The 144,179-nt window shown below is 42.1% G+C and overlaps 3 protein-coding genes and 1 pseudogene across 4 annotated transcripts; 2 read left to right on the plus strand and 2 right to left on the minus strand.

Annotated features, from left to right (window-relative positions):
• The first annotated feature begins 40,308 nt into the window (after positions 1 to 40,308).
• Positions 40,309 to 92,478, plus strand: Tex28 (testis expressed 28). Of its 2 annotated transcripts, none has more exons than XM_042269226.2 (9): positions 40,309 to 40,411; positions 43,590 to 43,730; positions 70,402 to 70,478; positions 72,656 to 72,683; positions 73,612 to 73,678; positions 76,325 to 76,424; positions 80,060 to 80,742; positions 90,898 to 91,033; positions 91,898 to 92,478. In XM_042269226.2, exons 6-9 carry the CDS (start codon positions 76,335 to 76,337, stop codon positions 92,252 to 92,254), a joined length of 1,266 nt encoding a protein of 421 aa, XP_042125160.1. In that variant the 5' UTR covers positions 40,309 to 40,411; positions 43,590 to 43,730; positions 70,402 to 70,478; positions 72,656 to 72,683; positions 73,612 to 73,678; positions 76,325 to 76,334; the 3' UTR covers positions 92,255 to 92,478. The 2 variants fall into 2 exon arrangements, with proteins under 2 accessions (XP_042125160.1, XP_042125161.1); XM_042269227.2 differs by having other exon boundaries at positions 40,349 to 40,411; positions 43,645 to 43,730.
• On the minus strand, positions 43,519 to 69,502 carry Tktl1 (transketolase like 1). Its single transcript, XM_015986053.3, has 13 exons — positions 69,259 to 69,502; positions 64,857 to 64,974; positions 61,923 to 62,020; positions 60,112 to 60,303; positions 59,906 to 60,033; positions 58,262 to 58,455; positions 57,625 to 57,789; positions 54,507 to 54,663; positions 52,715 to 52,845; positions 50,781 to 50,864; positions 49,688 to 49,784; positions 49,420 to 49,539; positions 43,519 to 44,350 (listed from the first exon to the last, which is right to left on the minus strand). The coding sequence occupies exons 1-13, from the start codon at positions 69,390 to 69,392 to the stop codon at positions 44,178 to 44,180; spliced, it is 1,791 nt and encodes a 596-aa protein (XP_015841539.1). The 5' UTR covers positions 69,393 to 69,502; the 3' UTR covers positions 43,519 to 44,177.
• A 120-nt stretch (positions 92,479 to 92,598) lies between the features above and the next one.
• On the minus strand, positions 92,599 to 111,487 carry Opn1mw (opsin 1, medium wave sensitive). The gene is made up of 6 exons (XM_006992450.3): positions 111,391 to 111,487; positions 104,031 to 104,327; positions 100,537 to 100,705; positions 98,681 to 98,846; positions 94,846 to 95,085; positions 92,599 to 92,792 (listed from the first exon to the last, which is right to left on the minus strand). Exons 1-6 carry the CDS (start codon positions 111,485 to 111,487, stop codon positions 92,682 to 92,684), a joined length of 1,080 nt encoding a protein of 359 aa, XP_006992512.1. The 3' UTR covers positions 92,599 to 92,681.
• A 26,201-nt stretch (positions 111,488 to 137,688) lies between these two features.
• Positions 137,689 to 141,135, plus strand: LOC102911344 (non-POU domain-containing octamer-binding protein pseudogene; annotated as a pseudogene).
• The last annotated feature ends 3,044 nt before the right edge of the window (positions 141,136 to 144,179 follow it).

A 144,179-nucleotide genomic window follows, 5' to 3' on the forward strand; every position in this document is an offset into this window, starting at 1 on the left:
ATTGTTGAACAGGCGGGATAGAGAGGAGGGCCCAACACTCTGGGAGCCTCCAGAAGCTTCCCACCTGGACAGGGGGTAAAAAGAATCAAAGGCAAGTCCAAGGAGGTACAGCATTAACAGAGGTGGATGGGACAGCTTCCCCCTCTACATAACTACGACTGCATCCTGGGACAATCCCTGCTCCTTAATCACCCAGCGCCTCTTACCCAGTCCTGGCACCAATTCTGCCCACACAGGCCCACCTTCACACCCTCTTCTCAAGCCAAGGCCTGGCAAAGTTACTCAAGGGAGCCACTGCCCGCCCAGGGCTGAGTTGGGTTAAGCAGGGGTCCCTGTCTCTTTGCCTCTACATCATACACAGGTGGCCGAGACACCTGGGGCTGTAGATAGGGCAGACGATGCTGACTGGGGATGGGACAGGCTTCTGAGGAAACCTGGTGAGAGGCTTCAGGCAGTGAACTGGAAGATATCTATCTGGTCAGGGAGGCAAAAGGAAAAGAGATGGGTGCCCTATACTGGCCAGGAGCCAGGCATATGATACCTGTAAGTATGCCTATCATCCTTAATGGATCCTTTTAAAAAGGATTAACTATTTTATGTGTATAAGTGTCTTCCTGCATGTATGTCTGTGTACCACATGCATGCCTGGTGCCTAGAGAAGCCAGAAGAGAGCATTTTGTTGCCTGGGTCTGGAGTTGGAGATAGTTGTGAGCCACTATAATATGGATGCTGGGAATCGATCAATTCTGGATCTTGTGGAAGAGGAGCAGGTACTCTTAACAGCTGAGCCATCTCTCCAGTCCCATGCCTACCATTCTTGACAGACCCAGCCATACAGAAAATACAGGAGGTCCCACAGGCTACCAGGAAGAGGCAGGCAGGGTACACAGTTGTGGCCACTTCAGCTGACTGACTCTGCAAGTCAGCCAGGCCACATGGCCTAGAATCTGCAGTGGGGTGGAGATGCCCAACCACAACACAGTCCATGCCCTGGCTCTGTTGGCCAACAGGTACCAGAAGTCAAGAGGTCAAGGCCACATGGCCATACACCTCCCACAGCCTGACCTCCCTCCCGCCCCGTGATACCAAGAAGGGGACCAGGGACTGATTGGCTCCAGCTGAAAGCAGGGCCCAGAGACTGCAAATTCAGGCTGGGCTCAGGGCAGGGCAAGGCAGGGGGCAGGCCCAGCCGACCATTCCTCTTCCCTTAGCCTGACAGCCCAGACACTCTGCTCAACCACCCCCACCCCCATAAGGAAAGGGGGACAATGCCTTCAGTAGGGTTTCCCTCAGCAGCCGGGGGCGGGGCACAGCACTCATACCCCACCAGGAACTGACCAGTAATCCCTTGGGCTTCTAGAGGGCTGGCCCAGGCCAAGGTGGCAGGGTGGGAATAGACCAAAGGGGACAAGCAGCAGGTGATCATGGGAACAACCCACAGAGGCCACAGAGAGTTGGGCGTAGGGGCGAGGGCTGCAGACATCCGTGGAGGAGCAGATGCCCATGCATATGCCAGGCAGCCAGAGCCTGAAAGAGAGGCAGGGAGACTCAGGTGGGTGGCAGGAGGGGATCAACCAGGGTCCCAAGACTGATAGGTGAAGGCAGGCAGAGGGCACCAGTTTGAGTCATGGTACCTGTCAAGGACTACCAGAGACAAGGCAGTGTATGACACTGACCCTCCGTGCCCTCTCCTCATCCCTCAGTGTGTGTCCTTTCTCTACACACCCAGATTAGAGAGGACGTCAAGGCCCAGCTGCCATGGTCAGTGAGAAGGGCTCAAGGGGCAGAACACTAGCCCACAACAGCAGTTCCAGGCCAAATTAAGTGCAGACAGTAGAACTTGATTTGTAGCCAAAGCAGAGCCCTTGATTTGAGACAGCTGGAGAGGCTCTGCCTGTAGGTACCAAGAGTGGCCACACTGTCTCCAAAAGGCCCTAGGGTCCTACTTGTGGGCAGGGACATACTGGAATCAGCTTCTGGAGACCCTGGTGTATGAGACCCTCTAGAAACTCACAAGCTTTCTCTACAGGACTTCCCTTGTCTACCCCAGGAAACACTAGAGTCAGGAACTGAAAGAACCCCAGCTGAATGAGGCCAAGATACAAGTGGTCCAGGGGCAGAACACGATTTCCCTTCTGGTGAGCCACACTACTCATGATGTTAAGCTTTTGTTGCTTCACTTCTCCCCTCCCCCAGAAGAATGTAATAACACCTCTAACAACAGCCTCCAGTGCTGTGACATGGTGGCTAGCTAACTGCCTATTTCTCCCCGGGAGAGTGGTTCATGTTGGTTAATTTTCCCACTCAAGCTCAGGGACACTTGGAGAACAGGACACAATGGGAAGGAGAGGGGTCCAGTGAATATGAGATGCACGGGAGGTGGCGCAAGAGAGTTCGAAGATCAGTTCAGGGTCGTGGCCAGAGGCATTGTGATGGAATTCCATGGTTACCCGGATTTGCTATGTGGCCAAACTTCCTGGCAAGCATGACTCTTTCTGTGACCTTCAAGGCCTCCCCCTCTCTCTCAGAATGAGTTTTGTGGGGAAAGAGAATGGGCAAACTCAACCCACAAGGCTGCCTGTGTCCTGGCCCTCGACAGAGGTTTCCCCTCGGTATTTTCGCTGGGGAAGGAATACCCCAAAAAGGGAAAAGCCCACGTCTCGAGACACAGAAGACATTGCCAAAAAAGACCCTGCTACCACCCCACCTTTACCTCAGTGGTGGTGCTCTGTACTGGAAGTTCTTCTCTGCCTTTCTCGAAGGATGACTAACTCTGCCAATGAGAAATCATGACCACCGAGGAAGTCCCGCCCCTCTAATAAAGGACGCTTTTTTTTTGCCCATTTTTAAACTGCCTGTTGCTTGTGTGTTCTGTGGCTGTCTGCCCATCATGAATGTTTTCTTTCCTTTAATGGTTTGAGGTTTGAGTAGTCAGATGTGGCTTTCTGCACATCTGAGGCTTTATTGTATTCCCCACCCATTTTGTTTAGTGCTGGGGGTTGCACCTGGGATGCTTGCAAGGGTGCTGTTTATATCCCTTGCTAAAACCAACAAAAAAACCTCCCAAATTTCACCCGAGTTCCATTTTTGGATAAGGTCCTGCCCATGACTCATCTTGAACACGTCGTTTATATCAGGCAGGTCCCAAACTTGCGTTTCTCATGGCTCAGCCACTCATGTAGCTGTGATTACATGTATAAACCACAGACTAAATGGAAGTTGTCCAGAGGCATCCAAGAGACCTGTGGCTCCTTCTGGCATTGGCCTGGCTCTGGGCTTCTTAGCTGACCTTAATGCAGCTTCACACACTCTAAGGAGTGGGGATGTACTCAGTGTTAAGAGCACTTGCCTAGTATTAACAATATCTTGGGTTCCATCCCTAACTGTGGGAGCCCGTTTTCAGGTTCCTCATGACACAGCATGTCCACATAGAGGATGATTAGGACCACGGGCCTGAGTGCAGGTGTCTGAGATGGTCTGCACTTGGCTGTGCTGGGGGAGGAGGTCTTTTGCTCCACCCCTTGGCGTCTCTATAAAAACCCTGGGGCAGAGACAGTCGGGGCCCGTTGGAATAGCTTCCAGGCCCTCTCGAGGCTATCCTTTATTTTCTATCTGTTTATCTCCGCAAGATTCTCCGCTATAAATCTTTCTATCTAATATTTCCTGCTGCTCACACTCAAGAAAACTCTGGGGAACTGTGGGGGTGGTGGGTAAACGCCCCACAGAATGGCGCCATGAACAGGGACTAAAGAAGAAAGAAAAAAAAGGGACTAAAGAAAAAGGGGGACTAAAAAAAGGGGGGACTAAGACAAATGAACAGGGACTAAAGACAAAGAAATAGGGACTAAAGATAAAGGAAAATAATAGTTTTATTACAGAGTTTTTGGTGAAGGTGCTGAGTCAGCCCTGCCAGTGGAAAGGCATGCCAATGTTATGGAAAATATATATTTTATATATATTATTGAGGGGCAGGGTTTTTATCCTCAAGAGAAAAGGAAAGCAGACTGGAAGGATGTCCGATGCTGCAGCGCAAAATTCTCTTCTGTCAAAATTTTCTATCTTCTATCCCTTTCTCAATTTCTATCTGTGAAAAATAAGTATAAGTTATAGGGTAGTAATATAGTGTAAGATCCTGTAGGAAAAAATAAGTAAGGCAACTAAGAAAAACTCTTCAATTTTCTAACTTTGGGAGCTATGAATGCAAACTGGGGGAAAAAAATCTTTCTTTGAGCTTTACAGGTAGTAGAAAACCTCTTCTCTGAGCTTATGAGGAAGAAAAAGTTTCCTATGGAAGCTTTTGTCCTGGGGACAGCTGAAATGTTAAGTCCAAGCAGCAGGAGAAAGTGTTTTCTCCCTGAGGAAAAAATGGGGGTATAAAAAGCCAAAAAGTTTAAAGTTCAAACATTTGGGAAAAGTTGGTCTTTTTCTCTTGGAAAAAAAAAGCTTTTCTTGGAAAATTTGGGGGAAAATTTTTCTAAAAAGCCTTATTCTTTCTCAAAAGCTCTCAAACTTAAAAACTAAAGCCTTAGGCCGGGTGGTGGTGGTGCACGCCTTTAATCCCAGCACTCGGGAGGCAGAGCCAGGCGGATCTCTGTGAGTTTGAGGCCAGCCTGGGCTACCAAGTGAGCTCCAGGAAAGGCGCAAAGCTACGCAGAGAAACCCTGTCTCGAAACAACAACAACAACAACAACAAAAACCAAACAAACAAACAAAACCCTAAAGCCTTAAACTTAAACTTTCTCTCTCAGAAGGACAAGAATTAGAATCACCTGAAGATATTAGTATGGGGACCACCTGTGATTAGCTCTAAGGGAAAACAACAAACTTCTTAAGACAGAAAACCCTCTAAGTTCTGCTTTCAAGCTTTAAAAATCCTCCCTGCAATAGAGGAGGCAGGGATGGAGTTCCTAAAAACCTCTCCTAAGCTCTGTCTCAAGCTAGTAAAAGACAGTGGGTCAGAGTACCCTGAGGGAAACACTTGGGAGAGTGTGGGTAAAGAGCTATAGAGAGCCCAAAAGGGCAGGAAACCTTACCTGAGAAAAGCAAAAATGCCAAGCCTTTCAGTTACAGCCGAGCTGAGGCATCAAGGGTTTTGTTTCTGAGTGAGCATCTTTGAAAAGGTGTTCCTAATCGTCCTAAGGCAAAGATCCCCTGAAGCATTGTATCCTCTCTTCTGACCAAAAACCCAGAGGCGTCTGGCCAGCGTCTCTGAGTTGGAGTGCATTTCGGGGATACTAGGGTTCCTGCAATTGTAAAATTCCTAGAGCACAGAGCTGAGGCAGGAAGGTGCAGAACCCAGGGAAAGATTGCCAATGAACAAACAAAGCTAAAGCCGGTGGGAACGGCACAGTTGTCTGCTTTCCTACAAGTCCCGGGTTGATAGGTCCACAGCTGCAAAAAGAAATCTGAGAAAAGCTTTCCTATAAGAGTAAGGACCTTTCTGGAAAACGGAAAGCTGAACTGTGTCTAAAGCAGTTGTGCTGCTGAGTCAGAATGCTGTCTGGGGAAAGAGCCCAGCCAGAGCAGGACAGAACTATCCAGGAGTAAAGCTTTCTTTTCTATCAGAGAAAGCATCTCTTTGAGAAAGGCTTAGTTTCAACTGACTCCCAGTGAGATGAGGGGGTGTAGCCCTGAGGGATGATTGCCTCTGGCATAAGCTCTGTCCTTGAGCACCCAGACAAGCAAACACAACCCACTGGGGGACTGGGCCAGGTGAAGGCCTGATGAGGCAAAACACCTGTCCTAATGGGAGTTTAGAAATGGCAAAACCCTCCCTTGTTAGATTTTCAGTCTGTACGCAAACAACACAGACCCCGAAAACAGTAATGGACAAAAAGCCCCTACCTTCAGTAGCAGGGAAAGCTGCCACTGTGATGTTGGGAAATGTTTCTAGGGTAGAGGGGATAAATTGAGACCAAACTGGGAACTGTCTGGGAGAAAGACTCTGAAGAAACAGAGAAGGGACATAATCCTCCCCAGAAAATATATGACTTGTGAAAGCTGCTAGAATTTGAGGCTGATTCAGTGGGAGAAAAAAAGCCCCTACTTCCAAAGGCAGCTAGCAGAGGTACAGAGCTGCAGACAGATACCTGAAGCTCTGCATTGGGGGTGTGGGGGACAAGCAAAATGAGAATAAAATCAGTGGGAGAAAAATCTCTGAATGAGCTATGGAAAAGCTGTTGTAAATATTTGTTTTTCACTGACTGGCTAAACAAACACAAGCCCTGAGGAAAGTTGCCATCAGAAATTGCCCACCTCAATTCGCGCTAACGAGGCAGGTGCGGTTCTGATTTGGGGGCCAGAGTCAAATGAAGGAGAGACACCCGTTAAAGCCAGCTGAGGAGAGAATAGGAATCTCCCAATGTGCCATAGCTGAAAATGTAAAATGCTTGTTCAAACCTCCTGTTGCAAAAGCAAAAAAACTTTGTTCAAACCTCCCAGGCAAGAATTTGTAAGCAAGTCTGGTAAAAGAGAACCAGTTGACTCTCAGACCCAAAAAGAACTATGAGAAATGACTGATATAAGGGAAATGATATAACGGACTGATATTATTATGGACTGATATAAGGGAAATGCATTCTGGGAAAGGTAGTTTTTCCTCTAAAGATGGCGACATTGCCCTGAAACACATTTGTCAGCTCGAAAATGTGTTCAAGGTAAACTTAAAATACAGCTTTTAAAAGAATAAGGAGGAAAATCATCTAAGAGTTTAAGTGTCAGTTCCAATGAAAAATTGAAAGGATATGGAACTAGGTGCTTCGCGGTTTGGGGATCCTTTGGTAAAATGCCTTATTTACCGTAATAGCTGTGCAAAGTTTTTACGGTAGTTGGAAGACAAAAAGCTACCTATAAGAGCAAACAAGCCACTTTGAACTCCTTAAAACAAGGGAAAGCAGTTTATACACTGAACGTTGTCTTAGATATGAAGAAACTTATGTTGAAATTAAAAAAGTTCTTTGCCTTTTGAACAAACTGCCTGCAATGAGTAATTCCTTTGCAGATCTAATAAGGAGACAAGGAAACAGGCATTCAAAAAGAAATGACTGCTTTCTAGATGGAAAACAAACTTCAGAAAATCTAGCTGTCTTACAAAAGCGTTGCTTCACCTGAAAGTTCCTTATAAAAAAATAAAATAAAAAATAAAATATAAAAAATAAATAAATAAAATCAATGCTAAATATTACAGCTGCTAATAACATCAGGAGTTAAAACTAATGAAGTGAAAATACTAAATCCTGAAAATGCTTTTTCTCAAAGTAAGCTAATGAAGGATACCTTTCATGAAAGAACATCTATGTTCTTGACTCCTTTGAATAGTAACAGTTTTGGTGAAAATATTGGAACTAACAACAATCAAGTCAAAATGTTTCAACAAATGCAAGACGCTATTCACAAAAGAAAGCTGCCATGCTTTGTGGGCCGTATTAGAGCTCAGTCTAATCTTCCTGGTCCTTTAGCAAAGGGTAATGCAATTTGCCTTTCTCAGGTAAAGTTTCCTGCCCTTTTGGGCTCTCTGTAGCTCTTTACCCACACTCTCCCAAGCGTTTCCCTCAGGGTACTCTGATCCACTGCCTTTTACTAGCGTGAAGAGACAACAAGGCTTAGAAGAGGTATTTAGAATCTTGTCCCTGCCTCCTGCATTGCAGGGAGGATTTTTAAAGCTTGAAAGCAGAACTTAGAGAAGTTTTGCTTTCTTAAGAGGTTTGTTGTTTTCCCTTAGAGCTAATCACAGGTGGTCCCCCTACTAATATCTTCAGGCGATTCTAATTTGTCCTTTTGAGAGAGAGTTCTGAAAGGCTTTAGTTTTAAGTTTTTTAAAGAGTTTTTGAGAAAGATTAAAGCTTTTTTAGAGAGAGTTTTCCCCAAATTTTCCAAGAAAAACTTTTTAAGAGAAGGATTTTTCCCCAGGAGAGGGAAAGACCAACTTTTCCCAAATGTTTGAACTTTAAACTTTTTGGCTTTTTACACCCCCATTTTTTTTCTCAGGGAGAAAACACTTTCACCTGCTGCTTGGACTTAGCATTTCAGCTGTCCCCAGGACAAAAGCTTCCATAGGAAACTTTTTCTTCTCCATAAGCTCAGAGAAGAGGTTTTCTACTACCTGTAAAGCTCAAAGAAAGATTTCCCCCCCAGTTTGCATTCATAGCCCCTAAAGTTAGAAAATTGAAGAGTTTTTCTGTCTAGTTGCCTTACCTATTTTTTCCTACACCATCTTACACTTCTAAGTTTTTCCTACACTATATTATTACCCTATAACTTATACTTATTTTTCACAGATAGAAATTGAGAAAGGGATAGAAGATAGAAAATTTTGACAGAAGAGAATTTTGGGCTGCAGCATCGGACATCCTTCCAGTCTGCTTTCCTTTTTCTCTTGAGGATAAAAACCCTGCCCCTCAATAATATATATAAAATATATATTTTCCATAACATTGGCATGCCTTTCCACTGGCAGGGCTGACTCAGCACTTTCGCCAAAAACTCTGTAATAAAACTATTATTTTCCTTTATCTTTAGTCCCTATTACTTTGTCTTTAGTCCCCCCTTTTATTAGTCCCCCCCTTTTCTTTAGTCCCTTTTTCTTTTTTCTTTAGTCCCTGTTCTTGGCGCCATTCTGTGGGGCGTTTACCCACCAACCCCACAGCTCCCCAGAGTTTTCTTGAGTGTGAGCAGCAGGAAATATTAGATAGAAGGATTTATAGCGGAGAATCTTGCGGAGATAAACAGATAGAAAATAAAGGATAGCCTCGAGAGGGTCTGGAACCTTTTCCAATGGGCCCCAACTGTCTCTGCCCCAGGATTTTTATAGAGACGCCAAGGGGTGGAGCAAAAGACCTCCTTCCCCAGCACAGCCAAGTGCAGACCATCTCAGACACCTGCACTCAGGCCCGTGGTCCTAATCATCCTCTATGCGGACATGCTGGGTAAAGCCATGAGGAACCCAAGAATGGGCTCCCACACTTATGCTAGAATTTATCATTTGAATTTTGGGACTTAATGAAATGAACAATAGATTTCATTGCAATGGGACAATTTTGAGCTTACTTATAATAATGACCTAGGAACTGTTTTCTGGAATTGGGTTAAAAAAATGGAACTGTTTAAATGAAGAAATTTATTGTTTCTAGACTAAAGATGCAATTTTGTGTATGCATATATGCTTTATTAACTGGTGATTCATGAATTGTTTTATGGCACTGTTTATGTAAAAATGGAATTACTTATGGAACTGGTTTTGTGTTACAAATGGAATTGTTTAAATGGAAAAGTTTGGGTTTTCTAACTAGGATTGAGATTTTGTTTAAAAAATTATAAAGAAAATGGGAGAGTTTAATATTTCTTCTTTTTTTAATAGTTTTTTTAAAAGATTTATTTATTTATTATGTATACAGCATGTATGACCAGAAGAGGGCACCAGACTTTATTACAGATGGTTGTGAGCCACCATGTGGTTGCTGGGAATTGAACTCAGGACCTCTGGAAGAGCAGTCAGTACTCTTAACCTCTGAGCCATCTCTCCAGCCCCAGAGTTTAATATTTCTTAGTCTATTTAGTTTAAAAAATATTTTCTTGTTGTTTGAGTGGATTAATGTCATATTTTTTAGTAAGAAATGCAAATGGGGTATACTAAGAGACTACTTTCAATGTGTAAAGAGTTTTACTATGAAACTGCTTTTGGATGTTTTGCTAAAAGTTTTCAAAGTGTTAATGGCTAGATTGAGAATACTGCATTTCAATATGGGTTTATAGGAATTGTATAAGTTTGGGTTCCTCTAACTAGGTTTGAGATTTCGTTTAAAAAATTATAAAGAAAAGGAGGAGTTATGAGGTTAAATTACGTTTAACCTATTGATATTAATGCACCCTGGTTTTATGGAGTTAAGGAAATATTTAAGTTTGATGTGAATACATCAAAGTTTTTCCTATGTTCTGTTAGCAAGAAAATTCAAGTGATTAAGAGTTGTAAGATGGAGAAAATTGTTAACTATGTATAGCACCATATGTGCTAATTCAAATGGTTCTGTTAAGAGTTTGCTTTGAGTTGTAAGATTGAGAGAATTGTGACTATGTATAGCAATATTTATGTTAACCTGTTAATGGTAATGATGAAGCTAAGGGATTCTTTAAGTTTGTAGTTGCCTTAAGAGTTTTTGGTTTAGAAAGGGCTTGAGGCAGCTAAGACTGCTGCAGTCACCTTGGACCTAATTCAAAAGAGAAATGCCATCTTTATCATCCTCTACTCACATACTGGGAAGTGTAACAACTATGGAGATTGCTGTAAGCCATTAATAATTATTTTTTATATATTAAGAAAGGGGGAACCTGTGGGAGCCCGTTTTACGGGTTCCTCGTGGCTTTACCCAGCAGGTCCACATGGAGGATGATTAGGACCACGGGCCTGAGTGCAGGTGTCTGAGATGGTCTGCACTTGGCTGTGCTGGGGGAGGAGGTCTTTTGCTCCACCCCCTTGGCGTCTCTATAAAAACCCTGGGGCAGAGACAGTCACGGCCCATTGGAATAGGTTCCAGGCCCTCTCAAGGCCATCCTTTATTTTCTATCTGTTTATCTCTGCAAGGGTCTCTGCAATAAATCCTTCTATCTAATATTACCTGCTGCTCATACTCAAGAAAACTCTGGGGAGCTGTGGGGTTGGTGGGTAAACGTCCCACACCTAGCAATTTAAAAAACAAGCCCTTTGAAACCAACTCTAGTTGATTGGTAGTGGTGGACGCCTTTAGTCCCAGCACTTGGGAGGCAGAGGCAGAAAGATCTGTTGTGAGTGTGAGGCCAGCCTGGTCTACAGAGTGAGTTCCAGGACAGCCAGGGCTGTTACACAGAGAAACCCTGTCTCTAAAAATTTAAGAAGAAAAAAAGAAAACAACTGTAAAGTGTTGTGCGTGTGCTGGGCCTACTAAGTGTCTAAAGTGCTTGTGCTGGGCTTATTCACTACGTGGGTCCTTTTCACTCCCCCAGCTAGGACATAGGCCTCCTTAGCACTAGAGTCTCTTGTGTTGATTTTTTTTTATAGACTCTCCTCTTGCTGGAAATTTATGGAACCTATTGTGTAAGCTGCTTCCTGTTCAGGGTCTTGAATTTAGTCACTGGAAGACTTTTGCCATCAGTGTACTCACATAGCTTGCAACCTTTAACAATAGTCATGTTTTTATTCAGTCTGATGCTTTAAAGAAACCATTGAGTTTTGCCAATAATTCTTCCTTTCCCTGCTGTACAATATATTTGGATGAACCACAGTTTGTTTGAGCAGTGACCAGTTAAAGGACCAGAGTGTTGGGGGATATTTGATCATACTGTGCACTCCAAGTTTGCATTTGCATTAATTAAATAAAATTAACCTTGGGTCAGGAAGGTGAGTTAGCAACTAGTTGAAAGGAAAGTAATCCTGGAGCCTCAGAGGGCATCTAGAAGAGTTAAAGAGATGTAGTGGAAGTAGTAGGGAGGGGTTTTGAGTGGCACAGGTTTTTCTGGTTTGGAGAAGCAGAAGCTTGGGTCTTTAGGAGACACTGGCAAGAATAGGTTGTGATCCAACCTATCTGAGCTAGCAGGTTTTCACTCCTGCCTTTGAATCTCAAGACTTATTTATAAATAGAATGATAGAGATTTAGTTAAAGCTACCTTTATCGACAGTCACAGAGCTGGTGCCTGCGGGAACAGAATTCCTGCCAGTCTGCAGCCTGAGGAGACAGGCCTCTGCCAGAGAACATAACTTCAGAGTTGCAATTGCTGGCTGAAATAGCAGTAAATTAAGGCAGAGCAACTGTGCTGAAGCTAATATCACCAGAGTTTTGTTTTTCAAAATTTTTGAGACAAGATATCAAGTATCCAAGTCTGGCATAGAACTCACTATAGAACTGAAGATGGTCTTGAACAACTGATCCTTCTTCATCCATCTCTGGAGTGCTGGGATTTCATGCACTTGCCTGGACACCATACCCTATTTATGCAGGGCAGAGGTTTGAACTCAGGGTTTCATGCATGCTAGACAAACACTCTACTAAGCTACATCTGTAACCCTTCATTCCCATCTTTTAAACTTACACAAAAATCTTTGATTAAACATTCACCTATAGGTTTTTGCAGAATCATATTTCCATTTCTTTCTTAAATTAAAGCTTAAGACAGTGGTTGCTATTTCATGTGGGAGTGGATGTGTAAGTCTAATAGAAATTGTCAAGTTGCCTACATAGCAGCATGCATATTTTTAGACCAAATCATTGAAAAATTTGCCAGACATGGATATTTTAAGCAAGATTGTGTTTTCTCTATCTTCTGTTTTTGCTTGGGATCACCAACATAGTATTCACACAGCTTTAAAGCAACACAGATGCCATTTCATTTTTGTTGTGATCCTCCTGTGCAGCAATAAACCACTGGCATCTTCTATGTCTACAGAAACCACCTAATTTGTCTTCCTCTGGTCTTAAGATGTTTGGTAGGATACCTGAATTATAATTTACAACCCTCAGTTGATATCCTTTTCACTATTATTTATTATTACAACTTATTTATTACAACTAAGAGCCTTGACAGCCTTGAAGGTGTATCTACCTCTCTGGAATAATTAGCTCTAAGCAGAATTAATAGGGAAAACCTGCACATTTAAAATGGGAGTGGTGTTACATGCCTGTAATCTCAACCCTCAGGATGTAAAGTTGGAGGATCAAAGAGTTCAAGGCCAGCCTCGGATACATAGTGAGTTTTAGGCCAGTCTGAGCTCTGAAAGCCTATCTCAAAAACTAAATTATAGGGGCTAGAATGATGGCTTAGTATATGATCAGAGCATATACTGATCTTTCAGGGTACCAGGTCTGGTTCCCAGCACCCATATAGCAGCTCATAACTGCCTGTAACTTGAGTTTCCAGGGAACTGGACTGTTAAGTGTTATAATTCTGAAGGGAAAGGTATACTGGTAGTTGGGAGCCAAGGAATACAACAAAGTCACACTGCACAACAAATCTCACACAAGAGATTTATTGGGAAAGACATAGGAGGGAAGGTGGCTGCCTCTGCTCAGGGGAGAAACAGCAAAGAACTTGCTTTTATGGGATGTGGGGGGGTGGCGTGGGAGCTTTCCAGGGTGGCCTGGGATTGGAGGGATTTTGAGACCTGATTTTGAGGCAAGCTCAAGGATCTTTAGGATTCTGTGGACTGATCTTGGGTGTTTTTTCTGTAGGGCTGGGCCTGGCACCTCGAGGGGCTGGAAACAGCTATTAAGGCTGTTAGAGAAGTCTGGGGGTGGGGTCCAGCCAGTCATGCTTTGAAGGGCTTGCATAGACACTCTCTTTTGGTCTCCTGGGCCAACAGAAATGCACATGGTGGTGTAATTACATATATGCAGCCAAAACACTCATACACATAAAATAAAAATAAATCAAGAAAATTTATATTTATTTATTTTATATGTAATATACAAGCTTGCATGCTTGTATGTGCCTAAGAAGGCCAGAAGAGGTTGGTGGATCCTCTGGAACTGGAGTTACAATTGGTTGTGAGCCACCATGTGGGTGATGAGATCCAAAGCCTGGTTGCCTGAAAGAGCAATATATGCTCTTAACCACTGGGCTATCTCTCCAGTAACCCCCCCCCAATAAATAAATCTAAAACAAAACAACCCCCCAAATGTAAAAACATTAACCCAGGTGTGGTAACATATGCCTTTAATCCCAGCACTCATGATGAAGCAATGACAAGCAGATATGTTTGATTTCTAGGACAGTTTGGTTTACATAGTGAGTTCCAGGCCAGCCAGAGTTACATAGTGACAACGTATCTCAAAACAAAACCAATTATACAACAAATAAAAATATACAAATAAAACAAAACTACATTTGAAATTTTATACAAAGTAGAATTACCTCTGGGAGAAAACCCCTATTTGACACCATCCCACTCCAAATTGTACTACATTTATCTACAGCCTCACTAACATGGAGGATTGGAGAACAGCTTTATTTATTTGCCTTCTTCTTGCCTTCCTGCTCCCACTCCCTTTCTTTCCAAAGGTTCTGTGCTGATTCCCTCTGTCCTTAGGTATGTGTATTCTTTTTGGAATTTGGAGATTGACTTTTTTTCTTCCTTGTGTGCATGGTTTTTCTCTGTCTCCAAATGTTAGTGTGCTGTATTCACAATCTGCTCAAGGCTTTTCTCAATCAACAGTTTCTGAATTATTTCCCCTGGCCCTAATGGCATAATTACTTGAATTTTTGTTGCTGCAGTTGTTCGTAACATGGACCTGGCACATTTGATTGTTCCTATTCTGTGTTATACACTCTTACTGCTTCAGCTCCTGGACTGCCACAAACCACATGACAGTAATTACTGCCTCAGCAACAAGGGAGAATTTCTCTTGCTGTTGTTCAGTTTTCGAGTCTTGCTGTTTTGGAGAACATAAGATACTACTACAGTTTGTTTGGTTTTGCATTCCTCTTCTCCACACTGAGCATGACCTCCTCCTAAATTTATCTGACCATTTAGGCTTCTGGATCTGAGACCTGCTGCACCCTGAGGAAGTTTGCTGTACACTATGGCTATTCATCCTGGTGTGTAACATTGCTAGTATCTTCTCATGTTTTGTTTTTCTAGATGAATCTGTAGCATGAATCTTTAAAGTTCTTATTAATAAAATCAAACCCAGAGCTAGGTATTGGGTTAAAGCTGGAAGATCGGAGAAGCACAACAAGCCACAGCCACCTCACCTTGACACTTCCTCAGCTGATCCTGTTTCCTCAGACTGGAAGCCTCTGAGTCCTCATCCAGAATGTATCTCAGCTGAACTGTTGCTCAAAGCCTAAAAGCTTAACCAGCTCTAGTTCCTGGTCCTCACGCCTTATAAACCTTTCTGCTTTCTGCCATCACTTCCTGGGATTAAAGGCTCACTTTCTGGGATTAAAGGCGTGAGTCACCATGCCTGGCTGTTTCCAGTGTGGCTTTAAACTCACAGAGATCTGGATGGATCTCTGCCTCCCAAGTGATAGAATTAAAGGTGTGTGTGCCACCATTTTCTGGCCTCTATGTCTATCTAGTGGCTGTTCTGTTCTCTGACCCCAGATAAATTTATTAGGGTGCTCGATATATTGGGGAACACAATATCACCACATGAATCTGCTATTTTTGGCTTCTGAGAAGTTATACAGTCTTATATAGACATTTGCTATATCATTGTTGTGTAATTTCTGAGTCATGTATCTTATCATAGTGCTACCCACACATTATGACACTGTTCTGTAGCTCGAATTTCAATTGGTCTTAATAATAAACACCCAGAGTCAGATATTGGGGTAAATGCTGAAATATCAGAGAGACAAAGGAGCAAGCCACAGCCACTTCATACCTCGCCAACTCCTCAGCCTAAAAAAGGGGCTGAGCTCCTGTCTCCCTCTGCCTTATATTCCTCTCTCTGCCCAGCCATGCCACTTCCTGTTTCCTCCTCCCTAGTGTTAGGATTAAAGGCATGTGCCTCCCAAGTACTGGGATCAAGGCATGAGATCACAAGTGCTGAGATTAAAGGTGTGTGCTACCACTGCCTGGCCTCTATGGGTTAACTAGTGGCTAGCTCTGCCCTCTGGTCTCCAGGCAAGCTTCATTTGTTAGAGCACAAACAAAATATCACCATACTATTCTATATTGTTTTTACTTTTTAACATTTATTTTGTATATGAGTGTGGACATGTGTGCCACAGTATGCATGTGGAGGTCAGAGGACAACCCATGAGAGCTGTTTCTCTCCTTTCACCATCTGGATCCTGAGGATCAAACTCAGTTTTTTGGGATTGGAAGTAAGAGTCTCTACATTTTCTTCTATTATTTTCTGAGTTTTGATTCTGCTTTTCACAATTTTACCTTTTGTTTGTCTGTTTATTTATGTTTGAGACAGATCTCACAATGTAGTTCAAGCTAGGCTCAAGCTCTCAATCACTGTGCTTCCACAGTGTGGGGGATTACATAGGTACACCATCCTATCAGGTTCTGTTTTGGGTTTTTTGTTTGTTTTTTGTTTTTTGAGGCAAAGTTTCATGTAGTTCAGGCTGGCTTAAAAATAGCTTTGTAGCTGATGCTGACCTTGAATTTCTGATTCTCCTCCCTCCACTTTTCAGATGCTGGGATTATACTCAGTTCTGTTTCACCATTTTTTTAATTCAAAAAAGTTTTGAAAGACTTATTTTATTTTTAATTATGTATGCGAGTTTGTGTTTCTGTGGGTCTGCATGTGGGCATGCACATATAAGTACAAGTGCTTGTAAGAGGCCAGAAGAGGGCATCAGATTTCCTGGAGCTGGAGTTACAGGAAGTGGTAAGCTACCTGATGTAGATACTGGAAAGTAAATTGGAATCCTCTGGTATATGCTCTTGACTGCTTAGCCATTGCTGTGGGATGGTCTGTATGTCAAATCTGTTGCTCTGATTAGTCAATAAATAAAACACTGATTGGCCAGTGGCTAGGCGGGACTAACAGAGAAGAGAAAAGAAAGAACAGGAAGGCAGAGGGAGTCACTGCCAGCCACCCCCATGACAAGCTGCATGTGAAGATACTAGTAAGCCACGAGCCACGTGGCAAGGTATAGATTTATGGAAATTAATTAAAGCTATAAGAACAGTTAGCAAGAAGCCTGCCACAGCCATACAGTTTGTAAGCAATATAAGTCTCTTTGTTTAGTTGGTTGGGTCTGAGCGGCTGTGGGACTGGCGGGTGACAAAGATTTGTCCTGACTGTGGGCAAGGCAGGATCAGAAAAACTCTAGCTACAAGCCATCTCTCCAGGTATCTCTATTTTGATTTTATTTCACGTAAAGGAGTTTCCTAGAAGTTACTTGGTACTTTCCAAACACATTGCAGATCACCCATCTCTTTCTTTCCTAGCCTCAGGAAAGCCCTTGGTTCTAGGTAACTGAGCCACAAAGTGGTCTGAATCTTGAATCATCTCATGAAATAATGGCTTAGAAGAAAACCACTGGTGAATTCAGCCTGTGACTAGATCAATGAGATCACATGGTCCATGGATTTCAGCAGCTGGCCTTAATGAAAATGGCTAATATAGGCTCTCACTTACTTTCCACGAGTCAGTTGCCTTCATTACATTTATTATACTTCATTCCTACTAAAGAGCTAAAGAGTTGGGGATGAAATCCAGGGCCTCACATGTAGGAGGTAGAAGCTCTGTCATGGACCTACATGCTCAAACTTCTGATTCTTTGTTTTATAAGCCAGGCCCTTCTGTACCAGGCTTTTTCTTTTGGGCCACCAACCATCTCTCAAATCATGAAACAGAGACTTCTTAGTTATGAATGCTGCTAGCTTAGGCACCTTTCTGGTTAGCTCTTTTAACCCAAGTTAACCTGTTTCTCTTCATCTACCTTTTGCCTCAGGGCTTCTTACCTTTCTTTCTTTCTTTCTTTCTTTCTTTCTTTCTTTCTTTCTTTCTTTCTTTCTTTCTTTCTTTCTTTCTTTCTTTCTTTCTGTATATCTTACTCTCACTGCTTCTTTATGTCTGGCTGGTGGTGGCTGCCTGGCTTCTGGCCCAAGGCATCTTCCTCATTCTTTCCTCCTCCTTCTCTTGTTTCTCTCTTTTTGAGCCTAGATTTCTCCTCCTATTTATTCTCTCTGCTTGGCAGCCCCGCCTTATCCCTCTCCTGCCTAGCTATTGGCCATTCAGCTTTTTATTAGACAAATCAGGTGCCTTAGGCAGGCAAGGAGAAACAGATGCAACGGATTTTTACATAATTAAACACACGTCCTTACATCATTAAACAAATGCAGCATAAACAAAAGTAATGCACCTTTACACAGTTAAAGTAATATTCTACAGTATAAACAAATGTAACGATAGTTAAAAATATTCCACAACATCCTTTCCCTCAACTATTGTAGCAGTCATATTCACACTAAATTTCCACTTATTCATGGGGAAGCTTCACCACCCACCTTCAGAGAACACTTGCACTGGGATGCACTAGGTATCTTCTCACACCCAGCAGACATGCTGTTCCCTTACTAGATGACCTTACCGATGGCTTCAGTCGTCCTTGGGAATTTTCTTTTTTAAGTGATCTTCCCCATCAGCTTGACTAAGGCCATGAGATACCTATATCTCTTGCCTCTTTGACTGTGACAATGTAAGAAGAGGTGTACTCACAGCATTGCTTTGTTCCTGAAGACCTTGGATGTCGTTCAGGTGGGAAGAGTGGCCTCTTCCACTTCCCCTACTCATGGATTATGCAGAGCACCAGTAGTTATAGCTTCTTGCCTCTAGGAGGTTGTTTTTGAGGTTGAGATATCATCGAGCTCCTCATTCTAGTATAGTGACTGTGGGTGGGGCTGTCGACCAGGTCTCGGTTGATAATCATGGATTTCAGATGAGGAGAGTGACAGTAGAAAACTCCACTTACAACTTGTGGTGGTTTGAATGAAAATGGCCCCCCTAGGGTCATATGGAGTGGCACTATTAGAAGTTGTGGCCTTGTTAGAGTAGGTGTAGTCTTGTGTGGGAGTCTGTTGGAGTCCAGCTCCAACCTGTCAAAGGGTTCTTGAGGGGAGGAGAGAGGAATGAGGAAATGATACAAAGATAGAAATAGACAATAAAAAAGACAGAGACACAGGATAGCTTCGGGAGGGCCCTGGGTCAATACCCAGTCACCTCAAGGGTTATTGCAAAGGGCTTTTTATACACTGCCAAGGGGCAAGGCAAAAGACCTCCTCCTTTCAAGATCAAAGCACAACATACAGCCAAGTGTAGACCCTTCAAAACACCTGGTAACCACATCTGTGGTCAAATCACCCCATTATGCAGCTCTGCTGGGTAAAGCAAGCCCAGATTCTCTGACCCTGAGTAAGGTCTTACTAGGGAGCCCCTGTGGGCCTCCACAGTCTTGTTGGAGGAAGTATGTCACTGGGGTGAGCTTTAAGGTTTTAAATGCTCAAACCAGGCCCAGTGTCTCTTCCTGCTGCCTGCAAATCCAGATGCAGAACTCTGTTACCTCTTCAGCACCATGTCTGCTTGCATGCTGACGTGCTTCCCACCATAACAATAATGGTCTAAACCTCTGAACTGTAAGCCAGCCCCAATTAAATGCTTTCCTTTATAAGAGTTTCTGTGGTCACAATGTCTCTTCACAGCAATAGAAACCCTAACTAAGACTTAACTTTTGTCGAAAGGGACATTTATTGGAAAGATTCAAGTGTGACTCTTAGCTAGGCATGGGAAGGAGAGGAGCCAATCTTCCTTAGGAGCAGAGCCAGCAGATGTGGGAATAGGATAGAAGCAGAGGCAGATGGATCTCTGAGTTTGAGGCCAGCCTGGTCTACAGAGTGAATTCTAGGACAGCCATGGTTACACAGAGAAACCCTGTCTCAAACATGCTTCCCCTGGAAAAAAAAAAAAAGGATAGTCCCCTTTCTTCACTCTCTGGGACTGCAAGATTGCTTGGAAATGATACACCTCAGAGTCTTATAACTGTGTTGGATGCCCCACAAAGGACAGATGCTGAGTATCTGAGAATGACTACCCTCAATCCTTGTGTAGTCAGTGTTGGCTCATATGACTAAGAACTCTAGGCTCGGCTGGTTTGGCCTAGCCTGAGCCAAACAGAGTTTGCAACAAGCAGTCAAAAAATTCTATTTGAAGACTTCACATTCATATTCATATTCACATTCTTCTACCTCCCTCTGTATATTGACTTGAAATTCTAATCCCCACTGATAAGAGAGGATGCACTTTAGGCCAGGTTCTTTTGCTTATTAAGGCACAGGAGAGTTTTTTGTTATTTTTTTAAATTTATTTTTAATTATGTATATATGTGTGGATCTGTGAGTGTGTGAGTTTAGGTGCCTGCCAAGGCCATACAAGTGCATTGGATCCCCTGGAGCTGGAGTTACAAGTTGTTGTGAACTGTCTGATGTGGGTGCTGTGTGGTGATACATTGTTTGTAATCTAGGAAATAAAGCTTGCCTGAAGATCAGAAGACAGAGCCAGCCACAGAGTTAGCCACAGAAACCAGGCAGTGGTGGTACACACCAGCACTTGGGATCACACATCTTTAATTCCAGCGCTAAGAAGGTTGAAACAGGAAGTGATATGGCTGAGCAGAGAAAGAAATATAAGACAGGAGAAGACAGGAACTATGGCTTTTTCAGGCTGAGGAGTTGGTGAGGTAAGAGATGGTGGCTGTGGCTTGCTCTGCTTTTCTGATCTTTCAGATTTCACCCTAATATCTGGCCAATTAGGATTTGTGCAACAGTGCTGGGAACTGAACTCAGATCCTCTGGAAGAGCAGCAAGTGCTCTTAACTGTTGAGCCCAAGATTTATTTTCTTTTTAATTATCTGTTTGTGTGTGATTTTGTACATGTGAATGCAGTGTTCTCAGGGGGCAAAGAGGGCATGTGATGACCTGGAGCTAGAGTTACAGGTGTTCTGAACCACTTGATGTAGGTGATGTGAACCAAACTCAGGTCCTGTAGAAGAGGAGCAAGCATTCTTAACCACTGAGCAATCTCTTCATCAGTGGAGAGTTGTTTAGTTTCCATGAGTTGGTAAGCTTTCTGTTGTTGTTGATAACCAAATTTAATCCATGATTATCTGATAGAATGCAGGGAGTTATTCCAGTTCTCTTGTGTTGTCTGTTGAGACTTGTTTTGTGAATAAGTATGTGATCATTTTTGGATTAAGTTCCATGAGACACAGAGAAGAAGGTGAATTCTTTTGTGTTTGGGTAAAATGTTCTATTGATACCTGTTATGTCCATTTGGTTTATAATGTTTGTTAGCTCCAGCATTTCTCAGTTTAGTTTTGTCTGGATGACCTGTCCCCTCTTTTTTTTTTTTTTTTAGACAGGGTTTCTCTGTGTAGCTTTGCACCTTTCCTGGGACTCACTTGGTAGCCCAGGCTGGCCTTGAACTCACAGAGATCCTCCTGCCTCTGCTTCCCTAGTGCTGGGATTAAAGGTGTGCCACCACTGCCCGGCTGACGTGTCATTTGTAAGAATAGGTTTTTTTGTTTGTTTGGTTGGTTTTTGAGACAGGTTTTCTCTGTGTAACAATCTTAGCTGTCCTGGAACTCCCTTTGTAGACCAGGCTGGCCTCGAACTCACTGAGATCCACCTGCCTCTGCCTCCCAAGTACTGGGATTAAAGGCGTGGGCCACCACCACCTGGCAAGAGTTGGGTATTGAAGTCTCCCACTATCAGTGGGTGAGGGTCCATTCATGATTTAAGCTGTAGCATTGTTTCCTTTACACAGTTGGGTGACCTTGTGTTTGGGGGCATAGGTGTTAAGAATTGAAATGTCATCTTGGCAGATTTTTCCTTTGATTAGTCCATTTCTTTTGATTAATTTTGGTTTGAAGTCTATTTTGTTAGATATTAAAATGGCTACACCTGCTTGCTTCTTAGGTCCATTTGCTTGGAATATCTTTTTTTTTTTTTTTTTTTTTTTTTTTTTTTTTTTTTTTTTTGGTTTTTTCGAGACAGGGTTTCTCTGTGTAGCTTTGCGCCTTTCCTGGAACTCACTTGGTAGTCCAGGCTGGCCTCGAACTCACAGAGATCCGCCTGGCTCTGCCTCCCGAGTGCTGGGATTAAAGGCGTGCGCCACCACCGCCCGGCTTGGAATATCTTTTTATAATCCTTTTAAGGTAATGCCTATCCTTGATGTTGATGTGTGCTTCTTGGATGTGGCAGAAGGATGGATCCTGTTTTCATATCCATTCTGTTAGCCTGTGTGTTTTTATTGGGGAATTGAGTCCATTGATATTAAGAGATATCAATGTCCAATGACTATTAATTCCTGTTATTTTGTTGTTGTTGTTGTGTGTGTTAGTGGTGTGTGTGTGTGTGTGTGTGTGTGTGTGTGTTTCCCTTTTGGTTTTGCTGGTGTGAGATTATTTCCTGTGTTTTTATGGGTGTAATTAATCTCCTTGGGTTGGAGTTTTCTTTCTAGTATCTTCTATAGGGCTGGATTTGTAGATAGATATTGTTTAAATTTGACTTTGCATTGGAATATCTTGTTTTCTCCATCTATGGTGACTGAAAATTTTGCTGGGTATAGTAAACTGGGTTATCATCTGTGGTCTCTTAGAGTCTGCAGGACATCTGTCCAGGCCCTTCTGGCTTTTAGCGTCTCCATTGAGAAGTTGGGTGTAATTTTAATAGTTCTACTTTTATATGTTATTTTGCCCTTTCCCCTTGCAGTTTTTAATTTTCTTTGTTCTGTATGTTTAGTGTTTTGAATATTATGTGGCAAGGGGACTTACTTTTCTGGTTCAATCTATTTGGTGTTCTGTAAGTGTCTTAGTTAGGGTTTCTATTGCTGCAACAAAACACCATGACCAAAAAGCAAATTGGAGAGGAAAGATTTTATTCAGCTTACACTTCCACATTGCTGTTCATCACCAAAGGACAGGAACTCAAGCAGGGCAGGATCCTAGAGGCAGGAGCTGATGCAGAGGCCATGGAGGGAGATGCTTACTGGCTTTCTTCCTCTGGCTTCCTCAGCCTGCTTTCTATAGAAACCAGGACCCGCAGCCCAGCGATGGCACCACCCACCATGGGCTGAGCCCTCCCCCATTGGTCACTAATTGAGAAAATGCCTTACAGCTGGATCTCATGGAGGCATTTTCTCAATTGAGGTTCCCTCCTTTCTCTCTGATGATTTTAGCTTGTGTCAAGTTGAGACACAAAACCAGCCATTACAGTAATCTTTTTTGTACCTTAAATGCATCTCCTTTAGGTTAGGAAAATTTCCTTCTATGATTTTTGTTGAAAATATTTTCTGGGCCTTTGAGCTGGGAACCTTCCTTTTCCTCTATTCCTATTATCCTTAGGTTTTGTTTTTTTTTAAATAGTGTCCCAGATTTTCAGAATGTTTTGTATCAGAAATTTTTTTTTAGGTTTAACATTTTCTTTGACCAATGTATCCATTTCTTCTACTGTATCTTCAATGCATAAGATTCTCTCTTCCATCTCTTGTATTCTGTTGGAGAAGTTTGCCTCTGTATTTATAAATTTTTCATTTCCAGAATTCTCTCAGGTGATTTTTTTTGGGTGTATGTGTGCATGCGTGCGTGCGTGCGTGCGTGCGTGTGTGTGTGTGTGTGTGTGTGTGTGTGTGTTTGTGTTTTATTGATTCTATTTCCATTTTCAGGTCTTGAACAGTTTTATTCATTTTCTTCAACTGTTTTTCTTGAAGGGATTTATTAATTTCCTGGAATTGTTTGTGTTTTCCTTGATTTCTTTAAGGGTTTTATTAATTTCCTATTTAAGGACCTCTATCATCTTTGTATAGTTGGTTTTAAGGTATTTCTCTTGTGCTTCAGCTGTTTTGGAATATTCAGGTCTTGCTGTGGTAGGATAGCTGGGCTCTGGTGGAGACATATTGTCCTGGTTGTTATTCTGTTTTTATGCTGGTGTCTAGGCATCTGGGTTTGGGATGATTATAGGTGTTGGTGTTGATTTCTGGGTTTGTTTTTGTTGGGTGGGTGTTTTGTTCCTTGGTTTCTGTTTCCTCTCTGGATTTTCAGTGTGTTGCCTGTGTATTGCCTGTTTTACTGGTATTCTCAGCTGATGTGTTCACTGGAATGCTTGCTGGTATTGAAGGCTGTGGGGAAGGGAAGGCCAAGGTGGGGATGGTCTGTTGCAGAGCTAAGGGAGACCCTGAGGGATAGGATCTGGAAGACAGGGAGTGGGAAGGTCCAATGGCAGCTTACCTGGTATTCTGGCAGGTGTGGCCTAGGTTGAGCAGGGGTGGGTGGGTGAGGTCTGCCCAAGTTGGGGGCTGGGACACAGTGATGAGGTGGCAGGGTGGGGGTGGGGGGGAGGGCGCCTGGGGAGTGGTCTGTGGTATCCACAGGAGGATGAACAGGGGGAGGGGAGGCTGTTGTAAATTTGGCACTCTGGCAGCTTGCTTTTCAGTGACTTGGTGGCAGCAGCTTATGTCATCACCCACCACTGCCTGGTGTGGCACATTTCTGCTGATTCTTCAGCTACTGTTTCCCGATAGCTTGCTATATCCTCCATGTGGCTCTGTTGCAGCCTGCTGACCCATGTGGACATCTTCCTTCTCTCCTTCATTCTCCTGGATTTCTCTTGCCTTACACTAGACCCACTACACTGTCTCTCAGCTCCAGCCTGCAGTTCCACAGCTTCAGCTTCCAGATTCCCCCTGAAACTTATAGGAATACACCCACTCAGTGTTCAGCTTTGTGACCCTTTCTCTCATCCTCCATAGATTCATTTTATTACAACAACTTGGCCTCAGTACAAATCAATGGCCAAAAAATTGCTGAACTTGATTTCCAAATTCTCAGAAATCAGTAACAATTGCTACTGCCACAAACAAATGATCCCCAAATATCCTATATCTAAACTTGCTAAGCTTTACACTTTATACTTCCTAAATCGCTTACCTCTAAGGTTCCACTTCTCCATTCTTAAAAATCTTTTATCTCTATGATTTCTTTGCACTCTGCTTTCAAAAAAATCTTAAGATTATGCTATAAACTCTTATCTCAGGATTTGTAAGTTGCTCTTTAGGCATGGTTTAAAAATCTATATAATTTGTAGCAAAATTGGGCTTTAAACTTATAACAAAGGGCTTATAATTAAAAATCTATATATGGATATATATGATTCAACTCTATATGGTTGTGTATGTAACTTGAATTTAACTCTATATATGTGTGTATGTAACTTGGATTTAACTCTGCATGTATGTGTGTATTTAACTTGGATTCAACTCTCATTTAATGTGTGTGTGTGTGTGTGTGTGTGTAATAGGAAAACAATTTTTTTAAAGATTCATTTATTTATTATGTATACAGTGTTCTGTCTGCACATATCCCTGCAAGCCAGAAGAGGTCACCAGTTCTCATTACAGATGGTTGTGAGCCACCATGTGGTTGCTGGGAATTGAACTCAGGACCTTTGGAAGAACAAGCAGTGCTCTTAACCTCTGAGCCATCTCTCCAGCCTCTGGTTTTTTTTTTTTTTTTTTTTTTTTATTTTTCGAGACAGGGTTTCTCTGTGTAGCTTTGCACCTTTCCTGGAACTCGCTTTGGAGACCAGGCTGGCCTCGAACTCACAGAGATCTGCCTGGCTCTGCCTCCCGAGTGCTGGGATTAAAGGCATGCGCCACCAACGCCTGCTGTAGATATTGCTCTATATAAATAAAATACTGATGGCCAGTGACCAGGCAGGAAGTAGGTTGCCAGGCAGAAGTAGGTGGGACAAGGAGAGAGGAGAATTCTGGGAAGCGGAAGGCTGAGGGGAGAGACACTGCAGCCACCACCAGGAGAAGCAGTATGTGAAGACGCCAGTAAGCCACCAGCCACGTGGCAAGGTATAGATTTATAAAAATGGGTTAATTTAAGATTAAAGAACAGTTAGCAAGAAGCCTGCCATGGCCATACAGTTTATAAGTGATATAAGCGTCTGAGTGATTATTTTATACGTGGATTGTGGGACTGAAGGGCTTGGGGAACCTGGAGAGAAGCCCTCCAGCAACAAACGCCCGGCCCTGTTTTGTTTTTTAAAGACAGTGTTTCTCTGTGTAGTTCTGGCTGTCTTGGAACTCACTCTGTAGACCAGGCCTGCCTTGAACTCAGAGACTCATCAGGTTTATAAGCAGCCATATGGCTGATGACCATTTTTACTAAGGTTAAAGAGTACATGTCATGTGACCTCACCATCTTAAGATGACCTGTAGTTGTTTTTTTTTTTTTTTTAATTCTTTTTACTCTTTTTAGGGGCTTGCCACACAGTTCCCAAATAATTCACATTTGGAGTCTTATTATTACTTATGAATGCCCAGTTTTAGCTTGGCTTGTTGCTAGTCAGCTTTTCTTAAATTATCCTATCTACCTTTTGCCTATAGGATTTTACCTTGCTCTATTCTGTATACCTTTCTTTACTTCTTACTCCATGGCTGGTTGTGTAGCTGGGTGGCTGGCCGCTGGAGTCCTCTCTCCTCCTCTTGTTCCTTCTTCCCCCCAGATTTCTCCTTCTATTTATTCTCCCTGCTTGCCAGCCCCACCTATCCTTTCTCCTGCCTCTCTATTGGCCATTCAGGTCTTTATTAGAACATCAGGTGTTTTAGATAGGCACAGTAACACAGCTTCACAGAGTTAAACAAATGCAACATAAAAGAATGTAACACATCTTTGCATTATTAAAACAAATATTCTACAGCATAAACAAATGTAACACATCTTAAAATAATATTCTCCAGCAGTGGTCATATGGTATAAAGCAATAATTGTAAAACTTCTTAGTCCTGATGAGCTCTCTGTTTATTATTGTATCTCCTATTAGACTAAGGAAATAGCAACAAGTCACAGATATTTTGGATTAGTATGGACTTTTGTATATTGATAGAAATTTAAGGTTATATTGCTACAACATACTGTATATGTGATTCAACTCTGGTTTAGAATATACTGTAGATGACTGTAAATGGATATTTCCTGTCCTGACCATTTATTCCCAAATAGCCAGCAGCTGCTTCCCAAATAATTGACTCAGAGGCCTATATTAATTATAACTGCTTGGCCAATAGCTCAGGCTTATTACTAGCTAACTCTTACACTTAAATTAACCCATATTCCTTATTTACACTCAGCCATGTGGCGGTACCTTTATTAGCATGGCACATTCATCTCCTGTTCTGCTGCAGGCTACAAGAATATGAAATAGAGATTCAGCTGTATATGATGAAACTAAACCTAGGAGGATCAAGGAATCCTTCTAGAGGAGAAGTCATATACCAAGGAATATTTGATGTTATTTGGCTTTCAATATATCAGCTTTTTTTGCCATCAACATTTTTTGTGCACTCATACTCCTAGGTCATAATGGCAAACGGTATAAGCTTCTCAGACCTACTGCTGATCTGAACTAGGTAACACCCTACAGAGACAATGCCAAGAAGACAGGCAGATGTGTAGATGCATAGCTTTATTTCTTGTGCAAATGAAGCTCAGACCATCCCTTTCTCTCATAGGCCTAGTGACACTGCAGAGATATTGACTCAGGACAAAAGGGGTTTTTGCATAACCAGGTGGAGTGAAGACTGGGCAGAATTCCTGACTCTGAGTTAGTGTTAGAATGGCTCAGCCAGAGGAGAAAGCAGCAAGGAAAATTTTTTGCAGATGGTAGGTGGATTTGAGCCAGGTCAAGAGAGCAGGAGAGGAAGGAAAGATGGAGGAACGGAGGACAAGGATGAGGTCGAGAGCATAAGAGCTTAGTTATCACTAGGACTAGGAGAGGACAGGAAAAGAAGGAACAGAGAGGAGTTGAGTGTGAGGTTGGGAATGAAGTTATGTAGATAGAATTTTGTCTTAGAGAAATAAAGTGGATGGATGAAAGAGCATGGTGTACATAGATTCTTTTCTCTAAGATTACCCCACACTGGGCATAGCATTTTCCCTAGAACTCTGGGAGAAATCTTCTCAGGGCAGGCCCCTGGGAAAATTTTGATACTGTTCTCTTTGATTCTCCCAACTCCTCTGCCTCTGCCCTTCTGCTTCCCATCATTCTTAGTTTGGTCACTCTGCCTATACTTCCTGCCTAGCTACTGACTAATTAGTGTTTTATTAAACCAATTTGAGTGACAAATTTTTACAGTGTACAAGAGCATTATTCTACAGCACATGTCAATGGAAATTTAAGGTTATAAAGGACTATTCAGATTAACAAAAGCTAATTTAAGATGTATGTCTAACTACTTATGTCTTTGCTAATTGTTCAACACCAAGTGGCTAGAAAATTTAGATAAGTAACAACATATGTTTGCTACATAAGGTATATTTGATAATCAAGATTTATAAACTCCTAAGATCCACTCAGATTCACAGTAATATTTGTCTAGCTTCTTTGCCTCTTAAGTTTTAGCTATTCAGCTAAACTAAGCCATACAAAAAATTATAATGGCCTATAATGGTGCACAATAAAAGGACCAATAAAGTTGTCAGTCTCTCTGTGGACTGCATCTATGATTAAAAGTTTTATTTTGATACTAGAAGAGCTTCAATTAAAAATCATTATTATTATTATTATTTTGGTTTTTCAAGACAGGGTTTCTCTGTGTAACTTTGCGCCTTTCGTGGAGCTCACTTGGTAGCCCAGGCTGGCCTCGAACTCACAGAGATCCGCCTGGCTCTGCCTCCCGAGTGCTGGGATTAAAGGCGTGCACCACCACCACACGGCGCTTTAGTTTTTAAGTTTGAGGCAGAGCCAGGCGGATCTCTGTGAGTTCGAGGCCAGCCTGGCTCTGCCTCCCAAGTGCTGGGATTAGATGCATGCGGTTAAAAGCTAGGCTCACAACCAAAAAATCATTATTTTTAAGGCTAAACCTAACAGGGATGAAATATAAAGTCTCTTTTTTAATTTTTTTTTATTTTTATTTATTTATTTATTTATTTTTTGGTTTTTCGAGACAAGGTTTCTCTGTGTAGCTTTGCGCCTTTTCCTGGAACTCACTTGGTAGCCCATGCTGGCCTCGAACTCACAGAGATCCTCCTGCCTCTGCCTCCCGAGTGCTGGGATTAAAGGCGTGCGCTGCTGCCGCCGCCGCCGCCGCCGCCGCCGCCACCACCACCACCACCACCACCCGGCAGTAAAGTCTTAGTCTTAGAAAAACTACTAACTTACTGTAAACTGTTAAGGATAATAAAGACATGCAAGGTAATGGTCAATCATCTTATAGATGATCAAATTCTTTAATGTGTTCAAAACTGTATTTGTAGTCATGCTCAGTACTAATACAGTTAATTACAGGATTAAGATTTATTTAGCCTCCTTTGTATGCTTTCAAAGTTAAGCGTAAAACAAGTAACAGAAAGAAGCAAAGTTTGTCTAGTTTAGGTATATTTAGTAGATAATGGTCCTGAAACCCTTCAGAGATCTACAGAATATGGCATTTAAAGTGTTTAATAAAAAGCTTTTTGAGATAGAGAGAAGTGCCATCTCCTGGCAGCACCCCTAATCTCCTCCAAGGAAGACAGATGATGGGGCACACAGGAACTCCACCAGTTTTGACAGGGTCTTGGCAGTAGTTGAGGTGAAGGGCAGTTTTTCTGTCCAGTGGCTAGCTTTGCCACATTTAAATGTCAAAACTCTCGACAAGCAAGAGACTGGGGAGTTGATTGCTCCGCTTTGCTTACACAAGTTAGGCCAGTTGTCCCAAGCTCCTCCTAACACAGGAAAGTCTGTCAGGTCTTTGATGCTGCCCTGGGAATTCTGCCCCCAACAACAGCAGAGGAGCCTAGGGTGATTGTCCAGGTACCTGGTAAGTCTCAGTTATCTTTTTAAAAATAGATTCAGAAGCTGTTTGGTTTGCACTTCCTATTTACTTGGGTGAAATACATCCTCAGATCTCTGGTGTTGATGACTAGGCTAGTGTTACCTTTGTCAGTTTAACAGCAGCAACCAAGGCTTCAGCTGCCTCCTCAGTTCTCTTCCTATGTAAAAACCAGGCCACATGCCTCCCTTTCCTAGAGCTGCTACTAGGCCTAGACACAGTTTACCTACCTACCAGACTCCAAAAAAAGATAAACTCACAAAATAGATTTCAATGTAACTTTTTACTATTTTTTATTTAAAGGAACTCGCTTTACAATGACCGCTCCTTTACAATGACAATCAACCACCTATAGCCAGCTTTCTCATCAGACTTTGTTTGGACCACCAGCCCTCAAATAATGACACAGAGGCTTATTATTTTTTTAAATTTTTCTTCCTTTTTTATTTAAAACAAAATTTTTTATTCATTTGACCTACCAACCGCAGATCCCCCTCTCATCCCTCCTCCTGCTCCCTCCCAGCCTGTGGGAGCCCGTTTTCAGGTTCCTCATGGCTTTACCCAGCAGGTCCGCATAGAGGATGATCAGGACCACGGGCCTGAGTGCAGGTGTCTGAGATGGTCTGCACTTGGCTGTGCTGGGGGAGGAGGTCTTTTGCTCCACCCCTTGGTGTCTCATAAAACCCTGGGGCAGAGACAGTTGGGGCCCATTGGAAAAGGTCCCAGGCCCTCTCGAGGCTATCCTTTATTTTCTATCTGTTTATCTCCGCAAGATTCTCCGCTATAAATCCTTCTATCTAATATTTCCTGCTGTTCACACTCAAGAAAACTCTGGGGAACTGTGGGGTTGGTGGGTAAATGCCCCACACCAGCCCCCCCAGAGACTTATTATTAATTATGAAAGTTTGGCCTTTAGCTTCAGCTTGTTCCCAACTAGCTCTTATAACTTAAATTAACCTGTTCCTATTAATCTACATTCTGCCATGTGGCTTTTTACATCTTCTCCATTCTGTATGTCCTACTCCCTCAGTGTCTTGCTGGTGTCTCCTGCAAGCCTAGTTTCATCCCCCTGAGTTCCTCTCTCTGCCCAGAAGTCCTGCTTATTCTCTCCTGCCTAGCTATTGGCCATTAGTCTCTCTTTGTAGCTAGAGTTTTCCTGCCTTGCCCACAGTCAGGACAAATCTTTGTTACCCACCAGTCCCACAGACACTCAGACCCAACCAAGTAAACACAGAGACTTATATTGCTTACAAACTGTATGGCTGTGGCAGGCTTCTTACTACCTGTTCTTATAGCTTAAATTAATCCATTTCTATAAATCTATACCTTGCCACGTGGCTCATGGCTTACGGGTACTTTACATCTTCCTTGTCCTGGCAGCTGCTACAGGCAGTGAGTCCTTCTGCCTTCCTGTTCTTTTATTTCTCCTCTCTGTTAGTCCTGCCTATACTTCCTGCCTAGCTATGGCCAATCAGGTTTTATTTATTAACCAATCAGAACAACTTGACATACAGACCATCCCCCAGCACAGCCAAGTGCAGACCATCTCAGACACCTGCACTCAGGCCCGTGGTCCTAATCATCCTCTATACGGACCTGCTGGGTAAAGCCACAAGTAACCCAAGAACGGGCTCCCACAGGACATACAGAACATCCCACAGCATCTCTCTCTCTCTCTCTCTCTCTCTCTCTCTCTCTCTCTCTCTTTGTTTTTTTTGAGACAGGGTTTCTCCGCGTAGCTTTGCACCTTTCCTGGAACTTGCTTTGTAGACCAGGCTGGCCTCGAACTCACAGAGATCCGCCTGGCTCTGCCTCCAGAGTGCTGGGATTAAAGGCCTGAGCCACCACTGCCTGGCCCTGCCATTTGTCTCTTTACTAAACCAATCAGAGGATGCTTTAGCAGAGATACATCTTTACAGTGTACAAAAGGATTATTCCACAACAACCATCTGTGTCTCATGGTGACTAATTGGATAGAAAAAAAGTGTAAAGTTTATATAAAGTCTGAGGATACGAAAGCTTAAGTTGTGAAGATCTAAGAAAATGTTTTACCTTTTTAAGGTGTTTTAAGGTGTATAGATACAAGTCATAATAGTTGGAGGATGTGAAAGAAGTGATAAAAAAGTGATTTATGGTATATAAAAAGAATGAAAGAATGCTTCAGATTTCTTCCCCTCTCTATACTATTGTTATACTAAGACTTCAAAAGTTCAAAGTTTTGACATTAACCAATAGAGTTCTAATAAGCTATTAATCTAACCCTGGTGAGCAGTGACTATTACTATCATAGTCACAAGCTCAAGATTTTTAAATTTCCTTTGGTTGTCTTCTAACTATAGACTTAACAGTGTTTCTCATTGTGCTAAAACATCTGTCTAATCTATATACATCTATTCTTCTAGATAGGGAAGAAGCCCCTTATGGTGATATTTTATTTGTATTCAAATGTTATTTGTATGTTAATAAATAAAGTTGCCCGGGGGTCACAGCTATTAGCAAGCCATAGGAAAGCAGGGCAGTAGTGGCGTACACTTGTAATCCCAGCACTTGGTAGGCAGAGCTAGGTAAGTCTCTGTGTGTTCAGGGATACAGCCAGCATTGGATACACACGCCTTTAATACCAATACCAATCATAGAAAACCTGGAGATCAATACAGACAGGCCGTGACGAGGCAGTCATGTGGTTGGGTTTACAACCAATGAGAAGGCAGAACAGAAACTCTATAAAAAGACAGACACACAGGAATTAGCTCTGGTTTGGAGAGGTAGGACCACCGCAGGAGGAAGGGTAAGGTTTTAGCTCTTAGCTCTGACCTCTTGGCTTTCTCTTTTACATTGGTTCTGTGTTTCTTATTTAACAAGATGGTTGGTTACATCTACAGCCCCTCTTTCATGTCTGTATTCGTACTGAAAAATCAAGATCAAGGGAGCGTTTGCTCTTCTGCTCCCTGAAAGGTTTCTGTCCTCTCTGAGCTCACCTTAAAGAGTGTTCATGCTTTTAACCCAAAGTCATTTCCCAAGCTTCTACTATGACACAAAAGCATGAGTCTACTGCCTTTTCTATAATGTGGATTTCAGTGCAGATCACAAACAATGGTAATGCTGACATATCTAAAACCTCTTTTTGTAAACTTAAAATTCTTGTAAGCTTCAGTAAATCAACTTGAATCTACCTCTCATGGGTTAAATGGACTCTAGATTAAGCACCCCTGCCAACAGAGAAACTTAACAGCCTAAGTTTCCCCACCTACTGCCTATTCCTGAGGGTGGCATCTCTCCCCATTTCCCTGGTGTTGGGACTCCCATCCCTCAACTACCAGGACAATGGGCCCAAAACTTTCAAATGTACACCTGGCTGGGCAGAGAAAGAATTCATGTAACATACACCTAAGAAAAAAATTTCCCTCTAAACCTCTTAACTTTATCTTCAGCATCCTGTCAGGTCCAGGTGTCCCCTCAAAATATGTATCCCAGACAGCTTCAAAGCACCAGGTGGTCCAGCATCACAAACTGCTTCAACTAGGCCTGCACTTTCCTAGCCCCAGATGGTCCCACAGAGCCTGGACAACTAGTAAAACAGCCAGCTCTCCCAGGACTTGGCCAGCATTCCAGCTTTCTTAAGCCTCCAAAGATGTTACCCTGAGATAATAGGAAGCAGTATAAAGAGCATGGCATCCTCATTCCTGCTTTACCATTATCCCTTCCTATCCCCCCACCTTTTATAATAAACAAAAGGGAGTAATGTAAATTTGGTGTTCCACTAGCCTGCCTTTCAGTGACTCAGTGGCAGCAGCTTATGTCATTACTTGCTGCTTCCAGGTATGTCACTACATATCCCATTTAAAAGGCCCTGGCCACCACAGATCACTCTCTCTGTCTTGTTCAGTCTGTCTCCCAGTTTCTCTGTCTGTCTGTCTCTATATCTCTCCCATCTCCCCACTCCAAGATGGCCTTTCAACCTCCCTCTCCCTGAATAAACATCTTGCATTAGATATGTTGGGTGGCATGATCTTTTAGCAGTACACCTTGGCCCCAGACCCACCAGGGGTACATTTTCACTGCTTTGTTCTAACAGAGGTTGCAGTTGGTATTCTGTTGCAGTGCTAGGGACAACCGTGAGGATTAGGTCTGGGGGAACAGAGAGAGAGAGTAGGTGGACTTTCTCTGTGTCTTGGCAGCTTTTCCCATATAACCACAAAGAGGCTTAATATTAATTATAAATGCCCAGCCAATAGCTTAGGCTTGTTATTAGATAACTCTTACATTTTAAATTAACCGATATGCTGTGGGATGTCTTTCTGTAAGCTGTGAATATGTGTTGCTCCCATTGGTTAATAAATTAAGCTGCACTGGCCTATGGCAGGGAAAAAATGGAGCCAGTCAGGAAATCCAAGAGAGGGGGGTGGGGAGAAAGGTATGGTCAGGAGAGACTGTGAGCTGCTTCCAGGAGAAGCAAGATGTGAGAGAACAGGTAATGCCACAAAGCCACATGGTGAAACATAGCTTAATAGGAATGGATTGAGTTAAGTTGTAAGAGCTAGCTAGCAAGAAACATGAGCCATAGACCAAATAGTTTGTAATTAATATTAAGCCTCTGAGTGATTATTTTATAAGCTGCTGCAGGCCAGGCAGGACACAGAAAAACTTCCACCTACATCTGGCACTCAACATGGGGCAAGAATTTCCACCTAAAACCTGAGAAAGCTTTATAAAAGGGCTCTAAAAAGGAGCCAAGAGCAGCTTCCTAGTTCATATCTCTCATGCAGGTCATGGGACAGAGACCCTATGGCATTCAAGCTTGAACACAGCATGGTGGATTCCTGCCACAGTACACAGAGGCATTTCCAAGCTGCAAAGCACACTGCGTGGTGGATTTATCTTTCGCTAGTACACACAAAAATGTTTTTGGGCTACATGCTGCTTGATGGAGGCATAGACTCACTGCTTCCCAGGGTTGGCAGTGAGCATGGCTTACAGAGCTGGCAGTAAATGTACCTCTGCCATGTTGGGAAGCCAAATGGGTGGAGTCAACAGCTAAAGCCGCCAAACAGCTTAGCAGTTTAAAATCTCTCCTGGTCAAAAAAGGATTATAGGTACACAATAAAAACAGATTCTGATGGAAAAAACTCTAAACGGGTTACGGTATGTTTAAAAATATACATAGGATCCTTGATTTGGGGGATGTGGGAATGTGGGGTGGCTTGGGAGGGAGAGCTGGGAGATGGGAAGAGGGAGGAGGTAGGATCTGTGGGTGGTGTGTAGAGTGAGTAAAAAATTTCTTAATAAGGAAAAATGAAAAAAATACATAGGCTTGGGAGAAAAAAAGAGAAGGTATAGACAGTCATAAAAAAGAAATATATAGTTTTAAAATAGTAAAATAAAGTCCTTAGGGGAGTAAAGTCATATGAAGAAAATGAGCCACGTGAGGATGGAAAATGCACGGAAATCTGGATTATGCATATTATTGTGTTGTCTTTAATTTTTTGACTGCTATGACATATTTGATTATAAAAGCAGCTAGATTAAACCAACCTACATATTTTAAAAATATCTTGACTCTAAAATTTAAGTCAAAAGGTATGCTACTTTGGGAGAGAGGTTATGTTTTTGTTTCCACAGGAAATGAGACACTATGGATTCATTCAAAATTAAAGATTATCAGATTTGATTGAGGAAGACCCCCTGAAATCCTGACTACAGACATAAAAACATAAACATGAAGAACTGTAAGACATGTGATGTATATTTTACCTCCTCAAACAGATAACAAGAAATTATCTTTGGCTGACTTATGTACAATGCATAGTCTGTATTTATATTAGTGCAGATATGTATGTTACCTTTAAAAGTTTATGTGTTTTCAGGATGAGGGGACCGGACACCAATGAAAACAAATGGCCAAGATGATCCAGCATCTCAAAATGCCACTGTTGCAGTTTCCTTTGCTTTCTGCATCCAGAAAGGCTTCAAGGCTGCTGGCTGAGATGATCCAGCCTCACAAACGACTACAGCCAAGACTTGACTATTATCCTGAATTTTCTTTGTGTCCTCATGAGACTACCAGTGCCCCCAATCAATAGGAAGTAGCCTAGAAAACTATACCCACATTCCCCAAAAATGGATTATGGTTGTTTATCTTTGTTTAGGAGGTTGGTTACAAATTGTTATTGGTCATAGTCAATCTTTTTCTGAAAAAAGAAAGGGGGATATGATATAGAAATGATGGGAAAAGGGGTAGATTATTAAATCTACTTTAATCTAAAAAACAACTATTAATCTTATATATTTTACATTAATATAGATTTTTGTTTATTATTACAAATTTAAGGTCAATTTTGTTATACTGTATGCCTATTTCTACTCTTGTTTAAGGTATTACATTTATGCAACTCATTTAAAATTAAATGTATCATTAAGAAATACAGATTAATAGTCATCTATAATAATCAAAGTTATAGTAATGTTAGTTAAGTTTTTAGGCATACAAAGATATATTTCAATTAGATAGACAATCTTCAAACACTTCAAAGACCTACAGAATATGGCATTTAAAATGTTTTAAGAACTTAGACTTTTCTGGACAGTGAGACATGTCTGCTCCTGACAGCACCAATCTACTTCAGAGAAGATGATGGGCATTGAAGAAACTCATTATGGAGTTTGCTTTTTTTGTGGCAAAAGTTAGTCCCTGGGCAAAAAAGTGCTCTTGCCTCCACTGCTTGACAGGATGCTGTATAAACTGGCTATGCAGGACCCATAGGAAGATGACCACTGAACTTTGCCAAAACAAGGTGAGATGGTATTTTCAGGTTCCTGCTTTGTAGAGAAGACTGCCAGACATTCTGCAACACACAGGGAGAAGTGACTGATGAAATTTGCCAATAGGCAAGATAATGCTTCAAATTTCCTGCTTCACTAAAAAGTGTGCCAGAGACTCTAGGCCTGTAGGCTGAAGATGGATGCCCCAATGTTGCAGAAGAATTTTGAGTGACTGTCCAGGCAGTCATATGTCTCTTGTCATTTCTAGAGTTTTGGAAGTTGCTCACAATGCACTTCCTGTTTACTCAGGTAATATTATATCCTTCTGGGGTCTTTGATGGAGTTGAAGACTGGATAGTTATAATTATGGTTTTCCTTAATCATGATAAAGATTAAATTAGATATGAAACTTTAGACTCACAAAAATAGAATGGATGATAGAGTATTTTCTTTAATTTTGCTAAATACAAATAGACTAGATATTGTAACTATAATTCTTGCTTGATAACTGTTTTTTTTAAAGATTTATTTATTATGTAAACAGCATGTATGCATGCAGGCCAGAAGAGGGCACCAGATCTCATTACAGATGGTTATAAGCCACCATGTGGTTGCTGGGAATTGAACTCAGGACCTCTGGAAGAGCAGTCAGTGCTTTTAACCTCTGAGCCATCTCTCCAGACCGATAACTGTTTTGTTACATGTAATTTTACTATATTAAAATGAAGCCTGGGCGGTGGTGGTGCACGCCTTTAATCCCAGCACTCGGGAGCAGAGCCAGGTGGATCTTTGTGAGTTCAAGGCTAGCCTGGTCTACAGAGCAAGATCTAGGAAAGGCACAAAGCTACACAGAGAAAGCCTGTCTTGAAAAACCAAAAAAAAAAAAAAAAAAAAAGAATTTTTGGGGCTGGAGAGATGGCTCAGAGGTTAAGAGCACCGACTATTCTTTCAGAGGTCCTGAGTTCAATTCCCAGCACCCACATGGTGGCTTATGTGGTGGTATTCTAATTGTACTGAAATGTGATTTTGATTGTATGTTAATAAATAAAGTTGCCCAGGGGTCAGAGCTATTAGAGCCATAGACAGAGTGTGGCGGTGGTGGCGCACGCCTTTAATCCCATAGATCTCTGTGTGTTCAGGGATACAGCCAGCATTGGAGACATACAGTGACAAGGCAGTCACATGTTTGGGTTTACAACCAATGAGAAGGCAGAACAAAATACTATAAAAAGACGGACAGACAGGATATAGCTCTCTTTCAGGAAGCTAGGAGCTCACAGGAGGAAGGGTAAGATTTTAGCTCTGAGCTCTGACCTCTTGGCTTTCTCTTTTACATTGGTTCTGTGTTTCTTATTTAATAAGACGGTTGGTTACATCTACAGGCTTACAACCATCTGTAATGAGATCTGGCACCCTCTTCTGTATACATAATAAAAATCTTTAAAAAAATGAAAATATTCCTTTTTGATTAGACAGAAAAGGGGAAGTGCTGTGGGATGTCTTTCTGTAAGCTGTGAATATGTGTTTCTCCCATTGGTTAATAAATAAAGCTGCATTGGCCTATGGCAGGGCAGGATGGAGCTAGGCAGGAAATCCAAGACACATAGAGGGGGAAGAAAGGCAGGGTTGGGAGAGATCTGCAAGCAGCCAGGAGAAGCAAGTTGTGAGAGAACAGGTAATACTACAAAGCCACATGGCAAAACATAGATTAATACGAATGGACTGAGTTAAATTGTAAGAGCTAGCTAGCAAGAAGCCTGAGCCATAGGCCATACAGTTTATAATTAATATAAGCCTCTGTGGGTTTACTTGAGACCAAGCAGCTGCAGGACCAGGCGGGACACAGGAAAACTTCTGGCTCCACCCATATTTTATCTATGTTCTACCATGTGGCTTGGTACCTTATCTCAGTATGGCATGTTCATGTCCTGCTTCTTTTATATCTCCTGGCGACTCTTCAGACTCTGCCCTTCTTCTTCCTAGCATCCTCCTAGTCTGGATCTCCTGTCCAATTTCTTCCTGCCCAGCTATAGGCCAGTCATCTCTTTATTAACCAATGAGAGTAATACATATTTACAGTGTATAGAGATTGTTCCAAAGCAAGAGAGAGTAGAGAAGGTCTGACTGAGGGCAGCCTACCTTGAGCAACTCTTCAAAATGACATCCCTCCCCCATTTTGTTTTTATAACAAGGTCTTGCTATGTAGCTCTAGCTGGCTTGGCACTTTCTATGTAGCCCAGACTGGCCTCAAACTCATACCAATACTCCTAATTCAGCTTCTCAAGTGTTGGAATTAGAAGTATACACTACCATGCCCAGTTAGTATTTGGGCCTTGATGGTCTTTGGAGTAGAAGCTTTTGAACTTATAGCATATTACTTAGTAGGACCAACATCCTCACCTACACCTGGTGATGTTGATGGTTTACCTGCAGGATGAAAATGCAAGATGGGCATGAACTTGGCCTCAGCACAGGGATCTAGGAGGAAGTGGGTCCATTTCAGCTTTGATGTATAACAGTAGGTGAAGAAGCTCCTCTGAGCCCCCAGGAGCTAAGCCTACCTTCCCACAGCTTAGGGAGAAGGCTGGGAAGTGCTGAAAAGACAGGAAGTTATGCTACAGGTAAAGTCATTTACTGCTGGAATCCTGGCAGAGCAGAGTCACACACAGGACTCCCAGGGGTGAAACTGAAGGTAGGTCAACAGTCACATACTGACAGCAATAGAGATTGTCACTATCCCTGAGAATTAGAAGGTACATCAAAGAGCAAGACCAGGGCTGTCATATTTCTGAGAGCATAATTCTCAGAGACTCAGTAATATGATCAGCAGTAATGACTGAATATTTTATATATGCTGGGCTGTTTCAAGTACTTCCCAAGGACCCAATCTGTTTTATCCTCAGCAGCTCCCCAAGATGTTGATGCTAATGCTAATGCTATCCCTATTTTCCAGGGCAAGACATGAGGGAAACAGTATGGAGGAGGGTTAAATAGCTTGTTCTGAATTGTGAGTTGGCACATGGTAGAGGCAGAGTGTGACTCAAAGTATCTGGCCTCTAGGGCTGGATCCTGTGCTCTCCTGTCAGTGACTTTTCCCACCTTCCCTCCCTCCCTTTCTCTCTCTCTGAGGTTCCTACATGAGCAGGAACTTCTTTTGGGAAGGAGTCACTGAGGAGCTGGCCATCAGATGAGAAATGGAGGAGAGTAAAAAGAGAAGCACCCTTCTCTTCTTGTTTCATCAGGATGAATTTTGCAAATCAAAATTGACATTTCTTTTGAGTTCCATGAGCCCAGAGAGCAGTTCTCACTGGTGTTTACAAATTCTGATGTAAAAGCCACCACAACTCCCCCAAAATCTTCAATGGTTTCTGAGGTGCAGCAAAAACAAAGATTTATGGGCTGAGCATCTAACTCAGTGTTAGACTGCTTGCCTAGCACATGCAAGGCCCTGGGTTCCATCCTAGCACTTAAAAAAATTCCAGGCCTGGTTATACATGTCTGTTATCCCAGCATTTGGCAGGCAGAGGCAGGGAGATTGTTGAAAATTGTAGGCCATCCTTATCTACATAGTGAGTTCCAGGTCAGTCAAAGCTATATAGCAAGACCTGGTCTCAAACAATTTTTTTAATGCAGCCCAAGCTCGCCTTAAACTCATAACTGTCTGGTCTCAGCCTTCAGATTGCTGAAATTACTACCACCCCAATTCTGTACCTGGGTTCTGGCTTTGAATATTTCTTTGGCTAGTTGCTTGTCTTCCTCAACTAGTTTGGGAATCACAATTGTTATCATTTCTGGCTTCCTGAATCCTAAAGCCACAAGTTATCTCACTGGCAGAAAAGATGGCTACAGTAGTACCAGTAGAACGAAAGTCCCATGGTTTCCCGTTGTAAGACAGGCCACCCCTAGTATCTTTTTCTGTGGCGCATGTGCTGTGTAGGGAGGGTTCTGTCCCAAGACCCTAATGGCTTTGAACGTCTGACTGTTGAAAGGAACTCCCTGCACTCTGTGGTAAGCACATGCTTACCTACCATCTCAATCACTCTACTGTCAAACCCAGCTGCACTGTTTAGCTGTCCGCACCCGGCTCCTGTGTCCCTATGTTGGTCCTCCCTCCCCTGTTCGTGGCTGCTCAGTTAGCGGTGCCAGTGCGGCTGGGAGCACATAACTGTGAGGTCATGTTGCTAACCCTCGCTGTTAGCCCAGCGCGTCTTCAGGCTCTTGTGGGATGATTGGCTGTGTCCAAGTGAGTGACGGTACAAAACCCAATGACGAAACGCTAGCCCGCCTGTGGATAGGAGGGTACTGCGGGCAGGCGCGGGCAGGCCCAACATACCAACGCCAGGCAGAGTCAAATGGTGGGTAGAGGGCGTCCCAGCAAGGAACTGGAGAAAGAAGGGGCAGGTGAACAGACAGGGCTGCAGAGGAGGGGGGCTAGCAAAGGAGAGGAAAAGCAAAAAAGAATCGCCGCTACCCCAATACAGTCAATTTCGGGAGGGTGGCAAGTGTGAGGATCAGCTGAGGAGGTGGGACAAGTGGGATATGGCTGGATCTGAGGGGAAGTAGGAACCCACCAGTTAGATGGACATGGAGGGCCTAAATAGACATGTTTTAGTTTTGTAAAATTTTGGCCACAGCCCTAAAACATATTCTATTGGCAGTTCTATTATCCCCTTTAGAGATGAAAAAATCGAGACATAAAGGTTACCTAGGGAATCACCTCCCACTAACAGGTCTAGATTTAAAACCAGATAGCTGGCTCCAAACTCCGGCGGGTACTTCTTCATGGTAGGGAATTAGAAGATTCAGGGACTGGTTCCAAGTGCAAAGATCAATGACATCTTTCAGAGGGTGTTCATGAGCCTACAAACTGCCAGACTGGTGAATTAAGGAATTTTCATCCTCAAACGCTTTGTGCACCAGCCCCCATCACTTGGATATTATATACCTTGGCTACCCAGTGGCAACAACAATCCCTGGCAATGGAACTCATTTTCTTCTTTATGATCATGGCTTTCGAGTCCTTATTACCATATCTGTCCCTTTCTTTTTTTGTTTTTTAATTTTGAGACAGGGTCTCACTTATTGTTGCCCTATCTGGCCTGAAATTCACTGTGTAGACCAGGCTTGTTTGCCTCTGATTTCAAAGTATTGGCATTAAAGGAGTGAGCGACCACTTCTGGCTTTTATCTGTCCTTTTCTGCCCAGCATAATCTAGAAGCCAGAATTGAGCCTTTGGGGCTTTTATTTTGCTTCTTGGAATTATACTTCTATTGAGTACATTTGTTGACTCATTTATACTGCCAGTGTAAATGTGCACTATGAGTTTCAGGCATACTGAATCTAGAACTTCCAGATGAATGCATAGACACTTATACTGTGGCTTTCCTGTATTAATGGCTTCTATATTTGCTTTACAGATTGCTGATTGTCTTCCTATTTTATTTACTCTTTCATAAACTGTGTTTAAGCACACTCATACTACACACAAAGAAGCAAACAGTATTACCATAGAACCCAGCAATTCCAGGCAGTCATACACACAAAGTAAAAATAGTTACCTACACACAAATCTGTATATATGACTCAGAATGTCACTATTCACAATAGCAAAAAATGTAACTAAAATGTAAACAAACCAAGTGTTCACTCAAAGATTAAATAAAATAGGGTCTATGTAAACAAGAATATTGTGTGACCATAAAAAAGTAGTGACCACTTGGGAGAGACAGGAAGATCAAGTGTTCAAGGTCACCCTGTTACAGAGCAAGTTCAAGGCCAGCCTTGCTTACAAGAGATGATTCCTTTCCCTCAAAAAAGGAATGATATGAACATAGTCTACATAGATGAACCTCAAAAGCATTACACTCAAGACTGGGGAGATAGTTCAGTAGGTCAAGGACTTGAGTGTGATTCACCAGAACTCATGTAAAACAAGCCAGACAAGGTGATTCACCTTGATAATCCCATCACTGGGAAGGCAGAGACAGGTGGATCCCAGAGGCTCCCTGGTTAGCCAAGCTAGCTTAATTGGTGAGTTCCAGGCCAGAAAGGTACATGGCAGGCACCAGAGGATCACCACCAAAGGTTGTCCTCTGGCCTCCATGTGCATGTACATAGATACAAAGAACATTATGCTTTTTGAAAGCCAGACACAAAAAGTTCATATATTCCAATTCTATTTTCACAAAATATCACCTAAAAGTATAATCCAGACAAAAGCAAATCAGTGATTACTAAGAGCTGGGAGGAGAAACGGAGTATAGAATTTGGGGGATATCAATGTTGTAAAATTAACTCTGAATACATTAAAAAACCCTCTGAACTGTATAATTTAAGGGAGAAAATTGTATAATGAGAAAGTGATTACCCTGAACAGAGAAATAAGTTAAAAATGTTTCGGGAGACAGGTGTTGCATAGTATAGGCTGGCCTCCAACTTGCTTACATTGCCGAGGAGGATGACCTTGAACTTCTAATCCTCTTGCCCCCTCTTTCTAGGTGCTAGGATTATACATGTCACCATACCCAGGATAAATTGTTTTCTAAAACTACTGTGATGATCCCAAAATAATTGAATTTTTTTAAAAGACAGAATCTTAGTATTTAGCCTTGGTTGGCCTGTTGCCTATGTAAACCAGGCTGGCCTCAAACTCAAACACTTCCTGCCTTTGCCTCCTAAGTGCTGGGCTTAAAGGCATGTGTCACCATACCCAGTCATTTAAAGATTTTATTTTAGCCGGGCGGTGGTGGCGCACGCCTTTAATCCCAGGGTGCAAAGCTACACAGAGAAACTCTGTCTCGAAAAACCAAAAAAAAAAAAAAAAAAAAAAGATTTTATTTTAAAAAAATGTCTATGTATGGTATGTCTGTGAATGTATGCCACATGTGTGTGAGTGCCCAGAGGCAAAAAGGGGTCACATTCCCTGGACCTTGGGTTATAGTCAGTTGTGAACCACCTGATGTGGGTGCTAGGAACCAAACCTGGAAGCAAGTACTCTTGACAACTGAGCCATATCTGCAGCCCAATTTTGCAGTCTTTATGAAGACTTTCCTTTTACAGGCCAGGAAACCCAATCAGTAGACTAGGGGTGGGAGTAGAATGAGCAGGCTCTAATGGCACCAAGTCCAGGTTAAATCTACCACACATTGTTGCATAACTCCAGAAGCAATGTGGTCATGTCTCCCCAAATTCCCAATGTCCACTTAATAAAAGTAATAAGAAATGTGACATATTTGACACATGCTTTTGAAACTCAGTCCCATTTTTATTTGGTCGACACCTTTCTTACATTCCAGCTGATGGAAGATTTGACTAGGGTAAGTTTCCAAGGCTATACTATTTTACAATGAGTGACTTGTTTGCCACCCATTACACCTAGTCTGGTTGAGATAGAAGGCTCTCCCTTAGGATTATTGCAAGGGGAAACCAAATTGAATAGAAGGCACAAAATGAATAAAGTAGCTGATTTTGAAATGCTTTAATATCAAACAGCATAGTATGGAGATCAAGACTAGTGTCCTTGTGTCTTCACAGAACAGTCATCACAAACAGCACAAGACATCCTAACTGCTTTCGTTCTGTTCACCAGCCTGTGAACTGTGGAGGAGATATGAAGGGAAACAGCAGAGAAAATTCAAGAGCACCTGAAGTTACACATTACTCAGGAAGCTGCAGGTAGGAAGGCAGCATACATGGTAACTCAAGTCGAACTGCACTATGGATTTCAGGGGTCTAGTGTTGTGAAAGCTGGGCTGAGGACTCTAATTCAACACATATTTGCTTTACTTATGAGGGAAATACTTTTTAAACTGTCACTTCTACATTCATCCTTAATTCACTTACATGCAGTCTTATGTGAAAGTTCAGTATCAGGTGGTTGTCTTGTTAGCTATTCTGCCATTTTAAATATAACCCATTTTGATGGTAAAAACAACGAATATTCATATATGTAGTCACATATGAAAGGGAAATTAGAATTACTGAATGAGGAATAAAGGTGTTAGCTGGTTTTGCCTTTAAGGAGAACAAAGCACAATCATTTCTATCTAAGTGATGGTTTTGGTACAACCATAAATACACAGAAAAGAGGCTAATCTTCTAAGACAAAAACCAACAGCTAATTTAATTCATTAAGATGCATTTCACAGCTACGTTGATATGTCTGGCACTGATTCCAGAAAAATCTAGTGCTTCACTGGATTTCCCATTCTGAGGCACCCCTGTCACTGCCAGCTGATGAACTATGATGTTAGGCTCCATGGAGACTGCAGCACAGACAGCTTCCCCAATGCCACCTAGGGAAAGAAACAGGATATCAACATCTCTTCTGTAAGCCTTAAAAGTCCTGTGATACACTTTTAAATCTGCTGGTTTTCGGGCAAAGCACTTTCATTAGTCTTTGATTCACCCAAATCATCATGCTCCAACTGGCTTAATGAGTTCTCATTTCTAATCCCACATCTTCTAATCATCCCCCCTACACACACACAGCAGGGGCTAATCTCAACCTGGTCTCCAGTAATTTGGCAGTGGGGGCTGTGGTTGTGGAAACTAGGACTCTTAAAGTTGCCAGGGATCTGAAAACCACTAAACACAATGAACCATGTCAAAGAGAAGTAACAGGCTGCTAGCTTGATAGGGTACCTTGTACCTTGGCTGGTACAAGCATGTTTCACTGCTATTACCTCTCCTTCTTCATGGGGTAGCCCTTGTGCCTATAATACAAGTGCAAGCGATGCAGACTATGACAAATGCCCACTTTTCTGCCAGGGGTCAGGTGAATTTTGGTACAAATGTCTGGCAGAAGATGCCAACATGACCAGCTTTCAATAGAATCATGGGGTTCCCAGTCTCTAACTATGTGTACCCTTGGACAGACATGGTCATTGTGGGAAGTGTTGTGTCCTTCATGGGGGGCAGGTATTTCTCCCATCTCTACCTTAGGTTCCCACACTTGCATGCTAGATTTGGGAGCCCTTCCAGAGAAATACCCAGTGAGATGTGGTCTTAGGGTCTTGTGTCATAAAAACAGAATGTTGTCTCTTTTACCTATTTTCTAGGCTCAAATATAGCCCAAGCCTTAGCTCCCTGAAATACTCTTACTTTTTGCCATTTCCTCTTTTGTTTGCAAGGATCCAGTTGTTTCTGAGACAGGTCTATGTATCCCTATGTATTGGCTGGTTTTATGTGTCAATTTGATACAAGCTAGAATCATCAGAGAGAAAAAGAGACTCAGTTGAAGAAATGCCTCCATGAGATACAGCTGTAAGGCATTTTTTCAATTTGTGATCAATGGGCGAGGGTACAGTCCATTGTGGGTGGTGCTATCATTCCCTGGGCTGGTGGTCCTGGGTTCTATAGGAAAGCAGGCTGAGCAAGTCATAGGAAGCAAACCAGTAAACAGTATCTGTCCATGGCCTCTGCATCAATCAGCTCCTGCCTCCAGGTTCCTGCCCTGTTTGAGTTCCTGTCCTGACTTCCTCCAATGATGGACTATGATCTGGAAGTGTAAACCAAATAAACCCTTTCCTTCCCAACTTGCTTTTTGGTCATGGTTTTTTTTTGTCACAGCAACAGAAATTCTAACTAAGACAAATTGGTACCAGCATAGTGGAATATTTCTGTGACAGACCTGACCATGTTTTTGGGAGGACTGTGTGTGGAAGAACTTTGGAACTTTGGGTAGAAGAGCCATTGAATGTTAAGACCTCAGTAGGATGTTCTGTGGGAGCTTGGAAGATAAGGATGTTGAGAGCAGTGCAGAAGATGGAGGCCTGGCTTGTGAAATTTCAAAGGGAAGATAACAGACTATCAGGGCTGTTTGTTATTTGGATTTAAAATTCTGTGGTTCTGATTAGCTGGGGCTAAATAATCAGCTGTGATTAACAAGATACCATAACTACTGAAGTGAAACCCTTATGCTACTGGGACAATCTATGCTGGTTAGTTGGAGCTAAGAAATTAGTGGTGATTAAGAAGAGACCAGCATTACTGAGGTGAAATCTTGGCGCCCAACGAGAGGGCACGAGTTTCCACCTAAAACCTGAGAAAAGATTCTAAAACGGAACTAAAAACAGCTTCCTAATTGTCTCTCTCAAATGAGCGGCAGCCTGCCAGTTTGAGCTACTGGCGGGTTCCTAGCATGCAAGCTCGATCTGCAGTATGGCGGGAATGAGGCCTCTGCAAGTGGCACATTAAGCTGCATGGTGGATTTAGCCTTTGCTAGTACAAAAAAAGAGGTTTCTGGGCTACACGCTGCTTGGATAAAAGCATAGACCCACGATGGCTCCCAGAGCTGGCGGAAAACGTACCACTGCCATGTTGGGAAGCTGAAGTGGGCGGAGCCAGCAGCCACAGCACTGTTTCAGGCTTAAAAGGCTGCAGTTTAAAGCAATAGGCTCAAGGTAATATAAAACATAAGCCACATAAAGATGGCTACCACACAGAGAATCTGGATTATGTTCTCTTTGATATTCGTAACTGAAGAAAAACATTTGATTGCAAAAGCTGTTGAGTTATGCCAAAATGTATATTTTAAAGATACTTTGACTTCAAAATTTGGATGTAAAGATATGTTGCTTTGGAAAGGAGGCTCTGCTTTTGTTTCTACAGAAAGCCAGAGGCTATGGATTTGTTCCAGATTAAGATACATCAGGTTTGACCAGCCAAGACCACCTGAAAGGTCTCTGATGACACCATGGCCCAGATGATTCAACATCCAGAATTGTTTCAAGGCAACTGGCTCAGACGATACGGTCTCACGGACTACTCCATGATCCTAAAATTTTCTTTGTGTCCCCATAAGATACAGCGCCCCCCTCCAGCAGGAAGTAGTAAGAGAAGCTACGCCCAAATTCCCAAATATACCAAGCTGACTTTGGAGATGCGTAAAAGTTAAAACCTTCCTTTTAAAAAAAAAAGAAAGGGGAAGTGCTGTGGGACGGTCTGTATGTCAAATTGCTCTGATTGGTCAATAAATAAAACACTGGCTGGTTGCCGGGCGGTGGTGGCGCACGCCTTTAATCCCAGCACTCGGGAGGCAGAGCCAGGTGGATCGCTGTGAGTTCGAGGCCAGCCTGGGCTACCAAGTGAGCTCCAGGAAAGGCGCAAAACTACACAGAGAAACCCTGTCTCGAAAAACCAAAAAAAAAAAAATAAATAAATAAAACACTGGTTGGCCAGTGGCCAGGCAGGAAGTAGGTGGGACAAGGAGAGAGGAGAATTCTGGGAAGCAGAAGGCTGAGGAGAGAGACACTGCAGCAGCCGCCATGACCAGCAGCATGTGAAGATGCCGGTAAGCCACCAGCCACGTGGCAAGGTATAGATTTATGGAAATGGATTAATTTAAGCTATAAGAACAGTTAGCAAGAAGCCTGCCACGGCCATACAGTTTGTAAGCAATATAAGTCTCTGTGTTTACTTGGTTGGGTCTGAGCGGCTGTGGGACTGGCGGGTGACAAAGATTTGTAGTGACTGTGGGCAAGGCAGGAAAACTCTAGCTACAAAATCTTCTGGGAAGTGTTTCCTGAGAACACAGAGAACCTGAGTTCCAGAAGAGGCCAAGGTTGTACCTTGTCCTGGCAGCCAGACTTGGTAATGTGTAAGAGTCACCCAGGTGGTACTGGTTTTGAAAGCAGGAAGGGGTGAGTTATGGAGAACAGCTGAGGCTTGGCACTGTGAGAGGCCAGGAGAGGCCATTGGTGAAAGTGTATCCTCAGTGGCAGTTGAAGGCCCAGAATATGCATGAGGCTGAGGCTTGGCAGCATGAAGAGAACCTACGAGAGGCTATTGTTGAAAAGTGAAGCCCAGTTGCAGCAAAGACCCCAGCATTTTAGAGATGCCAGTACCGTGGGGGGATGACCACCAAGAACAGCAGCAGGAGTAGAGTGGAGCCAGCTGGAACCTTAGAAGACAAGCTGTGTGCTACAGAGGGCAGAGCTGGAGAAGTGACCCAAGACGTTTGGAGGAGTCCAGAAGATTGTGATACGTGTACTCCAGACATTGGATGGTTGGAATTTGATTTTGCATTGATTTGATTGCGACTGTACCTGATTTTTCCCTCTTGAAGTAAGAAAGTGTTTTACTGGAACCCGCAGTTGAGAGATTTTGAATTTTAAAAGATAGGATATTTTAAAGGGACTGCAATTTTAATGTGTGTAAATCTGTAAAATCTGTGGGACCTTTAAAGTTATTTATGTTTTTAATGTGAAATCTTAGGGATGAATAAGAAAGGAAGGGTTGTTGCTTAATAGTGGTGAATTTGGGCATCAAGTTGACAAGGGGTCAGTTGGACTGGCTGGTTTTGGGTGTCAACGTGACACAAGCTAGAATCATCAGAGAGGAAGGAGCCTCAGTTGAGGAAATGCCTCCATGAGATTCAGCTGTAAGGCATTTTCTCAATTAGTGACCAATGGGGGAGGGCACAGGCCATGGTGGGTGGTGCCATCGCTGGGCTGGTGGTCTTGGGTTCTATAAGAAAGCAGGCTGAGCAAGCCATGAAGAGCAAGCCAGTAAGCAGCTCCCCTCCATGGCCTCTACATCAATCAGCTCCTGCCTCCAGGATCCTGCCCTGTTTGAGTTCCTGTCTTGACCTCCTTTGGTGATGAACAGCAATGTGGAAGTGTAAGCTGAATAAACCCTTTCCTCTCCAACTTGGTTTTGGTCGTGGTGTTTCGTTGCAGTAATAGAAACCCTAACTAAGACACTCTAGGTCATCTGGAACATGCTATGTAGGCCCAAATTGCCTCAAGCTCAGAGATCTACCTGCCTTTGTGTTTGACTCAGTGCCATATTAAAGGTGTGTGCAGCAAGCCTGGTTCAAGGAGCTAGGTTTTTGTTTGTTTATCAAGACAGGGTTTCTCTGTGTAGCCCTGGCTGTCCTGAAACTTGCTCTGTAGACCAGAGTGGCCTCAAACTCAGAGATCCAACTGCCTCTGCCTCCCAACGGCTAGGATTAAAGGCATATGCCACCACTCTCTGCCAGGAGCTAGTATTTTTAAGGGACAGGGGAGTGAACTATTAATTCAATACTCAAAAGAAGCTGTAGAAGTGTTTGTGAATGTTTTCCTGTTTGCTCAATTAGCCACCTTAGTGTTACTACTGACCCACCCTAGTTGACTGGGCTCTATGATAGGGACTCATAAAGTATATACAGACAATGTTGCATGTTCAAGAAACCACTCTGTATGGCTGAAAGGCCCCTACATGGATGCAATTGTAGAGAGTATAACAAAGGTATATTGAACTAGTGTTGGCTACGTAGAGAACATGGTGTATCTCCAGTCAAGCAAAACGAAAACACTTTCTACCAAAAAAATTCTACCAAAACAAACTTATAAAACCATACCCAATGTATCTAACACACCTTCTGGGTAATGTTCCTCCACGGTGATAATTCGGCCAGATGTGGCTTTTGCATTGGAAATGATTGTGGCAGTGTCCAGAGGTTTAATGGTAAACAAGTCAATGATACGGATAGAGATATCTGGAGAATAGTAATAACAGCTTAGTGTAAGAAGCAAACTCAGAATAAGGGATGTTCAGAGGTTAAAATGAAAAGATCAGTCCAGGTGTATCACATAGCTGACATTCTACTTCTTCCCATAACTTCAGTGTTTACACAATCAACTGACCTTCTTTAGAGAGCTCATCAGCAGCCACTAGGGCTTCATGCAAAGTGACTCCTGCTGCAATAACTGTGACCTTGTCATTGTCACTGCGTCGGACAACCTGGTATGGCACCAACAAAACAAAATGTGGTTATTATGGAAAGACACATCTCAAAGACAAATTGCTCCTGACTAACAAATTTATTAGTTAATTCACCTACAAGCCAGGTGCAGTGGTACACATCTGAATTCCCAGTCACTCAGGAACCACAGGCAGGAAGATTTCAAGCTTAAGGACAGCATGAGCAATTTGGTTGAGAACTTACCTTAAAATAAGACTTTAGCCGGGTGGTGGTAGTGCATGCCTTTATAATACCAGCACTCAGGAGGCAGAGGTAGGTGGATCTCTATGATTTGAGGCCAGCCTGGTTTACAGAGCGAGATTCAGGACAGGCACCAAAATTACACAGAGAAACCCTGTCTCAAAAAACCAAAAAAAAAAAAAAAATTTTAAGAAAGGGCTGACAACAGTATAGGCTAGAAAGCTTGGCTGGTAAAGGTGCTGGCCACCAAGCCCAATGACCTGAGTTTAATTCATTGGACTCACATAGTGGGAGGAAGGGAACCAACCACACCTCAGGGTTGTCCTCTGACCTCTACACCTGCATGCAGAGGTGCACCTGCCACACACAAACACAATTGATAAATACAAATGCAAAAAAAAAGGCTGGCAATGTACCCAGAAATAGAGTATTTGCCTAGCATGCATAAAGACCCAGTCTCAAGTTCTAGCACCATAAAAATCAAACAAACCCTTCTCCTATAAAAGGAACTAACAAAGTTGGGTGTGCTGCCACATATCTATAGTCCCCTGCACATGAGACGCTAAGGTAGAACATTTCCAAGTTTGAAGCCAGCCTGGGGTATATAATGAGATACTGTCTCAAAACAAAATAAAAAACTCAACAAAAGATATTCCATTTGGAAAGAAGTACAGAATCAGGCAAAGATCAAAACAGACTTATTAATGGAAAAGCAACCAGAACATATGCAAGAGTTAGAATGGATTTCTTTATATAATGGATACTGTACAGCACAGGAAAACTTATGCCCTTACCTTGGCCTGTCCAATCTGAAAGGTTTCTTGAGTGGTGTAAATAACTGCAGTTTCTGCTTGGCTGGTACGAATGAAACACATTTCCTGTGGCATAAGTGCAAATAAGAACTACAGTTAAAAAATCAAACTGCTGAGCCGGGCGGTGGTGGCGCACGCCTTTAATCCCAGCACTCGGGAGGCAGAGCCAGGCGGATCTCTGTGAGTTCGAGGCCAGCCTGGGCTACCAAGTGAGTTCCAGGAAAGGCGCAAAGCTACACAGAGAAACCCTGTCTCGAAAAACCAAAAAAAAAAAAAAAAAAAAAATCAAACTGCAACAGATAGAGATCATTACAGAAAACTACAACCAATCAAAATGCAGAGCTGTGGAGCCTAGTCTCAATGGATACATCTACAAAACACTCTCAAATGTAAGGTTCAGTGAACATTGAGGAAGAGGGGGTGTAAAGACTGTAAGAGCCAGAGGAACAAGGAGTGTACCATGAGACTGTGTCTCCTAGAAATGTCACAAGCTACACTCATAAAGTCTTACCAACATGACTGCCAAAACATCAACTGAACAAGGACAACTATAGACGAGCTAACATGGATGAGGGTAGGGAAGCCCAGGATACCTCAATCCTACACAAAGAACTACAGGTAACTAAGGAATACAAAGAGTAGGAGAAATAGTCCTCAGGAAGGAACACACCAATTGGTTATTCAATACCAAATGGCCAGCTCTGAAAACATAAATGTCCAAGTAACAGTATACAGAATGTACAGGTTATATTTAGGAATATATATGGTATATACACACACACACCACCACTACTAACAACAACAACAACAAAGCAACCACCACCACCACCACCACCACCAACAACAACAATTAATGAAAAAAGAGGCCATGAATTTGAAAGAAAGAGAGCAAGGAGGGGTATATGGGAGGGTTTGGAAGGAGGAAAGAGAAGGGAGAAATGTTATATTATAATCCCAAAAATTAGAAAAAACATGAAAATTAAACCAAACCATAAATTCTAAGTAATAAGTCATTAAACAATAGGAAAGAAGAGTGAACAGTTCTTCATACTAACAACAAAATGCAGACTCTGGAGTGAGGGAGAAGCTCAACTGCCAGTGAACAGATTATACATCTGACTTTGCTACTGAGACAGGAATATCTCAAGAGGACCCTAGTGATATCCTCAGTGATAAATTTTCCATGTTGTCCAATTTTTTGATTTGGGATTTCTAAAATATGCACTGACTTTTCCTGTCCTCATGGAAAAAAAGTCAGGGCAGGAACACTGACTCATGATGACAAGAAAGCCCAAAACACATTAAAAATTAATTTTGCCACAATATAGTTTGTAGTGATTCATTCTTAGAAAGACTTTAAATATGTGAATATGAAGTGAGTCAGCCATTTCCAATAAGAAGGTGTAAATATAACTGTATTGTCAACTTGAATACACACATTTTCAAGTCCAAGTGCTAGGATTAAAGGTGTGCATCAACACACCTGGCTCCCTGTCAAATTTTTATGAGTTCTAGAGATCTGAATTCTGGTACTCACACTTCCTTTGAGCCATCTCTTTTGCCCTATATGGTAAGTTTTGCATGTTTTACAATTCCAATGCATTCATGTGCACAGTCATCTGTTGTTAGGGTCTCATGCATCCTAGGCTGGCTTAAAACTATTAATATAGCTGAAGGTGACCTTGAAATTTTGACCTTCCTGGTTCCATCTTCTGAATGCTAAGATTTTAGGTGTGTACCACCATGACCAGTTTATATGGTGCAGGGGATCAAACCCAGGGCCTCATGCATGCTAGTAAATGTATCTAGCATCACATTTTATATTTTATGCTAGGAAAAGAAACAAAACTCTCATCAGTTCAAAACTTGTAGTAGAGTCCAGAACCATTTTCTGATTTGGCATCCTTTAAACATACCTTAGTATTGGCTGCCAAATAAACAGCATGCTCTGTGGAGATGGCATCACTTGGATAGAAAACAGTACAGTTGGGAATTGCTCTGAACATGGCCAGATCTTCCAGGGCCATGTGATAGGGATTGTCATCACCTGAGAAAGCCACAGACCAACAAAAACATGAACACAACCCTACCAGGAACCCACTCTCAACTCCTTCCATCGTTCTTGAGAAGCAGCTACTCTTACTGCTCCAGAACACCCTGTATTACAGCAAAGCCCTGCATGGTTCAACACTTGCTGTAATTTACATTAGCTTTTACATAACCATCTTCCTTGAAAGCTCACTAAAATATTCTAGGTTAGGCTATCAAATGATCTTTCAGATCAGTAATCAGTTGGCTGGTCACACAGTAGTAGAAGTACTGTTCAAGTTAACCCAATGCTCTTTCTTACCTAAATGTCATGGGTGGAGTCAGCCCTACCCAGTCTCTGATCCTGTGTCCTCCTCTTCTTAAGAGCATCCCAAGGCTTTGTATTTCTGGCTCTATTCTACTTCTCACTCTCAAGAAATCAGATTTTTCTAGATGAAGTATCTTATTCATTTTGGCAGGCCTTTCAAGTACCAGATAACATACTTTTGGGATACCCTCAGATGCTGCTGTGACTAAGAATGCCCTTGGGTATGTGGGATTAGTGTACAGAAATCACAATGTACATACGGAGAGGGAGCCTACTTATTCCTGGGAAAAGGAATGTCCTGTGTACACTCTTGCCTAGGACAATTGTCTAACTTTAGAAGCCCAGATCCTCTCTACATTAGATCCATTTGTCTCTGTAGCTGTCCTGATTTTCAAATTCTCACTGAACCCAGTTTTGGTTAAAGATTTGGGGGCACTTTCTCAGCTGCTATTCCTGTCCATGCTAAAGTGCTGGTATGCCTCAGTTGCCTTGTCTCTCAGCTATACTTGCTCCCTGGACTACCATCTGTGCCTCGTTTCGGATTCACTTAGCTATCTTCACACCCAGCTCTAGCCAGAGCTGCTTTCTATAGTTTAGTTCTGCCAGGGAGTCACTTTATGGTTCCTGAGTACACATCCGTAACATTCTAGCAGCAGATGTAAGTTGCCACAACTATCTAGATGACTTATTCCACAAGTTTACTCATCTTTCCCATGCAATTTCTGTAATTCATGAGCAGGATTCCCTGACATTGTCAACTAAGAAACTCCTGGATACTTGCTTTTTTGCTTTTTATATAATTCCAGATCCTTCCATTAGTCAGCAACATTTATTCTTTTCTTTACTCTCTCAGGGCCACCTTTGGTTTTCTACCCTCTTGCTGGTTCCCATCTTACGTCAATCCTATCTTAGATCTTTCTGTTTCCAGCAATCCCTGGCAGGTTACTGATACTAGAATGAAGTTTTCATTACCATAATTTCATGCATCATATTCCTCAAAGTTTCCCATTGCACAAAGCAAAAATGTGGAACAGCAATCTACTTCTACCTAAATGTGTGTTCAGCTGTTCACAGTTAGCCGTGACCACACAGAGCACAGAAAACAATTCTGGGATGTGTGTGTTGTCCTTATTCCAGATTTGGTATACTGCAAATCTCAGAAAGGCCTGCAGACAAGTATTTCTCAATGACTGAATGGGTACTTTACAGTAATGTGTCTCATCTGGATTGGTATCCAGAGTACCTGAAACATCTAAAACACAATATTTTCAAAAATAAATCCCTTTTGTGAACAGTAAGAAAATGCAAAGCCTAAACAAAGCTATCAACATGACGATATTCAGAATGCATACCAATAGATACCCCACAATGGGAACCAATAAGGTTGATGTTCATTTGAGAGATGGCTCCCATGTGTATCTGATCAAATGCTTGGGTGAAAAAGGCAGCGAAGGTGCAAACAAAAGCAATGGTCCGGTCACGGGTGGTACAGCCCAGAGCCACATTCACCTAAAACACAAAGAACAGGAAGCAGAACATACCTGGATTTGGCTTCATCCCCTCCCCCATTAAACCACAGAGACTACATGATGTAACTCCTACTCTGCACATGGTTAACTATTCTGCAGTCCTAGCATGTCTCTTTCCTATGCTCTTCCTTGGATCTCTCTTACCCACCTCAGGTAGTATACTTAACCTCACACCTCCTAGAGACCAAGTTAAGAAATGGAGCATCTATCCATCTGCCTGCCCACTCCCTGCCCTCCACCCTGAGCCATCAGCTTGCTCCTCCCTGTGGATGGTTTGCCCACTGCTCATCCTAGATCCCAACCTTCTTCTTACTAGATGGTATCTCCAATTCTACCACTCCTTCCCTTTCAATCAGTTTCTCACTTTCTCTCAAATCATCTGTTATCATTTAATTATGTGTCAATACCTTCCATCTCTGCTTTCCCATTCCACCTTACCCTTCCTTCCAAAAACTGCCCTAATTGGTTCTACTTCACAGAAAATTTGTCGAAAAAGTCATTTAGTCATTATCTCCACTTTCTCATTTTCTACTTTCTCCTTAGCCTGCTTCATCTAGGCCTCCATTCCCATGAAGAACCCTAAAGTTAAAAATTTTCCAAGTGGTCTCTTTACCTTGAGTGGCATCACAACTGACCTCTCACTAGTATTCAGAACAAATTACCTCTATTTGTTACAAGGACCATCCATCATGCTTCAGATTTCTGTGGTGTGGTAATAGGACCAGTCCTGCTGCCTCGTGAAGGTGGCTAGAGTGTGCAAACCTCTAGTTGATGGATGGGCATATAGGGTGAATTCTCAAAGCTCTGTGTTCATTCTTCCTCTTTGGGCCATTGATTCTAAGAGACTGGTCTAAAGTTGCTCTGATGTGCACAATTTTAAAAATCTCTCTCTTCCCTCCTCTTGCCCCCTATGTGTGTCAGTGTGTTTGGGTGCCCATGGAGGCCAGAAGAGACCATAGGATTTCCTGGAGCTGAAGTTATAGGCTGTTGCCCAGCATTGTGTTGGAAAGCAAACTTGGATCTTTTGCCTGAACCATCTCTCCAGCCCCTGATATACACATTATTAATGACCTCCACTTTATATTGTTATTCTTTACATCTCCCTTGGCACTCCAGACTCATATACTCTAGGCAGGTTTGAACTAGGACATGACCTCTGGGAGCAAACAAGAGCTTTCCAAAGGGGTGGTGGTGGTTGTGGTTGGTTCCAAAATCAAGATACTTAAATGTTAATTGATTTGGCTTTACATTCATCTGCCAGAGAAAAGGCCCATGGCCTCTTTTCCCACTGTCTTTTTTTTAACAACTAACTATCTTCCAGCTAACAAACTGTTAAAAGGCATGCTTACTCCTACATTAATTTTATATTGGGTGGCATTCTGGAATATAAAACCTTCAGATCAAATAATAAACAGATTGAAATAATCATGCTGAGCCAGGCAATGTGGCTGGGAGGCAGAGGCATGAAGATCAGAAATTTATGGTTCATTTTCAGCTGAATAGTAAGTTCCTCATTAGAGGCCTACCAAAGTGAGGCCCATAATACATGGCTGTTGACTGAAGTAATCAATGAAGCAATCATACCAGCAAGCTTTTTGATAGGAAGGTCAATTTACAAAAAATAAGAATTGCACTTCTTTTTTTCTAAATAAAAAGAGCTGCTGTGGATGTAGCTTAGTGGTAGAGCACTTGCCTTGCTTATGCAAGGCCCTGGGTTCAATTCATAACACCACAATAAAAGCAAAATGAAAAGACCCAAGAATGAACACTGTGATGACCTATTATGTAACAGGTATGCTTAAATTCCGGTACTGGTGGGTTAGAGAAGTGCTATAAAAAAACAATGGGGCCAGCAGAGTACAGTACCCCTGGAGAGCTGGCTGGGAATGCCCATCTAAACAGGGATGATGCTTGACTCCAGCCAGTAGGCATTGTGAGGGAATGCCAACCCACTGGCAGTTATTTCTACTTTTCAAGAGAATGTAGAAATTTGGATTCTACATAAAAATCTGATTTTTAAATGCTGGCAATTCATCTTTTTAAAATATCAGACTACTTGTTTAAAAATACATTCACATGAGCTCTGCTAGTCCAGTTCCCTGTCCAGAAAAGTACTCTTCAGGGTTATTTTAGCCTCTGCAATGTAAAGGCAGGAGAGAGTTGTCATCCTCTTGTGGGCAGGTCTTGGTTTTAGAGTTCTAAGTGTTTCCTGATATGAACTCTTTTCTCTTGAGAATGGTACAGGTACTCTCTGCATATTATCACTTTGGGCAGCAACAGAGGTACAGATTTGCCTTGGGTACTAGCTTTTTTTTTTCAAGACAGAGTTTCTCTGTGTAGCTTTGGAGCCTGTCCTGGAACTTGCTCTGTAGACCAGGCTGGCTTCGAACTCACAGAGATCTGCCTGGCTCTGCCTCCCGAGTGCTGGGATTAAAGGTGTGCGCCACCACCGCCCGGCCCAGGTACTAGCTTTAACTATTAGTATTCTTTCTTTTTAATTCTTTGACAATTTTTAACTATTGATATTTTTTTAATTAAAAGAAATTGTTTGTGACAGGGTTTCACTATGTAGCTCTGGCTGGCAAGGAGCTCTCTATATAGATGAGACTGACCTCAAACTCACCGATATCTGGTAGTTCCTCAATCTGTTTGTCCCTGGGTGGCTGTAAAGTTGCCTAGTTACAGGCTAGATGGGACAGAAAGGGCTACTAGGGAGCTTAGGACATTTCAGACCTAGAGCTCTCAGCCTACTTTCAATCTGTATGGGGTGGGATGCCCAGCGGGTGTTGGGAAGTTACACCCTGTCTAGCAGACAGAGAAACCACTTCTCTGACTTTAGGTGACTACTTACCTCTTGTTTCTCTGGAATGCTTCTGTAGAAGGCCTTTCATAATCTACTAATAGTTAGAGAAGACTTGAGAGACCTGCATGATACACTCACCATGTTTTGTTTAGCACTATAACACTGGATGAATCTCTCTGGGTGTTCTTTCTTGAATATGTCAGAAAAGTTGGAGTTCTTGGTGTCACCATCCAGCACAATAACTCTGTCATTTTCATGGCCCAATTTAGCTAGAGCCAAACCACATGCTTTTTGAGTAGATACCTAGAACAAAAAGTTAAGTGGTAACAGTTTCTTGGGAGTACACTTGAAAAGGAGTTACTACTTTATAGGTTTATACATTGTTACCTTTGATAAATTTTTGATTTACCAACAGTATCCTTCAGTATCACATATATGGTGGTTTATATCTGTAACTCCAGAACTCAAGAAGGATAATGAGTTCAAGTCTAGCCTGGGCTGTAGTGAGATCCTATTTTAAAAAGCAAATAAATAAAACTTCCTCAAACCAACCAACCCACCCACCCAAAACAAGAGGAAATTTCAGAGTTAATAATAGAGGAGGTAAAAATGATCTTTACTGCTTAGAATCATCAATAAAATTCCATTATTGTCTACCAACTGGTTCATCCACAGAGATCAGGATAAATGAAGACTCCTGTGTATTAAGAAATATTTTTTAAAACCATAATGATGATGTACATGACTTTAGTTAATCTTATACATTTTTGCCTACCATGTCATCAGCTACGTAAACAGGGGGTGAGGTCATATTTATATCCATGATGCTGATTTGAGGTGAGTCCTCAATAGGAGCTGGTGGTACAAGAATCCTGTTGGTCTGTATCTGGCTCTCAATTAATTTGATAATTGCATCTGCTCTTTCTTTTGGCATTGGCCTTCCATACCAACTTTCTGCATCCTCAATATCTACAACAAAACAAAGGATATTCACTCCAGGTGCTTAATGAGTACCGTCCAGATCATCTGAAAGTTACTTTGAGAGAAAAGATATCTGAATAGGAATCACAGGGATAAGGACTGGACATAGGAGTCTTGGGATAGAACTGCAGTAAGAGCAGCCTAAGAAAGGTCCTGAGGCTTTTAAGGGAGGCACTGATACACATGCTGGTGAAAGGAGGGTTTTATGAAGGAAACAAGGCTGAAAAGACAGACCAAGCAGAGTGACAATTATGTATATGAGTTTTTACCTGAAGTAAGATTGGAAACCATGAAAGGTTTGGAAGGGGACTGAATGATCAGATGTGCTATAGAAAGATTACTGTTGCAGTATTGTGCTTGCAAAAGAGTGATCAGGAAGCAGATAGACTCTTCATGAAGCTGCTGTAGTTCTACAAAGGTAATAGGGACTTAGTGACAGTAAGGTAGTAGAGAGAAAGAGGAGGGAATGCATATGAGATACACTCTAGTGACTGGGTATGTAAGGAGGGTAAGGGAGAGGTGAAAGCAAGGAAAAATTTCAGGTTCTGGCAGCAGCTCATTGGTAAAGTTGTCATTTGCCAAACTGGTAGAACTAGAATAAAGCTGTATTTTTTTGGGAGGAGTCACAGATCAGTGTTATTCTAAATTGTCTATATTATTTAAAAAAATGAATCATATCTTCTTCAACTACTTAAACTTGAGAAACTAAATTTGAGATAGACAATTCCAAATGATAATCCTGAAATGTACAAAGAGTTACATCTTGTATTATGTCTCATTTCCCTCCTAGTTTTAACTCTTTATGTGGTGGATTAACTGAATAAAAAATGTAATAATGAAAGTAAAAAACCCTTAGTGAAGCTCCACTACTTCAGAATGGCCATTCTAATTGTATAGAAGTTCAGTGAGATATAGAGAGTTTGGGACTAGGAAAGTGTTTGAGTGGCTTCCTTAACTAGCTGATGTTTTTATTTGTGAATTAATTAGAATAAAATTTTATTAAAAAACTAAGTCTCTATCACTAGCCCCAGTTCCCAAGCTTCTGTTTTCTATGTGTTCTTCCAGATGACCTGGGTCTAGATAAATGTATGTGGATATACCACCTTACTCATGGGCTTGCCCCCTACATGTAGCATATTTTCTGACTACTAACCATAACAGATCCTTCCCTGTTAGCAAACTATTCCCACTGGTGAACTGTTCTACTAGCCAGTCTCTACAAGGGCAAAAACCTTTGTTTACTTGGTAGAAGTTTGGCCTTCCCCTCCTATCCTAACCAGACTTTTTAGCTAGTAAGGTCAAGAGAGAGAAACAGCCTCACATGTCACCAGCATTAACACTGTTCACTAAGGAAACCATCAGCCTAGTCAGCGCTTCCTTCAGTCTGTTCTGCTCCACGGACAAATGTTTTGAATACTCATAGGAAGTAAACACGTACTTGGCATGCCTCGGGCCCTGAAGGTCTTGGCAATCACAGCAGTGGGCTTGCCTCTCACTTGAGCTGCCTGTGAGAACACATGGCATAGGGTCTCAACGTTACGGCCATCTACCACGTAAGTATTCCACCTGTCATGGAGGAGGTTAGATTACAATGAAGAAGGATGATGGCACAGAAAGAAGGCACAACAACAAAGAAACAATTACCCAAAGGCTTCACAACGCTTCTGGTAGACAGCAATGCAGTGCTCAACGGACATGGAGCCAGTGTGTCCAAAGCGGTTCACATCAAATATTGCCACGAGATTGTCCAGATTGTAATAGGATGCAAAGGCTAATGCCTCCCAGACAGAGCCTTCTGTGGACTCCCCGTCACCCAGAAGACAGAACACCCGATAGCTAGAAACAAATCAAGAATCAGTTAGGACCCTGCTGGGGCTCACTTGGACCACCCAAGCAAATCAATTTCAGGGAGATTAAAAAAAGAAGGAGGGGGGAGGAAGAGGAGAAGGAGGGAGAAGAGGAGGAGGAGAAGGAGGAGAAGAAGAGGGGAGAGAGTGAGAGGGAGGGAGGGGAAGGGGGAGGGAGAGGGGGAGAGAGGGGGAGAGAGGGGGAGTGACGGGGAGAGGGAGAGGGAGGGAGAGAGAGAGAGTGAGAGAGACAGGCAGGCAGGCAGGCAGGCAGACAGACACTGAGACTCTGGGAGCTGCTTCAGACTTCAGAAGGTCCTTAAGGCTATTTTCTTCATCAAATCATCACAAGCTTAGCAGCTGAGGAAATGAAGTCTGAGCCTCATGAGACAGACTTTACTTTTGACTAGTGGTCTCATTACAGCTCTAAGACTATTTTTAGTTGTTTCTGCTCCCTCTCCTGGTTTGTCAGCAAGCAAGAGGGAATGAGAAAGCAGGTCCCTGAAACATGTAAATAAGGCAACCCCGCCCCCCCAAGCTCCATTTTTAAAGCATTGGTGCCTTTTATTTCTGACCTTAAAATTATTTACAAATCATCATAGCAATGGAAATATCCTACCCAGGGAGCTATGCTCCACCATAAACAATACACTCCTCTGCAGCAGAGACATGAACCATTTATACCAATAAAATGCACCCTAGACCTCATGAAAGTACTGTGGGTTTAAGAAAAGTTGTTTTTTTTAATGTTTCATTTTATGTGTATGAGTGTTTTGCCTCTTGTATGCCTAAGAAAATGTCAGATTCTGTGGAACTGGAGTTACAGACAGTTGTAAACTGCCTGTAGATGCTGGGAATCCAGTCTGGGTCTTCTGGAAGAGCAACCAGTGCTCTTAACTGCTGAGTCACCTATCTCCCTAACCCTTAAGAAAAGTTATTAAATTCAAGGTTGTCACTAAGAAAGGCAATCATGTCTGAAAATTTACAGCAGTGAGAAATGTGTGAGTAAACTGTGAGAAATGGAACAAGAAAGCTGCTGGAGGGGTGGAGGAAACACAACTAAGCACTTCCAAAGGGATTCTCTGAGTTGGAACAAGGCCTCCTAGGAGCTAGGTAGCTATCTCCCAAGATCATATGAAAGATAAGCTCACACCCCGGAGAAACTGAACCAAAAGAGCTCTAGATTCAGGCTCACCACATGCAGCACAGCTGCAGGAAATCTCATGTCTAAACCAGGCATTTCACTTGTAGACTGCTCATTATAAGCAGCAGATGAGCACAGATCCAAAAAAGAGATTGTGAACCAACCCAGTAAAGGACATATGTTACTAATATTTGGGGGCTCCTAATGCAAAGTACATGTTGTTCATTCCACGGTGAAACTTTGCAGGACAGAAAACATGAAGCTGTCTCAGAAAATATTAGTGTTCTAATACTCTAGTCACCACTTCGATCCAACTAGAGATGCTAGAACAGATCTACAAATGGAATTTATTTACTGCTTCAATACTTTGCAACCAGAACTTTCAAAACCATCATTGTCTTCTCAAACTAATGAGGCAAAGTGCAGGGGTGGGGCAGTGAAATGGATTTTGGTAAGCGCTTTACCTGGCTTGGTCAAAGTACTTGCCAGTATATGCCATCCCACAGGCAGCCCCTAGTCCTTGCCCAGGCCATCCTGTTGCCACATTAACAAATGGTAGTCCCTGTAAGAGAAAAGAGACCCAGTGAATATAGGAACATCTACAGAACATGAGCTTCAAGCAGATTTCTAGTACTGAGTGCAGGCTACTTTCTTTTGTAAGTACTACAAGCAGCTACTCCTGCTGACCCATTGGAATTACCCCTCTCACCCCACTGGATGAAATCATCTTTGCCTCATCTACAAAGTCTCAGATCAAGGTCATAAGATGACCATGAGTCAAGCCTGGGGCCCACCCTAAATTGGAAACTGGGTGACAAAGACAAGGAAAATACCCATTGCCACAGAATCCATAGCATAGTGATGGCAACTGGAGCTTTTAGAATACAGAGAAAGGAACTTAAGTGCAAAATAGAAAATGTAAAGCATTTTCATAGTCTTTGGTTCAGCTGTGCACAAGTCAGATGTTAAATCTTTTGGAGAATATGGGTTCTCAAAGAACTATAAACACAAAAGTGTTTGAGTATTCTAAGCAGTGCCAATGCTTGTGATTAACTTTCTGTCACTCTACCTCCCCTTGGCTAATATCCATTAGTCTGTATACAGGTTACTAGTATTCCATGGAGAGAATGTGCTCCCCTACAGGATGAAAAGCCATGGCAAAATGCTGCTGCTTTGGTGGGAGACACCTTGCTCCTGAGCTTTCAGACACACTAAATTTATTCATTGCCACTATCCACCAAGGACAGTAGCAGATGTGAAGTGGTGTGAACCTGAGCCTAGGAGACAAGCTGTGTGAACTGCAGATGCCAGAATTGGGAAGGTGGAGCTACCCAAGCCCTTTGGAGCCCAGAGGATTATATTATGAGTGACTCTGAGATAATGGACATTGAGCTACAGGATTTGATTTATACTGCTGGATTTTGGGTTTTGCTTTAACTGTTTCTATGCCCTGGTTCTCCCTTTTGGAAGAAGAAAGTATGTAAGTTATTTTTTTTATTTTGTAGGATCTCAGCTAAGATACTTTGATCTTTTAAAGAGACATTGAACTTGTAAAGCATTGGACTTCTTAAAGAATAGGTGACTTTTAACATGGTACTGCATTTTATAATATGACATTAACATGAAATCTAGGGGATAGACAAGAAAGGAAAAGTTATGGTTTAACAGTGACATGTTTGTGTCAAGTTGACAAGAGATGGAGTATGGTGGTTAGTTTTTTTTTTTTTTTTTTTTTTTTTGGTTTTTCGAGACAGGGTTTCTCTGTGTAGCTTTGCGCCTTTCCTGGAACTCACTTGGTAGCCCAGGCTGGCCTCGAACTCACAGAGATCCACCTGGCTCTGCCTCCCGAGTGCTGGGATTAAAGGCGTGCGCCACCACCGCCCGGCGGTGGTTAGTTTTTATTGTCAACTTGACACAACTTAGAGTCACCTAAGAAGGAACCTCAATTGAAGAATTGCCTCAATAAGATTGACCCATTTCTATGTCTGATACAGACTGTCCTGATTGATGATTGATTTTGGAAAGCCCAGCTGCACCCCACTATTGGCAGCACCATCCCTAGGCAAGGGGATCTAGATTGTGTATCTGAAAGCTAGCTGTGTATGAGCCAGAGAGGAAAGCAAGCCAGTAAAGTATCTTGAGTTTCTGTCTTCTCTAAATGATAGATTGTGACCTAGAAGTGTAAGCCAAATAAATCCTTTCCCCTCAAGTTGTTTTTGGTCAGAGTGTTTCATTAGCAACAGAAAAAAAAACACCTAGAGTAACAAGCCCTGGCTCCCAGGTGTCTCACATGCCCTTGGAGCACAGACCTACATCTCTGCTTTCTCCTAACTGTGAAGCTGAAGGCAAATAAGTCTTAGGACTTCATCTTTTGGCATGGAGTCAGAGCCTCCACTTAGGAGTAGGAGACTATTGAGATTATGGGTGGGGTGCCAGCAAGAAGCATGACATGGCACAAGGGTCCAGAAAAGGTTCCTTACCCCACATTTCTTTTAGATAGGCTATTTTTGTAGCCCAGTCTGGCCTGAAGCTATGTAGCTTAGGCTGGCCTCAAACTTGGTACTTCTCCTTTCTCAGCTGCCTAAGTGTACAGATTACAAGTATGTGTCATCATACCCAGATAGGGTTTTCTTTTTCTTATAAACTATTATGTATTGACGGGTACAACTCAGTGGTGGCAACTAGAATAAAGGTATGTACACTCAGGGGAAGAATTAGCTTCCAGGCAGTACTTATCTTTGTTCCAGCACCAAGTATGTTTCAAGAAATTGCTCATACAAAGATATTTTGGCTACTTCCCAGGTTTACTTAGCTGGGAAAAACAAAACAAAATAACAACAAAAAAGAAAACTGATAAAACTAAAAGCCCTTCAGTTTTCGGTTGATGCTTCTTCCAAGTCATCATCAGTTTTCTGCAGGTTCAGCAAGGCAGAGTCACTGAAGTCACCTGCCTCTCAAAGCAGCACAGAGGATGGAAAAAGTATGATCTATAGGGGCCTCAGTGGAGTGAGGTGGAATGAGGCAAGAATACCAATGATGGCCAGCTGCCACATTTCATCTTTCCTGCTATACATGTCAGATGGCTCCAAGTGGGCCTCACTAGAACTTTGTACTGTGAATAAAAAAAAAAATACCAAATGGCCCATTTCAAAAGGCACCTATTGACATATGGTGTCTTTAAAGTGCAGTTTAAGAAGTAAGCATCAAGCAAGGTACACACCTATAATTCCAGAATTCAGAAGTTGGAGGTAGGAAGATAAGGAGTTCATGGTCAGCTTGTGCTACATGGTGAGTTGGAGGCTAGCTTGAGCTACACAAACCCCTGTCTCAAAACAAAACAATAAAAACCACCCCCCTGCAAAACAACAACAAGCAGCAGTATTCCCCTGTCATTATACCTTTGAAAGGATGAATCGGTCGTTGTCTGGGTTTTCTGGGTCTGCCTGTTTATATCTCATTGTGTAGAAGAACAGCACAGACATGATCTCAGCAGCACTGCTGCATGGTGTGAGATGGCTGAAAGGCAGACACAATACAAGTCATTTCTCACAGGCAAATGGTTCTCAGTGGGCACCTTGTACTTTATGTATAGCAGCAGTATACTGTGTCTTTGAACTAGAAGCAGCAGTCATTTCCCCCGGCCTGACTGAATTCAGCCAAGGATCAGGGTGCTGGGCCATGGCCTCCTATGCTTTCAGCACTAAAGGCCATTTGAGAGGTCAGCAACCTCCCAAGCCCTCTTTCTCTCTACACAGTGACATGCACTGGGCTTAGTTCAATTTGTTACTGATTTGAGCATTCTTTTACTCATATGCTATCATCTGTAGAACTTCCACATGCTTCATTCTATCAGAACCATCACATAGATTCCATTCTACTACCTAAAATGAATTTTTAAAAAATATTTATTATTTATGTACATGGGTGTTTTGTCTGTATGTATATTTCCACACCAGAAGAGGGCATCAGATCTCATGGGACTGCAGTTAGATGGTTGTGAGCCACCATGTGGTTGCTAGGGATTGAACTTAGGACCTCTGGAAGAGCAGCCAGTGCTCTTAACCACTGAGCCATCTCTGCAGCCCCTAAAATGAATTTCTTATAAGGGAGAGAGAACAGGAGAGGGGACAAAACTTATTCCCTGTAAATATTTCCCAGCTATTCATTTGACAGATCATTAATATTCAAAAGACAAGGAACTCAAAAATTTAACAACAAATTAAAGTGTGCAAATAATCAAAATAGATTTTTCAAAGAAAGAAGTGTGAATAGCTAACAAGTATATACAAAATATTTCCAGAGGCACATGCAGATGGATCTCTGTGAGTTTGAGGCCAGCCTGGTCTATAGAGTGAGTTCCAGGACAGACACCAAAACTACACAGAGAAACCCTGTCTCAAAAAAATAGCATGGGGGGGGGGCTGGAGAGATGGCTCAGAGGTTAAGAGCACTGACTGCTCTTCCCGAGGTCCCGAGTTCAATTCCCAGCAACCACATGGTGGCTCATAACCATCTATAATGAGATCTGGCACCCTCTTCTGTGTACATAATAAATAAATAAATTGAAAAAAAATACCTATGAGATTTAATATATATATATATATATATATATATCATCATTAATTACCAAGAAAATGTAAATATAAATTACAATAAGGGCCAGACATGGTGGCTGATGCCTGTAATCCCAGGATTCAAGTGGCTGAGGCTGGAAGCCAGCTTAGTGGTAGAGTATTGTCTAGCGCGTGGGTGATCAAGTTCTATCTCCAGCATCACAAAATCAAGCAAACAAACAAACAAAGATGAAATATCATCTTACCCCAGCCAAAAAAGTTACTGTAACAAACAAATAAAGCAGGGACTTGGGACCTACTTCCATCAGTAAAGTGTTTGCCAATCACCAGAACACATGCTTAAAAAACAAACAAACAACAACAAAATCAAAACCAAACAAACAAAAAACCTGGAGAAACTTCTGTACTATCTAATCATCTATCTACTTTAAGGTAAAATAGACAAGCTGGGTGGTGGTGGTACATACCTTTATCCCAGCACTTGGGAGGCAGAGGCAGGTGAAAAAGAAAAGAAAAAAAAGTAAAGTATACTTGTAATAAGCATTTCTTTTTAAATGATTTCCCCCGAACTCACTCTGTAGACCAGGCTGGCCTTGAACTCACAGAGATCCACCTGCCTCTGCCTCCTGAGTGCTGGGATTAAAGGCGTGTGCCACTATGCCCAGCTAATATTTGCCTTCTTAAATCCTTCTCTGTATTTGATAAAATAAAAGACATAAATAAACATATTTGCTTCATTAAAAAAAAGCCTGGTGTAATACCCTATAATGGTAACCTCAGCAGGTGGTGGTAGACTTGGCATAACATTAAGATGACAATGTGACTGTACTTAATACCCATAAAACAAAAATGTAAAACAAAACAAAATCTTGTGTCTCCCCCCGCCCATGAGATAGGGTTTCCCTGTGTAGCCCTGGCTGTCCTAGAACTCACTATGTAGACCAGGCTGGCCTCGAACTCAGAAATCCACCTGCCTCTGCCTCCTGAGCACTAGTATTAGAGGCGTGTGTCACCACTACCCAACCAAAATCTTGTGTCTTAAAATGCAATAAAAATTGTCTTCTTAATGTCATGGTTTAGGTTTCAGGGCAAATTATGTTTGCAGTGTTGGGGATGGAACCTAGGGCCTTGCACATACCAGGCAAACAGTGTACTACTGAGCTGTGCTCCGAACTCCAGGGAAGGATGAAAAAAAATACATGCAAAGTACTTTGTGTAACTACAAGGACATGAAATTATAAACCAACAGAAAAACAGAAAACATTCAACAGAGTTGTGGAAATTAAATAATGAACTCTTATACACACCAAAGGAAAAATATTACAAGGAAAATTAGAAACAGATGCATGAAAATAAAAACAAAAATCTAAAACTTATGCAGCAAAAGCAGTGTAAAAAAATGTAAAGCTAAAACTCATTTTTTTTAACGATTTCTAATCAATAACCTTAACTTTCCTACTTAAAGAACTACAAAAGAACTAAACCAAAAGCCTTTAAGAGAAGGAAAGAATAATAAAGATCATAGCAGATATAAAAAATAGTGCAGCAAAAGAGGTAAAAATCTACAAAACTAAACTTGGTTCTTTTTGGTGCAGTGCTAATGATCAAGCCCAGGGCACGATAGACAAGTATTTTGTACTGAAGTACAACCCACAGGACCCAAAGTTGGTTCTTGCAAAATATTAACAAAGCTTTAGCTAGATCGGCAAAACTGTGAAAAGACTGAAATAACTCAGAAAATGAAGATGAGGCTATTCTTGTCACCCCTAAAGAAATGAAAAAGAATTTTTTATAATAATGTGGATAATTGTATCCTAAAAAACTTGTTAATCAAAATAACTGAAAAAAAATTCTAGAAAGAGAAAATCTAACAGGACCTAGTTAGTATTAGGAAGTCTGAATAGACATACAATTAGTAGTTTAGTCATTGAAAAACTGTGGACAAGCTGGGTGTAGTGGTGCATAGCTTTAATCCCAGCATTCAGAAGGCAGAGGTGGGCGAATCTTTGTGAGTTCAAGGTCAGCCTGGTCTACACTTCAAATTCCAGGACAGCCAGGGTTATGTAGAGAGACAGTTATCCCAAAAAAACCAAAAGACCAAACCTCCAAACAAACAAGCCTCAAAAAGAGAGGGGCTGGAGAGATGGCTCAGAGGTTAAGAGCACTGGCTGCTCTTCCAAAGGTCCTGAGTTCAATTCCCAGCAATCACATGGTGGCTCCCAACATCTATAATAAGACCTGATGCCCTCTTCTGGTGGACAGGCATACATGCAGGCAAAACACTGTACACATAATAAATTAATCTTAAAAAAAAAACACACAAAAAAAAACCAACGGTCAGGCGGTGGTGGCACACGCCTTTAATCCCAGAACTCGGGAGGCAGAGGCAGGTGGATCTCTGTGAGTTTTCTACAAAGTGAGTTCCAGGACAGCCAAGGCTACACAGAGAAACCCTGTCTCGAAAAACGAGGGTGGGGGAAGAATAGAGCGAGTATGAATGAATTGTGGACTAGCAGCATTATAGGTCTTAATTCCAAATATTGGGAAAGCAGGAGAATCCCTTGTATCCACTTCAGGGCCAGCCTGGGCCACACAGACAACAACAACACCAAAAAGCTATAGACCCCTATCCTTCATCGAGATAGGTGCAAAATTACCTTCAACAAAGAACAAATATCAACAAATCCACTAACCATTTTTTTTTTTTTACAAGCCGTCAACTGCTTTTTTGGAAACCACACCTCTTACGTGCTGCCTCTCACATTTCCTCCTCTCTTTCCCACTCCACCTCCTGGAGCACTACCTTTCTGGTGTGCTCTCCACAGAACGTGGTTCGTTTTTCAACCTAATGTCCTGAGTAAGGGTCCGCTCAATCACGACCACCCCCTAATTCCATTGAAACTTACACACAAAACTCCATTCCTCCCTAAAGTACCAAACTAGAACTAGCCTGATAAATACCAGAGAACACTGGTCGCTCACTCGACTAGGTTCTAGATTTTTCCTTACTAAGGGAGGTCTTGTGGGCTTCCAGAACCTTGGTCACAAAGTAGTCAGGGGAGTGCCCCTACCGCCAGGGCTGAAGAAGACTATACTTCATGGGTATCTAAAGGCGGTAGGTGGTCCCAGAAGGCAGAAAATGGAGGATAACGGCAGGTTCCATTCGCCTCACAACTTCAGTAAGGACTGAAGAATCGCATGGTAAGGCCCTCCCAGGCAGCCTTACCTAGTGGTTGAGGTACTTGTGGCCCTGATGGAACGGATTCGCAGGCGGTTGGCCATGTCCCGCAACACCTGCAACGTTTTCTCATCAGGTCCAGCGTTGCCGGCCATCCCACTGCTTGCCTCAGCTTCTGACATGTTACCAGAGCGTCACGCTCCGCAGCACTAAATGGCTGCCTCAGGCCTGCGACTCAGTTAAAAGTTCCGGGGTGCTCCGCCCTGGCACTAACTGATCCCTCCGCACATATTCCACGGACTTATACCTCACTATGCAAGTCCATTCCTCCGCCACAAGTTCGTGACTCAGTTATAAGTCTATCCTGGTTATATGTTTTTCTCGCCAAATACACACACACACACACACACACACACACACACACACACACACACACACACACACACACACACACACACACACACACACACCCCTCCGCCACAAGTTCGTGACTCAGTTATAAGTCTATCCTGGTTATATGTTTTTCTCGCCAAATACACACACACACACACACACACACACACACACACACATCCCTCCACCACGCATGTATTCTTTTGTTGTTGCACATATAGTCTTCCACTGCATTGCACGTGTAGTCCACCGTTTTTGCACGTGTAGTCCACCGTTTTTGCACGTGCATCACTTCGTCAATGTATCCTTCCGCTTTCCACAGATGTGTAGGCTTTTCATTATACGTTTACCCCTTCACTACACGACTATGTGCTGCTTCTGTGTGGCCATTTCAAAAGAATTTTGAACATCTGTAACTTGCGTTTTCAGTTCTATACAGACTAATTCTATTTCTTTATATTTTTCTTTGTGTTATCAATTCCTCAAAGGGACTACCTCCATGTTCAGGTACAGTTTTCCTTTGGGGGCAATGAAAAAAAGTTCTGTAATTAGAGGATAATCATGTGTGACTGGACATGTAAAGAACATAGTGAACCTTGTGAAACTGAAGCTTGCAATTGAAAATAGATATAATTGTGAAGTTGATATTCACAATTTATTACCATATTAAAAAGTACACCCCCGAATTCCAAAGTTACCCTTCACAGGCAGCAGCCCAACTCCAGTAGGTTTCTAGCTGGTGAGGAGAGCTGGACTTCTTAAGACTTTAAGACACTTTTGAGCTATTTTTCTTTCTAGAACTTTCTGTCCAACAAGCCCGGAGTGACTGTTTAGTCCAAAGCTGGCCTGTAACTTGACTGCGGAGCCTGAATTGGGTGAGTTTCCATTATAGTAGAATGTATACACTTTTTCTTTGAACTTTTGGGCTATATCTTCCCATAAAGATGACACTGTTCATCTCAGAGACTTGGGATAACCTTTCACACCAGCACAGTACCCAGTGCTGTGCCGAGATTCAGTAACATGAGATTCCAAATGCAGTATCTTGACACAAAAATTAGGAGTTCCTGTGTAAATTGTCACCTGAGTGCCACTGGACTTTGCTGTTCTTGCTAGGTTAAAAGGTTCCTGCATTTAAATTTTCAGTAGATGCTGTCTGATTTAGCATAGTAAAGAATCTGAACTGATCCTATTTGCAGAGTATCTGAGTATTCCTTTCCTTACATTCTCATAACTAATAGATATTATTAGCACTTTTAATTTTTGGCAATCTGATGGATAAGTGAATGGTATTTAATTAATGCTTTGATTTACAAATTACTAATCACTTTATTTTTTTGGTATTTTCAAAATGTTTATGTTTTTATGTGTATGAATGTTTTGCCTGCATATATATATATATATATATATATATATATATATATATATATATATATATATATATATATATACCATGTATAAGCCTAGTGTCTAAAGAAGTCAATTTTGGATCCCCTGAAACAGAAATTACGAATGGTTGTGAGCCACCTTTTGGGTGCTGGGAATCCAACCAAGGTCCTCTGTAAGAGGAGCAACTGCTCTTAACCACTGAGCAATTTCTCCAGTCCCCTTCCTACCTTTTTTTTTGTAAAATATTTGTTGCTCATTCGAAGTTCAGCCTATCTGAAGTATGTGATACTATCCTTTGATATTTTTAGTAAGGTTGTTCTTCAATTACAAATTTGTATGATTTCCTTAAATATGATGCTAATTAGTCCTTTATTTCATATATTTAGTCTTTGTCCTTTAATCTATATCTGTTTTTAGTTTTTAATGGTAAGGTAGATATTTTATTTTTTTTTTAAAAAAAGTGAAACAAAACCTAAATTGTATCTTCCTTTTTTTCTTTCCATACAGTAGGTTATAAGAGTTTTTAAGGTAATAAAATATGTAAATCTTTTTTCATGGCATTTAGGCCTGAGCATTGCTTAGAAAGGTCTTTTCTATTAAAAGATTGTAAAAATGTTTATTACATACTTTAATTTTTCTTTAATTATCCATTTAATTAATTTATTTTATGTGTATGAGAGTTTTGCCTGCACGTATGTGTGTGCTCCACATATGTGTCTAGCACCCGAGGAGCTCAGAATAAGGGATCAGATCCCCTGGAACTGGAGTTACAGATGGCTGTGAGCCACCATGTTGGTGTTGAGAACTGAACCCAGGTCCTCTGTAAGAGCAAGCAACAAATGCTTTTAACTGCTAAGTGTCCCTCCAACCCTCCTTTTTTTTTTCCCCGAGACAGGGTTTCTCTGTGTAGCTTTGCGCCTTTCCTGGAACTCACTTGGTAGCCCAGGCTGGCCTTGAACTCACAGAGATCCACCTGGCTCTGCCTCCCGAGTGCTGGGATTAAAGGTGTGCGTCACCACCACCTGACCCCAACCCTCCTTTTTAAAGAGTGGTTGTGTTTCTTATGTTTAATTCTTTATTCTGTCTAGATTATATTATTGTACATAAAGTAAAGAAGCACTCTATTTTTGAGTAGTCTAAGACCCTAATTCAATTTTTCCTAAATTTTACTAGCTACTTTGCATTTTCTTTTTTAACCTTTAAAGTTAAGACTCACAAGATAGTCTCACTTGGCTTTTTTGTTCATTTGGTTGGCTTCCTTCCTTCCTTCCTTTCTTCCTTCCTTCCTTCCTTCCTTCCTTCCTTCCTTCCTTCCTTCCTTCCTTCCTTCCTTCCTTCCTTCCTTCCTTCTTTCTTTCTTTCTTTCTTTCTTTCTTTCTTTCTTTCTTTCTTTTTTTCTTTGAGATAGGGTTTCACTATGTGGCCCAGGCTGACCTTGAATTCTTTCTGCTGTCTTGCAAGTGATGGGATTGCAGGCATGTGCCACCATACGTGATACCATTTGATTTTTAACTGTCATTTCAAGGAATGTAGAAATTAGTATATATATGACTGGGATATTTATAATATTAAGTAATCTCCCCAAGATTGTGACATAAAGCTATTTATAATTACATTTTATTAACAGCCTATTTTATATTTTCTTTTTTTTGTGGTGATAAAGATCAAACATTAGTCCCCATAAATTCCAGGTAAGCCCTCTATTACTGAGATAAATTCCCATCTCTTAAAAAAATCATTTTTAGTGTGTAAGCATGTGTGTGTGTGTGTGTGTGTGTGTGTGTGTGTGTGTGTGGAATTGGCTCTCTTCTGCCTTTTTGCTGGTTTAGGGGATTGAGCTCACATCTGCTTTTTAAATAACAGAAGCAGGGACAGTTTATTAAGAGTAAGTATACTTCCAGGGGAGAGGAAGCAGGCCAGAGCAAAGAAACTTTCATTCCAAGAACTTTTACCCACCAAGGCATCTCTGCCTAATTTTTTTTTTTTACTTTCCTTCTTAATGATTTATTTTTATTTCATGTGCATTGGTGTTTTGCCTGAATGTATGAGGGTGTTGGATCCTCTGGAACTGGAGTTTTAGATGGTTGTGAGCTGCCATGTGGTGCTGGGAATTGAACCAAGGTGCTCTGGAAGAACAGCCAGTGCTTTTAACCACTGAGCCATCTCTCCAGCCTCCTTTCTTTTTTGTCTTATTTTGCTTTGTGTTTTGTTATTTTGCTTGTTTACATTTAGATTGAACTTTTCTTCTGCTGATTTGAGACAGGGTCTAATGTGGCCCAGGTGGCCTTAAGCTAGCTGAGGAGGAGGAGGTGGAGCTTGAAGTTTGCTCCTCCAGCTTCCTGTTTTTGGAGATGCTGGGATTAAGCAATGCTGGGATCTAACCCAGAGCCTTTGGTGTGCTAGATGGGCCCTCTGAACAAAATCCCCAGCACTTTTTTAGTTACTTATTTGTGTGTGTGTGTGTGTGTGTGTGTGTGTGTGTGTGTGTGTGTGTGTGTGTTATAGTATGTGTGGTGTATATACATATGTGTGTGCATACACCAGTGCACACATGCAAAGACCACAGGAGGCTGTCAAGTTTCCTGTTGAATCACTCTCTACCTTATTCTTTGATACCAGGCCTTTCACTGAACCTACACTGGTGCAATCCTCCTGTTTCCACTCTTCCACAGCACTGGGGTTACAGGTACAAGTATGGCTATTCCCAGTTTTTTACATAGCCACCGTGATCTGAAATCAGGTTTTCATGCTTTTGTAATTGTCCACTGAACCATCTCTCCAGTCCCTTTTAATTTTTTTACACCAACAATTTCCCTTTAATTTTGAGTTTTATATTGTGTCTATAAAATTCCCCCAGAAAAAGTTATAAACAAATTTTTATTCTCCATATATACAACTTGCTCCTTGAGAAATTATTTAGTTCCTTCATTTGTCAAAGGTATACATGAACTATTTTAAGCATAGGTAACAAAGTTTTCTATAAATGGTCAGATAGCATTTGTAGAAAATTTAGCAGCCTTAGGTGGTGGGGAAATTAATAAATGTGGCTCTGGGCAAATAATTTTTTTTAATGAATACCGATGTTTCTTTCTTGATTTTCTTTTCTTTGTATAACCCTGGCCACTCTGGAACTAGCTCTGTAGACCAGACTGGCCTGAAACTCAGATTTGCGTGTCTCTGCCTCATGAGTGCTGGGATTAAAAGCATGTGCTACCACTGCTCAGTTTGAATACTGAGGTTTTAATCTTGTGTAATTTTTATGTTCTGAATGGTCCCACTTTTTTCAAATCTTTAAAAGGTATAAATGTGTAAGAGCTAGTCAATAATAAGCCTGAACTAATAGCCAAGCAATTATAATTTAAAAAAAAAGGTATAAATATAAGCCTGGAATGGTGGTTCATGCCTTTAATCCCAGCATATGGGAGGCAGAGGCAGGCAGATCTCTGTAAATTCAAGGCCAGCCTGGTCTACACAGAGAGTTCTATGACTACATAGAAAGAACCTATCTCAAAAGAAAAAAAGATATAAATGTTTGAATGCCATTCAAAATCATGTAGTGGACCTATAGGTTAGATTTTGTCAATTCTTGGTGCTAGAGTTAAATATTTCTACTAAGCTTAGCAACTTTATTTTTAATTAAAGGAATATATAATTTAACATAAAAAATTAGCAATACCCAGACTCCAACTACACACTGTCCACTCTCCAGAATCAAACAATTTTTAACACTTTTGCTGTTTCACCTGGCATTTGCCTCCAGTTACCTAAACAATTTGATTACATAATCCAGTTCAATTGTCTTTTTGTATTTTAGGAACTGTTGTTGACTTCTTATAGGAAAGATGATGATGTAACTCTTTCACTTGCCTCCTTTCTAGACAACACACACTTCATATTTGGCCTTCCTTTCTGCACAGTGCACACTGATGATTTCAGGTGCATGATTTCTTGGGGTTTACACGGTCAAATCCTCAAATCCAAGGGAATACTAGTCACAAATGAATAATTAGTGTTATTTATTTATTTATTTTTCTTTTCCTTAGAGTCAATATTTATACTCCTTTCTGCTTGTTTTCTATTACCTGTATCGAGTTCAGCACTTCCACCAACTGTATATGTAAAAATCGTCTACCCATGTGTTAAAATATATCTGGCATTCTACTCACTTGATTCCCAGTAGTTCTCTGAAGGAACTTTGTGTGTATGTATGTGTGCAGGCTAGAAGTAGATGTCAGGATGTCTTCCTCTATCTCCACCTTACATTTTTATAATTTTTATTTAATGTTTATTTTATGTATATGCATGTTTTGCCTGCCTGTATGTATGTGTACCATATGCATGCCTGGTACCAGAGGAAGGCTGAAGAATGCGCCAGATCCCCTGGAACTAGAGTTATGGATATTTGTAAGCCACCATGTGGGTGCTAGGAACCGAACTCTGGTCCTCTGAAAGAGCAACAAATGCTTTTAAACATTGAACCATCTCTCTAGTCCTGCCAACCTTTCCTTTTTCCTTTCCTTTCCTTCTTCCTTTCATCTTGCCTTTCCTTTCCTTTCCTTTCTTTCTTTCTTTCTTTTTTTTTTTTGAGACAAGGTCTTTCACTGAACTCACCAATTCCAGTGAGCCACTGGTATTCTCCTGTTTCCAACCCCCAGCACTAGGATTACAGATTTTGGGAGATCCAAACTCAGGCCCTCAATTTACCCACTGAGCCATCTCCCCAACCCCAAACGAGCTTTTAGTTTGCTTTCCCAGGCTGCTGCCCAGTCATGAGCACAGGCTTTCCTTTTGTCATCTGAGAAATAAAAAATGATGTTTGCTTCTCTACTTCCTCTTTCCCCTCAACATCCCTCCATCCAGTACCCTGTTTCCTAAGTCCCTTGTTCATTGTGGTGGTCCTCTATATGTGTCATAAAAAAATCTGAAGAAAGATTATAGAGGAAGTAAACTATTTGAGTTCTTTCATGTCTGAAAATGTTTCACTGTACATTTACAGTTAGGATTTGGAATGTGAGCAGCAAGTTTTACCTCATATGAGGCCCTGGGTTCAATCCCTAGAATGAGAAAGGGTAGGAAGGAAAACAGAGGTAGGGGCGAGACAACAGAAAAGGAGGCAAAGGAAAAGGGAAGGAAGAAAAGGAAGGAAAAGGGAAAAGAAGAGAGTCCTTAATTTAGATAATGGCTTTGTTATAAAATAAATTCTAGGTTGGAAATCATTTATCTTTCAAGGTTTGAAGGCATTTCTTCATTGCCTTCTAGTTGTGCTGAGAAGTCTGAAGACATTCTAACTTCCAGTTCTTTGAATCTGACTTGATTTATTTTTCTCCAACAGTATATCTTCTATGGTATTGAAGATACTATTCAGCCATATTCTTGATTTTATTGATGCTATTAAGAAGTCAGATTGCAGTCTGAAAGTCATGGTTTTAAAGGTAATATGTTTTTTCCTCTCTAGCTTTAATATCTTATCTCTTGATACAGATCGATTTCTGAGTTTGTTTTTTTCTACTTGGAATTTATTAAGCTTTTTAATGTGTGGATTTGTGACCTTCATTAGTTCTAAAAAGTTCTTATGGATTATCTCTTTTTTTTTTTTTTTTTTTTTTTTTTGGTTTTTCGAGACAGGGTTTCTCTGTGTAGCTTTGCGCCTTTCCTGGAGCTCACTTGGTAGCCCAGGCTGGCCTCGAACTCACAGAGATCCGCCTGGCTCTGCCTCCCGAGTGCTGGGATTAAAGGCGTGCGCCACCACCGCCCGGCATTGGATTATCTCTTTAAATATTTATTCTACCTTCTCACTCTGGTACAGTGAGATTTTTGTTAGAACTCCTCATCCTGTCTTCTGTTTCTACTTTGAAAAGTTTCTATTTCTTTATACCTCTGTGCTGGATTTCAGATACTTTTTTTTTCTGAAACATGTTTTATTCTTTTATATATCTCAAGTCAATTATTTTTATCATTACTTAAGCCTTTTTATCCTCAGAACTTTATTTTTTTTTACAACACCATTCAGTTCCACATAATAGCCACAGATTCCCCTGCTCTCCCCCTCCCGCCCCCTCCTCCTCCCCCCAGCCCACCCCCATTCCCACCTCCTCCAGATCAAGGTCTCCCCCGAGGACTGGGATTGACCTGATAGACTCAGTCCAGGCAGGTCCAGTCCCCCCCTCCCACACTGAGCCAAGCGTCCCTGCATAAGTCCCAGGATTCAAACAGCCAACTCATGCAATGAGCCCAGGACCCGGCACCACCGCACAGCTGCCTCCCAAACAGATCAAGCCAAATGACTGTCTCACCCATTCAGAGGGCCTGATCCAGTTGGGGGCCCCTCAGCCTTTGGTTCATAGTTCATGTGCTTCCATTCATTTGGTTATTTGTCCCTGTGTTTTATCCAACCTTGGCTTCAACAATTCTTGCTCATATAAACCCTCCTCTTTCTCACTAATTAGACTCCCAGTGCTCCACCAGGGGCCCAGCCATGGATGTCTGCATCCAGATTCCTCAGTCCTTGGATGGGGTTTATGGCACAACTATTAGGGTGTTTGGCCATCCCATCACTAGAGTAGGTCAGTCCCGGCTGTCTCTCAACCATTGCCAGCAGTCTTTTGCGGGGGTATCTTTGTGGATCTCCGTGGGCCTCCCTAGCTCTCTGCTTCCTCCCCTTCTCATGTGGTCTTCATTTACCATGGTCTCCTATTCCTTGTTCTCCCTGTCTTTTCTTGATCCAGCTAGGATCTCCCACTCTCTTTCCCTCGACCGTCGTCCTTCATTGCTCCCACTCATGACCAGGCTGTTCATGTAGATCTCATCCATTTCTCCGTGTCTTTTTTGGGATCCTGTTTTCCTGACTTCAAGCTTTACTATAGAGCTACAGTAATAAAAACAGCTTGGTATTGGCATAAAAACCGACATGTGGACCAATGGAATCGAATTGAAGACCCTGACATTAACCCACACACCTATGAACATATCATTTTTGACAAAGAAGCCAAAAGTGTACAATGGAAAAAAAGAAAGCATCTTCAACAAATGGTGCTGGCATAACTGGATATCAACGTGTAGAAGGCTGCAAATAGATCCATATCTGTCACCGTTCACAAAACTTAAGTCCAAGTGGATCAAAGACCTCAACATAAATCCAGCTACTCTGAACCTGCTAGAAGAGAAAGTAGGAAGTAGTCTTGAACACATTGGCATAGGAGATCACATCCTAAATATAACACCAGTAGCGCAGACACTGAGACAAACATTCAGATACTTTTTTTCAGCTCTTTTTTACTATTTACTAGCTTTATCTAATCATATAAAATCTGCTACTACATCCGTATATTGAACACTTAAAACATTTTTAAAATTGCAGAGTCATATGCTCATAATGGTGCAGGAACTATAGACATATATCTTAAGAAATAATAATAAGTAACTGCTATTCCAGACCAAGCACCACAGTCTCTACCTCCCTTACAGTCACAACCCCCTTCAGGGAAATCTTCCCCCTGATGCTTATACTACACATGACTAGGCTTTGCCTTTATAGTTTGTCACCCATGTAGACATCCCTATACAATATTACTGCATTTTGCGTGCTCTTAAAATTTATCCAAACAAAAACCAGGTACAATGTGACGTTTTCTGTTCAACATTATACTTGTAAGATTCCTTCATATTTTTTTTTTTTGGTTTTTCAAGACAGGGTTTCTCTGTGTAGCTTTGCGCCTTTCCTGGGACTCACTTGGTAGCCCAGGCTGGCCTCGAACTCACAGAGATCCGCCTGGCTCTGCCTCCTGAGTGCTGGGATTAAAGGCGTGCGCCACCACCGCCCGGCTCCTTCATATTTGTTTCTTTCTTTCTTTCTTTTTAAGATTTATTTATTATGTTTACAGTGTTCTGCCTACATACTAGAAGAGGGCATCAGATTTCATTATGGATGGTTATGAGCCACCATGTGGGCGCTGGGAATTGAACTCAGGACCTCTGGAAGAGCAATCAGTGCTCTTAACCGCTGAGCCACCTCTCCAGCCCCCTCCTTCATATTTCTTAAGGATGTAGTTTATTTCCTTTGTGTAGTGCTCTCATTTGATTCCCTGCCTACTTTGTCTCATTAATGCTCAGGAAATAATGTATGGGACAAATGATTTCATGAATGGATAAACCTGTTAGCATAGAAATTTCTCTACCTATCATCTCCCCAGAAGTAGCAACACAGCATCTGCTTCCATCAGTCACTGGATGAGATTTCTAGCACGACAGTTAGGGTGTTTGGCCATCCCATCACCAGAGTAGGTCAGTTCGGGCTTTCTCTCACCCATTGCCAGTAGTCTATTGTGGAGGTATCTTTGTGGATTTCTGGGGACCTCTCTAGCACTCTGCTTCTTCCTATTCCCCTGGGGTCTTCATTTATCATGGTCTCTTTTTCCTTGTTCTCCCTCTCTGTTCTTGATCCAGCTGGGATCTCCTGCTCCCCTAAGCCTTTCCCCTGACCCTTGCCCTGATTACCCCTCCCCTCACCCCTCTTTTGCTCATGTAGATCTCATCCATTTCTCTGTCATTGGGCCATCCCTGTGTCTTTCTTAGGGTCCTCTTTACTAGCTAGCCTCCCTGGAGCTGTGGATTGCAGTCTGGTTATCCTTTGCTTTACATCTAGTATCCACTTATGAGTGAGTTCATACCATGTTTGTCTTTCACAGGAAGCCATATGGATTAATTGGAATAAGTTTACTGCTACTTTGTAAGAATAGCCCCTAATAAGTGAGAAACATAACTGATAGTTCTTGGAAGAATTAATAAGAAGTTCAAGGCCAGGTGAAGCAGATGTAGAGGGCAGATTATACCCATCTGAGATTTGTAGTAGGGTACCAGCAAGGAGTTAGGTATTGAAAAGTAAGGAGTTAGGGGCCTAGAAAATGAACTCCACCTCCCCACAGTCTATGTTGGGCCTATCTTCAATACACAAACCTTGTATTTTGTGTACACTGTCTATGCACACATGTATTTTTCTGAAGTGAATTCATACTCTTCTATTTGAAGCTCACAGAGCACCTGTTGAATGTTTTGTTGTTTCCCAATGCAGGTGGAAAGCACCAAGAGCTCAAGTGCAACCCTCCCCACCAACGTGCCCTCCTACAGGTCCCTGTCCTCCCATGAGGATTGCCCTAGCAGCCACACCAGCTTCTCAGATGGCGAGCTTGCCCGGAACGTGAGGGAAGGTGTCAAACATCGAATCTTCTACCTCTCAGAGCAGCTGAGAGTGGAGAAGGCCAGTAGGGATGAGAATACCATGAGCTACCTCAAGCTGGTATCCAAAGCTGACCGACACCAGGCTCCACATATCCGACAGGCCTTTGAGAGGGTGAACCAGCGCACCTCTGCCACTATTGCTCACATAGAACGAAAGCTCTATCAGTGTCACCTGCAGCTGAAGGAGCTGGAAGAGGGCTGCAGCCCTACAAGCTCAGTGCTGAAAGTGGGCAGTGGCATGGACAGCCATAAGCCAGGTGGGGAAGATAGCTTACCCATCAACATAGCTAGGCCCTACACTCTGGAAGGTCACTTGTCAGTCTTGCAACAGAGGAAATTCTCAGACAAAAAGTATGTGGCCCAGCAACAAAAGCTGCTGTTGCAGAAGATGAAGGAAGAACTGACAGAAGCCAAGAAGGTTCATGCTGGCCTTCAGGTCTCTCATCAAAGCCTCAAGGAAAGACATGTGACTGATGTGCGGGAGATACTCGAGTCCCTCCAGGAAAAGAAAACCAGGTGAGGAAAGCCCCTTTTTACACCTTGGCTCCCAAGACAAGAAGCAGTCAAGAGATAATTTAAGATCCACCTATGAAGGGTTGAGAAGGAGCCAGGAACAGAGTCAGAGTGAGGGCAGGTGAGAAGAGCAGGTCTGTGCTTCTCTTTGGTGGCTGTTACCTCCAGTAGAATGAGTGTTTTTTTTTTTCCCTGCTGCCTCACACCAACCTTTACCCCTTTCTGGTTAAATAAGCTGTAGCAATGGAACAATAGAGGCATCCAGGTGCAATGGGATCCTGGAGACTGCTAGCATTAGAAAGGCAATGTCCCCTAGGTCCCATTTGCTAGGAAAGTTTGTCTGGACTCAAGTCCAAACTGGAGTACAATGTCAGGCACTGGATGTATTGAATATTCAGTTTGAAAGTAATTACCTTTTGTGAGTGCTTTGTCTTCAGTATGCTGTGGCTTGAATTCATTTTTTCCTCTAAGACAAAAACAGGGGTCCAACAACTTGAAAAGAGGCAAGCTAGGCATTCGCTGTGTAGTGATTTCAAGGCCAGCCTTCAATACACAGTGAGACCCTGTCTCAAAACAACAACAAACAACAAAACATAAATCTAGTCTCTCAATGGATCCGTTCCACTCCCGTTGCACTCCTTCTCTGGTTCCCCACCAGCCTTGGGTACCTTGATCACTCTTATGTCACAGTCAGCATAGTCAATGATAAATTAATACAAATACACTCAACAGCCTAGGAAAAGAAGGAGGGGTTACTTTAGTAATCCAAGAGTCTTAGCATATTCATGAAAATAAGGACTCTGCAGTCATTTTAGTACCTATACATGCAAGGAAGAAAACGCAAATGGGAACCATTGTCTTGGGTTTTCCCAGGGATTCCTAGGGGCATTCGTGCATTTTAAGAATCTGTAAGGAGACATTAGTGAGCATCATAAAGAAGCCTATCATTAAGTGAGCTAGCCACTGAGAAATACAGGTTTCACTACTGTTATTATTTTCATTGTGTATATTCATAGACAATTTTGTTTCTACTTTCATTTCACATATACATACATGATTTTATGCATTTTTAGGTTTTATTTTTTATTTTTATTTTCTTTGGCTTTTTGAGACAGGGTTTCTCTGTGTAGCCCTGGCTGTCCTGTAACTCAATCTGTAGCCCAGGCTGGCCTTGAACTCACAGAGATCTGCCTGCCTCTGCCTCCCGAGTGCTGGGATTAAAGGTGTGCACCAACTACAGTCCTGTTTTTAGTTTTTTAGGTTTTTGTTTGTTTGTTTGTTAAAAACAAACAAAAAACAAAAAAACAAAAACCTCCTTACTGATGATCCCGGTAGTAGCTGGGACTAGTTTCCATTCCAACCAGCAGTATAAAAAGGAGTCCTTTTTATTCACATCCTGACCAGCATTTGTTGTTTGTTTTGTCTTTCTGACAGCCATTCGAGAGTTGCAGTGTACTTCTGATTTGCATTGAGGAGGAACATTTTTTATATGCTTGTTGGCAGTTTATGTTTCATCTTTTGAGAACCATCTGTTAATTTCATTAACCAATTTATTGAATTGTTTTTATTTTAATGTTTTACATTTATGCATTGTGTATGTGTGTGTGTGCATGTGTGTACAGCATACATGTGGAGGTCAGAGGACAATTTGCAAGAGTTGGTTCTCCCCTTTCACCATGTAGGTCCCAGAGATCCAACAGGAAAGTGCTTGCTAACCAGACACAAAAGAAAGAAAGATTTCTTTTTACGTTTTAAAAAAAATTCATTGTAGGCTGGACAGTGGTGGTGCATACCTTTAATTCTAGCACTTGGGAGGCAAAGGCAGACAGATCTCTGTGAGTTAGAGGCCAGCCTGGTCTACAGAGCTAGTTCCAGGATAGCCAGAGCTACACAATTAAACCCTGTCTCAAAAAAACAAAACAAAACAAAAATCATTGTATATTGCAGATTATTTTTTCTTTTTCCAGAAAGGGTTTCTCTGTGCAGCTTTGTGCCTTTCCTGGAATTCCCTTTAGCCCAGGCTGGCCTCGAACTCACAGAGATCCGCCTGCCTCTGCCTCCCGAGCTCTGGGATTAAAGGTGTGCGCCACCACTGCCCTGAGTATATTGCAGATATTAATCTTCTGTCAGATGTATATCTAGCAAAGATCTCCCATTCTATAGGCTATCTCTTCATTCAATTACTCTTTCATTTTTTATGTCTTATTTAAATTTATTCTGATTATGAGATTATATTCTGAAAATAATTACCTAACAATTTTTGTAGTTTTTTTTATTAAGAAATTTTCTATTCATTTTACATATCAATCACAGATTCCCTTGTCTTCCCTCCTCCCACTCCCCAGCATTACCCCCCAACCCACCCTCCTTTCCCGCCTCCTCCAAGGCAGGGTCTCCCATGGGGAGTCAGTCTAGCCTGGTAGATTCAGTTGAGGCAGGAGGAGACAATTACTCTTTCTTTTGCTGTATAGAAGCTTTTTAATTTTAAGAAGTCCCATTTGTCAGTTGTTTACATTGTTTATTATTTACAGAGGTATTACGGTCTTATTCAGAAAAACCTTGACTATGCTTATATCTTAAAGCATTTTCTTTACCCTTTCCTTTTGTAGTTTCAAGTCTTACATTGTGACTTTTGATCCACTTAAGATTGATTTTTTTTAACTGGGTGAGAGATAAGAACCTAGTTTCATTATACTAATTTTCACAACACCATTTGTTGAAGAGGTTCTTTTCTTCTTTTCTCTAACATATATATTTTGCATTTTTGTCGAAAATCAGATGTCTATAACTGCATGCATTTTTATCTGGGTCTTTTATCCTATTCCATTGATCTACATATCTGTTCTGTGTGGGTACCATGCTTTTTTTTTTAACTATAGCTCTGTAGTGCATGAATTATAATCAAGTGTGGTGATACCTTTGACATTATTCTTTTTGATCAAGATTGCTTTGGCTATGTGGGGTCTTTCATACTTTCATATAAATGATGACATTGTTTATTTTATGGGCTAGCGAGATGGCTCAGTGGGTAAAGTACTGTTCAAGTATGAAGGCCTAAGTTCAGGCCTTCAGCACTCAGATAAAAATCCGGGAATGGTGGTGCACTCCTGTAACCCCAGTATTGGGGGAACAGAGATAGAAGAATCACTAGGGATTGGTGGCCAGGTAGTGTTACAAAATCAATGAATTCTAGGTTCAGTGACAGATCCTCTGTTCTAATTTATTTTCTGTTGCTATAAAAAAAAAAACTCCGTCAGGAGAAAACAAAAACAATAAAACAAAAATCAAGACAAACAAACAAACAAACAAAAAACTGAAAAAAACTCACTCTGACCAAAACTACCCTAGAGGAAGAAAGAATTTATTTGTCTTACATTTCTAGGTCACACACAGTCTGTCAATGAGTCAGGGCAGGAACTCAAACAGGAGTTTAATGCAGAAACCATGAAAGAAGGTTGCTCATTGGGTTGCTTGAAAAATTATGCTCCACTAGCTTTCTTTTTCTTTTATGTGTATGGATGTTTTGCCTGCATGTATGTCTGTGCACCACATGTATACAGTGGGCATGGAGGCTAGAAGAGGGCATCAGATCCCCTGGAACTAGGTTGTTAACCACCATGTGGGTACTGGCAATCTGGACATGGATCCTCTTAACAATTGAAGCAGCCCCTACTAAGATTTTTAAAATTGAAAGTCCTGTAACATTTAACAAAGTTAAATCTGTACTCAAAAGGAGCTATTGTAATTTTTTCTTTTTACTGACAGGATTTTATGTATCTAAGACTTGTATGTAGCTGAAGATGATCTTGAGTTCCTGATCCTCCACCACTACCTCTTAAGTGCTGAGATTATACTACATGCAGCTACAGCTACTGGAATGTTTATCATTGTAGTTGTTTTACCCCTTCTAATTTTGTTTTAAGGTATCTGTTAAGAGTGGCCCTAAGCCAGGTGTGGTTGTACACATCTGTAATCCTAGAACTCAGGTACAAGCAAGATAATCACTATGACTTTGAAACCAGCTGGGCAACTCAAAATGAAACAAAACAAAAACAAGAGTGGACATAAGCTAAAATAGTCACTCTCTAGGAGATGTTAGAGTTCTTGTGTTAGGGAATTCCTAAGAAGAAGATGAAACTAAAATCTAGCAGGAAACAGAAGAGATTGATTACTCATAGGTGAGGTGACTGGAAGTAGCAGGGACCCTTAGACCTCTCTGTCACTGTAAGATTGGTACTATCCATGGCCTCTACATACAAGATAGGCAATAGCACCCTGCCTACCTTGGTTTCCTTTTGTTGCCATCACATAATACTCCAACTTGGTGGCTTGAAATAACCTGAATTTATTCTCTCACAGTTTTAGAGGCTAGACATCTAAAACTAGTTTTACTAGGCAAGGTTGCACTGCCTTCTCTGGTTCCTGATGGCTGCTACATACCTTAATTTATGGCCACATCTTCAAGACTGGAATCTTCAAATGACTCTTCATTTCTCTATTTTTCCTCTCCACTCCTCTGCCCTCCTCTATTTTCATTTCTTGTTCCCTTGTTTTGACTTTTTGACATGGTCTCACATCTCTCAGACTGGCCTTGAACTTGCTATGTAGCTGAGGATGACCCTGAACTTCTGGTCCTTCTGCCTCCACTTGCCAATTTTGGGAATTGAGGAGCATACCACTACACATGGCCCTTCAAAGTTCTTGTTTCTTTGTCTTCACAAAGCCTTCTCTATCTGCATAAGACTGAATGAGGACTAGAGCTGTAGCTTTATGGTAAAGCACTTGCCTATCACATATAATCCCTGGGCTCCATCCCCAACACTACACACAAAGAAAAATAATACTTGTGATCACATTAGGGCCCACCAGCATAATCTCCATATCTCAATATCCTTAACTATATCATTTCTAGAATGACTCTTTTGGGAATTAAGACATGGCTATTGTTTAGGGAAGCATTTTTAGCCTACCAGTTCTCCTCAGTTTGTGACAAGTAAAGAAGTCTCCAGACATTTCCAAATATTGCATGGGGAACAAATTGCCCCTGAAAATCATTACTCTAAGTACATGAGAACAGTGGGTGTAACTTAACATTTCTATCTCTAGTTATTGGTGATGTTGAGCCCTTTTCATCTGCTTATGGCCATTTGTATACTTTTCATCAAATTTTATTTAAGTCTTTAGCTTGTTTTCAGACTGTATAGTTTTGTCTTTCTTTTGTTGCATTAATAAGAGTTCTTTATATCTTTTTTTTAAAAATACTAATCCTGTCAGATAGGTGATTTGAGATCCCCAATCACTCAGGAGAGAATCCTGGATTTAGATCAGGCCTAGCATCCTCTCTGCTAGAGCTGAAGAGCTTTAGTCAAAAATGAAATAGCAATACTCATACTCATTTCCAAGCCTGTGAAATTGAATTAATTTGGTAATTCCACTGTCGGGCTTGTTGTGAGAATCAACTTGGTCAATGTTTGAGTTCAGACCCCAAGTGAATGCTCACAAACTGGAATTAATAGTCTCTGCTTTCTCTCTGCAAACTAAGGTCTTGCAAGATTGTAGAAAAATCAGCAGAATACCCCAGCATGAAGAGCTGGCCAGGCTGATGGCCTGACCTTGCCTTCTTATTTCCTTCAGGCAATTTCTCCTGGATTCCTCATGCTGTCTCCTCTCCACCAGCATCACATTGCCCACACTACTCCCATGATTCTGGCTCTCTGTCATATTTTAGCATATTTTCTGTATTGAGAACATCATTCTTGCTTTATATTCCTAGCTGTATTCACAGATGATGGCACTCATGAACATTTTTCATGGGCCATCTTGCACATGAGTTCCTACCAGAGTGAAAATGTCCTGAAGTGAATATTCTATGTTTCTGTGCTTCTTTTCCTTCTACATTCCAGGACTTTGGAAGCTTCCAATCTCTAAGTCCTCTGTCCCAGGAATATTCTGGTATGATTTCCTTTGAGACAAGGTTCAGAAATCAAAAGTTATGTATAAGAGAGCCTTTTTAGTCGCTAAGATCACTTTGCCCCAGTGATATAATATAGGGCTGACTTCTCAAGGAATCTGCTTAGGCTTCTATTGTGTTCTCAGACTATGTTGGTCAGAGGGCTAAAGAGTTGTCATTTCTTTTTATTTATTTATTTTTATTATTAATTATTTATTTTACATCCCAACTGCAGCAACCCCTCTCTCCTCTCCTTCCACTCCATCCTCCTTCCTCCCTTCCATGCCCCCACCCCTCCTCCATAATCTCCCAGAAAGGGGCAGGCCTCCCATGGGCTTCAGCAAAGTGTGGCATGTCAGGCTGTCATAAGACCAAGCACCTCCCCTTCTCTGGGAAGGGGAAATAGAGGAGATTTCCTGGTTGGACTGGGGGTGGGTAGGCATGGGAACTTGAGGGATCGGGTTGGGGAGTGGGCAGAAGGGGTACAGTGCTGAGAGATATGACTGGAAAGGGGGGCTTTATGGAGTTGGGTAGAAGAATTGTCACTTCTGTTGGATTTCATTTCATTCAAGTAGGACGCTCAGGCTTCTGCGTCTTGCCAGCCAGAGACAGAATATTTTTAAAAAGATTTACTTATTTTTATTTTATGTGTATGAATGTTTTGCCTGCATGTGTATAAGTACACTGAATGTGTGCCTGGTACCTGTGGAGGCCAGAAAAGAGGGTATATCCCCTGGAACTAGAGTTGTGGACAGTTGTGAGTTGCCTTGTGGATGCTGGGAACAGAATCCAGGTCCTCTGCAAAAGCAGCAAGTACTTTTAACCATTGAGCCATTTCTTCCGCTCCTCTATATGTTTTCTTTGAACAGTTTTTGGGTTTTGGGTCTTATATTAAGGTCTTTGATTTATTTTGAGTTTTTCTTACTTTATTTACTACTGTCATATTGTGTATAATGGGGGGGGGCACATGTGAGGAGTTCAGAAGACAGCTCTATGGACTCAGTTTTCTCCCTTCACCTCTGTGTGTGTCCTCAGATTAATCAAGATCATCCCATCGCTTAAACCAATTGTTTGTTAAAAATAGCAGTGAAGAGTACAACAGTGTGGGTAAGGGGCACTATTTTCTTTAGATCTCTATAAACCACAATCATTCTCCATGAATTGTCTGGCTTCCTCATCCTGGAGTGCTGCCAAGGGGTTGATTTACTAGTTACTTATTCTGTTGTGGTGATTAAAAAAAATTGTAAACACGCATTTCCTGTCCTGACCATCCAGTCCCAAATAACCGACTTAGAGGCTGAATATGAATTATAAATGCTCAGCTGATAGCTCAGGCTTGTTACTAGCTAACTCTTACACTAAAATTAACCTATTTCTATAAATCTATGTATTACCATGTGGTTCGTGGCTTTACCTGTCCTCTAGCATGTCTTGAAACTGGACGGCTGGCTGGCATCTTTCCTGACTCTGCCCTCCTTCTTCCCATCATTCTCAGTTTGGCTTTCCCACCTAACTTCCTGTCCAGCTACTGGCCTGTCTGTTTTTTTGTTGTTTTTCATTTTTGTTTTTTTGAGATAGGGTTTCTCTATGTGGCTTTTGGAGCTTGTCCTGGAACTCACTCTGTAGCCCAGGCTGGCCTTGAACTCACAGAGATCCGCCTGCTTCTGCCTCCCGAGTGCTGGAATTTAAGGCGCGTGCCACCACTGCCCAGCCGGCCTGAGAGCAATATATATTCATAGTGTACAGAAGGATTATTCCACAGCAAAAAAATCCTGACAAACTCAATGGAGAAAGATCTTATTTTAGCTCACAGTTTGAGGGTAAAGTTCATTATTTCGGGAAACTCATGGCAGAAGGAGCTTAAAGTCACCTGCAGTTAGGAGGCAAAGAATGATGAATGTGCATGCTCGGTTCTCTTTCTTCTTTTAATAGTTGTTGTTACATTTATTTGTTTATGTATGTATATAGGTGTATGTAGAAGTCATAGGAAAACTTTCAGGAATCACTTCTGTCCTACCATGAGGAATTGAACTTGGGTGGTCAGACTTGGTAGCAATTGTCTTTACCTGCAAGAGTCATTTTATTTCTAAAGGATATCTTTGCTGGGCATAGAATTCTGGATTAGCATTTATTTCTTTGAAATACTATGCATTTGGAAAACAATCAATTCTGGCTTCTCTTATTTGTGTTGAAATGGCTGTGTTAATACCACTAAATGAGAGTAAAGACCATTGACAAAAATTTTTGGTCAAATTAAATAACCTTTATTTTCTGTTAGGGCTACTTTCCTAAAGCAACAGTTAAGAGAATAGCATTGAACATAGGAGGAAATGGGGCTTATAAGTTCAAAAACTTTAAGGCTAGGGAGTTTCCAAAGGTTTTTGGTCACAGGAACTTGTCAGAACATCTCAAAATTATACGGCAGAACATCTTACCAGGGAGGAATTCAGAGTATGGTCAGGGTATAGGGTGTGGAACATGTCAAATTCCAGAAAATGGGTCAAGACAGGGTCAAACTTAAATTTTACAGAAAACAGGGATGAACTTATTTTGACCTTGTAATAAGATGGCTTCTAATCTTAAGATAGAGCCAGGCTGGTCCACCAGCTGCTGCTGTTTTGATGGTGATGCTTTGAATATGATTATTTTTATTTTCCTCTGGCTCTTTTTTTGAGTTTATAGGGTTTTGTTTAGAAATAGGCTTTCTCTTTGTAGCCTTGACTATCTTGGAACTTGCTCTGTTTTGGTGTTCAAAGGTTTCACTGTGATGATGCTGTGTGTAATTTTACTCACTTTCAGCCCTGCTTTTTAAATGCTGTTCTTTCTTTGAATCCCTTGGTTTTATTCTTGTTCTTTTGCTGATTTCTCCTACTTTATATGACCTTTACAAGTGGGAATGTGTCACCCAAGTTCTGCAGCTCATTCTTCCTCACACTGCCTCAAGATGTTGCTAGCTTTGCTTCACGAAACTCTGGATTTCTCAAAGAAAGCACAGTAGGCACCAGTTGATGATTGGAACATTTAAGACTATAATGAGGGTGGAGAGAGAATGGAGAAGGTTGAATTGATTTATCTGCTGCCAGTTGACATGGAACCCCTTTATGGGGTAAGTAGAGGTAGCACAGTCTGGCAGAGGCATTATTCAGAGCCAGATGGAGCTGAAAGGGCAAGAATCCCATTAGACAATTTGGACTCTCAGGCCCCAGTGGCTTTGACCTCTACTCCATTCCAGTCAGCTAGTTACACCACTGTCTAATCTCCATTTTTATCATCCTTGAAAAAATAAACCCTATTAGCAGTCACTCCTTGTCACCCCGATTCTCAGCCCCTGGCATCCACTCATCTGTTCGTGTTTATGGACATTGCATACAAATGGAATTTTACTCAGTGTGGTCTTTTGTGACTTTCCATGCTCTATAATGGAGATATATTTGTGGAGTAACTACTGCAACCTTAACACTGCTCCTGGGAATGTTTGGGGGATTTGATAGCATGTACAGATAGCTTAAATTTTCTTTTTGGGCCGGTGGTGGCACACACCTTTAATCCCAGCACTCGGGAGGCAGAGCCAGGCGTATCTCTGTGAGTTCGAGGCCAGCCTGGACTACAAAGCGAGTTCCAGGAAAGGCACAAAGCTACACAGAGAAAACCTATCTCGAAAAACCAAAAGAAAAAAAGAAAAGAAAAAAATGGGTTGGGTAGAGTGCTTGCCTAGCAAGCACAAGGCCCTGGGTTCAGTCCTCAGCTTCAAAAACCATACATACATACATACATACATACATACATACATACATAAATTTTCTTTTTGCCGGGCAGTGGTGGTGCATGCCTTTTGATCTCAGCACTCAGGAGGCAGAGCCAGGCAGATCTCTGTGAGTTTGAGGTCAGCCTGGTCTACAGAGTGAGATCCAGGACAGGAACCAAAACTACACAGAGAAACCCTGTCTCGAAAAACCAAAAAAAAAAAAATTTTTTTTCTACACTTTTTAGTCTTATGGCACATTTGGTAAGACTTTTACTAGACAGTAGTTGTAAATAATGTCTATCAGTGTAAGTATTCCCAAGCAGAGGTAGAGGAGGCAGCCTAAATTGACTAAATTCTAGTGGGGGGTGTGGTAGGGGTGGGGGTAGTAAATCTAGCTGCAAGGTGCTAGCATGAGCTCTGAGTAAGCTACAGATGGAATATTACTTTCCTTCTTGCTTTCTAGACAATCACTGATGGAAGAACAGGTGAATGATCACTTGCAGAGATACCTGGATGAGATTTGCCACCTCAAACAGCATTTGGCATGCACTGAAGAGAAAATGGCCTATTTGTCCTATGAAAGAGCCAAGGAAATATGGGTGAGGGCCTCAGGGAGAAAGGGCTGGGGGTGGGGGGTGATGAGTGAATCTATCTGTATGCTCCCAAGCCAAGGCAAGAGAAGATCTTGTAGCTGTGACTACCTGGTGGTGCTTTAGAACCAACAGTGTTTACCTTGCATGTCTGTGTAAGCTCCACTCCTTACCAAGCTGCTTTGTGAACTTTGGACTGTGCTTCTCATCCTGTCAAGGCAATCATTGAGCCATAAACTGGAGTCTGTGAGCTACAGACCAGGGAGGGGTAAAGCCTGACAAGCCCAAGGGATGCTGAAGTGTTTGCATTGCTAGTAGAGGGAAAGCTTCTGGGAACCCTTTCTTTGGGTCTACCTTCCTGCCCCTTAGTCCTTGCCACACTCAAAGCTCCTACTCCTGTCCCTGATTATTCCTTTCCCACCTAGGTCCTCAGTTTCAGCAGTAGATAAGGACCAGGACCCATTAGCCCAGCACTGTACAACAACTGTCTTGTCTCCACTGTGCATGTCCTAGAAGTTCTCCCTATCTCTCCTAAGAGATTGAACTCATCAGGTGTGATGACACAGGCCTTTAATCCCAGGACTTGGGAGGAAGAGGCAAGCAGATCTCTAAGTTTGAGAACAGCCTTGTCTTCATAGCAAGTTTCAGGTCAGCTGGAACTATACAATGAAATCTTGTCTCAAATAAACAAACACATAAATAAATAAATAAATAAATAAATAAATAAATAAATAAATAAATAAATAAATAAATAAATAAAACTTTTTTATTTCAACAGTATTTCTTGAACACCCCTAGGCAAATAAATTACTAAATTAGATAAACACATTTCTGTTATGACATCTGGTGAGTATATGTGTTTGTTACCTACAGGATGTAATGGAGACGTTCAAGAGCAGAATAGCCAAGCTAGAAACTCTACAGCAAGCTACCCAACTGGAGATGATGGCCAGCATCAGAACCCGTCCCAAGGACTTTTTGTTCAGATTCATAAGCCTGCTTCTTACACTGACCACTATCCTCTTGGTCTTGGTCTCTACCTTGTGTTCTTGCCCCTTGCCCCTGCTCAACTCACGCCTGCGCACATTCACTATATTTGTGTTGATTGGCCTTGGAATTTTGGCCTGGCAGAAGCGGCATATCATCTCCATCATGGACTGGCAGGCCTGGGTTCCCTTTAAGTGGAGACCAGACTTCAAGGATGCTAAGCCTCTATTAGATGGACACTGAAGGACAAGGAGTCTCAACCACTTGAATTTGTCTTTCCAGATGTTGAGGGCATCCAGTAAGCCTTCCCTAGAGAGTTACTTTGTTGTCCTCATTTTCTTAATTCTGTAACCACCAGCCTAGTGAGATATATGCAGATGCCAACTTGCCTTCTCCTTCCAATTTTCCATGATCTTTTCATAACATCTATAGACATGGGGATTGGATTAAAAACGAAAGAAACCATATGTTCTGGTCTCTTTGTCTACATTGTACTCTTTCCAGGCCCAGTGCCTGAACACCCAGTAGCTTAGATAGCCCCAAAATGTTGTAGTCATCTCTAGAACTTTCATTGGGCAAGGGGAAATTATGTTTATTTCATAATGATGGAGGAGGAAGGAGGTAAGACATGGCCAAAGCTTTGGTGGATGGGACAGGTTGGAGGCGGACCTCATGCAGGTGACACCGAAGAGACAGACGAGACTTCTGTTTTGGAGGTACTGGAAAGTTCAGAGATATCATCAACTTTCTTTCCAAAGAGCTGTAAGATGCAGTTTCGAAACTAGAAGAACAGAAAACATTAATCAGCAAAGCAGAAATGGCTAGTGCACTGTGCTAAAGGTGAGGCTTGAGACATTTGGTACTGTCACATTGTGGATGTACACCTTCCCTTCTCCCATTTGGAATACTATGAGTGGGATGAGGAAGGCTCAGCTAATTCTTTACACATATGAATAGAGGAGGTCTGAATCATCTAATTTAGTGGTTAATGGTGATTCTAGTTGAATTGTGACTGCTCCTAAAAAATGCCAAATCCTAACTACTGGAACCTGTGACTGTACCTTTTTTGGAACTGGAGTCTTTGCACATGTGTGTTATGATGAGGTCATACTGGATTAGCATTGTCACTAGTCCAGTGACCAGTGTTTTTGTGAGAAGAGGAAGATTTAGATAATATTTAACATCCAGAGAAATGACTATGTGAAGAATACTATTGGGACAGCATGTTTGTGAGTAGTAGGACAAGGGAAGCTAGGAGAGAGACACGAGACTGACACTGTCTCAGCACCTCCAGAAGGAACAATAAGAATGCTGACACCTAGACCTCAGACTTCTGGCCTCTGGAACTGTGAGAAACTTAATTCCTATTTTCTTGTTTTGTTTGCTTGTTTGTTGCTGAGCTAGGAACTTAGCCTAAAGGTTTGTGTATGTTAGGCAAGTACTCTGTCACTGAACTACAGTTGTGTTGTTTTAAGCCACAAAGCTTGTGGAATTTATTGTGGTACCCTCAGGATACTTAGGCAGTGACCAAAACCAATGCCATCTAAGGAGCTCAACTACAAAGCTTTGAGAACCCAAAGTAAAAGCGTCACTAATTTCAGCTCTATTTATGACTATCTCCATTCCCTCTCACATGAAAACTCTCAAATGAAAACACTTAAGTGTTGACATTGACAGCATTAGAGATGGGCTAAATAACAACATGAACTTGGCTGAAAAACTGGCAGATAAGGCAAGAAATTCATTCAACATCTACTTACTGAGTTTTCACTTCATTCCTGACTCTATTCTGGAGGGAGATAGCAGTGAACAAGAATGGAATCCCCTGTTCCAATTTTCTTGGAATAAAGCAGAATGAGTGAAAGTAAAATTTGCACACCTGGCCACCTTTGTTTCCTGTCTTTCACAAGGATCTCTTTCTAGAACTGTTTTCAGTTTTTGGCAGAGGAGATCTGGGGTGGGGCACTTGCCTGGCATGCACCAGACCTTGTGTTCCATCCCAAGCACCAGAGGAAGGAAGACAATAGAGGAAAGAGGAGTCAGTTGGAAGGACTCACAGAGTCTGATGAAATGAGAGGCCCCAGTGAACACTTCTGATTACTAATAACTCATACAGTAGATACCTCTTAATGAAGTGCATATGATGGATTCAAGGAAGAGGAAAGCAAATGGCACTCAGAAGGTGATGAACCTCTTAAGGTTCACCTACAACCTACCAGGATGTCTAAGAGTCATAGCAACTTGTGTCAAAGTCCAATATGATAGCTAAGGATAGTTGCCATCAGACAAGACTTTGGACAAAGCCATAGCATGCTCTCTCTGAACTAATTCATGAGCTCATAAAAGCTCTTGAACTCTTAGCTAGTATAGCTAAGAAAGGTTAAACTTATAAGGAGGCAAAAATCCCAAAGTCAAGGTTTGAAAATGGAAATATTTGGAGTTGAACCTGTAAACACAAGAGGAACAGAACTAGCTAGTGTCATTGCGTGCTCACTGAGTTCTTAGTACATCTGGATTATAACAGCACCCTTTGAAGATTCCTGTCCATAGTTGTGGGGTCATCAGAAGGGAAGAACTTGCAGTGCACTGCACTTTCTTAAGTGCCAGACCCAGGTGGAGACAGTGCAAGGATAACAGAGCTCATGGTTAAGAGGAGGTCTGGAGAGGGTGGATCACATGCAAAGCCTTCTCACACTTGTTTTCTTGGAGGCGCATCATCAGACCCCACCCCCAGGTTCTCCATAAAGTTTTCTCATTGATGACTTGATTCCAGGTAAGAACCTTCACTGAGTTATGGGCCATTTTGAATTTGATCTGCTCATGTTCTTGCTTACCTGCCGGTTCATAAAGACATAGATAATGGGGTTGTAGATAGTAGCACTTTTGGCAAAGTAGGATGGTATGGAGGCCACAAGAGGGTGGAAGGCATAGCCAGGGTGGGCAGTAGCAAAGCATGCAAAGAAAGTATAGGGCCCCCAGCAGAGGCAATATGCAAAGACCATCACCACCACCATTCGTGTCACCTCCCTCTCGGCCTTCTGGGTGGACTCAGATTCTTTCTGTTGCTTTGCCACCTAGAGAAAGACAAGAACAGTGAATGGAGGAGTCACTTAGGGCTCTATATTTGGAGGGACTATTGGTGTTGCTCAGGCACTGAGTCAGGATACTAACAAGAAGAGGGATACCTAGGGATCTATGGGGAGTAGGAAATAGTCCACCTAGTATCCCAATCCTGCTTCCCACCCTAAGTCAGAGAATGACTTGACTTGGGAGCCAGAGTGGTCCTGGAGCCTTGTAGGAGTTCCTGTAGGCCTTGAGGTAACAAGTGGCTGGCCTGGGCAAGGTCAACCCTCAGACCAGACTTTTGAAGCTGTTGCCTGTAGTTTCACAGAAGTTTGTGAAAGAGAACTAAGGAGACTGAGTTTAGCCTTTATATGATCCCTTCCAAGAAGATCTAGTCTTGTGCTAAGGTTTGAGTCTGGAGTCTTGAACTGAGCCCTAGAAGTCAAGTTTGCTTTAACTAAACCGGGCTTGGTAGGGTGCCCAGTGGCAATGCAAGAGCCATATACACACTTAATCCAGGCTTTCTAAAGGATAGAAGTCAGCCATTATCTGCCATGGAAGGTTAGCTGTAAAAGGAACCATGAGGGCTAGAATCTGGGGAGAGCTGATACAGCAGTGATGGGTTTTACCAGCCAAGAGCTAACACTGCTAAAGCTTGAAGGAAACCCTGTGGGAGCTAGCTAAATTGATTCTGATATGAGACCACCCACCCAGGGACCAAATTGAAGCCTTCATTACAAGACACTAAAGTGAGTGGAGCCTCCTGGTGGAGCTCATGGTCTTTTCCAGAAAGAACTTATAAATACCCATTCATGCAGGGGTGAGCACAAAGCAGCTTCATATAGGAAAAGTACCACCTAGAGGGACTTTCTGTTACACAGGGTCCCAGCAATGAACAAATGGAACACAAAGAAAATGATAGGAAAGTTGTTGGACAAAGGGACAATTTATGCTGGAGAGGGAGACCAGTAGAGGAGCACAGAGCTCTTAGCATACAGTACCCAGCTCACACATCCCCTTACTATCATTTTTTTTTTTTTGCGGGATAATCCCCAGTGGTAGCCTGGCCTGGGTAGGGATGTTGATGGGTTAGGGACTGCTAACAGAATTGGCTTCCTAAGATGGAACACCAGACACAGGACAGTGGAGAGCAGGTCTGAGGGCAAATAGCACCCTTGAGTCCACTTCTTGGTCATCCTCAAGAGCCCCATTGTGGTGGTTTGAATGAGAGTGCCCTCCATAGGCTCATATATTTGAATGTTTGGTCCCTAGTTGATGGAAATGTTTTGGAAGGAGGTTTGGCCTTGTTGAAGGAGATGTATCATTAGGGGTGAGCTTCGAGGTTTCAAAAGACCATGCCAGGGTCAGGCTCTCTCTGTCTGCCTCCAACTTACAGATCAGGATGTAAGCTCTCAGATACTGCTCCAGCACCATGGCTGCTTGCCTGCCACCATGCTCTCCACCACAATGGTCATGGACTCACCCTCTGAAACTATAAGCATCCCCTAATTAAATGCTTTCTTTTATAGGTTGCCTTGGTCATGATGTCTCTTCACAGCAATAGAACAATAACTAAGACCCCGGTGAAGGGAACGCAGGTGCTCTGTTGGTTATGCTCTGTAGGAGGATTGTTCTGGGCCAGGGGAAAGGCACAGTTCTGCTCCCTTACTGGGTTCTCTAGGAATGGGCAGGCAGTGACTTTCCATCCCATAGGAGTGAGAACAAGGAAGCAAAGGTTGAGACTGCAAGAACTTCATTTATGTATATCAGTCTTGTTGTGTCTGGATGACACTGTATCCTTGGAGCTGTTCATCACCTCTAGATTTTACAATCTTTCTGACTCCTTTTCTGCACAGATCCTTGAGCTCTGAGGACTGGGATTTGATAAAGACATCCCATTTAGGGCTGTGACAGTACACACAAGACCTGCACAAATTTAAACCATACAAAATTCTAGCACAGAGAGGTAGAAGTCCCACCCCTAACCAAGAAGCTATTTGCAACTGATACATGCTGGAAAAGGGAAAATCAGTTTTCTCCAATGGAATGTCAGTACAGTAGGGCATATCTACCACACTCCAGGAAGCTACTCCATACCCAGGAGTAGCTTTTAATATAAATAGACTCCATGTTTTTGTTGTTATTGTTTGTTTGCTTGCTTATTGTTGGTTTTTGTGTGTACATTTTTGTTTTGCTTTGATATTTTTGTCTTAATGATTTTTGTTAATTTGTTTTGACCATTGTTTTTTGTTTTATGTTTGTTTTTTTTTATGAGAGGGATAGAAGGAGAGAGAGAGAGTTTGCATGAAGTTGGGTGGGGGAGGATTTGAGAGGATTTAGGAGAGGGAAAGAATATGATCAAAATAAGTTGTACGTGTTTGGCTGGCTTTTGGGACCCTATTCCTCATACTGGGTTGCGTTGCCCAGCCTTAATACAAGGGAAGGAACTTAGTCTTACAGCAACCTGATATGCCATGTTTTGTTGATACTCATGGGAGGCCTGTCCCTTTTTGAACAGAAACAGAGGGCAAGTAGATTGGGGCTGGTTGTGGGAGGTGGGGAGAGGGAATGGGAGGAGAGGAGGGATATAAAATAATTGAATAAATTTCATTAATTTAAAAAAGAACCTCAAATTTATCTCCCAAAAGAACGTCCTGTGTCACACTACTCAATGTTTTTGTTTTTTTTTTTTTTTTTTTTTTTTTTTTTTTTGAGGTAGGGTCTCATAGAGATCAGGCTAGCCTTGAATTTGCTATGTAGCAGAGGATGGCTTTGAACTTTTGATCCTTCTGCTTTCACTTCCTGAGTGCTGAAATTACAGGAGTGTGCCACCACTCCCAGTTTATTTGGTGCTTAGGATGGAACTCAGGGCTTCAATACATGACATCTCCTGTTCCATACCATTGGGTCTTAATATTTTCTTATAGGTATAGTGTGGTGGTTTGAACAAGAATGTTCTCCCATAGACTCATGTATTTGAATGCTTAGCCATCAGAAAGTGGCACTATTTGAGAAGGATTAGGAGAGGTGGCCTTGTTGGAGTAGGTATGGCCTTGTTGAAGGAAGTGTGTCGCTGGGGGTGGGCTTTGAGGTTTCAAAAGCCCACACCAGGCCAGCATTTCTCTCTCTGCCTGAAGATCAGGATGTAGCTCTTAGCTACTGCTCTAGCACCATGCCTGTCTGATTCCCATCATAACGATAATGGACTAAGCCTTTGAAACTGTAAGCAAGCCCTCAATTAAATGCTTTCTTTTATAAGAAGAGTTGCCTTGGTCATGGTATCTCTTCACAGTGATAGAACAGTGACTAAGACACAATGGGGATTGAAAAACAGTTTAAGCCAGGAGTGATGGTATATACTCGGAAGGCAGAGGCAAGTAGATCTCTGTGAGTTTGAATCTAGCCTGATCTACATAGCAAGTTTCAGGCCAGCCAGGTCTCCATAGTGAGATTTTTTTCTCCAAAAAAAGTAGTTTAAGAGACTCAGGTGTATTGATAGATTCCTGATCAGAGCAGTGTGGAGGTAAGAGAGTTACCAGGTGTGCCTCTGAGCTTGCCTAGACATCTTGCTAGTTTGGGATGAGGGCAGGAGGGTGAAAGGCTTACTGCTCGGATGGCCAGCCACACTTGGAGGTAGCAGACTACGATGATGCTGAGTGGGAAGATGCAGCATGTGATCATGAGGACCATCATATAAGACTGAACTCCAGGGTACGAGGTGCCACTGAACACATCTGGGCCACAGGATGTCTTCAGGCCATAAGGCCAGTACCTAAAGAGAAGGGCCATCAGTCCATTCTGATTTAAGCTAGGGCAACCTGGAACCTGCCCAATCAACCAGGACACACCCCTGACTTGAGTCAGGTTTTTAAATGGAGAAGAAATTAAGAAATGAGAAGTTAACAGGTCAATAGCATTTCATATCTACACAGTGTTGTACTTCCAGAATATTCTTATCACCTTAAAATTCTTTAGTAAGATTTTAGTAAATACTTTTCCATTATATGCTTCATATCATTTCTCTTCTCTTTGTAGTAAGATATGCATAATATAAAATTTGCCATTATGACATTGAAGACTTTCCCAAGGTTATGCAATTATCATCATTACCTGGTTCTAGGCTATTTTCGTAAGACGGCGAGGAGGCCTCCTCTTCCTCTTACTTTTTAAGAACACCTATGAACATCTGAATTTTTTTCTGAGGCCATTGTGCCAGGGCTGTAATGAATGGACTGCTCCCTGGGTAACCATGGAGATGAAATTAGATCATCCAGTCTGGGCCTCCACCAGGACTAGCGCTAGGAAATTCTTAGTTTCTGGCAGTCATTGTGGTTCTGGAGAAAGACAAGCTTTTTACAAGTCTTATTTTATAGAATGATGGAAGCTTCTCAAAGAAAGAACATTCCCTGTCCAAATGCCACAAGAACACATGTGGTGGTATTGTGTTCCCCAAAATATTGTACACCCTAATAAACTTATCTGGGGTCAGAGAAGAGAACAGTCACAATATTAAACATAGAGGTTAGGCAGTGGTAGCACACACCTTTAATCCTAGCATTCCAGAGGCAGAGATCCTTCTGGATCTCTGTGAGTTCAAGGCCACATTGGAAACAGCCAGGCATGGTGACACATGCCTTTAATCCCAAGAAGTGAGCCTTTAATCCCAGGGAGCGATGGCAGAAAGCAGAAAAGTTTATAAGGCGTGAGGACCAGAAACTAGAAGCATTTGGCTGGTTTCAGCTAAGATTCATTCAGAGGCTTCCAGTCTGAGGAAACAGGATCAGCTGAGGAATTGGCAAGGTGAGGAAGCTGTGGCTTTTCCTGCTTCTCTGATCTTCCAGTATTCACCACAATAACTGGCTCCAGGTTTGTTCTTATTAATAAGAACTTTTTAAGATTCCAGCTACAAACACACACTCAAGATTGTTGTGTACAACAGTGAAATCAATTGTTCATGTCTCATTCTTCCCAACCAAACATCTGATCCGCTGCCTCATCAGTTTTGAGTATTTTCCCCAAAGAATGAGCCTGGCCAGGATATAGATGACCTGGTGTACCTTCCAAGAAACCTCTGAAGGTGGTAGGGTAAAATGTATGAGAAAGGCCTGGCACAGAGCTTGTAAGAAGACCCTGAAATCTAAAATGTACCCTATGTTCACTTATACTAGGTTGGGCATTTTGGATTTTTCTAGTGTTCTTGTGAGCTTCTTATACTTGAGAAAAACATTTACATAGTCTAGAGAGTGGGCCATAGGGCCCCTTTTGAAACCATAGACAAATATTCATACATTCATGTGCATGCTGCAGTGGGAGCCCAGGGAGAGTTTTCTCCCTCCTTCTTATAAGCAGGGAGCCATGCAGGCCCAGAAACCAGAAGTGAATTGATATTCCTAGAGATCACAGTCTGACCTTCCCCACTTGGTCCTACAGAGGCTACTTTCCTAGCATTGTTACACCCTTACCTGCTCCAGCCAAAGATTGGTGGGGCTGTCCACACACCAGCCCAGACCCAGGAGAAGATGATTCCCACAGTGGCCAGTTTAGCATCAAATCTCATATTGCCAAAGGGTTTGCAGACCACCAGCCACCTCTCCCAGGAAATAATGGCCAGGGACCAGAGGCCTGTGATGCCTATGGGGGAGAAGAGATAGACCGGGGCTTTGAGTCAGAACAAAGGATTATTTACACTACTTCCTCCTACTAGCCAACAATTTTCAAGACTCCCTCATAGTTATCACACCAAATCCTCTGAAATGTTTTCAGGTCCAGAGTACAGTGGACCTCGTGGTGAATGGACTTTTTTTTCAGTCCATTTTTATGACATGTGTGTCTCACCTTCTTTTCTCATCTCCTTCAGGCTCTTCTGCTTTGCTTCCATGCTAAATCCAATGGCATGCCTTCTTCCCCTCTGTCTTCCTATTCTCTTTCTTGTCTTCCTTCTAGCCACAATTGCTTCTGCTCTGGAGCAGGATGTCCTAGCTCTCAGTTTAGTCGCTGAGTCATAGAATCTTGAGGCTGGTACCTTAGAGCTCTCATAGCTCTCTCTCCTCAACCTCAGCCTACATACCCCATCACCAAAAAGAAGGCAAAAAAAAAATACTCTGGTAGCTGATGGCTTTGTACTTATGTGTCCACTGGGGCCCTTAAAGGGCTTTTTGGCCGGGCGGTGGTGGCGCACGCCTTTAATCCCAGCACTCGGGAGGCAGAGCCAGGAGGATCTCTGTGAGTTCGAGGCCAGCCTGGACTACCAAGTGGGTCCCAGGAGAGGCTCAAAGCTACACAGAGAAACCCTGTCTCGAAAAAAAAAAAAAGGGCTTTTTGTCCTCTTGGCCTCTGGTAATTTCTTCCTCTGATGCCATTGATGGAGTTCCTGGAAGCCCATATCCATATGGGCATGACCACACTGAGGTGTCATTGTTTCAAAGAAACAGAACATATGATCTGTATCCTTTCTGCTTGTTTGCTGTTCTTTTAAGTGTTTGGGGACAGTTCAGAGTCTCTCCAATTGTTTGTAAGGTGACACAGGTTCCCACTCCTTCTTATGCCCAAAGGTGTGCACACAGGCCTCAGGCACCCATGAACCAGGGTGGGGAAAAGTATTTATTGTTCATTCACCTAACCTCTAAAGGACACTCTGTATTCCTTTTTTTTTTTTTTTTTGGTTTTTCGAGACAGGATTTCTCTGCGTAGCTTTGCGCCTTTCCTGGGACTCACTTGGTAGCCCAGGCTGGCCTCGAACTCACAGAGATCCTCCTGGCTCTGCCTCCCGAGTGCTGGGATTAAAGGCGTGCGCCACCACTGCCCGGCTCTGTATTCCTTCTATTATGAAATAGGCAGTATTAGAACACTCCTAGTTCGGTCAGCCAGAGAAAGGACAGATGTTCTCAGATCACACTACTGAGGTGGCAGACTATAAAATGTCATTCCTGTTCATTGTCACTTCACTGAATTTTTATTGGTAGTCAGATCATATCCTTGTTTGAGGTACTTTAGTATAGAACACTGTTGCTAATATTTTAGTGCATAATTTTAAAAGATGTATTTATTTTTATTTTGTGTATGGGTAAACAAAGAATACTCTATGAGTAGGACAAAGGCAAGCCTAGCAGAAGCAGAGCCAGACATGAAGATGCCACTTGGGAAAGGCCATGTAACCACCAAGGTGCACATCTCTAACAGAAAGCACTTGGGCCTGGGAGATAGACATTCTTAACTTGATCTTTCCTGATTACTCTACCCTATAGATTTGGATAATGTCCAGTACTTCCTCTGATCTGAACTTAATCTTCCCAATGGGTGAGGGGCAAGGAGAGACCAAGAGCTGGGGAAGCTACTGGTAGATATCTGCTGGGTACACAGCTAGGCAAGTGGGGTTCCAACCAGGTCTGTTTGTGGGTCTCCCACCCCCAGTCCAGACCTCTCAAAGTCTCTTTTTATATACATGGCATTTAAACCCTCCCTTCTCATATATGCTCGACAAAGCCTGTCTTCCAGACTAGCTACTACTGGGCTCTCCTTAACCATTTAGAGATAAGGTAAGAGAGGGATAATGGAGATACTGTGTTGTCACCATCTAGTTACTGGGCCCTTTCCAGCACAGAGCCTAGCACACTGGTACTTCTTAGCCACCACATTTTAGGGTGTGTATGTGTGTGTAGTCATGGGGTATATGTGGAGGTTAGAGGACAACTTTCAGGAGTTTCTCTCTTTCTACCATGTGGGTCTTAGGAATTAAACACACCTCATCAGGCTAGGCATCTTTACTCATCAGCCTTTAGCTACCTAACCTAAGCAAATCATAGCCAATAGATCTTAGTGATGGTTGTAAAGAAAGGTGTCTAGATCCAGTCAATATCTCAAAAGCTCTGATGTCTTTCTCTGAGAACAGCTTGCACAGTGTCATTAACCAGCCTTAGAGACAGGATGGAAACACACATATCCCTGATTTGAGTAGGAGTCCATCCAAGGTGCCCAGAGCCTACCCTTCATATGGTTATGGAATTCTCTGATTCGTGATCTATCTATTCCCACATGAGCTCCACAGTCCAATACTGGGTACATATAGCTAGAGCCTGTCTCAATGTTGGACTCAAGCAAACACTTGAAAATTCGTGCTCAGAGAGGGTGCCTGAACTGGCAATCTACTGTAATCAGACTGGTGATGACCCTAATTGTCATCACAGAGCCTTTATCCAGTAACTGATGGAAGCAGATGCAGAGATCCACAGCCAAACACTGGGCCGAGGAGCTCTGGGAGTGCTCCTGAAGAAAGAGAGGAGGGATTGTCAGAGCCAGGGGGGTCAAGGTCATGATGGAGGAACCCACAGAGACAGCTGCCCTGAGCTTGTGGGAGCACATGGACTCTGGACCAACAGTTAGGGAGCCTGCATGGGACCAACCTAGGCCCTCTGCATGTGTGTGACAGTTGTGTAGCTTGGTCTGTTTGTAAGGCTCCTAGCAGTGAGATTAGGACCTGTCTCTGGTGCTTAGCTGCCATTTGGGAACATGTTTCCCCATGCCCAGCCTTTATATAGGGAGAGGAGCTCGGTCCTTCCTCCTTCCTCAATTTGATGTGCCATGTTTTGTTCAAGTCCATTGGAGGCCTGCCCCTTTCTGAATGGAGACAGAAGAGGAGTAGGTGGATGGGAGGGGGTAGATGGGAGTCGAGGCAGGCACGAGGTGGGGGAGGAATGGGAGGAAAGGAGGGAGGGGAAACTGTGATCAGTATGTAAAATAAAGGAAAAAAGTTAATAAAAAAAAAAGAAAATGTGTGCTCAGATGTAAGCCTTCAGAATTTTGTAAGCCTGTCCTTCAACCCTTGTGCTGACTGTGATCCAGCTTTTACCACGAGTATCTCCCTACATACTGTGTCTCATATATGCACACCATGTGTGAACCTCAGGGTTTGCAGTATGGTTTTCTTTAGGCACACTAGGTTGTGTCTTCTTCAGCTTACCACACAGGGAGACAATGTAGCCTTCCACCACACACAGAGGGTGGCCCAGCACGAAGTAGCCATAGATTTGGTTCACAACACTGATAGTGCCTGCAATAGCGGTCTCTGCTAGGTCAGCAACTGCCAAGTTCACCAGAATCCAGTTCAGAGGATGGCGCAGCTTCTTGAACCTCATGGTGGCTGCCAGCACAAGTCCATTAGTGAAGACAGATGCAATGACCACAAAGATCATCCAGGTGCTGGTGAGGTGGTACACCCACCTGGGAGCAATGTGATAATTGGGGCCTTCAAAGGGACCTGGAGGCAAGAGGTACAGAATGAAGGAGGAGCTGCACAAAGCTATACACAGCTGCACTAGCATCTTGATCCCACTTTTCCTTGCTCGAAATGAGCCCTGCACAAGAAGCTATTAGGGTGAGCCCTAATTCAGTAGGACTGGTTTCCTTATAAAAGGGGGACATTTACTACTGCTGTTTTTGCCAGAATAATTGCACAGGGTCACAAGCCCCAATCTCTCCTACTGTATAATAAGGCTTCACAGCACTAGGAAAGTACACACAAAGAGGCCTTTGCTTGCAAGAATTCTACAGTCTATGCATTGCAAAACAAAACAAAACAAAACAAAACAAAAAAAAACAAAAACAAATAACGAACAAACAAAAACCACAGTCCCTCCCAAAACCAGCACAAAATAGTTCAAGAAAAACAGGACTGTCCTGGCTGTGCTAGGAGGGACAGGTAAATTTCATCCCCAGCACAACTGTACTCTATGATACCTCTGCTTCACTCTGTGTACTGGCCTTTTTGTTTCTAATAGGAAACCTTGCACAGATTCCCAAGGACCCCCAATATAAGATGTAGGAACAGGACATTGACAACCCAAGACTCATAGAGTCTGTCTCTATGCAGAAGGGAATAGTGTGAAGCAATAGGGCTCTTTTTCTCTTTCTTTCTTTCTTTCTTTCTTTCTTTCTTTCTTTCTTTCTTTCTTTCTTTCTTTCTTTCTTTCTTTCTTTCTTTCTTTCTTTCTTCCTTCCTTCCTTCCTTCCTTCCTTCCTTCCTTCCTTTTTTTTTTTTTGGACAGGGTTTCTCTTCGTAACAGCTCTGGCTGTCCTGGAATTTGCTCCGTAGACCAGGCTAGGCTGGCCTCGTACTCACAGAGATCAGCCTGCCTCTGCTTCCCAAGTGCTGGGATTAAAGGCGTGTGATACCACCACCCAGCACAATGGGGCCTTTTAATAGACCCCAGAACAGAGAACCCTCAGACTGTCAATGTATCTCCCCTGAGAAAGTACAGCAGGTGAACTGGAGCAGAGCAGGGGGAACTGGTGGTATTTGGCACCTCTGGTTTATAGACAAGCAAAGAGGTTAGAGCAATTGAATGTCACAGATTCTAAGCCAGCACCCTTTCCAGATGATAGACTCCAAACCAGGCAGAGCACTGACAAAGGTGGGTAAGGACTAGCTAGGACCAGGCAGCAGTCAAGGAGGGGGACCAGAGCCTCTAGCAATGACACCAGAGCAGCCTGTCCCTCCTGCTTGAAAGTAGTAGAACGGGATTCATAAAGAGATTAGCAAGAGAAAGGTAGCAAAAGTGAACTCCCAGGCAAAAAGTTTGTAAGGAAAACAGGGAAGGAAACAATTGAGTTGGATGGGGCCAGGAAAGCTGGACTTCTTCAAATCTATCTTGTAGTCTAGATTTTCCTTTGGAACATTATTATTATTTTGGTTTTTTGAGACAGGATCTATAGAGCCCTGGATGGTGCTGGAACTTGCTACATAGACCAGGCTGGCCTCACACTCACAGATCTGCCTAACTCTGTCTCCTGACTGCTGGGATTAAAGGTGTGGGCCACCATGCTTGCCTCCTTTGGAACCTTATAACCAACATATTGCATAATTATAAAAATAAATTTGAGACAGGGTTTGTTTATGTAGTCCTGGCTGGTCTGGAACTTGCTATGTATACCAAGCTGGCCTTGAATTTATCCTGCCTCTGCATCCTGTGTATTGGGATTACAAGCACAGTGGCTTATGTCTGATCTAAAATTTAAACTTAAAATGTAATATCTGATTGCCAGATGTGGTGGTACATATCTGTCATTAAAAAAAAAAGGTAACCCCTGGTTATCAAAACCAAAACAAATGAGCCTAAATGCGCACATTCAGTCAATAGCCAAACTCCAGAGAGAGGGACTGAAAGTACAGTGTCTCAACTACACAACCCAATGACATACATCCTCAGTGTGAAAGGACACATGTTAGGTCTTTAGTAATCCTATTTAAGTTTTTAAAAAATTTTGTCATTTATTTTATGTGTGTAGGTATTTTGCCTGCATGTATTCTGTGCATCATGCTAATATAATGCCCACAGAAGCTGGAAGAGGATCCCCTGGAACTGGATCTTACAGATGGTTCTGAGTCATTACGTGGGTGCTGGGAATCAAACCTGGTACCTCTAGAAGAGCAAACAGTTAAGGCATCTATCCAGTCTCCTAAAAACTTATTATCACTTTTTTTATATGCATGGGTGTTTTGCCTGCATGTATGTCTATGCCCTATGTGAGAGGCCAGAAGAGGGTATCAGGTATCAGATCTCCTGGAATTGGAGTTACAGATTTTTTGTTTGTTTGTTTTTGTTTTTTCAAGACAGAGTTTCTCTGTATAACAGCCCTGACTATCCTGGAACTCACTCTGTAGACCAGGCTGGCCTCAAACTCAGAGAGATCCACCTGCCTCTTGCCTCCCAATTGCTGGAATTAAAGGCGTGCGCCACCACTACCACCCAGCCAAGTATAGATGGTTTTAAGCTGCCATAGGAATCAAATCCAGATCCTCTGGAGGAGCAGTCAGTGCTTTTAACTGTTGAGTTGTCACTCCAGACCCTAGTCATCTTCTTTTTGGGAGGCAGTGGGGGGAGGCAAGTACCTGACTTGCTTATTTAGCTGAAGAAAGCTTTGAACACATGATTGTCCTGCCTCTACCTCCCAATTTCTGGGGTTCCAGATAGGTACCACCATACCCAATATTGATATTATTGTTTATAGTAGTGTTTGTATCACTCTTTTGAGGTGTGTGTGTGTGTGTGTGTGTGTGTGTGTGTGTGTGTGTGTTCTGACATAGAGAAAATGAGTACTTATATGACATTAAGTTCTAATTCCTGGATAACAAGATTCTTATTGGGAGGAAAAGGAAAGAGATGTAATACCTATGGTGTTCTCTGGTGAACCAAATCACTATTGGAGAATGGAGACATAAGAAAAGAGAATTGGGCATGGTGGTGCATTCTCATAATCTCAGCATTCAGGAGGCAGTGGCAGGAGGACTTTCCATGAATTTGAGGTCCATCTGGTCTACATAGTGAATTCTAGGCCTTCAGGCCTACGTAGGGAGACTTTGCCTAAAAAATGAAGGGGAAAGAATTGAGCATACATCCGACTTTTCACACATGCTGCACTTCGGAGAGTCCAGTGGTGGAAACTAAGGCATGATTCCCTTTATTAAAATAATCAAGCTAGGAAGGGAAGTCAGGGAAGAGCAGCTTGGCATTCCAATTGCTTAGCACATCTGGGCATCGCACTTCAGCAACTTGTGATTTCCCAAGAAAAGAGATGCTTCTGAAAGCTGTCTTCACTGAGACACAAAACACCAGCTGGATACTGGTCTAGCCACTGAGGGAAAACTAATCAAGAACTTTAGCTTTGGTGGCTCTTAGTTAACTTCAAGATTGCTAATTCTTCTTTTCTAAGATTTATTTTTATTATTTTTAATTATGTATAGATGTGTGTGTCTGCATGTAGGTATGTGCTTGTGAGTGTAGTTGCCCTCAGAGGACAAAGGTATCAGATCCCCTGGACCTGGAGTTATAGGCTCCAACTGTGAGACATCTGTTGTGGATGCTGCAATTTGAATTTGAGTCCTCTTGGAAGAGCAGTAAGTGCTCTCAATCACTGAGCCACCTCTCCAGCCCAAAGATCACTAATTCTGAAGATCATACAGCTGAGCCATACACCATTCATATCCTGCTAGCTTTGATGCAGAGAATAACTTTGAGGTGTGGGTTGTGGTAACAGTAGCTTATATTACTCTTCAGGGACCTGAAGGCTGCTTTTACTGAAAGCACTGAAAGCACTGTCTCTTTACTTAGGCCTGCAGGTGTCTGACAGGGTGACTGGGATGGGATGACAAGGCTTGGTCCATATGTCTTCCCCCTTGGTGCCTTGATCTTTGAGTTAGACTTTACTTAGCTCTGTGTATAGACTTGGTGATAACTGAAAACAAAACCCAGGACCACCCTGATCCACACTCATCCAGTGTCTTCTCCCTCCTAGAAGCTTCAGACACCAAAAAACCATCATGAATGGAGGCACCAGGCCAGGGAAGAAGTATAAAAGAGGCAGCACCTGGATTTCTAGGAGTAGCCAATGACTTGTATGAAAAATAGAACATCTTTTGAGACCACAGCTATAGTCAGAAGAAAATCCCCAGGCCACTCCAGCAAACAAAGAAAAGCTTGCCTCTCTCTCTCCCTTTGTCTGCACAGCAGCCTTTCTGCTCAAGTTGTGAGTTTTCTGCTTGAGCTGATGTCCCAATAAGGTTTTACATGGAAGCTCCTAACCCAGGGCTTGCTCTCACTTCTATTACTTCTGCCAAAGGATTCTGCCTCTGGTATCAGTCAGACCTTCAGATCAACTGTTTATCTACAAACAATAAAAGAAGTAATAATGAATACACTCAAAGGAGCATGTTAAATCACATTATAGGCTAGTCACCAGCAATATTTGAAGTGAGGAAAAGTTCATGGAAAATGGTTATTTTCTTTAAAAAAAAAAGTGCAAGGAAAATAAAAAATGTAGCAATTGGGCCAGGGAAGTAGCTAATGGTAGAGTGCTTGCTTAGCATTCATGAGGGGCTGAGTTTGATCTAGTAATCAACATGAATATGTACACTTTATTTGAGCCTTGATTCAATTAAACTAAAAAAAAAGTATAACGCTTTTTTTCTAAGCATAGTAGTACATGCCTGTAATCCCAGGACTCTGGAAGCTGAGGCAGGGGACGGTGAGTTCAAGGCCACCCTGGGATATAAAGTTCCAGTGGGTAAAGCCACTTGCCCCAAACCTGACGATCTGAATTTGGTCCCTGGAACACATAAGGTGGAAGAAGAGCTCTCACTCTCACAAGTTCTGACCTCTGTGTGTATGTTGTGGTATGTGCCCTCTCAAAAAATAACTAAATTTAAATGTAAAACAAAACAAAAACATGGTCTTTTTGAGACAAGGTCTTGAGAGCTATATAGCATTGGCTGGCCTGGAACTTGCTATGTAGATCAGACTGGCCCAAACTCATAGAGATCCACCTGCCTCCACCTCACAAGGGCTAGGACTAAAGGTGTGCACCATTACTACTAGCTGACTTACATTTTTGACACAGGGTTTCATGTGTGGCAGAGTGGCCTCAAACTCCATATGTATCAGAGGATGACCTTGAACTTTTGATCCTTCGGCCTCTACATCCTAGGCACTGGATTTACAAGCATCTGCCACCATGACCAGTTGAAAGTAAGATATTGCTAACATCAACTAAGATAGTGTATAATATCCTGGAAACATTGCTAAACTTTTGATATTAGGATGGCATCATAGTTATGTTTTTTAGAGTCCTTTCATCTTAGAGATACATCCAAAGTACATACAAAAGAAAGGATATGATGTGTTAGATTCATGTCTAAGAATCAGGAGGAGCCAGTAAGATGGCTCAGTAGGTAAAGGTACTTTCTGTCAAGCCTGACAAACTGAGATTGATCCTAGTCCCCGTGGTGATATATTGGGTACCCTAATAAATTTTAACTGAAGATCAAAGAACAGAACAAACCACTAAATTAAACATAGAGGCCAGGCAGTGGTGGCCTACACCTTTAATCCCAGCACTTGAGATCTCATGCCTTTGCTTGGGAAGGACACACGACTTTAATCCCAGGAAGTAATATGGCAGGACACAGAAAGGTATATAAGGTGTGAGGAAACAGGAACTCACTCTCTTCAGGCTGAGGATTTCACAGAGGTAAGAACGTGGCTGGCTGTTCTGCTTCTGATCTTTCAGCTTTCACCCTGATTTTTGGCTCTGGGATTTTTTTTTATTAAAAGATCATCTAAGATTTGAACAACAGGTCCTCACATGGTGGAAAAAGAGAACTGACTGCCCCAACTTATCCCCAGACTTCTACACACATGTCCCCAAGTTGTCCTCTGATCTCCACATGCAACTCCTCTCCCTCCCTCCCTCCCTCCCTCCCTCCCTCCCTCTCTCTCTCTCTCTCTCTCTCTCTCTCTCTCTCTCTCTGTCTTCCCCTCTCAATAAATAAATAAATAAATAAACAAATAAATAAATAAAATGCAAAATTAAAATAAAAATAATCAGGAAGAAAGAGAGTGGAAGGGTCACAGACAAAATAAGATAAAAACCCATGGAAGCTGAATGACAAGGGCTTGAGTTCATGATACTCTCCCTATTACTTTGATATATACTTGAAGCTTTGCACAAAACAAAGCCTCTGACATCAGAAAACAGGGGTGTTGTGCCATAATGAAGCCTAGAACCACAACAACCCTGTGGAGGTGAAATACAGAAACCTAGCTAGTCTGGCCTAAAGTCCCTGTTCCTACAGTGGTGGCCCTGGCAACCCCAGAGCAGGGTGTTGCCAACACAGGGTTCTAGGGAAGCTTTAAGGAGAGATCTGGTGCTGGACTGGGGCTTGCCTTCAGTCATTTCATAGTCCCACATGCAAAAATTTTTGCATACATAGCTTCTAAAGGCAGAACTCAGGCTGCCCTGATAAGACCTCAGTTCCTAGGACTGCCCAAGACAGAAAGACCATTTGTTAGCTCTCCTCCTCAGAAGTGAACAGCTTTGGTGGTGTGCCTTAGGCCCTGGGTTGGACAATATAACTGTCACAAGGTCTTCTAACCTAGTCATTTGTCTTCTGCTGTAGCTTCCCCAGCTTCCCTGTCTGGGGTCAGGCACACTCAGAGGCCTGCCAAACTTTCCCATTTCCTTCAGTGGATCTATGTTCTCCAGACCATCTCTTCAGCCTCTTTGTGACTTTAGAGGATAAAAAGACAGATCCTGTTCTTCCTCAAGGAGGAAGATCTTATGAACCCTTCCAAGGACACAGATTTCTAGAGGCTAGGAGGAGTGTGTGTAGTTTTAGGATGACTGTGCTTTTAGCTGCCCACTATGACATCATCACTAAAGCTAAGGGAAATATGGTTACGTAGAAGAGAGAAATTGAGGGTGACTGGTAGCTTTTAGCATAGCCACCTTGGTTTGGTGACTGAACCTCCAGGGCACCTGTTGCTCACCTCTGGTGCTGTTGCTGTTGGTATAGGTGAAGATGCTTGCGTGGGTGCTATCCTCATAGTGGTCCAGTATCTCTCCTCTTGTAAGCCTTTGGGTCATGGCTATGGAAAACACTGTCCTTGGAACCTGCCAGAGTTGGCACATTGCATGTGAGGTTACAGAACTTTATATCAGCCTGCAGGATCAGCCCAGGCCTCCTTACCTTAAGGGATCCCAAACACTTCACCATCTGATCTCTTAATTGGGCCCAGGACTTAGATCACCCCCTCTTACCCTCACTTCCCTGTTCCTGAGTTCAACCCACAGGGGTGGCTCAGGGCCATTTGCCCACAGTGGAACCTGCATAATACACACCCCCACCCCTTCCACCCCTGGCTTGCAGTAGAGCTTGTGGTAATCACTGTAACCCTTGCTTGTGATTACGTGTCTTCCATCTCTTTCTACTGCTGTAGGTCAGACAGGCCCTAGGATGGGATTTTGTGGTTCAGAGTGTTGAGTAGCGAAGCAGCTCAAAGTTCCAGTCTACCTCCCTTTTCTGGCTTTGCTGAAAGCCCCTGGAAACCTTTCAGGCAGAGATCTGGAACAGGACTGTGTTGCAGGACAGTTTTTTTTTTTTTTAAATTGGGCCTTGTGCCACAGTGTGTGTTAGGAGAACTGCTCCCGTGGGAAAGAGAATAGGCACTGACTGTGCATCTCTCTTTCAGCTTCAGCCCACTTCCTCCACCCCTACCAGCTGCAGCTCTTACAATCACGAGGGGCCCATGTAATTCTTCCCAAAAGTTTGGCACAGCACTGGAAAGTGCCTACGTGGTACCTTTATCTTGCCTGTTCAAATGCACAACGTGTCCTTGGATTATACCTGATTGCTACCTGCTTCTTGACAGTGTCTAGACAGGGTGCCTCACTGTCCTTTGCTTACAGTAGTGTGGCTGCTGGCCCCACAATTAGCAGGAGCCACTAATTCCTTGAACACGGCCAGTTCCAAGCAAAGACTCCTGATTTCCTGCTATGGCCCCCTCAGGAAACACATCCACTCTTAAGGTTTCTACCAGTTCCTTTCTACTTGGTCCTGAAATCCAGCTGCCTTTGGGTTGGCTTCTTGAGCTCAGTAAAGTCACATGGGCTAATGGAATTAATGTCTCCAACTTCTATGCTATCATTCTTCAGTACTCCTGCCTCCAAGCTTAAGGCTGGAGCCAGGTAGAACCTTATTACCCATCCCAAGAGTGGCTCTTGGAATTAATTGATGCACTCTGTGTCAGGACCAAGCTAGGGGCTCTGTGTGGAACTTAATCTTGGTCACAGCCTTGCCCAGCTGCAGTCTAGAAACTGTATGTCTGCACAAAACTCACACACATATGTTCATAGCAGCACTCTTCAGATGAGACTCAAAGAGAGAAACAACTCAAAAGTCTATGAAAAAATGAGTAAATGAGTCAAGTGTGGTCTATTCACATAAAGGAATATCATCCATCCATCACAAAGAATGAAGTGGTTTTGTGCTACAAAGTGAATGAATCTTGAAATAGTACGCTAAAAAAAGAAGGCAGACACAAAAAGCCACATAGATTCTAGGATGGCAAATAAAATGAGAAGGCAAATCCACTGAAACAGAAAATAAGTAAGTTATTGCCAGGTCATGGGAGGAGGAGAAATGAGAGTAATTTTTTTTTAAACATTTAATCTTTATTTCTAAATTCCTTGGGAGGGGGTCGAAATTGATGTTATCTTTTCAATTGAAGGGCATTTGTGATACAGGATTTTGAAAAACAATCATTTATATTATTGACAAATTTATTAGGAAGCCCTGAATGTATGTGCCAAGTTCTAACCACTTAAGGAGTTCATGGAAAGTTACTTTAACAACTGCTCTGCATGTTTTGATTTTTGGTTAGTCATGATAAATCTTTTATTAAGAATTTTAAAAAGTTTTTAGTAGTATGTATTGATTTTCATATTAGAGGAGTTAGGTATACTAGTTCCACATGGGCACTGCTCAAATGCAGCCTCCTTTGTCCACTCCTCTCCTTTTAAAGATTTATATTTTTATTTTTCCCCCAAATACTATTTTTATTAATTATTTGGGAATTCCACACAATGTGCTTCATCACACCCAATTCCCATTCCTCTCAGGTCCACCCTCCCACCCTTGCACCCCCCCACACACAAAAATGCCCCCACCAAGTCCAATTTGTGTTGCCCATATACTCACTGGAGCATGGTCAAACTCTCAGTGGCCAGCCCCTTATAGAAAACTAAGTCCCCTCTGTCCCCCCAACCCCTGCCAGAAGCCATCAGCTGCAAAGAACTACACATCAGCATCTTTATCACAGTTTTTAATAGTTCTCTTCAATGGCTTCTGTCTGGATTGTTTCTCTTTTTGTTATTTTAGGAGAGGATACATTGTCACAGAAGCCTTCATTGTCTCTCATTCTCAGTTATGAGTCTGTAGTCATTAGAACCACTGCAAAATAAACTTCCTTGCCCATAGCAGCCAGCAGTAGCACAGATCATGGAAATCAACATGGCCTCCAGCAGCAGCATGGGACCATAGAGGTTAACATGTTTTCCATCGGCAGCCTGAATTATAGACATCAACATGGTTTCAAGTGAAAGCACAGATCACTGATCATGGACCCAGGTTCCATACCAAGCACCCACATCTTGGCACAGAACTGTTTGTAACTCTACTTCCAGGGGATTCAATGCCCTTTTCTGGCCTCTGTGGGCTCTGTATGCATGTGGTGCACAGACACTTGCAAGCAAAACACCCATACACATAAAATAAAAATAATTTTTAAAAAATGTTAAATTACATTTACTTGTATTTATTTATTTGTTTGTATTTGTATGTGTTTGTATTTGTATGTGTCATTTGTTTGTTTATTTGTATTTATTTATTTGTTTATGTGTAGGGAGGGTACATGCCATGGCAGGTGTGTGGAGGACAAGAGGACAACTTGTGGGAGTCGGTTCTCTCCTTCTACCATGTGTATCTCAGGGATAGTTAGGCTTGGAGGCCTGAGATCCATGTGGATATACCCAGTCTGTGCTGCTGCCTGACACCTTGCTGCTGTCCCAAGGATTTGCAGCCTTGGGACACTATGCTGATGTGAGTGGCATGTGTAACCACCTAAGGCCATGTTGAGGTATGTGGCCAGTGCAGCCGCTGAGGGCCATGATGTGGGTCAGTGATCTTGATAAGGTGTGATTGTGGGAGAGCTAGTCCCACTCCATTTGGGCAGAGAGCTCCTCAGCTGATGGCTTCTGGTAGGGAAGCAGATGAAGAAAGACTCATCCTCCCTTGGGGGGCTGGCCACTAGGAATTTGACCATGCTACAGTGAATAAATGGACAACACAAAATGGACTTGTTTTTTGTTTTGTTTTGTTTTGGGGGGGAGGTCATAAGGGAGGGGGATGACATGGGAAGACTAGAAAGTGAGCGCAATCAGGGAGCATGATGTGAGATTCCCAAATAACCAATAAATTTTTTTAAAAAGGGAAGAAATTCTGATACATGCAGCAACATGAATGGCCCTGAGGACATGAAGCCCTGTGAAATGAAACAGCCACAAAAAGACAAATACACACATTCTAGGAGGTTCCTAGAGTAGCCAGATTTATAGCAGGTAGGCTGGTGATTGGTAGGAGCTAGGGGACAGGGCAGTTGAGAGTTGGTGTTTCATGAGTGCAGCATTTTAGTTGTCCGGAGTTGGAGGTACTGACATTTGCTCAGCAAGAGTCATGATTGGTCTCATTGGTCTTTCCATTCGAAAATGGCTAGGATGGTAGACTTTTTATGTGTTTTATTACTATTTTTAGAGATGTCAAAAGCAAAGGTCGAATAATTCTTTGTATTTTAACTGGTCTTCTAGATGGAGCTGAGAGCTGAATAAAGATGAGAGGCATCGAGTAAAAGCGCTGATAAAGTCAGTCTTGTGGAGTCACTTAGGAACTATTAGAAAATAACAATGACAATGGCCATCCAACTCTTCAACTCGGAGAGCATGCTAGATGCCACCACATAGCTCTCTCGTCTTATCTTTCAATTGATTGTTCTTTTAGGTTAGGACCCAGCAATATCCCCCTGAAGGTCGACCTTCTGGAGACTTGTGAACTTGTGGTCCCTGATCTGTGGCCTCCTCTCTGGATCACACCAGGCAGTTATGTGTGGCTGCCCTGAGGTTTCATAAGCTTTGGTTGAGTTTCTCCCAGGACCCCTCAAATTGACTCTCCATTCTGGCTGTGAACATCCAGGGCTGCCATATTGTTGGGAAGTGGCTGGTGCAGGGGGTCTTTGTCCTCTAGCTAAATCAACTGTTGATTGTTACCTATAAAGTCTCTGACCTGCTGGATGGAATTAAAAACTGAATGAAAATGGCAGGAAGCTCTCCTTGTGAAGATGAAGTGCTATATGAATGTAGAGGAGTTTGGTGTTTGGGAGAGATTCCAACCTTGCTTGAGATCCAGAGCAAGCCCTCTGCTTGCCCTGCTTGCTCTTGTCCAATATTACACAGATGACATCTCACAGTAGTGCCCCCAAATTCTGTGGAAAGAGTTTAGAGGTGGGAGGGGAAGAGGAGGCGGAGTAAGGCAATGAGTTCTAAGTCTTAGGGTTCTTGCACGATAGGGTGCTAATTGATGATTAGGGCTAAGAGCAGATCAGGTCTCAATTTAGCTTAAAGCTGATTACTGCCTTAGAAAGTCCCCAAACATGTGCAAAAGCATGTGAGCTCCCTAGCTCTAGTGAAAGCTTCCTGGGGTTCCATCAAAACAGTGGGTGGAAGGAGAGGGGCCTTGGAAAGGGAGATGAAGGGAAAAGGTGGGGAGAAAATGGGAGTGTAGAGGAACAGAGTAATGGTGGAGATGGGATGAGAAAGAACTTGAGTGTCATCATCCTCTGCTCTGCCCCACCCCAGCATCATCTGCCACCCTTGTGCCAGCTGGTGTCCTGGAAGCCTAGAAGATTAAATGTCACACTTGTCTTTAATCTATTTCTAAATGACTCTACAAATGAGAGCTTATTAGGAGTTCTGGAGACTGCCTGTCACCTCCATTCAGCTCTCAGCCCCATCTAGTAGGTCAGGGACTTTATCAGCAATAGCCAGTGGCTGAATTTGCTAGAGAATAAGGAACTATTTGGTAATTTCCTTCGACATTTTCAAAATTATGGCAAAATATATACAAAATGTTAGCTGCTGTGATCATTGTTTTTCCTTTTTTGTGGGAAAAAACAATTGCAATTTTTTGAAAAATTCTTTCATACATTACATCTAACCACAGTTTCCCCTCCCTCTACTCCTCCCAGCCCCCTTCACCTCTCCTCTGTCCCAGATCCACTCCTCCTCTACTTCCCTTCAAAAAAGAGCAGGCTACTAGTTCCATAAATCTACCATTCTGTGAGATGAGGGTTACCAACAAGGAATCTGACTAGGTACACTGGCAACAGTGTAAGAGTGAGAAACCTTGAGTGCTAATTAATATCTCCAATGACGTCATTGATTGGAGCCCTTATGGCTCACCTCAAGGAAAATATTCTCACTCAGAGTTAAGATGGAAATGGTGTAATATAAATGGAACTGTAGAAATCAGTGCTTCTGTTAATGAACCTATCCTTTGGCATGGAGTTGAAATGGCAAGTCCTCTCCTGCAATCTGGCAATTCAACCAGACTAACTTGTGGAAATTGGCAAGTGCCTTCCACTCTCTTAAGGCATGGGAAGGAAAATTAAACATTAAGGATGATTAGTACACTCAGTCTTTTAGGCTAAATCAAAGCCATCCTTTTATGGCATGTGTACCATTACCTTATTTTATACTAAAGAGGTCTGTACAATGGTACCCTAATAATTACAGCATTGCTTGTGAAGGCTATCACTTCATACCTGTGTTAATTCTAGTATGTCTTTAAACTTAACCTCTTAAAGCTTGTACATTCTTAGAGCAAAGCCAGCAATCTGGATACCGGTGAGGTTACTTAGGCCATGGCAAGACTCTCCTGTGATGATCCTGGTACAGAAGCTCACTGAAAGAATATTAAAAAGGACACATCGAATGGTCAGACTGGTTATTGCAGTTATTATTGGAATTATTGCATTGATGGATACTACTGCAACAGCTGGAGTGGCACTTCAGAAAGAAATTCAAACTGCTGAGTTCATCAGGGATTGACAGAAACACTCTAACAAACTTTGGAATGAACAAAATAGGATAAATAAGGAGATAGTTAATGAGTTAGCTGATTTAAGACAAACTTATATTGTTGAGAGATCAGTTAGAAACATTAAAGGAGCAGATAAAATTAAAATGCGAATGGAACATTACATCTTATTGTATTACACCTTTAAAATTTAATGAAAGCGAGTATGACTGGGAAAGCATTAAGATGCATTTGATGGGTCACCCTAATTCTTCTCAAATGGTTTATGATTTACAACAGGAAATTAAGGAAACATTTGCAAAAAAAGTTACCTGATAAGACAGGACAGATATCATGAAAGGCATTGCAGATACGACAACCTCATTTAACCCTATGAATCACTTCAATAAATTTATTATTTTATCATGTGTTACTCTTGTGCTAGCAATAGTAACCTTACTGGCTTTAAAATGTGTTTTGGTTTACTTACATAAGACTGTAAAAAAACAGAAAGAGAAGGGGAAAGCTGTATATGCTGTGAGGCTACATAACCTCCAAAATAATTAATTCTTGTATAAAAGAAAGGGGGATCTAATGGAAGAATTCCCACTGAGCTACACCTGGACCTAGCCTTAATCCACCTTTTGTTTCCCTTTTGTTACCTTTTCTTTCTCTTGTTGTCCTCTATGTGAATTTTGTCTGAGAGTTTCCCAAGGGTACAAAGCCTATGCAAAACTTGGTTGGGAAAATCCAGCACACTGTGATACTCCTTAATAGAGAATTTACATTTGGCATTGTCCCTTTGGAAGCTTAGTCAGGATGTTTTGGGAATATGGAGATCAACTTGCTAAAAGTGTAAATTCGGAGAACAATAAAAATACCCTTGGCTAAGGGAAGGTGTCTCAGTCCCTTGAGAGGCTGATTCCTCCTGAAGCTGGAAGGTTAAATACATCTTTAAAGTGCACTGTGTCTTTTTCCCACGGACCTGTATGAACACACACTCGTTCTACAACACTTGGCGCCCACTTGAGGCTTGAAGAAGAACAGCGGATCCCGACACTTTGAAGGACTGGAGAAAATTTTGCTCTCAGGGTAAGAGGACTCCAGGATTGGCACGGTCATGGGAAACTTCCCATCTCAAGAGCAATGGTATATGCAGTGATTAAAATGCCTGTTAAAAGAATGGAGTGAAAGTGAAGGAAAAACAGCTTACAGAGCTTTTGGTATTAATTAAACAGCATTGCCATTGGTTTCAGGCAACTCCTCATGTGCAGTTGAAACTGATGATATGGAAACAAGTGTTGAGAGCTTTGAGGAGACCTCATCAGAGAAGACAGCCCATACTGTTAAAAATTTGGTCTTTCTGTAATTTAATTTCAAATGCTCTAGAGCAGAGCGAGGAAAGGCTGAAAGTTGGTTCTGAAGTAGAACAGGAAAGTAAAAAGAAAGACACTCAGCCTAGAAATTGTCAGTCAGCAGAGGAGAATACTCCTTCACAGAGAGATAGGAATACTGTTTCTTTTTTTTTTTTTTTTTTTTTTTTTTTTTTTTTTTTTTTTTTTTTTTTTGGTTTTTCGAGACAGAGTTTCTCTGTGTAGCTTTGCACCTTTCCTGGGACTCACTTGGTAGCCCAGGCTGGCCTCGAACTCACAGAGATCCTCCTGGCTCTGCCTCCCGAGTGCTGGGATTAAAGGCGTGCGCCACCACTGCCCGGCCCAGGAATACTGTTTCAGAGGACAGTAAAAGTGAGGAAAGCCAGGACACTGGAGATGACTCTCCTCCTTCTTCATCAGATGAAACAGATTTAGAAATAAGAAAGGCTGAAAGGTTAACTGCACGTTTAAAAATACAAGAGCTGCTGAGACAAAAAAGGAAACTTCCCAAAAGGGAAAAGGGAAAGAAAGGAGATAAAAAAGGAAATCTTCCCAGTAGTAAGAAGGGAAGGAGAAAGAATTAAGAAGGAAAATTTTCCAATAGAAAATGGGGAAAGAAAAGGAATTTTCTTGATAAAAGGGAAATGCTTAATTTAGCTATCTAAATATATCCCTATATGATCTTGAAAACATACCTAACATATCTACAAATTTGATTGTTATAAATGACTGACTACTAACTTGTGTTTCTTGATTATCCTAAATAGTTTATAATGATAGTTTTCAAAAACTAGAATTTTACCTTACATTTTAAAATGAACTGCATAGGTACAATACCTTAAACAAGAGTAGAAACATATATACAGTGTAAGAAAAAGAACCTTATATTTATATCAATATACTATATTCCCCTAAATGATAACAAACATTGATAACCCTCCAAATAACCAAAAGCCTCCCACACCCCTCTTGGGAATGTGGGCGGTGTGTTCTGACTGCTTCCTGTTGTCTGTGGGTGAAAACATCTTTAAGGGTTGCTGAAAAATAATTGAGATAATGGCCAAGTCCTGGGAAGACTAGCTGTAACCTTTGTTGATAGATATCGCCTGTTAATGTCCAGGAGGTCTCCCTTGATCAAACCTGATCCATATTAACCTGGAATGAATCTACAGCCTCTTATTTCCTGTGAAAACAAAAGCAAAACCTCTTCTCCAAAGCATTTTTGACTTCCATTTGACAAATACAACTTTTGTCTTCTTTTTTAAAGTTAAGATAGCCCTAAAGTATTTAGGTTTGTTCAATTCTACAGTCCTGCTCACAATCCATGTCTCCCAGCAGCTGTCTCTTGCCCATCATCCATCAAAAAAATTCAAAACCAACACAATAACATACAGGATGCAGCTTCCCTGTGTATTTCCCACCTCTACATGGCTTATTACTATTTTTTATCATTTCACTTCTCTCTTTAAAGACTATTATTTTTAAACTATTTATTTCTTTTTTTTTTAAGATTTACTTATTATGTATACAGTGTTCTACCTGCATGTATGCCTGCAGGCCAGAAGAGGGCACCAAATCTCATTACAGATGATTGTGAGCCACCATGGGGTTGCTGGGAATTGAACTCAGGACCTTTGAAGGAGCAACCATCGCTCTTAACCTTTGAGCCATCTCTCCAGCCTCCTATTTATTTCTTTCTATGACTGTCCATACCCGTTTTCTTTCTTAAGCCTATGCACATTGTAAAACACACTGGAACCTGTTTATAGGTTTTTCTGTCTGGATCTCTTTTACTGCATATCTTTTAGCCTTTTTTGTCTGCATGAACAAAAAACTGCTAAGCACTGAGGCTAGGACCTCTGCTTGGCTTTGGTGGCTGGCTCGACCCACTTCTTAGGTCAGGAAAGTCAAGCTTAAAGCTCATGGCCCAGTTGGAGGTTTCTGACCGAGAACTGAATTAAACCTTCCTAGAGCTCTAGAATTCTGATGCTTGTTTTGTGGCAAGCGTTGTTTTTTTTTTTTTTTTTTTTTTTTTTTACTTAGAGCAGAAAAAGGTACAGTTTCTCCCCCTGTCAGTTGATCAACTCAGCACCCAAGGGATACCCATTGAAGATGCCATCTTGGGCCCTGCCTAAGGGGAAGGAATTCTGTCCTTAGAGGATGTCTCCTTGGTAGTTCCCTGAAGTCATGTTGTTTGGGAAGATGCTTCAGTTGAGAGAGAGGCTTTGTTTTTCTGTTGGGGTCAGTGCTTGAGGTAGTTGGACTGATTAAGACCCATGAAACAGGAGACTGCAAAACCATCAACAATAGAACATATCAGCCAGGGTGGAAGAAAGATTGCCTTATTTTTCTATGCCTTCAGAGAAAATTATGTTACAAAATCATTGTTAAAAGAAGACATGATGCCGGGCGGTAGTAGTGCACATGCCTTTAATCCCAGCACTTGAGAGGCAGAGCCAGGAGGATCTCTGTGAGTTCAAGGCCAGCCTGGTCTATAGAGTGAGTTCCAGGACAGGCACCAAAACAACACAGAGAAACTCTGTCTCAAAAAACCATAAAAAAAAAGAAAAGAAAGAAAGAAAAAGAAAAAAATACATGATCAGAGAGTATGCAGTTAAAATGGGAGTAGGATACTGGACATAAGACAAGAAGAAAATATAATAACAACAATAATAGCATTTTGTGGGTTTTTGCTATTTTTATGGAATTTGTCAAGTTCCTAATTTGTGCAGTTTATTGTGATTTATTTTTTTCTAAGTAAACATACATGTTTGCAACTAATTTTGTGTCCTTTTTTCTAAAGAAGAACCTATAACTGTATAGACTTTGGTTCCTACAGTGTGGATATTCCTTCCTATGTACATGGTAACTTAGATATTGAAAAAGTTTAAAGAAGTTAATTTTGTGGATATAAACCATGTTTTGGTGCACAAAATTAACTTCTTTTTTTAAAGATTTATTTATTTATTATGTATACAGTGTTCTGTCTGCATGTGTCCCTGCAGGCCAGAGGAGGGCACCAGATCTCATTATAGATGGTTGTGAGCCACCATGTGGTTGCTGGGAATTGAACTCAGGACCTCTGGAAGAAGTCACTGCTCTTAACCTCTGAGCTACCTTTCCAGCCCCCAAAATTAACTTCTAAATGCTTCAAACAGAAGAAAGTTTATCAAATTGTAGGATTTTTGGTTATTACACTCTAGTAAGTAAAATTAAAATATTTAAAAGTAAGCATACAAAACCAGATATAAGCCAGGTATGGTGGCTTACACCTATAATTCAGTTGAGACTGGAGGATTGCCATGAGTTCTAGGGCAGCCTGAGCTACAGAATGAGACCATATCCCAAACAACAACAGAAACAAATGTCCAGCTATACTAGTAAAGTCCAAACAGTATCCCTGTTTCATATGCACATTTCCATAGGAACTGAGACAAAATGGATTTTTTCTTTTGTTGCTCTATTGTCCTGTTTCCAGAAACAGGACTTTATGTGTGTGTGTGCATACATGTATGTGTGTGTAGGTGTGTTCATATGTGTGGAGGTCAGAGGTCATCCCTCAGGTATCATTCTTCAGGTGCCATTCACCTTCATTTTTTTTAATGGCAGGGTCTTTTGTTGGCCTGGAACTTTCCAAATAGGTTAGACTGGCTGGTCAGTTTGCTCCAGAGATCTACCTGTCTCTTTTTCTACAGCACTGGAATTTCAGATACAAGTAGCCATACTTGGCTGTTATTAATTGGGTTCTGGTGATCAAACTCAGGTCTTCATTCTTTCAGACAAGCACTTTACCAACTAAGCCATCCCTCCAGAAATAGGGCTTTTGCTCTGTACCTTGAAAGAGAAGGGGAACTAACTGAAAATTTCAGAGGACCAGAAAGACAAATGGCTCTCAGACTTCTATAGACAAAGAACATAGAAGTTAGCTCAATGGCTGAGACCGAGACTCTTTCCCACCTTCATTATCAGCAGCAGTCTTCCTAGGGAAGAGAGTGGGAGACTGAAACCCCTCAGTGTGCCCTGCAGAAAGTTCCCATGCCAGGGTTCTGCTTAGATAGCGTCTAGCCTGAGGCCATTGACTTTAGGGGAAACCTCTAACATGTGTAGTCTGTGATTTCAGCCAAGGAGACACTGAGTATGTGCCCAAGGGCAGTGAAGCAGCCAGCTGGTCAAAGGTACAGTTCCCAGGCTTCAGAGAGAAAGGAGCATGTAGGTGGATGCTTTAATAGACTCAACAAGTTAGTTACCCACAGGCTAAAACTCTGCTAGTCAGCCAAGTGTGGCAAGCACCTATAGTCCCAGATATTTGGGTGGCTGAGGCAGAGGCTTGCTTGAGCTCAGGAATTCAAGATTATCATGAGCAACAGTGAGATCTTGCCTCAAAGCAACAAAAATCTACTCTTTATTTATGAGTTGTGTGGGTTAAACCTGAATCATACTGACCCAGATACATCTCCAAGAAACACCAGATATGGGAATCTTTCTTCTTTTCTTTGTCATTTGTCTTTCTTCTATTCTTTGTTTCTTCTCCTTTTCCTACCTTCCTTCCTTCTCTCCTTTCCTTCTATAGCCCAGGCTGGCCTGGAACTCTTCCTTTCCCTGCCTTAGCCTCCTGAGTGTTGGGATTATAAGTATGTGACACCATGTCTGGAAGGTATAGGAAACTTAATTAGAAATAACGGTTAACGCCGGATGATGGTGGTGCACACCTTTAATCCCAGCACTTGGGACGAGGCCAGCCTGGTCTACAGAGAGAGATCCAGGACAGGCACCAAAACTACACAGAGAAACTGTCTTGAAAAACCAAAAAAAAAAAAAAAAAAAAAAAAAAGAAAGAAAGAAAAGAAAAAGAAATAATGATTAACATAATTATGAGTATCTGTCAGAAATAACAGAAGCCAGGCGTTGTGTATATATCATGACAATCCAGTGTTTTCTTATAATGAAGTTCTGCTTAATTTTGGAGGAAATGTGTTTTGTTTAGAATGAAGTGCATGGAATCTTTGTGTCATTCTTTAATTATTTTGAAATTGTAATTTTAATTTATGTGTATGGGTGTTTTTTTCTGCATGTATATATGTGTATCACATGTGTGCAGTGCTTACAGAAAAGGCCAGAAAAGGGTATTGGCTCCTTTGGAACTGGAGTTACACCCATCATGTAGGTGCTGGGAATTGACCTAGAGCTAGTGCTCTTGACCACTGAGCCATCTCTCCAGCCCTTTCCTGGCAGTTTAAATTCTATTTACAAATTTCATTAACAGGAAGGAGAAAAGCCAAGGTAAACCACATGACAAATAGGAAGGGACAAATAACCTGAAACTGGAATGAAGGGAGGGGGTGGTTGTTTCATTTTTGTTTTTGCTTTTAGATAACATTTCATGTAGCCTAGCTGGCTTTAAACCTTCTCCATAGCTGAGGACAACCTTGGACTTTGGATCTTCTGCTTCTACCTCCTGAGTACTAGGATTACATGTATGCACCACCACAGCTGATTTTATGGACTGCTGGAGACTGAACCCTGACTACATGAGTGCTAGATAAGCATTCTATCAACTGGGCTAGATCCCCAGACCTCAAGATTTTAAAACAATGGATGTGTTATGCCCAAGTTGCAAGATGTTATTTAGGAGCATGGCTACACTACTGAATAAAATGATTTCCCCAGCAACCATTAACTGCCAATAACTCCTCAGAGAAAGGTGGGGCCTCAAGAGCCCCTTCCCCCTCCATGTTGGAATACTGAGAAGTCCATCTTGTGCAGGTCTTGTACAAGTAACCACAACTGCTGTCAGTTCATGAATGCAATGGCCATGCCATGTCCAGAAGACAGCATTTCACAGTCACAACACTCTTTCTTATCCTCTGGTTCTGGCTCTTACATTCTTTCTGTCCTTCTGTGATTTTTCCTGAGCATTGGGGGGGCATAGATGTCCTATGACATCTAAGAACTCAACTGTTATTTATTCTCAACACTTTAACCATTTATGAGCCTCTACATTCACTTTCACCTCCTGCAAATTGAAATCTTTCTTGGATCAAGGCTGAGAGTAGCACTAATCTATGAGCATAAACATAAGTATTTAGAAGACAGAAATTTGACATAGGCTTTTCACCAGATTTACCATTCCAGGAATGAATTCCCTTCTTGATCAAGCCTCAATCTAATCAGAAAGTAGTTGGTTACCACATAATAGGCAAGCTAATATTGCACCAGTAAGTATCTTGCCTGGCAATGGTATTGTAGCTCACACAGTTCACAGCTGGGCAAGACTGTTCATGGTGACTTCCCCCACTTTCAGTAAGCATCTTAGCATCGTCTTGTACTATGAACTCTAGACAGTAGATTAGGAAGTTTCCAGCTTTATTTTTCTGTGTGTTGCAACTAAGTATGTAGTATCATCAATATTCTTCTCCCTCTTTTCTTTCTCCCACCCCCTCTCTCTTTAGTTCTTTCCTTTCCTTTCCTTTTTTTTGTGTGTTTTTTGAGACAGGGTTTCTCTGTGTAACTTTGGAGTCTGTCCTGGAACTTGCTTTGTGGAGCATGCTGGCCTTGAACTCACAGAGATGTCTGCCTCTGCCTCCCGAGTGCTGGGATTAAAGGTGTTTGCCACCGCCACCTGGCTATCTTTCCTTTTTTTGGAGACAACTTGCCATATATGCCTAGACTGACCTCGAACTCATTTTGTGGCTAAGGATGTTGTGGAATATTATTTTAACTATGTAAAGATGTGTTACATTTGTTTACACTGCAGAATATTACTTTGTAGCAGGAATCTTTATTAATAAAACAAACCCGGGCCAGGTATTGGGGTAAACACTGGAAGATCAGAGAACCAGAACAAGCCACAGCCACCTCACCTCGCCGGATCCTCAGCTGGTCTTGTTTCCTCAGAGTGGAGGCCACTGAGTCCTCATCCAGAATGGGTCTCAGCTGAATTGCTGCTCAAAAGCCTGAATGCTTAACCAGCCAAATGCTTAACCAGCCAAATGCTTCTAGTTCCTGGTCTTCACGCCTTATATATCTTTCCTTTCTGCCATCACTCCCTGGGATTAAAAGCTCACTTTTTGGGATTAAAGGCGTGTGTCACCATGCCAGGCTGTTTCCAATGTGGCCTGGAACTCACAGAGATCCAGAGGGATTTCTCCTCTGGAATGCTGGATTAAAGGTGTGAGTGCCACCATTTTCTATCCTTTGTATCTAGTGACTGTTCTGTCTCTGACCCCAGATTAATTTATTAGGGTGCACAATATTTTGGGGAACACATTACTTTAACTGTGTAAAGGTGTGTTACATTTGTTTATGCTGTTAGGAAGACCAATTCCAACTTTTTCCCCCAGAGTACTCTTGAGGAGGGAGAAGGGAGAATATTTAGATAGAAATATAGAGGAGGTAGTTAGAACATAGGACACCCTCAGGAAGGCCTGGGTCAAAACACACTGGCCCCTTCTATCTCTATTAAAGGGCTTTTTAGGGGTGGAGAGATGGCTCAGCCGTTAAAGGCTAGGCTCACGACCAAAAATATAAAGGGCTTTTTAAAGGAATGTCAAGGGGTGGAGCAAAAGACCTCCCCCCAGCACAGCCAAGTGCAGACCATCCCCAAACACCTGGTAACCACACACGTGGTCAAACCATCCCCTAATGCAGCCCTGCTGTGTAAAGCAAGCTCCGATCTCGCTAGAAAACCTTTGTGGGCTCCCACAATGCTGCATTTGTTTAAATTTTTTTAGGGGGTGGAGGTAACTTTTTTTAATTTTATAATTTGATTTAATTTTACATATCAGCCACGGATTCCCCTGTCCTCCCTCCTCCCCCCCTTCCCCCCAGCCCACCCCCCATTCCCATCTCCTCCAGGACAAGGACTCCCCTGGGGATTCAGCTCAACCTGGTAGATTCAGTCCAGGCAGGTCCACTCCCCTCCTCCCAGGCAGAGCAAAGTGTCCCTGCATAGGCCCCAGGCTCCAAACAGCCAGCTCATGCCCTAAGGACAGGTCCTGGTCCCACTGCCTGGATGCCTCCCAAACAGTTCAAGCTAATCAACTGTCTCACTTATGCAGAGGGCCTGATCCAGTTGGGGGCTCCTCAGCTATTGGTTCACAGTTCATATGTTTCCACTATTTTGGCTATTTGTCCCTGTGCTTTTTCCAATGTTGGTCTCAACAGTTCTCGCTCATATAATCCCTCCTCTTTCTCGCCGATTGGATTCCTGGAGCTCCACCTGGGGCCTGGCCATGGATCTCTGCATCCGCTTCCATCAGTCATTGGATGAGATTTCTAGCACAACAGTTAGGGTGTTTGACCATCCTATCACCAGAGTAGGTCAGTTTGGGCTGTCTCTCAAACATTGCCAGCAGTCTATTGTGGAGGTATCTTTGTGGATTTCTGGGGACGTCTCTAGCACTTTGTTTCTTCCTATTCTCATATGGTCTTCATTTATCATGGTCTCCTATTCCTTGTTCTCCCTCTCCGTTCTTGATCCAGCTTGGATCTCCTGCTCCCCTAAGCTCTCTTTCCCTAGACTTTTGCCCTTCATTACCCCCCTCACCCACGTCCAGGTTGTTCATGTAGATCTCATCCATTTCTCATCATTGGGTGATCCCCGTGTCTTTCTTATGGTACTGTTTTCTAGATAGCCTCCCTGGAGTTGTGAGTAGCAGTCTAGTCATCCTTCGTTTTACATCTAGTATCCTCCTATGAGTAAGTACATACCATGTTTGTCTTTCTGAGTCTGGGTTACCTCACTCAGGATGATTTTTTCTAGATCCATCCATTTGCCTGCAAACCTCATGATGTCATTGTTTTTCTCTGCTGAGTAGTACTCCGTTGTGTATATGTACCACATTTTCTTTATCCATTCTTCAGTTGAGGGGCATCTAGGTTGTTTCCAGGTTCTGGCTATTACAAACAATGATGCTATGAACATAGATGAGCATGTGCCCTTGTGGTATGATTGAGCATTTCTTGGGTATATGCCCAAGAGTGGTATAGCTGGGTCTTGGGGGATATTGATTCCCAATTTTCTAAGAAAGCGCCATATTGATTTCCAAAGTGGTTGTACAAGCTTGCATTCCTACCAGCAGTGGAGGAGAGTTCCCCTTGATCCACATCCTCTCCAGCATAAAGTGTCTTCAGTGTTTTTGATCATAGCCATTCTGATGGGTGTAAGGTGGTATCTCAGAGTCGTTTTGCTTTGCATTTCCCTGATGATTAGGGATGTTGAGCAATTCCTTAAATGTCTTTCAGCCATTTGAGCTTCCTCTGTTAAGAATTCTCAGTTTAGTTCTATAGCCCATTTCTTAATTGGACTGTTGGGCATTTTGATGTCTAATTTCTTGAGTTCTTTAAATATTCTGGATATCAGCCCTCTGTCAGATGTGGGGTTGGTGAAGATCTTTTCCCATTCTGTAGGCTGTCGCTTTGTCTTATTGATCGTGTCCTTTCCTCTACAAAACCTTCTCAGTTTCAAGAGGTCCCATTGATTGACTGTTTCTCTCAGTGTCTGTGCTACTGGTGTTATATTTAGGAAGTGATCTCCTATGTCAATGCATTCAAGACTACTTCCTACTTTCTCTTCTATCAAGTTTAGAGCAACTGGATTTATGTTGAGGTCTTTGATCCACTTGGACTTAATTTTTGTGCATGGTGACAGATATGGATCTTTGTAGCCTTCTACATGTTGACATCCAGTTATGCCAGCACCATTTGTTGAAGATGCTTTCTTTTTTCCATTGTACAGTTTTGGCTTCTTTGTCAAAAATTATATATTCATAGATGTGCAGTCTAATATCACGGTCTTCAATTCGATTCCATTGATCCACATGTCGGTTTTTATGCCAGTATCAAGCTGTTTTTATTACTGTAGCTCTATAGTAGAGCTTGAGGTCAGGGATGGTGATGCCTCCAGAGGTTGTTTTATTGTACAGGATTCTTTTGGCTATCCTGGGTTTTTTTGTTTTTCCATATGGAGTATTATTCTTTTCAGGTCTGTGAAGAATTGTGTTGGTATTTTGATGGGGATTGCATTGAATCTGTAGATTGCTTTTGGTAAAATTGCCATTTTTACTATGTTGGTCCTGCCTATCCATGAGCATGGGAGATCTTTTCATTTTCTGACATCTTCTTCAATTTCTTTTTTCAGGGACTTAAAGTTCTTGTCATACAGGTCCTTCACTTGCTTAGTTAGAGTTACCCCAAGGTATTTTATGTCATTTGTGGCTATTGTAAAGGGTGATGTATCTCTCATTTCCTTCTCACCCTGTTTGTCAATTGTATACAGGAGGTCTACTGATTTTTTTTTGAGTTGATCTTTTATCCTGCTATGTTGCTGAAGGTATTTATAAGCTGTATCAGTTCCTTGGTCGAATTTTTGGTGTCACTCATGTCATCTGCAAATAGCGAAAGCTTGACTTCTTCCTTTCCAATTTGTATCCCCTTAATCTCCTTATGTTGTCTTATTGCTCTTGCTAGAACTTCAAGTACTATATTGAATAAGTATGGGGAGAACGGACAGCCTTGCCTTGTTCCTGATTTTAGTGGAATCGCTTTGAGTTTCTCTCCATTTAGTTTGATGTTGGCTGTTGGCTTGCTGTAAATTGCTTTTATTATGTTTAGGTATGTTCCCTGTATTCCTGATCTCTCCAAGACCTTTATAATGTGTTGGATTTTGTCAAATGCCTTTTCAGCATCTAGTGAGATGATCATGTGTTTTTTTTTTTTCTTTTGTATGTTGAACCAACCTTGCATCCCTGGGATGAAGCCTACTTGATCATGGTGGATAATTTTTTGATGTGTTCTTGGATTCAGTTTGCCAGTATTTTGTTGAATATTTTTGCATTGATGTTCATGAGGAAGATCGGTCTATAATTCTCTTATTTTGTTGCATCTTTGTTTGGTTTAGGAATCAGGGTAATTGTAGCCTCAAAGAAGGAGTTTGGTAATGTTCCTTCTGTTTCTATTGTGTGGAACAATTTAAAGTGTATTGGGATTAACTCTTTGAAGATCTGGTAGAATTCTGTGCTGAAACCATCTGGTCCTGGGCTTTTTTTGGGAGACTTTTAATGACTGATTCAATTTCTTAGGGATTATTGGCCTATTTAAATAGTTTGTCTGGTCTTGATTTAACTTAGGTATGTGGTACCTATCCAGAAAATTATCCATTTCTTTTAGATTTTCCAGTTTTGTGGAGTAGAGGTTTTTGAACTATGACCTGATGATTCTCTATATTTTCTCATTGTCTGTTGTTATGTCCCCCTTTTCATTTCTGATTTGTTAATTTGGATGCTCTCTCTCTCTGTCTTTTGGTTAGTTTGGATAAGGGCTTGTCTATCTTGTTGATTTTCTCAAAGAACCAAATTTTTGTTTTATTTATTTTTTTTGTATTGTTCTCTTTGTTTCTATTTTATTGATTTCAGCTCTCAATTTGATTATTTCCTGGAGTCTATCCTTCCTGGGTGACTTTGCTTCTTCTTCTAGAGCTTTCAGGTGTGCTGTTAAGTCACTAGTGTGAGATTTCTCCAACTTCTTTATGTGGGCATTTAGTGCTATGAATTTTCCTCTTAGCACTGCTTTCAAAGTGTCCCATAAGTTTGGGTATGTGGTATATTCATTTTCATTGATCTCTAGGAAGTCTTTAATTTCTTTATTTCTTCCTTAACCCATTGGTGATTCAGTTGAGTATTATTTATTTTCCATGAGATTGTAGGCTTTCTGTAGTTTTTGTTGTTGTTGAAATCTAACTTTAAACCATGGTGGTCTGATAGAACACAGGAGTTTATTCCAATTATTTTGTATCTATTGAGATTTGCTTTGTGGCCAAGTATGTGGTCAATTTTAGAGAAGGTTCCATGGGGTGCTGAGAAAAAGGTATATTCTTTTTTGTTAGGATGGAATGTTCTGTAGATATCAATTAAGTTCATTCAAGTCATAACATCAGTTAAGTCCTTTATTTCTTTGTTAAGTTTCATTTTGGGAGATCTGTCCAGTGGTGAAAGTGGGGTGTTGAAGTCTCTCACTGTTAATGTGTGGGGTTTTATATGTGATTTAAGCTTTAGTAATGTTTCTTTTACATATGTGTGTGCCCTTGTGTTTGGGGCATAAATGTTCAGAATTGAAACTTCATCTTGGTGGATCTTTCCTGTGATGAGTATGTAATGCCCTTCTTGATCTCTTTTGATTGATTTTAGTTTGAAGTCTCTTTTGCTGGATATTAGGATGGCTACACCCGCTTGATTCTTAAGATCATTTGACTGGAAAGTCTTTTCCCAGCCTTTTATTCTTTTTTTTAATTTTTTTATTTTACAATACTATTCTATTCTACATAATAGCCACAGATTCCCTTGTTCTCTCCCTTCCTGCCCCCTCCCCTTCCCCCCAGCCTACCCCCCATTCCCACCGCCTCCAAATCAAGGTCTCACCCGAGGACTGGGATTGACCTGATAGACTCAGTCCAGGCAGGTCCAGTCCCCTCCTCCCAGATTGAGCCAAGCGTCCCTGCATAAGTCCCAGGTTTCAAACAGCTAACTCATGCAACGAGCCCAGGACCTGGTACCACTGCCTAGATGCCTCCCAAACAGATCAAGCCAATCGTCTGTCTCACCTATTCAAAGGGCCTGATCCAGTTGGGGGGCCCTCAGCCTTTGGTTCATAGTTCATGTGTTTCCATTCATTTGGTTATTTGTCCCTGTGCTTTATCCAACCTTGGTTTCAACAATTCTCACTCATATAGACCCTCCTCTTTCTCACTAATTAGACTCCGATCGCTCCACCCGGGGCCTAGCCGTGGATGTCTGCATCCAGATTCCTCAGTCCTTGGATGGGGTTTATGGCACAACTATTAGGGTGTTTGGCTATCCCATCACCAGAGTAGGTCAGTCCCGGCTGTCTCTCGACCATTGCCAGCAGTCTTTTGTGGGGGTATCTTTGTGGATTTCTGTGGGCCTCTTTAGCTCTTTGTTTCTTCCTTTTCTCATGTGGTCTTCATTTACCCAAGAAATGCTCAATCATACCACAAGAGCACTTGCTCAGCTATGTTCATATCAGCATTGTTTGTAATAGCCGAAACCTGGAAACAACCTAGATGCCCTTCAACTGTAGAATGGATAAATAAATTGTGGCACATATACACAATGGAATACTACTCAGCAGAGAAAAACAATGACATCATGAGGTTTGTAGGCAAATGGATGGATCTAGAAAAAATCATCCTGAGTGAGGTAACCCAGACTCAGAAAGACAAATATGGTATGTACTCACTCATAGGAAGATGCTAGATGTGGAACAAGGATGACTGGACTGCTACTCACATCACCAGCTAGGCTACCTGGAAAACGGGACCCCAAGAAAGACACGGAGAAATGGATAAGATCTACATGAACAGCCTGGACATGAGTGGGAGCAATGAATGGCGAGGGTCGAGGGAAAGAGAGTGGGAGATCCTAGCTGGATCAAGAAAAGAGAGGGAGAACCAGCCTTTTATTCTTAGGTAGTGTCTATCTTTGAATCTGAGGTGTGTAGCAGGGATTTTTTATTTATTTTATTTTATATTACAATACCATTCAGTTCTACATATCAGCCACAAGTTCACCTATTCTCCCCCCTCCCACCCCCTCCCCTTACCCCCAGATCACCCCCCATTCCCACCTCCTCCAGGGCAAATCCTCCCCCAAGGACTGCGATCAACCTGGTAGACTCAGTCCAGGCAGGTCCAGTCCCTCCCTCCCAGACTGAGACAAGTGTCCCTGCATAAGCTCCAGGTTTCAAACAGCCAACTCATGCAATGAGCACAGGACTTGGTCCCACTGCCTAGATGCCTCCCAAACAGATCAAGCCAATCAACTGTCTCACCTATTCAGAGGGCCTGATCCAGCTGGGGGCCCCTCAGCCTTTGGTTCATAGTTCATGTGTTTCCATTCATTTGGCTATTTTTTTTTCAATAATTGAGTAAAACCGAAATTTATTATAAGCCACAGTCGTCCTAGGGACCTCCATGCTATATATATAGCCTCCATGGTTCTATGGGTTGTGGTCTGATTGTTCTTTATTTTATATCTAGAATCTACCTATGAGTGAGTACATACCATGACTGTCTTTCTGGGTTTGCGTTACCTCACTCAGGATGATTTTTTCTAGTTCCATCCATTTGCCTGCAAATTTCATGCTTTCATTGTTTTTCTCATGTAGCAGGAATTTTAACAGGCTTTATTAATAAAAAACAAACCTGAAGCCAGGTATTGGGGTGAACGCTGGAAGATCACAGAAGCAGAACAAGCCACAGCTTCCTCACCTCGACAGTTCCTCAGCTGATCCTGTTTCCTCAGGCTGGAAGCCTCTCAGTCTTCATCCAGAATGAGTCTCAGCTGAACTGCTGCTCAAAAGCCTAAAAGCTTAACCAGCCAAATGCTTCTATTGGTTGCATATCTATTAATCTATTAATATCATTAGTTAATGATATTAAGGGATATTCTAGTTTCTGGTCTTCACACCTTATATATCTTTCTGCCTTCTGCCATCACTCCCTGGGATTAAAGGCTCACTTTCTGGGATTAAAGGCGTGTGTCACCAAGTCTGGCTGTTTCAATGTGGCCTTGAACTCACAGAGATCCAGAGGGATTTCTGCCTCTTGAATGCTAGGATTAAAGGCGTGTGCTACCACTTCCTATCCTCTATGTTTAATATTGCGGCTGTCCTGATCTCTGACCCCAGATAAGTTTATTAGCGTGCACAGTATTTTGGGGAACACAATACCACCACAGATGTGTTTCTTGTATGCAGCAGAAAGATGGGTCCTGCTTTCGTATCCATTCTGTTAGCCTGTGTCTTTTTATAGGTGAATTAAGTCCATTGATATTAAGGGATATTAATGACCAGTGATTGTTCATTCCTGTTATTATTATTATTTTTTTGGTGGTAGTGTGTGTGTGTATTTCTCTTCTTTGGGGTTTACTGCTGTGGTGTTATCTATTGCCTGTGTTTTCAAGTGTGTATCTGACTTCCTTAGGTTGGAATTTTCCTTCTAGTGCTTTCTGTAGGGCTGGGTTTGTGGATAGATATTGTTTAAATCTGTCTTTGTCTTGGGATGTCTTATTCATTCCATCTATGATGATTGAAGGTTTTGCTGGGTATATTAGTGTAAGCTGGCATCCATGGTCTCTTAGTGTCTGCAATACATCTGTCCAGGTCCTTCTGTCTTTCAAAGTCTCCACTGAGAAATTGGGTATTATTCTGATGGGTCTGCCTTTATAGGTTGCTTGGCCTTTTTCCTTTGCTGCTCTTAATATTCTTTCTTTATTCTGTACATTTAATTGTTTAATTATTATGTGGCGAGGGGACTTTTTTTTTTTTGATCCAGTCTATCTGTAAACTTCTTGTACCTTCATAGGCATTTCCTTCTTTAAGTTGGGAAAGTTTTCTTCTATGATCTTGTTGAATATATTTTCTGTGCCTTTGAGTTGGTATTCTTCTCCTTCCTCTATCTCTATTATTCATAGGTTTGGTCTTTTCATGGTGTCCCAAATTTCCTGGACATTTTGGGTCATGACTTTGTTGGCTTTAGTGTTTTCTTTGACTGATGAATCTATTTCTTCTACCGTATCTTCAACGCCAGAGATCCTCTCTTCTATCTCTTGCATTCTGTTGGTTATGCTTGCATCTGAAGTTCCAGATCTTTTACTCAGATTTTCTATTTCCAGTATTCCCTCTGTTTGTGTCTTCTTTATTTTTTCAATTTCCCTTTTCAGGTCTTGGACTGTTTCCCTCATCTGTTTCATTGCTTTTTCATGGTTTTCTTTCAGGGATTTATTGTTTTCTTCTGCTTTATTTGTCTTTTCCTCTATTTTTTTATAGCAATTCCCCATTTTTTGTTTGTCTTTTCCTCAATTTCATTTTTGATTTCTTCTATAAATGTCTCTAGCATCTTCATGATGTTATTCATAAGGTTGCTTTATTCTGCTTCTTCCATTTTGTGATGTTCAGGTCTTACTGTTGGAGGAGGGCTAGGTTCTGGTGATGCTGTATTGCTCTTCATTTTGTTGTATGTACTTCTGCCTTGATGTCTGCCCATCTCCTCGTGGATTGGTTCTTCGTCTTATCAGTGCTCTTGGTCCAGACAGAGCTCCGGGCCGGATGGGAGCTGGGGGCTGGTCTCTGAGTCTCAGGAAATGACTGGGGTCTCAGCGGATGGACGTGGGGGCAGGATGTATAGATTGCAGTGTCTGCCAGGGGGGTGGGTGTTGCTGGAGGGCTTCTCTCTAGGTTCCACCAAGCCCCGCAGTCCCACAATCCACATATAAAATAATCACTCAGACGCTTATATTACTTATAAACTGTATGGCTGTGGCAGGCTTCTTGCTAACTGTTCTTTTATCTTAAATTAACCCATTTTTATAAATCTATACCTTGCCATGTGGCTGGTGGCTTACTGGCGTCTTTACATGCTGCTTGTCCTGGCCGTGGCTGCAGTGTCTCTCCCCCCTTCTTCCTATTTCCCCAATTCTCCTCTCTCCTTGTCCTGCCTATACTTCCTGTCTGGTCACTGGCCATCAGTGTTTTATTTATATAGAGCAATATCCACAGCACTTCCCCTTTTCTTCTTTTTTTTTTTTTTTAAAAAAAGGAAGGTTTTAACTTTAACATGGTAAAATTACATATAACGAAACAATTATCGAGCAAGAATTGCAATTACAATATTAAAGAAGATGTCCTATCTATCTTATATTTGTGAGTTTAAGGTTTTATATCTAACTTATCTTTTATCATAACTAAGGAAAATTGTAAGTATCTAGTCTTTAACCACATCAAAGACCTGAGAAGGAACATAATGGTACCTGAGAAATGGTAGATGGATGCAAGCAACTTTCAGGAATCTTGTAAGAGTAGACCAAGACAGCTGGCAGCCTGGACAGTCACCTAATGTTTCTCAGCATTGTTGGTGCAAATTGGCTACAGGCCTAGAGTATCTGACAGACCATTTTTAGAAGCAGGAATTCTGAAAGACCATCTTACCCTGTCTTGGCAGAGTACAGGGGTTGCTTTCCTTGTGTCCCGCTTGTCCAGAAAGGACAGCATTGCATTCGTACTGTTGGCCATCAAGGAAAGGGCAGTTCTTTGCCCAGTAGGCCATTTTGTGCCAAGAAGACAAACTTCCAAATGGAAATGTCTTAGAAGCCCAACATTCTCTCCGGATCAAATTGGTGCAGCCAGGAGCAATTGTGTCTCATGTCAACAGAATTCTAAGTTATTTAAATGCCATATTCTCTAGGTCTATGAAGTGTTTGAAGATTACCTATCTATCTGAAATATATCTATGTATACCTAGAAGACTTAACTAACATGGCTACAAATATGATTATCATAGATGACTAATTATTAATCTATTTTTAATTATCCATTACAATTTTAAATGAGTTACATAAACATAATACCTCAAACAAGAATAGAAATACAGTATAACAAAATTAACTTCAAGTTTGTATCAAACTAAAATTTTGTATCAATAAACTAAAATTTATACCAATGTAAAACATTTTAAACATAAACTAAAATCTATACCAATGTAAAACATTTTAAACAAGTTGTTCCTTAAAAGTAGGTTCATTAATCTACCCTTTTATCTTATCATCTCTATATCCTCCTATATATCTATATCATATCCCATTTTCTTTTTTAGAAAGAGATCACATTTATAATCAACCTGTTTTAAATAAAAATATTGTTTTTTCTCTGTCCCACACCAGAGGGCTCTTCTGATATGGGACAAAGGAATCTCTCAACCTTTTTTTTTTTTTTTTTTTTTTTTAGTAATATGTCTGGGTTTAGAGGGGGAGTGAGCCAATTCCACCTCTAAAGCCAGCTTGGTATATTTGGGAATTTGGGCGTAGCATCTCTTACTACTTCCTGCTGGAGGGGGGTGCTGTATCTTATGGGGACGCAAAGAAAATTTTAGGCCTATGGGGTAGTCCTTGAGGTTGTATTGTGGGAGCCAGTTGCCTTGAAACTGTTCTGGGTGTTGGATTATCTGGGCCATGGTGTCATCAGAGATCTTTCAGGGGGTCTTGGCTGGTCAAACCTGATGTATCTTAATCTGGAAGAAATCCATAGCCTCTGGCTTTCTGTGGAAACAAAAGCAGAACCTCTTTTCCAAAGTAACAGTTAGCAAGAAGCCTGCCACAGCCATACAGTTTATAAGTAATATAAGCATTTGAGTGATTATTTTATATGTGGATTGTGGGACTGCGGGGCCTGGTGGAACCTGGAGAGAAGCCCTCCAGCAACAAATGGTGCCCCACGTTGGGCGCCAGATGTAGATGTAACCAACCGTCTTGTTAAATAAGAAACACAGAACCAATGTAAAAGAGAAAGCGGAGAGGTCAGAGCTCAGGGCTAAAATCTCACCCTTCCTCCTGCGTGCTCCTAGCTACCCGAAAGAGAGCTATTTCCCTGTGTGTAAGTCATTTCATAGTTTTTTGTTCTGCCTTCTCATTGGTTGTAAACCCAAACACGTGACTGCCTCATCACTGTCTGTATGTACAGCCCCCCAGGTCTTAAAGGCATATGTCTCCAATGCTGGCTGTATCCCTGAACACACAGAGATCTATGGGATTAAAGGCGTGCGCTGCTGCCGCCACCAACGCCACCACCATGCTCTTTCTATGGCTCTAATAGCTCTGAACCCCGGGCAACTTTATTTATTAATATACAATCAAAATCACATTTCAGAACAATTAGAATACCACCACAGGTGGGGGTGCGGGGGAGGGTAGGAGAAGGGGAACCTTCCCGCTGGGGCCTGCCCGATGGCCAGAACCTGGGGCCAGTTTGGGCAGGTCTTCACCGGAACTGCTGGTGCCCAGGGATGGGACCTAGGGGCCAGCGTCTCTGGGTCTGAGTCTAGGCACTCACCTCTGGTCTGGATCAGCCATTTGAGTTTTTATGTAAGTGCTAGAGACTGAGACCTGAACTCAAGTCCTCATGTTTGCACAGCAAGTGCTCTTACCCACTGAGCTACATCTCTTTAGTTCCTAGTAAGATTTTTAAAAAAGATTTATGTATTTATGTATTTTATGTTATATGAGTGCTCTGGTTGCATGTACATCTGCACACTAAAAGAGAGCACCAGATCTCATTACAGATGGTAGTGAGCCACCATGTGGTTGCTGGGAATTGAACTCAGGACCTCTGGAAGAGCAGCCAGTGCTCTTAACCTCTGAGCCATCTCTCCAGCCTGAAATTTTTTAAAACAACTTTATGAAGAACTGTGAGTAAACTTGAAAACATAAGTAAAATGATAGAAAAATACAGCTTGTCAAACTAACTATAGAAATAAAATTCCAGATAGAGTCTTATAACCTTAAAGAAAGTATGTTTAATACCCTCCCTCCAAAAACAATCAAATAAAAATAAAACAGGCTAGATGCTTTACCAGATATATTCTACCAAATGTTTAATGGGTTAGCAGATTGAATCACATATAGAAAAGTAAGAACTTTGGTCATATTTACTTTATTAGAATGAAATAGCTAATATAATAATAAACAGAAATATATGACATAAGTTATGAGAATAAATGTGAAAATTTATTTTCTGAATAAACTGAATCCAGAAGTATATGATTATACATCATTGACAATTTATTTTTAGGTGTGTATATGTGTGTGTGTGAGAGAAAGAGAGACAGAGACAGAGAGACAGAGAGAGACAGAGAGAGAGAGAGGGGAGAGATGTGTGTTTGGTGTGTGTGTGTGTGTGTGTGTGTGTGTGTGTGTGTGTGTGTGTGCGCGCGCGCGCAGGTGCCTGCAGAGGCCAGAAGATGGCATCAGACATCTGGAGCTGAGTTACAAACAGTTATAAACTACTGAACATGAGTGCTAGGATCCAAACTTGGGTCCTCTGCAAGAGAAACAAGCACTCTTAAGTGCTGAGCCCTCTCTCAAACCCCACCAAGTAGAGCTTTATTCTCAGAAAACAAATATGCTTTAAAATTAGAAACCAATCACAATTTTAAGAAGAAATCATGTGATTATCCTAATACATGCAGGAAAAAGCATTTGATAAAATTCAACACCTACTTAAGATTTTAAAAATGAACTATGAACCAATAGCTGAGGAGCCCCCAACTGGATCGGGCCCTCTGCATAAGTGAGACAGTTGATTAGCTTGATCTGTTTGGGAGGCCCCCAGGCAGTGGGACAGGGACCTGTCCTTAATGCATGAGCTGGCTGTTTGGAGCCTGGGGCCTATGCAGGGACACTTTACTCTGCCTGGGAGGAGGGGACTGGACCTGCCTGGACTGAGTCTACCAGGTTGATCGCAGTCCTTCGGGGAGGATTTGCCCTGGAGGAGGTGGGAATGGGGGGTGGGCTGGGGGAAAGTGGGGGGGTGGGAGGAGGGAGGACAGGGGAATCCATGGCTGATATGTAAAATTAAATTAATTATAAAATAATAAAAATACCATAAGGAACTATAACTAGAGCTCGGGATGGTGGAGGCTGTGCAGCGTCACTTTTACTATGAGCAAAGAACTGTGTTCAAATCAAAGTCAAGGGTTCAAAACTGCAGAGCAATAAAAGCTTTAACTTGGAGAAGCAGAACCATACTCCAAAAAAGCATCATCAGCATCACCACAAGTAGCAGCAACAGCAGCAGCAGCCATCCTACCAATACCTGCAAATGGACAGCAGGCCAGCAGACAGAATGAAATCTTAACTATTGACATAAAGAATTTTAGGAAACCAGGAAAGACCGTCACCTGGAGTAGCCATCTCTTTGTGGACAATCTTCCCCTGATGTTACTGAGGAGGAAATGAGGAAACTTTCTGAGAACTATAAGAAAGCAGGCAAAGTTTTTGTTCTTAAGGATAAAGGCTTTGTCTTTTTTTTCTTTTATTTTATTTTACAATACAATTCAGTTCTACATATCAGCCACGGATTCCCTTGTTCTCCCCCTTCCGCCCCTCTCCCCTTCCCCCCAGCCCATCCCCCATTCCCACCTCCTCCAGGGCAAAGCCTCCCCGCCACTTCCCTGGAGGACTGAGATCAACCTGGGAGACTCAGTCCAGGCAGGTCCAGTCCCCTCCTCCCAGGCTGAGCCAAGCGACCCTGCATAAGCCCGAGGTTTCAAACAGCCAACTCATGCAATGAGCACAGGACCTGGTCCCACTGCTTGGATGCCTCCCAAACTGATCTCGTCTGTCTTTTTTTTTTTTTTTTTAAGAATTTATTTAGTATCTATAGTGTTCTGCCTGCATATATGCCTGCAGGCCAGAAGAGGGCACCAGATCTCATTATAGGTGGTTGTGAGCCACCATGTGGTTGCTGGGAATTGAACTCAGGACCTCTAGAAGAGCAGCCAGTGCTCTTAACTTTTGAGCCATCTCTCCAGCCCGGCTTTGTCTTTATTTGCTTGGAAACAGGACCCCTAGTGAAAATTGCCAAAGTGGAGCTGGGCAATATGTCACTCCATGGAAAGCAGCAGCATGTACACTTTGCTTGTCCTATAGTGGATCCCTTACAGTCGGCACTTTTCCTTAGTACGTATCCAATGAACTGCTGGAAGAAACCTTTTCTGTGTTTGGCCAGGTGGAGAGGGCTGTGGTAATTGTGGATGACTGAGGAAAGCCCTCAGGGAAAAGTACTGTTGAGGTCTCAGAGTATTCAGCTACTCAGAAACCTCTGGACAGATGCACTGAAGGCTCATTATTGCTAAACACGTTTCCCTGGCCTGTGACTGTGGAGCCTGTGGACCACTTAGATGATGATGAGGAACTTGCAGAGAAGCTGCTGATAAAAACAAACAAACCAAAAACAAACAAACATAAAACCAACCACACCCCCACACACCCGCAATTTCACAAGGAGCAAGAATAGCCACTCAGATTTGCACAGCCAATGTCACCCACTGGAAGATACTCATTGAGATGGAAGATCAACAGCAGGATCAACTGCACCCAAATATCAGGGAGGCTCATGAGAAGTTGAAGATGGAGATGGAGGCAGCATGCCATGTGCACCAGGTTATGCTAATGAGGCAGGATTTGATGAGGTGTCAAGAAGAGCTTCAGAGAATGGAGGAACTGCATAACCAAGAGGTTCAGAAAAAAAAGTAGCTAGAGCTCAGGCAGGAAGATGAGTGCAGGCACCTTGAAGAAGAAATGCTGCAGCAACAAGAAGAAATGCAGTGACAGCAGGAAGGATTCAAGGGAACCTTCCCTGATTTGAGAGAACAAGAGATATGGATGGGCTAAATGGCTATGGGAGGTGTTATGGGCTTAAACAATAGAGGCACCATGCCTACTGCTCCTGAGCCAACTGGTATCCCAACTCTTCCAGGACTTGACACTATGAAGCCAGATGGAGGCTTGGGATTGACTCCACCAAAAACTGAATGGTTTGGCCAAGCTGCTACAAATCAAAGGAATTAGTGGAATTCCTCCTGCATTCAACTGTCCAACTCCTGGAGCTGAATTTGCTTCAAATAAATGCCACTGATACTAAATAAAGTTGCAGTGTCTAGTTTCCCACAACCCTTAAAAGAAGGGTCCTTTTTGGACTAGTCAGAATTCTACCCTGGAAAAGTGTTCGGAATTCTTCCCAATAGATAAGTCTTCCTTGCCTGTACTATTCTAGGGAGTATGCTTGGAGCCAGAGGTCAAGGGAGGGGTGGTATTTAACAAATCAAAGTCTGTGGTATTTTGCTTTATCAAGTCTGTCTGGTGTATTCTCTGAAATCTCTTGAGCCAGCTCCTGACATTTCAATCATTATGAACACCATTGTCTTCCATGCTTCTACTAGTATGCCCCATTAAGTAGTGCTTAGAGCATTCCACTGATTTCCTAACTCAAAGAACCAAAGTCTAAATTACTCCAAACAAAAGCAAGGTCAGGCCTATCACAGCAATACCCCATTACCCTGGTACCAACTTCTGTCTTAGTTAGGGTTTCTACTGCTGTGAAGAGACATCATGACCACAGCAACTGTTATAAAGAAAACATTTAATTGAGGGTGGCTCACTTACAGTTTCAGAGCTTCAGTCCATTATGATCATGGCAACGGGGATCAGGGTCTGGGGAGTGGGGCAGTTCAGCTGGGAGGCAGGTCACTCAACTGGAGTGGATTGTGCCTGGACCTAGAAGTCTGCCAGAGTTGTGGGGAAGGGATGGCTGTGGGGAAGATGATGAGGTGGGAGGGGTTAGAGAGCAGAGTGGGTCTTGGGGGAATAGAATCCAGGGGGTGAGGGCAGTCCACTAGGCAGGCGCGTCACTGTTGAGAATTGCATCAGAGCAGTGGAATTTCACCCAGAGTTGGGGGCAGGGCCCAGCAGTGGTGCTGGTGCAGAGATGGGAGGGAGAGAGCCAAAGGATGTACCCTCAAGATCAAGGTTTGGGGAGTAGGGCAGCTCAGCTGGGAGGCGGGTCACTCACCTGTTCTTCAAACTGGTGTGGACTATACCTGGGCTATGGAGTCTGTTGTAGTTATTGGAGTTTTTCATTTTAGTATATCTCTTTATAAAAAAAAATCTTGGGTTAATGTTGGGGGGGGATATTTGATCACACTGTGAGCCCCGAGTTTGCATTTGCATTGATCACATAAAATTAACCTTGGGTCAGGAGGCTGAGTGTAGCATGAATTGTTAGAAGGTCTTATTAATAAAATCAAACCCGGAGCCAGGTATTGGGTTAAAGCTGGAAGATTAGAGAAGCAGAACAAGCCACAGCTTCCTCACCTTGCCATTTCCTCAGCTGATCTTGTTTCCTCAGACTGAAAGCCTCTCAGTCCTTATCCAAATGGATCTCAGCTGAACTGCTTCTAAAAGCCTAAAAACTTAACCCACCTCTATTTCTTGGTTTTCATGCCTTATATACCTTTCTGCTTTCTGCCATCACTCCCTGGGTTTAAAGGCTCTTGTTACCATGCCTAACTGTTTCCAGTGTGGCTTTGAACTCACAGAGATCTGGTTGGATCTCTGCCTCCCAAGTGATAGAATTAAAGGCGTGTGTGCCACCATTTTCTGGCCTCTCTGTCTGTCTAGTGGCTGTTCTGTTCTCTGACCCCAGATAAATTTATTAGGGTGCACAATATATTGGGGGACACAATATCACCACAGTTGAGTTAGCAACTAGTTGACAGAAAGCAATCATAGAACATCAGAGGACATCTGGAAGAGATAGAGAGACACAGGAAGTAGTAGGGAGGTATTTGGAGTGGCTGGTATAGCCTTTTTTGGTTTGGCAGAGTGGAAGCATGGGTCTTTTGGAGACAAAAGCAAGGAGAGGTTAGCTAGCTATGACCCAGTCTCTCTGAGCTAGCAGGTTTTCACTCCAGCCTTTGAGTCTTGAGTCTTAATTATAAATAGAACAATAGAGATTTAGTTAAAGCTATCTTTAGTGGCAGAATAGACCTGATACCTGGGGGAATAGAATTCCCACCAGGCTGCGCAGCCTGAGTGGCTAGGCCACTGCTAGAGAAGCAGGCTGGTAACTGCAAAGTCACAATTGTTGGCTGACATAGTAGTAGATTAAGGCACAGCCACTGTTCCCAAGTCAAAAGAACAGGTTAACTTGCCTCCATCTTTTTCTTGGGTAAGGGCTACTACCCAAGAACAAATGACCTTTTGTATCTATGATGTTGCCATTCACAGCTTTTCTTGATAGGTCTAGTACAATCATGGAAACAGGGTTGTTGTGTGTTGAGGGTCTGACAGTAGCTCTTAGCCTTGCCTATCTTAAGTAGTTACACTGTGCATTTTTTATTGGTGTACTATGTTTAATTTGTTCTTGATACCTTCAATTTGAAATTTTTCTGAGAAATGGCTGGCCCCCAGCATCTCCCTCTCTTTCTCCCTCATTCTTTCCTCTCTCTCTCATTCTCTTCTCCCATTTATTCTCTCTGCCTTCCAGCCCTGCATATTCCTCTACTGCCTAGCTATTGGTTGTTCAGCTTTTTATTAGAACAATCAGGTGCCTTAGGCAGACAAGGTAAAACAAATGCAACACATCTTTATATAATTAAATGAAGCATAAACTGATGTAACACATCTTTTCCTAGTTAAACAAATGTAGCATAAACAAATGTAACACACTTTTACATAGTTAAAGTAATATTCCACAACATACTAGGGAGGAAGAGACAAGCAGAATCTTGGAGCTGGCTGGCTAGCCTAGCCTACTTGGTAAGTTTCAGCCAGTGATGGGCACAAAAATGAAATAAAACAAGACTAGACACACAGGGATTCAGCAAAGGCCTTGGTGCAGGATGATGGTTTCAGTTGGAACTCCCCTCTCCCCCAGC

The sequence above is a fragment of the Peromyscus maniculatus genome, chromosome X (assembly GCF_049852395.1).
Source record: "Peromyscus maniculatus bairdii isolate BWxNUB_F1_BW_parent chromosome X, HU_Pman_BW_mat_3.1, whole genome shotgun sequence".
Lineage (NCBI taxonomy): Eukaryota > Metazoa > Chordata > Mammalia > Rodentia > Cricetidae > Peromyscus > Peromyscus maniculatus.

Excerpts from the sequence above, each read along its gene's own strand:
- Tex28 (XM_042269226.2), top strand. The coding sequence starts at position 76,335 with ATGGTATTGAAGATACTATTCAGCCATATTCTTGATTTTATTGATGCT. Across the intron at positions 80,743-90,897 it reads CTCCAGGAAAAGAAAACCAG|ACAATCACTGATGGAAGAAC; the intron begins GTGAGGAAAGCC and ends CTTGCTTTCTAG. Across the intron at positions 91,034-91,897 it reads AAAGAGCCAAGGAAATATGG|GATGTAATGGAGACGTTCAA; the intron begins GTGAGGGCCTCA and ends TGTTACCTACAG.
- Tktl1 (XM_015986053.3), bottom strand. The coding sequence starts at position 69,392 with ATGTCAGAAGCTGAGGCAAGCAGTGGGATGGCCGGCAACGCTGGACCT. Across the intron at positions 60,304-61,922 it reads AAGTACTTTGACCAAGCCAG|CTATCGGGTGTTCTGTCTTC; the intron begins GTAAAGCGCTTA and ends ATTTGTTTCTAG. Across the intron at positions 52,846-54,506 it reads CCATTGTGGGGTATCTATTG|GTGATGACAATCCCTATCAC; the intron begins GTATGCATTCTG and ends TGGCTTTCTCAG.
- Opn1mw (XM_006992450.3), bottom strand. The coding sequence starts at position 111,487 with ATGACCCAAAGGCTTACAAGAGGAGAGATACTGGACCACTATGAGGAT. Across the intron at positions 100,706-104,030 it reads CTACATTGTCTCCCTGTGTG|GCATCACAGGCCTCTGGTCC; the intron begins GTAAGCTGAAGA and ends TCTCCCCCATAG. Across the intron at positions 98,847-100,536 it reads CCAATCTTTGGCTGGAGCAG|GTACTGGCCTTATGGCCTGA; the intron begins GTAAGGGTGTAA and ends CCTTCTCTTTAG.